This window comes from Lithobates pipiens, unplaced genomic scaffold (assembly GCF_037356315.1).
Source record: "Lithobates pipiens isolate NorthernLeopardFrog02 unplaced genomic scaffold, aLitPip1_a1.2 Scaffold_22, whole genome shotgun sequence".
NCBI lineage: Eukaryota > Metazoa > Chordata > Amphibia > Anura > Ranidae > Lithobates > Lithobates pipiens.
Genome location: NW_027507784.1, coordinates 336,988,535 through 337,132,713, shown reverse-complemented (window position 1 = coordinate 337,132,713; position 144,179 = coordinate 336,988,535). Strand labels below are relative to the sequence as shown.

The 144,179-nt window shown below is 45.8% G+C and overlaps 3 protein-coding genes across 6 annotated transcripts in view; all 3 read right to left on the bottom strand.

Annotated features, from left to right (window-relative positions):
- Positions 1 to 44,120, bottom strand: part of LOC143925084 (E3 ubiquitin-protein ligase RNF14-like) — a 57,313-nt gene extending 13,193 nt beyond the window's left edge. For 2 of the 3 annotated variants that reach the window (XM_077449673.1, XM_077449671.1), the window contains exons 1-6: positions 43,927 to 44,118; positions 36,198 to 36,358; positions 26,970 to 27,121; positions 14,670 to 15,296; positions 12,780 to 13,002; positions 7,697 to 7,738 (exon numbers count right to left, since the gene is read on the bottom strand). In XM_077449673.1, the coding sequence (XP_077305799.1) occupies positions 7,697 to 7,738; positions 12,780 to 13,002; positions 14,670 to 15,296; positions 26,970 to 27,121; positions 36,198 to 36,351 (1,198 nt within the window). In that variant the 5' untranslated portion in view covers positions 36,352 to 36,358; positions 43,927 to 44,118. Of the gene's footprint in view, positions 1 to 7,696; positions 7,739 to 12,779; positions 13,003 to 14,669; positions 15,297 to 26,969; positions 27,122 to 36,197; positions 36,359 to 43,926 lie in introns of all 3 variants that reach the window. The other variant, XM_077449672.1, reaches the window with a different exon arrangement.
- Positions 44,121 to 57,056: 12,936 nt separating this feature from the next.
- LOC143925083 (E3 ubiquitin-protein ligase RNF14-like) lies at positions 57,057 to 110,077 on the bottom strand. Of its 2 annotated transcripts, none has more exons than XM_077449670.1 (9): positions 109,784 to 110,077; positions 87,993 to 88,153; positions 84,682 to 84,833; positions 82,126 to 82,635; positions 79,502 to 79,730; positions 77,162 to 77,200; positions 74,753 to 74,916; positions 73,119 to 73,240; positions 57,057 to 58,532 (listed from the first exon to the last, which is right to left on the bottom strand). In XM_077449670.1, exons 2-9 carry the CDS (start codon positions 88,144 to 88,146, stop codon positions 58,523 to 58,525), a joined length of 1,380 nt encoding a protein of 459 aa, XP_077305796.1. In that variant the 5' UTR covers positions 88,147 to 88,153; positions 109,784 to 110,077; the 3' UTR covers positions 57,057 to 58,522. The 2 variants fall into 2 exon arrangements, with proteins under 2 accessions (XP_077305796.1, XP_077305795.1); XM_077449669.1 differs by lacking the exon at positions 109,784 to 110,077 and adding an exon at positions 102,381 to 102,523.
- Positions 110,078 to 113,054: 2,977 nt separating this feature from the next.
- LOC143925566 (beta-1,3-galactosyl-O-glycosyl-glycoprotein beta-1,6-N-acetylglucosaminyltransferase 3-like) lies at positions 113,055 to 113,958 on the bottom strand. Its single transcript, XM_077450042.1, is given in 2 exon segments — positions 113,055 to 113,621; positions 113,623 to 113,958. Coding segments are annotated over 2 exon segments (903 nt in total).
- Between the last annotated feature and the right edge of the window lie 30,221 nt (positions 113,959 to 144,179).

The following is a 144,179-nucleotide window of genomic DNA, read 5'->3' as shown; positions in this document are numbered from 1 at the left end:
TCACTGATATAGTGCCTGCAAAACGCCCCAGTGTGAAAGGGGTCTTAAATCTAGCGGAACCAATTGCCTTCAGAAGTCACCTAATTAGTAAATAGAGTCCGCCTGTGTGTAATTTAATCTCAGTATAAATACAGCTGTTCTGTGAAGCCCTCAGAGGTTTGTAAAGCCCCATACACACTATCAGACTTTCTGCTGATTTTTTTCTTCAGATTTACCAAAACCATGTAGTAGAAGGGCCTACCTGATTGCATACAAATTGAAACTCCTAAGGTTTGACCTCATTTTATATGGTTTTGGTAAATATGAAGGAAAAAATCAGCAGAAAATCTGATAGTGTGTATGGGGCTTTAGAGAACCTTCATGAACAAACAGAATCATGAAGGCCAAGGAAGACACCAGACAGGTCAGGGATAAAGTTGTGGAGAAGTATAAAGCAGGGTTAGGTTATAAAAAAAAATATCCCAAGCTTTGAACATCTCACGGAGCTCTGTTCAATCCATCATCTGAAAATGGAAAGAGTATGGCACAACTGCAAACCTACCAAGACATGGCCATCCACCTAAACTGACCGGTGTTCTGCCGTATAGAGTCCGGCCATCAAATAGTGTCCGCCCCGTACTGCGCATGCACAGTACGGAGCAGACGAAGCTTCAGAAAATCTCCGAAGCTGAACGGCGCCTGCGCCGTGAGTGGAGGTGGGAGCCCCACCATCCAAGCGGACATAGGGTTGTGAATATTAGAGGGCCCCTCGCAGGCGAGCTTCGCTCGCCACGCTTCGGGCTTGGCCTCGCTGCGCTCGGCTCTTTTTTATTCCTACTCTATGTCCACTTGGATAGTGGGGATAGAACCTGGACTCACGGCGCAGGCGCCGTTCATCCTCGCCAATTTTTGGAATCTGTGTTGCTGTGTACTGCGCATGCGCAGTACGCAGCGGACACTATAGGATGGAGGACGTTATTTGACAAGACACCGGCCGACCAAGGAGAGCATTCATCAGAGAAGCAGCCAAGAGGTCCATGGTAACTCTGGAGGAGCTGCAGAGATCCACAGCTCAGGGGGGAGAATCTGTCCACAGGACAACTATTAGTCGTCTCTCCACAAATCTGCCCTTTATGAATGAATGAATGAATGAATGAATGAAATACTTATATAGCGCACAATGCGAACTGAATCGCCTCTATGGAAGAGTGACAAGAAGAAAGACATTGGGGAAAGAAAGTCATAAGAAGTCCTGTTTGTAGTTTGTGAGAAGCCATGTGGGGGACACAACAAACATGTGGAAGAAGGTGATCTGGTCAGATGATACCAAAATTTTACTTTTTGGCCTAAAAGCAAAACGCTATGTGTGGGGGAAAACTACGTGTACACACGACCAAACTTTTCAAGGGACTAGGTCCGACGGTCTTCCTGACGGACTTTTGGCGGAGTTCCGACGGACTTTCCGAACGAACGGACTTGGCCACACACAATCACACCAAAGTCCGACGGATTCGAACGTGATGACGTACGACCGGACTAGAATAAGGAAGTTCATAGCCAGTAGCCAATAGCTGCCCTTGCGTTGGTTTTTGTCCATCGGACTAGCATACACACAAACTGATTTCTTGGTTCCGGTGGGAAAATGTAAAACATGTTCTATTTCTAAAGTCCACCAGATTTTTGGCAAGCAAAGGTCCGATGGAGCCCACACACGATCGAAATTTTGCTGTCAAAAGGTCCGGTCGTGTGTACGCGACATTACACTGCACATCACCCTGAACACACCATTGAAGGGTTAATGGTGCTTCTACAGTGTAGGTTCTCCTCATATATCTATTATCTGAGTTTGACTTTGGAATGTGTTTACTAGAAGTGTTTAGGCGAATAGATTGGCTGAGAACATTTTGACATGTACTCTGAACACTACAGAGACAACCCATATATACTTTCATGTGGGGGGGGGGGGGGGGGGGGATACTACGCCTTTTCTCGTAGACACGGGAATGACTTGGGCGACTCTCTCCATGGACATGTATAATGGATGAAGGGAAAATGCTGAGCCTTCAATGGGAAAAAATAGGATAGTGACCAAAACCTACAAAACACCACCCGTGTCTGTATATAATGCAACTACAGGAGATCTCATGTTTCACCTCTGTTTCAGGTTGATACCCGGATGTCCTGTTAATTTGTTAGGAAGAGAACTTATTGGTAAATTACAACTATGTATTTTATCTCGTAGAACGGGTGGTTTATATGTAGATTCCCCTTTTTGTTTTTTTAAGTACTGATTTGTCAGTTACGATTGACCCCAATGAGTGGGCACGGAGTAAATTCGATGTAGGACACATTGAATGTACTCCATACAAAGCCAGACTTAAGCCAAGGGCAAGTCCAGTTTTTTACAAAGGTGCCCCCTGTCTCAGGAAAAGATAGATGGACTCAGACCACTCATACGTTCTTTTATGGAACAGACAATAAATAAAAGAATAGTCTCACCTTACAACACACCAATCAATCAAGTGCCCACGGAAGATGGTACCTTAATGCCCCGTACACACGATCGGATTTTCAACATAACCATGGATTTTTTCCCGAAGAATGTTGGCTCAAACTTGTCTTGCATACACACGGTCACACAAATGTTGACCCAAAATTCCAAACGTGGGAGCGCAGTGACGTATAAGACGTACGACAAGCCGAGAAAAAGGAAGTTCAATAGCCAGTTCAATAGCCTTTTCCTTGATTCAGAGCATGTGTGAACTTTTGTGCAACAGACTGGGGTACACACGATCGGAAAATTCGAGAACTTGCTCTCAAACATTTGTGTTGCGGAAAGTTTGATGGAGCATACACATGGTCGGACTTTCCGACAACAAGCTCATATCCAACATTTCCCGTTGGAAATAGGTTTGTTCAAGATTTAAAGCAGGAGTCCGCCGGGAGTTCCGCTGTTTTTTTTTTTAAAAGCCAGCAGCTACAAATACTGCAGCTGCTGACTTTTAAAATAAGGACACTTACCCGCCCATGGCGCGCCCGCGATGTCGGCACCCGAAGCCGATCTCTCGATCGTCTCTCGGGTGCTGCCGCCGCCATCTTGGGTATGGGAATCAGGAAGTGGAGCCTTTCGGCTTCATTTCCTGGTTCCCTACTGCACATGCGCGAGTCGCACTGCGCAATAAGGATGGTCCTGCTGCCTCTGGGATCCGTGTGTTTCCCAGCAGGCAGCGGGGGACTTTCGGAAAGGGGCGTGGATTCTGCATAATCTACGCCCCTTCCGCAGATCGCTATGCCGGAACTGGGTGCAGATACCTGTACTGTACAGGTACCTGCACCCCCCTCCCCCCCTGAAAGGTACCAATTGTGGCGCCGGAGGGGGGGAGGATTCCAATGAGCGGAAGGTCCACTTTAGGGTGGAGCTCCGCTTTAAGAGCAATAAATAATCTTGTAATACCAATAGGTCCTATTGTCCCAGATGTATCATCACTGATAACATCCATCCCTCATGATTCTAAGATCTTTTCGGTCATAGATTTAAGTTACACCTTTTTTTCTGTCCCTGTGGACAAAGAGACACAACTACTTATGGTTTTCTGTTTTAAAAAAGTGCAGTATACCTGCGCCCGTTGGCCTCAATGTCCACTCACCTGCAGTCTACTCAATAGCGCTCCATGAGACTCTACGCTCATGGTCGGTTGAAAATGGCTCTGCCTTCTTCAGTATAGTGACGACTTACTGTTGTGCAGTCCCTCCCTGATGGCTTCTCAGTTAGACACTGTTAGTTTGTTGAAACATCTGTGTACAGAGGGTCATAAGGTCCCCCAGTCCAAGGTCCAGCTCTGTCTCTCACAGGTTGAGTATTTGGGGTTCACACTCACCCCCGGGGAAGGCAAAATAAGCTCTGCAAGGGTCACAGCTGTTGTGGGAATTCGGGTGTTTCCAGGGGCCTGGTGGAAGTTATCCAGCTGTCCGGTTCAAATCCCTATCAACCATCCCCACCGTGAAACATGGTGGTGGCAGCATCATGTTGTGGGGATGCTTTTCTTCAACAAGGACAGGGAAGCTGGTCAGAGTTGATGGGAAGATGGATGGAGCTAAATACAGGGCAATCTTAGAAGAAAACTTGTTATGCCACGTACACACAATCGGAATTCTCATCGGAAAAAGCTCTGATGGTTTTCCCGACAGAATTCCGAAGGAATTCGGCTCAAGCTGTCTTGCCTACACATGGTCAGACCAAATTCCGATCGTTTAGAATGCTGTGATGTACAACACGTACGACGGGACTAGAAAAAAGGAAGTTCAATACCCAGTAGCCAATAGCTTCCATCTCCTAGTTGAATCTGAGCATGCGTGAGTTTTGGCGTGCCGGAATTGCATACACACGATCGGAATTTCCGATAGAAAGTTTTTCCGTCTGGAAAATTGAGAACATGCTATCAATTTTTGGATGGCGGGAATTCGGACAGCTAAATTCCGATGGAGCGTACACACGGTTGCATTTTCTGATGAAAATCTCTCATCGGTCTTTTTCTGTCCGGAATTCCGATCGTGTGTACGCGGCATTGCAATCTACAAAAGACTTGAGATTGAAGCGGAGGTTCACCTTCCAGCAGGACAACAACCCTAAACATACAGCCAGAGCTACAATGGAATGGTTTAGATCAGGGGTCATCAACCCCCGGGCCGCGGCCCATTGCCGGGCCGTGGCCTGCTTGCAGCCGGGCCGCGAAGGCTGCACTCTCTGATGAGCGGCGGCGGAGCAGGCAGAGAGATGACATCATCTCTCACCGCCCGCCCGCATCACCGCTGTTCCGCGCTCACAGCGGGGCCGCTATACGGAGGCGAGCGAGCAGTGAGATGAGATCATCTCCAACCGCCCGCCCGCCCGCCTGCATCGCCGCTCTTCCGCGCTCATATAACGCTGGAGGTGAGGCGGGGGAACATAGAGATGAGATCATCAATGTGCACACCTGTGCTGCCACCACTACAGTGACCAGTCATGTGGTGGCAGGTGACAATCCTCATTTGGTGGCAGGTGTCATGGCAAATGACAAGCTGCATCTGATGGCAGGCGACGTCGCAAATGACAAGCTGCATCTGATGGCAGGGGACGTGGCAAGTGACAATCCAAATCTGATGGCAGGTGACGTGGCAAGGGACAAAATGCATCTGGTGGCAGATGATATGGCAAGTGACAAGCTGCATATGAAGGCAGGCGACATGGCAAGTGACAATCCACATTTGGTGGTAGGTGACGTGGCAAGGGACAAATTGCATCTGGTGACAAGTGACGTGGCAAGTGACAAGCTGCATCTGGTGGCAGGTGACATGGCAAGGGACAAAAAAGCATCTGGTGCCAGGCGACGTGCCAAGGGACAAAATGCTTCTGGTTACAAGCGACGTGACAAGCTGCATCTGAAGGCAGGCGACGTGGAAAGTGACAATCTGCATCTGGTGACAGGCGACGTGGCAAGTGACACTCTGGCACATTGTGCGTTATGGTGAGTTGAACTATTTCATTATATATTACAATGTAATAATAGAAATAATGCGCTTCAATCATCCTAACATCATATCAATGATGGTGCCGGGATGATTGAAGCGCCAACGTCAGACATCGCCCGATAAATTGCCCGCGAAAAGCTGCATACCCCCCCCCCCCCCCCCCCTGGGCCTTGGCACAATTTTCTTCAACTACGCCGGTCCCCGGTGCCAAAAAGTTTGGGGACCACTGGTTTAGATCAAAGCATATTCATGTGTTAGAATGACCCAGTCACAGTCCAGACCTAAACCCAATTGAGAATCTGTGGCAAGACTTGAAAATTGCTGATCACAGACACTCTCCATCCAATCTGACAGAGCTTGAGATATTTTGCAAAGAAAAATGGGCAAAAATGTCCCTCTCTAGATGTGCAAAGCTGGTAGAGACATCCCCAAAAAGACTTGCAGCTGTAATTGCAGCGAAAGGGGGTTCTACAAAGTATTGACTCCATACAAATGTACCCCCCACACTTTTCACATATTTATTTGTAAAAAAAATTGAAAACCTTTTATCATTTTCCTTCCACTCCACAATTATGAGCCACTTTGTGTTGGTCTATCACATAAAATCCCAATAAAATACATTTATGTTTTTGGTTGTAACATGAGAAAATGTGGAAAATTTCAAAAGGGTATGAATACTTTTTCAAGGCACTGTGTGTGTATTATATATATATATATATATATATATATATATATATATATATATATATATATATATATATATATATATATATATATATATATATATAGTAACATTGGGGGATGTTTAACTCAGTGGTAGATGCCTTTTCAGCAAGTTCACAGTGAACAGGAACTTTCGTTTAAGGGCATGGTAGCCCACTTTTATTAAAAAGGAACAACATAAAGTTCATACATGCACTTGGTTGCCCACACAGGGGTTCTTCTGCCAAAAAAACAATACACAAAAAATGCCAAGCCACCTGGCTCTCTTCAGCAGCACTGCCACCTAGGCTTTACAATTCAGCCCTCTTGGCCATATAACAGGGTTCCCCGCACAACTACTGTACCCCTTTTCAGCTTCCTTGCTGCTCAGGCCTTCCACTTCAGGCTCTCATTTGTCTCAGATGCGCACAGATTTAACACACACAGTGTCTATCTAGCAAGCAGCCCCTCACTGCTCTGATCCTCAGACTTGGGTCTCTGGCTTTCTCTAGTGCACACCTGCACTCTCTGGACTCTCTGGAGACCTCCCGTCTCTCTGGGTGGAGCCCAGAACCCTAATCCTAACTTTGCTATAAGCCCAGGACCCACCTGCTCAATCAACCAGCCAGACTCCTGGCTGTTCCAAAAACCCGGTCCCAGGATTGGAGATTCCATCCCACCCATAACACTATGGAATCTCAGGGCTCCAGGTCCCCAAGTGGATTTTACAAACTTTGGAGGAAACTGATAAAACAGATTCCTCCACATTAAATACACCTGGAGCCCCTCAACCTGCCTATTTGAGAACCCTGGGAGACAATTAGGCTGCTTTCACACTGGGGCGGGAGCAGCGTCGGCGGTAAAGCGTCGCTATTTTTAGCGGCGCTTTACCGTCGTTTTAGCGGCGGTGTGCGGGCACTAGCGGGGTGGTTTTGACCCCCGCTAGCGGCCGAAAAGGGGTTAAACCCGCCCGCAAAGCGCCGCTGCAGCGGCGCTTTGCCGGCGGTATTGCCGCGGTGTCCCATTGATTTCAATGGGTACGAGCGGTATAGGAGCGGTGAATACACCGCTCCTTCACCGCTGCAAAGATGCGGCTAGCAGGACTTTTTTCACCGTCCTGCCAGCGCATCGCTCCAGTGTGAAAGCCCTCCGGCTTTCACACTGGAGTTAAAGGGGCCGGTTTTTTTCAGGCGTTACACAGGCGCTATTTTTAGCGCTGTAACGCCTGAATACCGCCCCAGTGTGAAAGCAGCCTTACTAGGACAGGGAACTGTACTGTCACAATATATATATATATATATATATATATATATATATATATATATATATATATATAAATTTTGGGGTTACTAAGTAATTTTCGAGCAAGAAATTGCAGATTTTTACCTGTAAACAAAAATGTTTTAGAATAGGCCTGGTCTTCAAGTGGTTACTAGAACCCCATAATCTGCTGTCACAAAATACCAAGTAATCTTGTGTATCACATGCTTTCAAGAAATTAAGTTACCTGGATCAGTAGGCTCTTCAGATGTAGGATCCATGGGTTCTGCTAAAAAGGAGGTCAATGAGGTGAGTTAAAATCATGGGCTGTATGTAGATTACCTTAACTGAATGTACAAGAGCATAGAATGGATTTGGGAAAGGGAAGGGAGGACAATGACAAACAATAAACCGTAGGCCAGACCATGACAACCCATCCTACAACCAGCATGCTTCAGTTTTGTAAGCGATGACTGTTTTTTTTTAATATAAACTGATTACTGAATTTGGACTCTTTTATCCTTGGTGCATGTCAATTTTGTAGCAAAGTAGCACATGAAGAGATTTCCAATCATTTCCATTTCCAGGACTTGACATAGAAGAAAATCAGCCCAACAGCAACAAACCTGATGTGTGTATTATTTGCACCTCAATATGATAATGAGAAAATAGACCAGAAATGTTAACATCTGAGCACAGCAAGAGAACTTAAGCATGGTAAACTCAGCTATAAGGATGAATGGGTAGAGGTAGAGACACAAAGTAGGACCACTGCCTCATTTAAAGCCCTAGAACCCAGCACCACCAACACAAGAGAAGAACAAAACATATCAGAGAGAAGGTGGGACATTTGGGTGTAGACATAGGAGTCAGGAGAGGATGTCTGCTTTAGTTGATGGCCATGTTGTGCATTACAAGGGTCATTTCACCTAGCTAGTGGCCAGGCTATGGTAAGATGGTACTGTTAGAACAGAGAAAAAAAAAAAATAGGCTTTTCATGCCACCAACAACCTTGCAAAATCTAAAGAGGTCTCAATTCTAATAAGCAAGAACGCACCCTTTGAGCTGACAGAACAATTAGCGGATACAGAATGAAGGTACATATTTCTAAAAGGGAAATATGGGGGAATGCCCATAACCATAGCAAACTTATATTTTCCGAATAAGGCACACTTGACATTTTGCAAAAACCTAGTTCATCAGCTACAGGGGTTCACAACAGGATGCTTGATTATGGGAGGGGATTTCAACATCCCTTTAAACCAGAGATATGCAATTAGCGGACCTCCAGCTGTTGCAAAACTACCAGTGCCATCATGCCTCTGCTTCTGGGTGTCATGCTTGTGGCTGTCAGAGTCTTGCTATGCCTCATGGGACTTGTAGTTCTGCAACAGCTGGAGGCCCGCTAATTGCATATCCCTGCTTTAAACCCACTAACGGACACCTCCACAGGTAAAACTAGCATCAGATACAGAACACTCAAACAAATCAAACTACTTATGCACTCCCTACAGCTGGTTGACTCGTGGAGATTTCGTAACCCAGACGGTAGAGATTTTACATTTTATTCAATCCCGCATGAAAAATATATCCATTTAGATTAGCTTTTCATTTCGCAAAATGACCTAAGAAAACTGACAGATACGCGCATAGGCCTAAAGTCAATTCCGGACTATGCGCCGATCGCACTAACTCTAGACATGACCTGTCACCTCCTAGATCCCAGTCCTGGAGACTTAACTCCTCCGTAATCTTGGATCCATCATTATTGCCTAAATTAAAAGACAGCATTAAAACTTTCTTCGAACGTAATAATACCCCTGAAATGGACCCTCTAGTTATTTGGGAGGCTCACAAATGCACAATAAGAGGGGAAATAATGAAAATGGGAGCATTCCATAAAAGACAAGGTGAAAGGGAAATCCAGAAACTGATGGACTGCATTAACAAATTAGAAACCCTTCACCAACAGTCTCTTTCAGTAGACTCTGCCAAGGAACTATTAGATTCTAGGAAAAAATTACAGCTAATTTTTTTAACTAAAACCAAACGTTTCCTGTTTTTCAGGAAAAAGATTTATTATGAATCAGGTAACAAAGCAGGCAGAACTCTGGCCAGGGCCCTTAAGGAACACACCTACAGCAACACTATTTTAGGCATTAAACAGACAAACGACACACTAGATGTCACCACGGAGGCTATTGCAGAACATTTCCACACTTACTACTCCAATCTCTACAATCTTCCACAACAACATAGACACCCAGACATGGAAGGTGACAGGGCTCAAATTATTAAGGACTTCCTAGACAAGAGCGGTCTACCCTCGTTAGACAATTTAGAGGCCAGTACGCTTGATAACCCAATAGATGCTTCTGAAATTAGACACGTGATCAAATATTTGAAATTAGGCAAAAGCCCGGGCCCAGGCAGGTTTACAGCTATCTACTACAAAACCTTTATTAATCTGGTGACAGACCCTTTGGCGGTGGCCTTGAACTCCCTATCACAACCTAAAGAGGTAACGCCAGATCTACTCTCAGCCTTCATTACGGTTCTACCAAAGCCAGGCAAGAATACCTCGGAGTGTGCAAGTTACCGGCCAATTTCTTTATTAAACCTGGACCTAAAAATATTCGCAAAAATTCTTTCAGATAGAATAAACCCCTATTTAAATAAACTGATTGGTGTTGAACAAGTGGGATTCATGCCGGGGCGTGAGGCCAAGGACAACGTCATCAAATCCCTGCTATTAATCCACTCGGCCAGATCAAACGACACCGAGGGCCTTCTCCTGTCCACGGATGCAGAGAAGGCCTTTGATCGCGTGGCCTGGGACTACATGCTGCCTGCCTGTGGTCACGTAGGCCTGGGTACGAGAATGATGGCCTGGATCTCAGCCCTTTACCAAAAGCCCACAGCAAGATTGAAAGTAAATGGCACGCTTTCCAAGAGGGTCCACATCACAAATGGTACAAGACAGGGGTGTCCTCTATCCCCTCTCTTGTTCATTTTATCCTTGGAACCATTTATTGGATTGATCAACGCAGATCCTTGGATTAAGCGGTTTCAAGGTGGCAGGCTGGGAGTTCAAGGTTGCCGCATATGCGGATGACCTGCTTTTTTTCCTAACCAAACCACACACCACTCTTCCTAATTTGATAAGAGCGTTTAAACTCTATGGCTATGTGTCTAATTTAAAAATAAACTATTCAAAGTCAGAAGCTATGAATGTGACCCTGCCGGGCCAAACCCTTAATTCTACCATAGAAAACTCTCCTTTCAAATGGGACCCCAAATCTCTAAAATACCTGGGAATTAAATTGACCGCTCGAATCTCATCAATTTACGACCTAAACTTTCTTCCACTACTCAGAAATATTGAAAAAGACCTAAAACATTGCCAAACAGGAACCTTCTCATGGTTCAGTCGAGCAAAATGACTGTCCTCCTCAGGCTCCTTTACTTGATACGCACACTTCCAATCAAAATACCGCAAAGAATGTTTCTCACTTTGCGCTCATTGTTCATGAAGTTCATCTGGGCACATAAAAAACCGAGAATCAGATACAAGGTGTTACTCAGGGCAAAGGAGCTTGGGGGGATGGGAATACCGGATTTAAATTATTATCCGAAATTATTATCTGGCCTCACACATAGCAAGGATTATAGATTGGCACTGTCACAGAGACACCAAAGACTGGGTAAACCTGGAAATGGTTGGCAACTCAATCCCCTTACCATTTGCGCCCTGGATACCTTGGTCTTCTTGTCCAGACGACCTAAAACATCGTCCACTAACCGGAACCACACTAAGGCTGATACACGAATTTCCCAATAACATAGAGGTAACTTCCTCTTTGGGCCCCCTTACACCATTAAAAGATAACCCAGATTTCATATCAGGTGTAGGGAATCCTGGTCTTCGGCCACCAAGCGATAACAAGCCACTCTTAGCTAGGGACTGTTACTCACATTCAAAGATTAAAAGCTTCCCTGAAGGGAAAAGAGATAACTTCATGAACAAACTACCCTTTTGGACATACTTACAATTCAGAAGCTATCTTCAAAAACATGAAAAGTTGGACGACTTTACTAGACCCTTGACGGAATTTGAGTCGGTGTGTCTCACGGGTGATCAGGTTGTCAGGACAACCTCTATAGCATACACGTGGTTACAGGAGGCTAAAAAACCAGCAGATGATAGACTCAGGAGGCGGTGGTCAGAAGATTTACAGGTAACAATATCACCAAAACAATGGAGGAATGCTTGCATTTTAGCCCATATGTGCTCCATTATCACCAAAATGCAAGAAACAGCATATAAGCTGCTGACGCAATGGTATCTAACACCCTCGAAACTGCACAAGTGGAACCCACAAGTCCCTAACCTATGTTGGAGGTGCCTGGGGGACACTGGTTCTCTTTTGCATATTTGGTGGCAGTGCCCTTTGATTACCCCTTTTTGGGATAAAGTACAAAAATTAATCAAATTAATAACAGAGACTACACTGACGCTAGATGCCGCCTGTTGCTTGCTGCATATATCAAACTGGTCTTTGCAAAAAATACAAGCATTCACTCACCAAACCAAAAAATTTGTTAAGCGCTGCTTTGATTCCAATCCACTGGAAATCCTCACGGGTTCCGTCCACAACGGATTGGCTTCATAGAGTGGCAGAAATTTATGAAATGGAAGACACCCTAGCACAATCCAATGAACGAGTGGAGAAATTCCATGAAACATGGCAACCTTGGATCATTTTCAAATACTCGAAGGCTTTCTCAGATATTACTGCCGAACAAACCGATACTCCTGATCAGACTTGAAAAACCTACCAACACTGATGAAACTGGTTCACTGTAGAATTCTTCGATATGACGGTTGGCCCTCTTTCCTTCTTCCCTTCTCCTTTTCTGTTTCTTCTCTACTTTTTTTTTTCCCTTTTCCCTTTCCTTCACTTCTCCTTTCCCTCTCTGTTCTTCTCTTATTTCTACCATATTTTCCTCACAATGATGATCGACTACCCAGATAATCGCATTAGTTGAATTACTAGATAAAAGGAGACACTATCGAGATAAAGATCAGTAACATTCGGAGACAATAACCTGATTTTTGATCACAAGTTGACCACTGCCTCATTTTATTATCTACCAATCTGTTGTGGTAGAATACTGTTGATTGAATCACTTTACTTGTTACCTATGTTTTAAAATTAGATTGCATTGTGGTTTCTCTGATCTGTACTGTCTATTCACTTCAATAAACTCTTTAATGAAAAATAAAAAAAAAATACTAAATCTTTGTTACAAAACCAGCGTAGACTTACATCCTTTACATTTGGAGAGTCCATGGTAGGTCATCATACAAAGTGTACAGAAAGCATACTGACAGCTTGTGCAAATACCCATTGTGCCACCTGGCTCTTGCATTACAGGAGTCTGACAGCTCAGACGAGGGCAATAAACCACATCAGTCATCATCTCCAAAGTAGACTTCAAGAGGAGACGATCATAGCGGCCGAACAATTCTTCCCCAACCAGCTTCTTTACCTGCAAAATACACAAATTTATATTTTTATGGATGTTAATGTCAAATGCTTTTGGACTCCACATTCTCACTATTCAGAGAACAATAAAGCCAGATTTCAGCTATGTGCTGTGTTGGGAGGAGATCTTGCTGCCTGTGCTCAGGTTGTGTAAGTGCAGGGATGGGAGAAGGAGCTCTGCGGAGTGCCCTGCCAGTGGTGGCCCCTGTCCTCTGCCCTGCCAGCGTTGGCCCCTGTCCTCTGCCCTGACACCGGTGGCCCCTGTCCTCTGCCCTGCCAGCGGTGGCTCCTGTCCTCTGCCCTGCCAGCGGTGACCCCTGTCCTCTGCCCTGCCAGCGGCGACCCCTGTCCTCTGCCCTGCCAGCGGTGACCCCTGTCCTCTGTACTGCTAGTAGTAACTTTTGTCCTGCCAGTGGTGACCCCTGTCCTTGGCTCAGCTGAACCCTGTACACTGCTCTGCTGACCCCTGTCCTTCACCCTAATTTCTCCTATGCTTTGCTCTTCTGACTCCTGTCCTTCTCCCTGATGACTCCTATCCTTGGCTCTGCTGACCTCTGTCCTTTGCCCTAATGACCCCTATCCTTGGCTCTGCTGCCCCCTGTACACTTCCCTGTTGACCCCTGTCTTACGCCCTGCTGACTGCTGTCTTTTGCCCTGCTGACCCCTTTCCTCCGCCCTACTGACCCCTATGCCTCGCTCTGCTGCCCCCTGTACACTTCTCTGTTGAACCCTGTCTTGCGCCCTGCTGACTGCTGTCTTTTGCCCTGCTGACCCCTTTCCTCCACCCTACTGACCCCCAGTACCCCACCCTACCAATTCCTGTACACTCTCCTGCTGACCTCCCATCCTTTGCCCTGATGACCCACTGTACACTGCCCTACAATCTCCTGTATACAGCCTTACAATCTGCTGACCCTATCCTCTGCCTTGGTAACAGCACACGTGCAAACTAAGCCCACGTACACACGGTCAGAGATTTCCGCAACCAAATCCGTCGGATTTTGTCCGTCGGATCTTGTCCGAAACTGTTGCATACACATGGTCGGGCCAAGTTGGCGAAAAATCCGATCTTTCAGAACGTGATGATCGGAATATGTCCGACCGGCCCAGTTGGTCGGGAAATATTTCCAAAATGTTGGAAAATTGGGTCCGACGGAGATTCGGACGGAATCAATCCGATGCATACCACACACAGTCGGATTATCTGACGACACGGTCCGATAAGACGCATTCCGACAGATTCTCCGACCGTGTGTACGCGGCATAAGGCTTATTAGACCACCCACCAGCAGTAGTTTACAAAGTGTGCTGAATTCTCCATTGCAGAGCTACTTAAGGAAGTTACAGGACACAGTACATGATACATGGACAGTTCTCTATGCATCCATTGTGCTTGGCCATGTGACCAAAGAAAACAGGGCCAAAACAGAAGAGCCAAGTGGGTAAGCATCATTGCACCAGTTCTGCTACTTCTATTCAGCTCTACATCTTGCATCTCTCCACTCATTGGGTTTTAGCGACCGACCTCAGCTCATAAGCCACCATGAATTGATGTCTATATGGTTAGCTAAATATGGAGCCACCATGAATTGATGTCTATATGGTTAGCTAAATATGGAGCCACCATGAATTGATGTCTGCATGGTTCGCTAAATAAAATAAACAGGTTACCTGGGCAGGTGTAGCGACTGACGTGCACTTGGGTTCTGGACAATATAGGGCGTGGACTTGTCCATCTCTGATTTGAATTTCAAAATAGTCTCTAAGGCAGTTATCACAGTACACATGACTGCAGTCCTTAAAATACGTACAATCACTGCCAAGCTTCTCAGAGAAGCAGATATCGCATAAGAACTGTTTGCTGTCAAAGCATTTCTTCTGTTGGCTCTCATCAAAGTCCAATATGTGTCTGATGAGGTCATACACCGATTGGACATCTTGTATAGCCCGTCTGTCAACCGCTTCCTCTTCAGGAGCAGCTGCAGCAATGCAGAGACTTGCCTCCTCTTCAGGAGCAGCTGCAGCCATGCAGAGACTTGCTTCCTCTTCAGGAGCAGCTGTAGCAATGCAGAGACTTGCTTCATTTTCAGGAGCAGCTGCAGCAATGCAGAGACTTGCTTCCTCTTCGACCTCCATCAAAGTGTGCATTCCATTATTGGTAAACTGAACTTCATAAGGTGATTTTATATTTAAGTAATCAAGGGTCTCTTCCTTCAGAAACTGCATCCAAGCAAACAAAACAACACTTCCTCTGTTCTCCTCCCAGAGATCGTCTAATCGCTGGCACAGAAACGTAAGCTGAAATGTAGAGTTCGAAAGAGTTAGAATAATATAAATGGAGGTCACTTCAATATTTTATGTCACACAGTATTTGCACAGCGTTTTTTTTAACCAACTAAGGACCGAGCCTCTTTCTGAGATGTGTTGTTTACAAGTTAAAATCATTTTTTTTTTCTAATACCTTAGAGAATAAAATGGCGGTCGTTGCAATACTTTGCCACACCGTATTTGAGCAGCGGTCTTACAAGCGCACTTTTTTTGGAAGAAATACACTTTTATTGAATTAAAAAATAAGACAACAATAAAGTTAGCCCAATTTTTTTTTTTATGTTGTAGAAGATAATGTTACGCCGATAAAATTGATACCCAACATGTCACGCTTCAAAATTGCGCCCGCTCGTGGGATGGCGACAAACTTTTACTCTTAAAATTCTTCATAGGTGACATTTAAAAAATTCTACAGGTTGCATGAGGGGGTCTAGGGCTAGAATTATCGCTCTCGCTCTATCGATCGTGGCGATACCTCACATGTGTGGTTTAAACGCCGTTTTCAAATGCGGGCGCTACTCATGTATGCGTCCGATTCTGCACGTGAGCTCAGCGGGACGAGGCGCATTTAAAAAAATATTATGTTTTTCTTATTTAATTTACCTATTTTTTATTTTTACGCAGTTTTAAAAAAGAAATATGTCACTTTCATTCCTATTACAAGGAATGTAAACATCCCTTGTAATATAAAAAAAGCATGATAGGTCCTCTTTAATGTGAGATCTGGGGGATCAAAAAGACCTCAGATCTCATATTTACACTAAAATGCAATAATAATAAAAAAATTGCCATTCAAATTTTTTATTTTTTTTTAATGGCCCTTTAAGAGCTATGGGCGGAAGTGACGTTTTGATGTTACTTCCGCTCTGCAACGTCATGGAGACGGGTGGGGAGCCATCTTCCCCTCACTTGTCTCCATGCCCAGCCAGGAGAAGGACCAGATCGCCTCCACCGCGATCGACGGCTCCGGTAATCGGTGGAGGCCACCGGAGCGCGGTGGGAGGGGGGGAGCCCTCTCCCGCTGCCGATAAAACCGATCTTGCGGCAAATCCATCGCAGAGACCACTTCTATCTTGTAGCCACCGCCCGCTGAATACGAGGATACTTGGTCGGCAAGTGGTTAAACGCAATTTTTGTTGCCATAGTGTAAAACTGTAAATCCATTATTTCAAATGTAATAATGCTAAAAAGTCACAATATTGCAGATATGAACCAGCTTATAAATGAAGAAAAAAGTTCCCGTGAACCAATCCACATGGGTTGTAACCTCCGCGAGCGTCCTGAAGTCACAGACATGGACTCCACCCTATGCGTTTCATCAGAATTGACCCCGATGACGTTTTACATTATGTGGGCATTCTTTATCTATTCCACATGGTCATTGTGATGGAGAAATCATCCATGACATTAACCCCACTACCATAACAGGGGAGAAGATTGGACCATTTTTTTTTTATCATTGGGCTTGTGAACAGCGCCTTGTGACTTTTATAATTTGGAGTCTAAAGTTTCCGGTAAGGAGGCCATTTATATGGTTTCTGGTGGAGGTGCATCTGGGTGATTGGTACAGTATATTATTCATTTGCCTTATTCATTCACATTGGATATACATCACGTGAGTTTTGGATTTCGAATTATTGTTTTCTTCCCCATTATTATTATTATACACAATTTATATAGCGCAGACAGTTTTCGCAGTGCTTTACAATGTAGCGCTTTACAATGTTCCCCATGGAGAACGGCACAAATTGTTTCACCATATAGACTTTTTTCCTTATATTTAATTCTGAATGTTTAGCGTGGCAACTTTGGGATTTTTATTCAGTTTATTTCCCAATTTGTTCTATTGTGTTGTTCCCAGCAGCTCTTATGTTTCTACCCGCACAATATTTTTTCCTTATTCATCTTTGTATTTTACCAGTCACCACCTACACCGGTCTGCATACCGAAACATACCGTGCATCAGATAGGATGCAAGCGCCGACAATTTTCCACCTAGCCAATTTCTTTGCTTGAGCACAAGGAGGGGTTGTGAAGAGGAGTCTTGGGGGAGATGAGGAGGGGTTATGAAGAGGAGTCTTGGGGGAGATGAGGAGGGGTTATGAAGAGGAGTCTTGGGGAAGATGAGGAGGGGTTAGGAAGAGGAGGCTTGGGGGAGATGAGGAGGGTTATTAAGAGGAGGCTTGGGGGAGATGAGGGGGGGTTGTGAAGAGGAGGCCTGGGGGAGATAAGGAGGGTTATTAAGAGGAGGTTTGAGGGAGATGAGCAGGGTTATTAAGAGGAGGCTTGAGGGAGATGAGGAGGGGTTATGAAGAGGAGTCTTGGGGAAGATGAGGAGGGGTTATGAAGAGGAGTCTTGGGGAAGATGAGGAGGGGTTATGAAGAGGAGTCTTGGGGAAGATGAGGAGGGGTTATGAAGAGGAGGCTTGGGGGAGATGAGGAGGGGTTATGAAGAGGAGTCTTGGGGAAGATGAGGAGGGGTTATGAAGAGGAGTCTTGGGGAAGATGAGGAGGGGTTATGAAGAGGAGTCTTGGGGAAGATGAGGAGGGGTTATGAAGAGGAGGCTTGGGGGAGATGAGGAGGGGTTATGAAGAGGAGGCTTGGGGGAGATGAGGAGGGGTTATGAAGAGGAGTCTTGGGGAAGATGAGGAGGGGTTATGAAGAGGAGGCTTGGAGGAGATGAAGAGGGGTTATGAAGAGGAAGCTTGAGGGAGATGAGGAGGGTTATTAAGAGGAGGCTTGGGGGAGATGAGGAGGGGTTATGAAGAGGAGTCTTGGGGAGATGAGGAGGGGTTATGCAGATGAGGATGGCGAGGGAGATGAGGAGGTATTATGTTGATGAGAATGAGGAGAGATGAAGAGGAATTATGCAGATGAGGCTGGAGGGGGGGAATGAGGAGGGGGTTATGGATTAGGATGGGGAGAAATGAGGATAGTGTAGCACTACCCCAGGAGCCTCTGGTAGTATTTGGTCCTCTGCTCTTTCCCCAGCCCTAGGTGGAACCTCACTCCTGCTGTCACCACCAGAACACTTTGGCCAGAGTCTCCCGGCAGTCACACGAGAAGGTCACACACTGATCATTATAAAATAAACAGATTGTGTTGGCAGACCAGCGAGGTAGGGCAACACAGCAGTTCAATGGCTCAAAGTTAACAAATAAGAAAACAATGTAACACAAATACAGTTCAATTACCGTATTTGCCGGCGTATAAGACGACCTTTTACACTTAAAAAAACTGAGCAAAAAGGAGGGGTCGTCTTATACGCCGGGTCCGCTGCTGGGATGCCTTCTGGCTGTCCGGTAATACTGTATGTAGCTTCGGCTACATACAGTATATACCACTGAACCAATCCCAGTGAGCGATGTATTCAAATGAATACAGAGCCTGCTCGGATTGGAGCAGCAATCTCTGCCAATCCGAGCAGGCTACACACAGTAGCCTGCTCCGATTGGCTTTGAGAGTGAGGCGCGGGCTGATGATGTAACAGCCTCCGCCAATCCCAGCAGGCTTTGTATTCATTAATAGAATACATTGCTCGCCGTGATTGGCTCCAGCACCAGAAGGAAGAAGGAAATGGCTCCAGCAAGAACGAAGAAGAAGAGGAATATGAAGCGTCGGAAGCCTCGGAATCGGGGGTCGTCTTAAACGGTGAGTACGGGCAAAACATTTTAACTGTGCAGGTTTTTAGGGGGTCGTCTTATATGCCGGGTCGTCTTATACGCCGGCAAATACGGTAAGTCCGGTATCCTTAAAGGGGTTGTAAAGACAGAAGACTTTTTTTTTAATGCATTCTATGCATTAAGATAAAAAGCCTTCTGTGTGCAGCAACCAAACCCCCAGCCCCCCCTCCCCCCCATAATTATCTGAGCCCTATCTCGATCCAGCAATGTCCACGAGTGATTCGGCCTTCCTGGCCATTAGCTCCAGCTGCTGTCAATTAAACTCAGTATTCACGACACACACAAATGTGAACGCAGGCTAAATGTCCCAGTTACATTGGTGGTCAGTGTAAATCTTCTCATTACATTGGGGCTTGGTGTACAATCCTTTTTATTCACACTAGTGGTCAGTGTAAATCCCTCTTTACATTGGTGGTTACTGTGAATGCTCCTATTACATTAGTGGTCAGTGTAAATCCCCATTACATGGGTGGCCAGTGTAGAAACTCCTCTTTATATTGATAATCGTTAAAAAAATCCAAATTTTCATTTGTGGTCAGTTTCGAATCCTCCATTACATCGGTGGTCCACGTAGAAGCCCCCTTTAAATTGGTGGTTAGTGTAAATCCCCCTTATATTGGTGGCCAGTATAGAAATGCCCCTTTATTGGCTGTTGATGTAAAATTCCCCATTACATTGGTTGTCAGTGTAAATTCTTCATAACATTGGTGATCAGTACATTTCCCTTTACATTGGTGGTAAGTGCAGAATTGCCCATACACTGGTAGTCAGTGTAAATCCCCCTTTACTTGGTGGTCAGCGTAAATCCCCCCTAACATTGGTGGTCAGTGTAGAAGTGTCACCTTACATTGGTGGTCAGTACAAATCTCCTCGACAATGAATGTCAGTGTAAATTTCCCCTTACATGGAGGACATTGCATATTCCCCCTTACACTGGTGGTTAGTGTAAATGCTCTTATGTCAGGGCTGGGCTCAGCCCTTCTTTCTCTGAGCTAGCTGCTCAGCTGTCGGCTAATGCCAGCTCCTATCTCTCCACAGTTATTCAGCTGTTGATGATATCCTGCTCGTCAGTCCTGCCTACTTAAGCTGTCCAGCCCAGAGGATCTCTGCCTTCGCCTTGGTCAATATCACAGAGACTATCGCCTGTGTTCCTGTTAAAAGACTTGCTTGGCTGACATCCCTTCTGGCTCCAGATCCTGCTTGCTGTTTTACTACGCTCATCTCCGGCTCCCTGACGTTTGGCTTGTCTGACTTTCCGTTCCGGTTCCTAAACTCTGACTATGTTTTGACTATGTTTGTTCTATTTACTTTTATTATTAACCACCTTCAGACCGGACCATTTTGCTGGTAAATGACCAGAGGTCTTTTTACAATTTGGCACTGCGCTGCTTTAACTGGTAATTGCGCGGTCATGCAATGTTGTACCCAAACAAAATTTGCGTCCTTTTCTTCCCACAAATAGAGCTTTCTTTTGATGGTATTTGATTGCCTCTGCGATTTTTATTTTTTGCGATATAAACGTAAAAAGACCGCAAATTTTGAAAAAAAATGATATTTTCTACTTTTTGTTATTAGAAAAATCCAATAAACTCAATTTTAGTCATACATTTAGGCCAAAATGTATTCAGCCACATGTCTTTGGTAAAAAAAAAGTCAATAATTGTATATTTATTGGTTTGCGCAAAAGTTGTCACATCTACAAACTAAGGTACGTTTTCTGGAATTTACGCAGCTTTTAGTTTACGACTGCCTATCTCATTTCTTGAGGTGCTAAAATGGCAGGGCAGTACAAAACCCCCCCCAAATTACCCCATTTTGGAAAGTAGACACCCTAAGGAAATTGATAAGTGGCATGTTGAGCCCATTGAATATTTTATTTTTTTGCCTCAAGCGATTGAATAATGACATTTTTTTTTTTTTTACACAAAGTTGTCACTAAATGATATATTGCTCACACATGCTATGGGCATATGTGAAATGACACCCCAAAATAAATTCTGCTGCTTCTCCTGAGTACGGGGATACCACATATGTGGGACTTTTTGGGAGCCTAGCCGCGTACGGGGCCCCGAAAACCAAGCACCGCCTTCAGGCTTTCTAAGGGCGTTACAGTTTTGAAGGCCATAAAATGCCAAGATGGCACAACCCCCCCCCAAATAACCCCATTTTGGAAAGTAGACACCCCTAAATTTAGGGGTACACTAGTGAGACTAGGTAATAAATGGCGGGTGCCCTGAAACTATAAAAAAATAACTAACCAACCAGCGTCACCTGTAACAGTTATATGGTGATCACTGGTGAAAGGGTTAACTAGGGGGCAATCAGGGGGCTTTATGCGGTAGTATATGGGGGTCCCTGGCGCTATAAAAAGCTGCGGCGAACCTAAATACCTACCTGCCTAACTAGCGTCACCTGTGACACTAATACAGTGATCAGAAAAACGATCGCTTATTAGGCTGGGTTCACACTGGAGCGATGTGGGAACGCCACGAATGCGTGGCGGGTTCCCGCATCACATGCCTCCCGGCGGCAGTTCACACTGCCCTATGCGAACTGCTGGGAGTGTCAGTGAAATGTTAATGACACCCCCAGATCAGTTCGCATATCGCAGTGCGATCTGCAAACTCGGATCGCATGGTGTGAACACCCATGCGATCAGATTCTGCTGCGGGCCAAAAAAAGGGTCCCGTGCGAGTTTGCGGCGGGTGCGACACGAATTCAGCCATACTATCTGTATGGCTGAACTCGAATCGCACAGAGATCGGATGTGATTTGCACTGCAGTGCGGTGCGAATCACATCCGTTCTCATAAACCGCTGCAATGTGAACCCAGCCTTAGTGACACTGGCGACGGGGGGTGATCACGGGGTTAAACCTTTATTGGGGGGGTTAGGGGGGTACCTTAGAACTAAAGGGGCCTAACCCTAACTGCCCTAACAGTTATTACAGTCACAAATGACACCCGCCGGGTGATCAGGGGGTTAAACCTTTATTAGGTAATAAATGGCGGGTGCCCTGAAACTATAAAAAAATAACTAACCAACCAGCGTCACCTGTAACAGTTATATGGTGATCACTGGTGAAAGGGTTAACTAGGGGGCAATCAGGGGGCTTTATGCGGTAGTATATGGGGGTCCCTGGCGCTATAAAAAGCTGCGGCGAACCTAAATACCTACCTGCCTAACTAGCGTCACCTGTGACACTAATACAGCGATCAGAAAAATGATCGCTTATTAGGCTGGGTTCACACTGGAGCGATGCGGGAACGCCATGAATCCGCGGCGGGTTCCCGCATCGCATGCCTCCCGGCGGCAGTTCACACTGCCCTATGCGAACTGCTGGGAGTGTCAGTGAAATGTTAATGACACCCCCAGATCAGTTCGCATATCGCAGTGCGTTCTGCACACTCGGATCGCATGGTGTGAACACCCATGCGATCCGATTCTGCTGCGGGCCAAAAAAGGGTCCCGTGCGAATTTGCGGCGGGTGCGGCGGGTGCGACACAAATTCAGCCATACTATCTGTATGGCTGAACTCGAATCGCACAGAGATCGGATGTGATTTGCACTGCAGTGCGGTGCGAATCACATTCGTTCTCATAAACCGCTGCAATGTGAACCCAGCCTTAGTGACACTGGCGAGGGGGGGTGATCACAGGGTTAAACCTTTATTGGGGGGGTTAGGGGGGCACATTAGAACTAAAGGGGGCTAACCCTAACTGCCCTAACAGTTATTACAGTCACAAATGACACCAATGCAAAAAAAAAAAAGCAATTGGTGTCACTGTGACTGGGGGGGCAGGGGTAATTGGGGGGTGATCGGGGGGTAAAGGGGGGGTGTGAGTGTGCCTGGCATGTTCTACTGTGTAGTGTAGTGCTTGTGCAACTCACCGAGGCTCTCTCCTCGGTGCCGGAACGAAAAATACCGACACGGAGGAGAGAATACATCACTTCCTCTCCTTTGTTTACATTACAGGAGAGGAAGTGATGTCACGGGACATTTTCATTCGTCGGGAGCGATCGCGAGGGGGTGGCCATGAATGAATGGCCGTCCCCTCGTCCGGGATCGCTCCCGAACGAATACCGACCGCCGCAGGCACCGGGCGGGGGCCCGATCGGGCCCCCGACCCGCGGGCAGGCAAGGACGTACATGTAAGCCCTTATGCCTGCCCGTGCCATTCTGTCGACGTACATCGTCGTGCGGCGGTCGGCAAGTGGTTAAACAAGTGGGATTTAACTGTACTTCTGTCTTGGTCCGATTTCATGGTTTATGACATCTTATTACATTGGTGTCGGTGAAGAAATCCCTCTTTTCTATTGGTGGGTGGCGTAAAATCCCCTGTTACATAGTGGTTGGTGAAAATTGGCGCAAATTTCCCTTGACATTGATGGTCAGTGTAAATCCCCCCCACATTGGTGGTCATTGTAAATTCCCCATTACATTGGTAGAATCCCCCACTATATACTTGCCAAAGATTTCCAGCTTTTCTCTACATGATTCAAAATTTGTCAGTGTACTGCCTACTAACTAATCCCATCCCCCACTACTGCCACTGATCCCATCAACCCCCCAGCATTGCCACTGATCACACCCCCCTCCCTTCCCACAATATTGACACTGATCCCAGGATTCCAAGGAATTTTCTGTCTATTAATGTGTCCCCTCACCTCCCCAGTTCATGGTGTGCAGGCAGTGAGGAGATGATGTGCTGTAACCTTTAGCAACCAATCAGTGAGCAGTAATGCTGCGCACTAACCTCTTGAGTGGTAAGGATATGCAGTAACCTCTAGGATCCAATAAGTGAGCAGTAATAATGTACAGTAACCTCTAGCAACCAATTAGTGAGTGGTATAGATGTTCAGTAACTTCTAGCAATCAATCAGTGAGCAGTATTGATGTACAGTAATCTCTAGCAACCAATCAAGCATGTGGAGAGCGAAATTTAATGGAAGAGGGGGCCCAAGAAAATGTTTGCCCAGGGTCCAGTCAAAATTAGAGACGGACCTGCTGCTGGCAGGCAGACACCTGGGTCTGAACAGTTTCTTGATTAAAGCTTCTGCCTAGCTCAGTTGGGGCCCTTTAATGTTGTTGCGCAAAACAATGTGATGATGCTTTAAAGGGTGGCGTTCAAAGGGCAGTTCAACAAAAAGGGTCTGGAATCAGTCAGTAGGTATGCCCCTTTAAGTTAACTAGGTGAAGGCAAATATAGTTGGCATAAGGCATGTCCTATGATAAATGCTTGATAAATGCTCAGGCTGTCTGTCATGGTTATGCAATAGAGTTTGTCTGCTTACCTGTCTCCATGTGTTCATTTCTAGAGACCAGCCGACCCTCAGCTGACTGCTTTTATAATCCATCCTCTGGCATGGCTCCACCCTAGCTCCTATCAGAGAACTCTATATTAACCTGTGCACTGCAAGCCAACCCTGCTGATCAACCTTTGTGTGTTAGCTTCCTGTTACCTACCGTGTGCTCTGCTGTTGTTACGTTACCGACTTTGGCGTGTCCTTGACTATCCCTGTTTGCCTGTGATCCTGACCTTTTGGCGTGTCCCTGACTATTCCTGTCTGCTTGTGGCCCGACCTCGGCTTGTCCTTCACCATCCCTATCCTCCTGTTGCCTACTGTGGGTGTGAGCTGGGGGACCCTGGGGGTCGCGACCTGGAGCCAGTTGCAGCCAAGTCCATCCTCACCACTAGAGGCTCTGGTGAACATCTGCTGGCTCTTAGACTCTGCGCCCCATGGAATCTTACGCTCTAACCCCGGTGGGATCCATCTTGGTGTTTTGGCGGCCCTGCCTTCCTATCACCTTGACCCCCGTCCACAGCAGTCAGCCGTAGGGTCCACAACCTTGCGGTGCACTCCTGATCCCTACGGTGTGCATCTGTCACCTGGCCTCAAGGTGACCTGACACTGTCAAAGTCTGGTTAGTTGGATGCCGCTGACCAGTGAGGGTGTAGGCTAAGGAAAGGTCGGTCCAGACTCAAAGCATACTGAAAAACAGAAAAAGATAGTCCAACCGCCTCTGAGCACTAGGGCTAGTGCAAGGTGATGTGCTGAATGCTGCCATCCTATAGGCAAATGGAGTTCTGTGTCCTCAGTAACAATGCCCAGTGTTATAACAGGTTGAGAGATGATGAGGACTGGTGGGATATGAGGATGGGTTATGGAAAGGAGGATGGGGGAATATGAGGATGGGTGATGGAGATGAGGATTGAGTTATGGAGATGAGCTTGGGAAGAGACGGGAATGGGATTATGGAGATAAAAATGGGGTGAGAAGATGAGGAGGGTTTTTTTTTTCATCAATACATTTTTATTGGTATATAGAGGTAAATATTCACAGAGAAGGTGTGAAACAACAAAATAGAGTACAGTACGGCAGTACGGTGAACGCTACATAAGTAGAAATACAATACCAGATGAGGAGGGGTTTTGAAGAAAGGGGGGTGAGGAAGGGTTATGCAGACAAAAATGGGGGGGGGGGTGAGGAAAGGTCCTTTGTAACACATCAGAAATTAATAGGGATGGGCCAAATATCCCCCCCCCCCCCCCCTGTTCAGTTCGCACCAGAACATGCAAAACATTTTTTCAAGCACGTGTACACCGTTAAAGTCTATGGGACACGAACATGAAAAGTCAAAAGTACTGATCTTAAAGGCTTATATGCATGGTATTGTCTTAAAAAGTGTTTGGGGACCTGAGTCTTACCCAAGGGGACATGTATCAATGCAAAAAAAGTTTTAAAAACAGACGTTTTTTCGATAGCAGTGATTTTGATAAAGCTTAACCACTTTAGGACCGCCGCATGTAAAAATACATCAGCACAATGGCACGGACAGGCACAAGCACATACCCGTACGTGCCTGCCTTCCAGCGGGTGGGGTGTCCGATCAGACCCCCTCCCGCTGGCTGCGGCAGTCCGTTTCACTTCAGGAGCGATCCGGGATGAGGGGATGGCCGTTGGTTTCTGGATTTTTGGGGGAACCCCCACGCCATTTTTTTTTAAATTTTGGCGTGGGGGTTCCTCCAAAAATCCAAACCAGAATCTTATCTGAGCACGTAACCTGGCAAGCCGCAGGAAAAGAGGGGGGGTGAGAGAGCGCCCCCCCTCCTGAACCATACCAGGCCACATGCCCTCAACATTGGGAGGGTGCTTTGGGGTAGCCCCCCAAAGCACTTTGTCCCCATGTTAATGGGGAGGAGAAGGGCCTCATCCCCACAACCCTTGCCCGGTGGTTTTGGGGGTCTGCGGGCGGGGGGCTTATCGGAATCTGGAAGCCCCCTTTAACAGGGGGACCCCCAGATCTCACCCCCGTGTGAATTGGTAATGGAGTACAAATATACCCTTACCATTTCACAAAAAAAGTGTCAAAGATGTTAAAAAAGACAATAGATGTTTTTTGACAATTCCTAATGTCTTCTTCTTTCCCCGCTTCTTCTTCCATCTTCTTTCTTCTGTTCTTCTTCTTCCTCTATCTTGTTCTTCCCCGGCTTCTTCCCAGTCCGGAATGATCACGTGATTAAAGTAAGTGAAAATGGGGGTTCAGATAGGCTTCTGTTTTCTTAACCCAGCGATCAGAGAGAGAAGATGGGAAAGGGAGTTGTGCTTGCCCCGATCATAAGGATCTCATCCTTCCCCACCCCCAGATACCCACTTACCCAAAACTGACTGTCATGAGGATGAGTTATGGAGATGATGATGGTTGAAGATGATGAGGGGTAATACAGATGAGGATGGGGGGGAGCAGGAAATGAGGGGAGGTCTGTGTTCTTTGCAATGTATCACAAGTGAAGATGGCAGGGCTGACACCACATGCTTAGAAATTCAGAGCAAAAAAAAAAAAACACTTTGTAGTGATATAAAAGAGGAAGATAGGAGTACAATATATTTCTGCCACATCAACACTTATTTATCTGTACTTACTGCATATTTAAAAAGGATGAAGTGAATACTTTACCTGTTCTGGTGAAAGCCACTTGCAGCTGAGTGTGAAGATGGGGCTCGTAGTAGAGGGATATCCTGGTGGAAGCTCAAAGTCCAGGACAATTGGTGGTAGAAAGGAAACGGTGTTCTCAAAGCCTTCCAACATGGTGTTTGATGCAGAGTTGCCTAAAGACAATAAAAAAAAAATTAAAGGTTTTCTTGTTTGGTTTTAACACAAATACTATGCTGTTACGCTAGACTAATGCCATGAGGATCCAACTCCTAGTAAGGTCCAAAAGTTCCAAGGAATTAATTTTCTGATTGCATAGCTAAAGATAAGGACTATGCCAAAGGTTTTGCTGCTTTTCCAAGATGCACTGGGTAGCAGACATGTGCGCTTCGTGTTCTTGAGAATAGAGATTCGGACAAAAATTTCAGAATCTCCGAATCACAATAGTAATTAATCTTAATGAATTTGAAAAAAAAGTTATAATGAAAACAACGAATTCATTCACATCTATTAATTTCATTCGGATGATAAGATGTGATAGTTTGGGCCTTTTGTCAATGTTCCGAAATGACGTAACGATTGATCCAAATTGATTCAGACCCTTTAATTTTTCGTTTTTGGATGAGGGTGATGCGGTATTCTTTGACTTGTGGATAATTAGCCGATTCTTTTTGCATGAACATTTTTCATTATTATAAAAAAAATGCACCACAGATTAAATGGATATGAAATGAAACATATTGCTATAAATACATTAAGATATAAAAGTGAAATAAGATGATTCCTGATTATTGTGTTTGGGTTGAATAGAGGTGGGTCCATCTGAATCATAACATAACTAAAGCCAGGAGCTGGCTAATATTGCCTGCCTTATCAGCAGACACTTTGCAGCACTTGCTGCAGTTAGCCCACGTACACACGGTCGGAGATTTTGGCAACCAAATCCGTCGGATTTTGCCCGTCGGATTTAGTCCGACGGATTGTGTCCGAAACTGTTGCATACACACGGTCGGGCCAAGTTGGAGAAAAATCCGATCTTTCAGAACGTGATGACGTAATTTCGTTACGATGGGACTACATTCAGGCTAGTAGGCAATAGCTTTGATGTAGGAATTTGATCTGAGCATGCGTGGCACTTGGTCCGATGAAAATGCTCTACACATGATCGGATTAGGTCCGTCCGGCCCAGTTGGTCGGGAAATATTTCCAACATGTTGGAAAATTGGGTCGGACGGAGATTCGGACAGAATCAGTTCGATGTATACCACACACAGTCGGATTATCTGACGACACGGTCCGATAAGACTCATTCCGACAGATTCTCCGACCATGTGTACAAGGGCTTAGACTGTTCCTCTCTAGTGCTTCGTTGTGACTATGTTATCACATCCTGCCAGCAGGGTTGAATAATATCAGGGCGTGAAGCAATGCATCTTGGGATAAGTAGTCCCAAGAGCCAGGCTTTGCATTCAAGTCAGACTGTTTTAGACTACAAGTACCAGCCAGCTGCAAAAGAGAGAACAAAATGCTGGGAGCGGTGATAAAAAGCTGGTGTGGGAGCGGGATCGCTCTCTTGGGACCCCGACCTGGATCTGCAAGCAGTGATTCAGTGTCAGACTGTGCTGCGAGTTGTGGCCTGTGCTACAGGGAAAAAGAGTCCTTTGCGAGCGAGTGCAGGAGCATCCACTGCAAACTATTTCTGATTGCTTAGAGGCAGCCTGGAGGCCGCTCTCAACACATCCACGCCAGATCCAGCCGAGCTGCAGTGTGGTGTGACGCAGGGCTGCAGCATCCCTTGAGCTATATTCTACAGAGGCCTGTCCTGTAGCTCCATGCTACTCTTCAATACCAAGGGTCATTGGGACTGGTGAGTGGGCACTTGACCATCCTGCTACAACAAGGGACACTGCATGTAGACACTATTGTCTTTTTCTTTTGCCTAAACCTGTAGGACCTTGTGCTACATTTACTCTTTGCTGAGCAGCGACAGTGTTCCTTCTGCTTTAGGACACTGCCAGTATACTTTACACCACCTTGCTTGTTAAGACCAGCCTACTTTACTTCATTCTGATTACCAGGATATCTCACGTACATCACTAAAGAGCTAGCTGAAGATGCAAGGCCTTCTTTTCTCTGGGGGACTACAAGATATACTATAATAACAAAAGCCTTTACATGCACATGGACTTTAACATGGACTTTAATGGCATCTTAGTCTGCATCTGTAGGGTTCAATATTGAGTTGTCCCACCCTTTGCAGCTATAACAGCTTCAACTCTTCTGGGAAGGCCGTTCACAAGGTTTAGGAGTGTGTCTATGGGAATGTTTGACCATTCTCTCAGAATCATATTTGTGAGGTCAGGCACTGATGTGCGTGAGAAGGCCTGGCTTTCAGTCTCTAATTCATCCCAAAGGTGTTCTAGCGGGTTGAGGTCAGGACTCTTTGCAGGCCAGTCAAGTTCCTCCACCCTAAACTCGCTCATCCCAGGGCCAGATTAACAGCATCATGGGCCTGGTGCTGAGGATTTTGGTGGGCCTTTTTTACGGAAACAAAATGAAAATGCAAAAATGTTTTGCTAAAACAAATTAAATATACTTTCACCAGTAATATCGGCCGTGCAGCCTTTGAGCAGCAGGAACACCCCCAATACCACCTGCTATGCGGTCTCTCAACAGCAGCAACATAGGAGACCACATTTCCAAACTGCCATTCAGGGAGATCCCCCCCTTCCCAAAAAAAAAAAAGAGGGGGGATGTAGTCTCGGGTTGATGGGGAAATAGGTGGCGGGGGGTGATTTTTCAGGCAAATGGCACTTAGCACTTAAAATCATCCTGACGCTATGCTTGATATGGCATCGGGATGATCAAATTCCATTATTTCTATTACTACATTGTAATATATAGTGAAATAGTTCAACTCACCATGATGCATTATCAGTGGGAACCTGAGCTTGTCACTTCCCACCAGATGCAGTGTGTCGCTTGCCACCATTGCCTGCTGCCAGATGCCACCCGCAGCCTGCCACCAGATACAGTGTGCCACTTGCCACCAGATACAATGTGCCACTTGCCATCAGCATGCCACCAGATACAGTGTGCCACTTGCCACCAGCAGCCTGTCACCAGATACAGTGTGCCACTGGCAGCCTGCCACCAGATACAGTGTGCCACTTGCCACCAGATACAGTGTGCCACCAGATACAGTGCCACTAGCAGCCTGCCACCAGATACAGTGTGCCACTTGCCACCAGATACAGTGTGCCACTTGCCACCAGCAACCTGACACCAGATACGGTGTGCCACTTGTCACAAGCAGCATGCCAGATAGTGTGCCACTTGCTACCAGCAGCATGCCACCAGATTAAAGCGGGATTCCACCCTAAAGTGGAACCTCCGCTGATCGGAACCCTCCCCCCATCCGGTGTCACAATTGACACCTTTCAGGGGGGAGGGGGGTATTTTCACCCACTTCCGGGCATAGACTCCCACGGGAGTCTACGCCATTTCCTGCCCTGCCGCGCTGTCTGCTGGGACACACACGGGTCCCAGTGACAGCGCGGAGATTTCCTATTGCGCGGCGCAGCTCGCGCAGTAGGGAACCGGGAAGTGAAGCCGATTCGCTTTACTTCCTGATTCCCTCACCTAGAATGGTGGCGGCAGCAGCCGAGGCACGAGCGGTCGATCGGCCTCGGCATCGCTGGAACCCGGGACAGGTGAGTGTCCATTTATTAAAAGTCAGCAGCTGTAGTATTTATAGCTGCTGGCTTTTAATATTTTTTTTTGGGCGGAATCCCTCTTTAAGTGTGCCACTTGCCACCAGCAGTCTGCCACCAGATACAGTGTACCACTTGTCACAAGCAGCCTGCCACCAGATAGTGTGCCACTTGCCACCAGCAGCATGCCACTTGCCACCAGCAACCTGCCACCAGATACGGTGTGCCACTTGTCACAAGCAGCATGCCAGATAGTGTGCCACTTGCTACCAGCAGCATGCCACCAGATACAGTGTGCCACTTGCCAACAGCAGCCTGCCACCAGTTACAGTGTGCCACTTGCCACAAGCAGCCTGCCACCAGTTACAGTGTGCCACTTGTCACAAGCAGCATGCCAGATAGTGTGCCACTTGCTACCAGCAGCATGCCACCAGATACAGTGTGCCACTTGCCAACAGCAGCCTGCCACCAGTTACAGTGTGCCACTTGCCACAAGCAGCCTGCCACCAGTTACAGTGTGCCACTTGCCACAAGCAGCCTGCCAGATATAGTGTGCCACTTGCCACAAGCAGCATGCCAGATACAGTGTGCCACTTGCCACCAGCAGCATGCCAGATACAGTGTGACACTTGCCACCAGCAGCATGTCACCAGATACAGTGTGCCACTTGCCACAAGCAGCCTTCCACCAGATACAGTGTGCCACTTGCCACAAGCCGCCTTCCACCAGATACAGTGTGCCACTTGCCACAAGCCGCCTGCCACCAGATACAGTGTGCCACTTGCCACAAGCAGCCTGCCACCAGATACAGTGTGCTACTTGCCACAAGCAGCCTGCCACCAGATACAGTGTGCTACTTGCCATCAGCAGCCTGCCACCAGCAGCAGTGTACCACCAGATACAGTGTGCCACTTGCCACAAGCAGCATGCCAGATACAGTGTACCACTTGACACAAGCAACATGCCACCAGATACAGTGTGCCATTTGCCACAAGCAGCCTGCCATCAGATACAGTGTGCCACTTGCCACCAGCAGCATGCCAGATACAATGTGCCACTTGCCACCAGCAGTGTGCCACCAGATACAGTGTGCCACTTGCCACCAGCAGTGTGCCATCAGCAGCCTTCCACCAGATAGTGTGCTACTTGCCACCAGCAGCAGTGTGCAACCAGCAGCCTTCCACAAGATAGTGTGCTACTTGCCATCAGCAGCCTGCCACCAGATACAGTGTGCCACTTGCCACCAGCATGCAACCAGATACAGTGTGCCACTCGCCACCCACAGCCTGTCACCAGATACAGTGTGCCACTTACCACCAGCAGCCTGCCACTGCCTCCAAGACTCTCCCCAATTGGTTAGAAGAGACAGGGCCTGCATAGTCAATCAAATCCCTGGAGCCCCCACCCCTCCTGAGCTGGGATGGTATGGCTGTATGCCAGGAGTTTTGTTTAGACCAAGTTGTACAGGGTTGTGTGTGCAAGCTTTTGGGCTCACACTGGTGTGCTGCAGTTGGCTGCACTGCTCATGTATCTGCAGTTTTAGCTGCAGTCCTATTGATTTATATCAGGTTGCAGGTTTTTGCTGCATTTTCTGACAGTGTGCCAAAGATGCAGCATGCAGGAATTTTGGTGCGCTTTCAGAAAATGCAGAAAAAACAAACAACCTAATAGAAATCTATAGGACTGGGGGTAAAACGCAGGAAAACTGTGGATACACCAGCAATGGGCCAAAACACAGCAAATCAGTGTGAACCACCTAAAAGCACAAGGGGCCACCAAGCACTGCCACAGGCTGATGACACAATTCTAAACACTTTGGCTGCAGTTATAACAGCTACTGCTGGAGAAAAAAGTTAAAAACGAGGGAAAGGGATATAAGAAACCAGTCACTGAGCTCACATGTGGACGGTCCCTGGAGGCTGATCACTCAGAGATATCCTGTTCACCTTCTATCTGCCGGTGTTTCCCACCCACACGGCTCCTTCACTGCACAGACTTCACAGAGGGGGAGGGGAAAGGCAGAGCCAACTCAGCCTCTCCCATTTGTGTAGGGGGGGGAACTGTGCACTGTGACATTGTAATAACCACAGTGAGCAAACACAGATGCAGCCAGACACCCCTACATTTACACACACTTCTCCTGTCCCATAGAAGTTTATGGACAGGAAAAAAAAAAATCGGGCTTATGCTGCTGGCTGGGTGGGCCTATTTTAAGGCAGGGGCTTGGTGCTGCAGCTCCATCAGCCCCTATGTTAATCCGGCCCTGGCTCATCCATGTCTTTATGGACCTTGATATGTGCACTTGTCCAAATCATTTGGTGGAGGGGGGATTATGGTGTGGAGTTGTTTTTTCAGGTGTTGGGCTTGACCCCGTAGTTCCAGTGAAGGGAATTCTTAAGGCATCAGCACACCAAGACATTTTGGACAGTACAGCTGGCCCTCTTGCTCAGCAGGTTCCTGGGTCCCTCTTTTGAACCGATGGGGCTCAGACGCAGTACAGGAGGGCTGGCTGTACTGCCTTATCCGCAGCCCTGTCCGTGGTACACCCACCACCAGATATAAGCAAGTTTGACCCCCCAGACTGAAAAGCTGAGGGTCCATTTCTTCTGGTGAGTAGGGGTACAAGAGGGGTGTGTGCCACACTTCTCGTCATGTTTACCTGGAGCACTTCAGCACTTTTATCATGAACTTTTGAGCACCGATAACTTTATTGGAGGATGGGTGTTCATAAAATTGATCACTTTTGAATTTAGGACGTTTATCACAAAAAAGTTTGTATTATTTACGTACAAGTAAGGTGATAGCAGGCTGTGAACATACACATTGAATATGAACAGTATAACCAAGAACAGGGTGAACACGCAGTCAATCATACCATTGCACATTGGTTGCATTTGTAATTGTATTGGTATTGTGTCATTTTAACCGACAGTTTATGTGTGTTAGTCATAGGTTTACTGAGACTATATGTCTGTAAAAGTTCCTGTGTCCTTTATTATATTCGTCACTTGGAAATATCCCTATTTGGGGGTCTAGTAAGTGTGAATCAAGTTATGTATTTATGTATAACCCCTTAAGGGTCTTCGGTTATCCCTTTCATTTAGAGGATGATGCTGTGATGATCGGTCCGATGTTGCATCTGTCCCCCGGCGCCTCTACACTGAGAACTGAGCAATCAAACAGAGCTGATCACTCAGTTTTCAAAGCTTCCTGAGCAGAGAACTACATAGAATGCATGAAGGTAAAAAAAGCTTCAGCTTTTACAACCAATTTAAATTGGTAGCCAGTGTAGTGCCCCCTTGCATCCATGGTCAGTGTAGTGCCTACCTCACATTGGTGGTCATTGTAGTGCCTCCTTACATTAGTGCTCATTGTAGTGCCTCCTTATATCATTGGTCAGTGTAGTTCCTCCTTACATTGGTGCTCACTGTAGTGCCTCCTTATATCTTCGGTCAGTGTAGTGCCTCCTTACCAGGGACGGACTGACCATTCGACCACTGCCCGAGGGTCCCGGGCCACTAGGGGGGCCCATCAGGGTTGCCAACCTCAGTAAAATCAGGGACAGTATGTAAAAATCTGTGTTTTCTTTTTACATCTGTCTCTGAAATGTCCCTTACCGACATCTTTTTGGTCTAAAAATCCCGAGATTATAGATGCCCCACCTCTCCAGTACCTTCTCAGCCAATAGAAACATGTCTGTGTATACTGTGTGATTGTATACTGTGTGTGTGTATACTGTGTGGCCCCCATAATCTCTGATTGCCTGGGGGCCCCATAATCTCCTATTGCCCAGGGGCCCCATAATCTTCTATTACCTGGGGGCCCCATGAGTTGTCAGTCCGCCCCTGCTCCTTACATTGGTGCTCACTGTAGTGCCTCCTTATATCGTTGGTCAGTGTAGTGCCTCCTTACATTGGAGGTCAGTGTGGTGCCTCCTTACATTGGTGGTAACACTAGTGCCTCTGTAGGTCCATGGTCAATGGAAAAGTGCACTTTTATATCGGTGGTCAGAGTAACAGTACCCCCCTGACATTGATGATGAGTGTAAGGTCTGCCTTAAATTGGTGGTCAATGGGAGAAGGAACCCCTTACATTGCTGAGAGGTCCCTTTTTACATACAGCTAAAAAGATAATTGGTGTCAGGTGTCCCTGGTTATTTACCTGAGAGAGGAGGCTCAACCGGGCCTGCAAAAATGGCTCTGCCAAATGATGTTGGTGCTAGACCTCTGCAGGCAATGCCAGTTGGCACTCTACTCTACTCTACTACTACCAGTACGCACTGCTCAGTGAACCCCTAGCATCTTCTGGAGGAACCCTAGATCGGAAAGGCCACTACGTACCATTAGTGGGTGGCTCGCTTGCTGTATAAAGCCATTCTAATTAGTTTTTTTTATACCAGTCATATACTGGCTACAAGGGCGAGTTCAGAGGGTGGTGATAAATGGGGAGTACTCGGAATGGTCGGGGGTGGGTAGTGGAGTCCCCCAGGGTTCTGTGCTGGGACCAATCCTGTTTAATTTGTTCATAAATGACCTGGAGGAGGGGGATGGGATAAACAGTTCAATCTCTGTATTTGCGGACGATACTAAGCTAAGCAGGGCAATAACTTCTCCGCAGGATGGGGAAAACTTGCAAAAAGATCTGAACAAATGAATGGGGGGAGGGCAACTACATGGCAAATGAGGTTCAATGTAGAAAAATGTAAAATAATGCACCTGGGTGGCAAAAATCTGAATGCAATCTATACACTGGGGGGAGAACCTCTGGGGGGTATTTGAGTTGGAAAAGGACCTGGGGGTCCTAGTAGATGATAGGCTCAGCAATGGCATGCAATGCCAAGCTTCTGCTAACAAAGCAAACAGAATATTGGCATTAAAAAGGGGATCAACTCCAGAGATAAAACGATAATTCTCCCGCTCTACAAGTCTCTGGTCCAGCTGCACCTGGAGTATACTGTCCAGTTCTGGGCACCAGTCCTCAGGAAGGATGTACTGGAAATGGAGCGACTACAAAGAAGGGCAACAAAGCTGATAAAGGGTCTGGAGGATATTAGTTATGAGGAAAGGTTGTGAGCTCTGAACTTATTCTCTCTGGAGAAGAGACGCCTGAGAGGGGATATGATTTCATTATATAAATACCGGACTGGTGACCCCACAATAGGGAGAAAACTTTTTCGCTAAGGGAGTTTAACAAAACACGAGGCCACTCATTAAAATTAGAAGAAAAGAGGTTTAACCTTAAACTACATAGAGGGTTCTTTACTGTAAGAGCGGCAAGGATGTGGAATTCCCTTCCACAGGCTGTGGTCTCAGCGGGGAGCATCGATAGTTTCAAGAAAATATTAGATTAGCACCCGAACAACCTAAACATACAGGGATATACAATGTAATACTGACATATAATCACACACATAGGTTGGGCTTGATGGACTTTGGACTTGATGGATGTGTCTTTTTTTGACCTCACCTACTATGTAACTTGATACACATATTGAGAAGCATAAAATCTAGACATATTACACGCATTTCATCTGACTTACATTTAACAGATATCCTAAAGTTTGGAGGAAGTTCCAGACAGACTTGGATTTCCCCTCCCGGAGCAGAGTCAGCTCTCCTAAACTCATCTTCAGGGTATATACTGCTAAGAGCCAGAAGCTCGTCCTCCTGGGCTTCCTGATTCTCACGGGCCATTGGATATCTGTGGAGGTCATAAAACAGAGCAACTCAATCATTTCAGTCCAGCTGCTATTATTATGAGCACACTATACATTGCTTACCAAACAGTTCACCATTAGGTGTAACTGGTTCAATACCGGGCATTTTCACCCCCTTTCCTGCCCAGGCCAATTATCAGCTTTCAGCTCTGTCACAGTTTTAATGACATTTGCGTGGTCATGCTACACTGTACCCGTAAGAAATTTTTTATAATTTTTTTCACACAAATCGAGCTTTCTTTTGGTCATATTTAATTACCACTGGGGTTTTAATTTTTTTGCTAAATAAATGAAAAAAGACAGGAAATTTTGAAAAAATAAATGTTTTCTTTGTTTTGATTATAAAATTTTGCAAATAGATCATCTTTCTTCATAAAATTTAGGTCAAAAAATATTATGCTACATTGGTTCATCTTGGTTAAAATAAACACTGATTTGGGTTATTATTGTGTCCTCAATTGCTTTCTCTGTCTCAAAGGTGAGATGTCAAGGGTCTAGGTTTAGACCCCAGATATCTCACCAAAGCCCCCCCAGACAGTCTCAGCTGCACTAAAGATGATTGGACAGGAGACTGAGGCTCCTGTTCATTCATAAACTGAAGCATAGAAAAAAAAACACAGTTTACTGTGTTCAGTTATGAATTAACACAATGAGTGATCAGTACCGATCACGCACTTTGTCCATTCAAAAAAGTAAGGGGCCAGTAAATTACATATTTACCAGCCCCTTCCTCTATTTTACATCCTGAAATATACCCTTTACCCCAGCCTTTCTCAACCTTTTCAACACAGAGGAACCCTTGAAATAGTTTTCCGGTCTCTGGGAACGCCTGCTAAAAATTTGAAATGTACAACTCATGATACATTAGTGTGATAGTCATTGGGAAGAATTACCTCCTTACAGATAGTTAAAAAGATCAATAACATATAACATATAACACTGCACGATTCGGCCATTTGTTAATCACTCTTTCTGTTTTCCTTGGGGTTCACTATTAATTTTAATTTTTCTTGTAACATTATTTTTATTAATCATTAATCATACCCTTAATCAACATTTTGTCCCTAGATACAGTGGTGTGAAAAAGTGTTTGCCCGCTTCCTCATTTCCTGTTCCTTTGCATGTTTGTCACACTTAAGTGTTTTGGAACATCAAACCAATTTAAACAATAGTCAAGGACAACACAAGTAAACACAAAATGCAATTTGTAAATGAAGGTGTTTATTATTAAAGGTGAAAAAAAATCCAAACCATCATGGCCCTGTGTGAAAAAGTGATTGCCCCCCTTGTTAAAACATACTATAACTGTGGTTGTCCACACCTGAGTTCAATTTCTCTAGCCACACCCAGGCCTGATTATTGCCACACCTGTTCACAATCAAGGCATCACTTAAATAGGAGCTGCTTGACACAGTAAGGTCCACCAGAAGATCCTTAAAAGCTACACATCATGCCGAGACCCAAAGAAATTCAGGAACAATTGAGAAAGAAAGTAATTGAGATCTATCAGTCTGGAAAGGGTTATAAAGCCATTTCCAAAGCTTTGGGAATCCAGCGAACCACAGTGAGAGCCATTATCCACAAATGGCGAAAACATGGAACAGTGGTGAACCTTCCCAGGAGTGGCCGGCCGCCCAAAATTACCCCAAGAGCGCAGCGACGACTCATCCAAGAGGTCACAAAAGACCCCACAACAACGTCCAAGGAACTGCAGGCCTCACTTGCCTCAGTTAAGGTCAGCGTTCATGCCTCCACCATCAGGAAAAGACTGGGCAAAAATGGCCTGCATGGCAGAGTTCCAAGGAGAAAACCACTGCTGAGCAAAAAGAACATCAAAGCTCGTCTCAATTTCTCCACAACACATCTTGATGATCCCCAAGACTTTTGGGACAACATTCTGTGGACCGATGAGACAAAAGTGGAACTCTTTGGAAGGTGTGTGTCCAAGTATATCTGGCGTAGAAGGAACACTGCATTTCATAAAAAGAACATTATACCAACAGTAAAATATGGTGGTGGTAGTGTGATGGTCTGGGGCTGTTTTGCTGCTTCAGAACCTGGAAGACTTGCCGTGATAAAAGGAACTATGAATTCTGCTGTCTACCAAGAGATCCTGAAGGAGAATGTCCAACCATCTGTTCGTGTACTCAAGCTGAAACGAACTTGGGTTCTGCAGCAGGACAATGATCCTAAACACACCAGCAAGTCCACCACCGAATGGCTGAAGAAAAACAAAATGAAGACTTTGGAGTGGCCTAGCCAAAGTCCTGACCTGAATCCTATTGAGATGTTGTGGTATGACCTTAAAAAGGCCGTTCATGCTCGAAAACCCTCTAATGTAACTGAATTAGGACAATTCTGCAAAGATGAGTGGGCCAAAATTCCTCCAGGACGCTGTAAAAGCCTCATTGCACGTTATCGCAAACGCTTGGTTGCAGTTGTTGCTGCTAAGGGTGGCCCAACCAGTTATTAGGTTTAGGGGGCAATCACTTTTTCACACAGGGCCATGATGGTTTGGATTTTTTTTCACCTTTAATAATAAACACCTTCATTTACAAATTGCATTTTGTGTTTACTTGTGTTGTCCTTGACTATTGTTTAAATTGGTTTGATGTTCCGAAACACTTAAGTGTGACAAACATGCAAAGGAACAGGAAATGAGGAAGGGGGCAAACACTTTTTCACACCACTGTATATTGGTTTTAACAATCACTACACATCCCATTTTTGGGGACACTTTCTTATGCTGCTGCATTTCTTTGCCTTGCCTGATATCGCATCCACTCCTATGCCGCCTCAGTTCCCGTGGGGGGATTGTGCTCCTGGCCCACCGTGCGCCCACCGCCGCACGCTGCACTTGCCGTCCGGACTGGTGAGTCTGCCCTGGCTAAACCACTTACACGTATCAAACCCTCATTCATTTATTTCTATCTATATGGTTAGTATATTATATTTTTTATTTTATTCTATAGGAACTTTTTGGTTGCATCAGCTCCCGATGAGTGGGGAGACACCCACGAAACGCGTCGAGCTTCTGATTTGATGTCCAAGTTACATTTTATACGGAACCATATCCATTTCATTATGAATTGACTTTTTATACTATATATCAATTTTTGTTTTATATCTAGTGGATGCATACTTACCATGTGGGTATACTTGTCGATGTCGGGCTTGCTGTCATGGGCACTACCATGCCATACTACTCAATTATTTTATTTACTATTATCATGTGTTGTTATATGTGGATACTATATATCATGTTTTTACTGTATTGATGCCTACACATATTATGAATTTGTTTTATATTTTTTTTAATGGTTTTCTACTGAACAACCAATAAACATCTAAACATGGTTAAAATTTACCTCCACTATCCAAGTGCTTCATTTAAAGTCCCAAACTCCCTTTTATACGTATTAAAAAGATCAATGGTATCAGTGGGAACTTATCTGAGAGGCAGAAATTGCCCAATGCTGAATGAACCCCTAGCAACCTCTGGAGGAACCCTAGGATTCCACAGAACCTTGGTTGAAAATCACTGCTCTATCGTAAGGGACAGAGAAGCCAGCGGTGCGGCATGAAGAAGGGGAGGGGGCATAGTGACAGGGGGGCACACAGGGGGAATCAGAAGCAGGGAGGGAGATCGGTGGAGGGAAGAAATTATTGGAATGATGCCCTGTGTCTGTGTGTCTCTCTACAGCAGCTGCAAGCCAGCAAGAGTGAGAGAAATTGGCTTTCAGCTGCCGCAGGGAGAGACACAGACACACATTGTTCTGTAATTGCCCCTCTACCCCACTGCACTAATTCCTCCTGCTGGTTGAGCCCTACCCCCTGTTTAATCACGCCCCTTCTTGAGGACCTCTGGTACGCCCTTATTGGTGGCCCTGCCTACAGGCGTAACAAGCATTTAATCATTGCAACTTAGGCTACGGGAAAGTTACACACTTACAGTAGGGGGAAGCGCTACAATTGGAAGACAAAGTACTGTTAATATGTAAAGGGTTGCTGGATGGATTTGACACCACATCCCAAAAATCTCATGAAAAAAATAAAAAAAATAAAACAAAATTGACTTTTGGGTGCCCCAAAGAGTAACACGTTGTATTTTCTTTTAAAATCAACTGGGAAAATCCCAGTTTTTTGGAATTTCCTTGCTGTGAATATAATAGAGGTAAATCAAATGTTTACAGCTGAGTAAAGGCCCTTACTTAGAGTTGGGCTGACACCACTTAGAAAGCACCACCATCAGGGCCATTTTTAAGGCAGGGCAAAAGGGGCAGCTGCCCTGGGCCCTGTCATTGTTGTGGGGCCCGAAGCAGCTGCCTCATACTTGCCAACTATCCTGGTTTAAATTCCCTCATCCCTTGAGGTTTTAGTCATGTGCTGTGTCCCAATATCTCAGTGTGAAGTGCTGCTACTATTGCTGCCCTATTGTTGTGTACAGATGACTCACCTGCAGACCCTGTATTTACATGTAAATTACCAGCATTCATATGTAAATAGCGGCAGCATTCATATGTAAATAGCGGCAGCATTCATATGTAAATAGCGGCGCTTGGTGGCATTCATATGTATATCATGCCCCTGAGGTCATATCCACAGTGATCTCTAGCAACCAATCAACAAGCAGAAATCAAGTGCTGTAACTTCTAGCAACTAACCAGTGAGCTTTAATGTGTTCTGTAACCTCTAGCAACCAGTCAGTGAGCGGTAATGATACATTGTAACCTCTGGCAACCAATCACAATAGCTGCCTGATCTGATTCAGTAAACTGATTTTGAGTCTTGCTGCTATTTATTGTATGTCTCAGAGCAGGTGGAGAGCGAAACTGCATGGGGGGGGGGGGGGGGGGGGGTTTGCCCAGGGTCCAATCAAAAGATGGCCCTGACCACCATGTAAAGCAATTTTACTTAGCTGATTCCTCTATCTTGTAGGCTCCGCTGTACAGCAAGATTGGTCCCAGCAGCTTCTTCTCAGATGCCCCTGAAGCCATCAACCCTGGTTGAGAATGGTTGCTCTATAGTATACTGATGCCTCACAACGATGTTTTTTATTGAGGTATAAAATCATTGAAACTGGTGATTTGTTGTAATGTTATATGTGGCACACGATCCTGGAGGTTGCTCACCAACCACCGTGGTGTCCTACTGGACCCTTAGAGAAATTTGCTAGAATTTTTTTTTTTAAAAGATAGGAGATACACTCCATAAAAGATTTCTATTTTGCAAAAATCAAACAAAAAAAAACTTGGCTTTTGTTGCAGAAAAAAATAAATTTATGGACTGTATGAACTAGTGACACCATGGTTGTTGGTGAGCAGCATCCAGGACTACATGTAACGTTACAACAAATCACCAGAAGGTTCAGTGCTAGTTTCTCCCATCTTTTTAACTCTCAACTCTTCTCCGAAGGTCCACCAGGACACCATGGTTATTGGTGAGCAGCATCCAGGACCACATGTAATGTTACAACAAATCACCAGAAGGTTCAGGATCTGTGCAGATTTTCCACCGTTTCCATTTTTTTTTAGCAAACGTCTCAGAGGGTCAAGCAGGAAACCACGGTTGTTGGTCAACAGTTTCCAGAACTGTGTACCACATATAACGTTACATCCAATTTCCAGAAGGTTAGACGCTAGTTTGGTGCTCCCATCTTTTACATTTTTTCTAGTGTACAGTCTAGTGTGAGGAAAATGTATTCTGCTCACAGTATCTGTGTTAGCCTATATAATTGGTTGGGGTTATTGTAGGTCAGGCTGGAAGTCTCTACAGGTCTGGCCTCTGGTACCTCCCCCTGGTTCTAGCAGCTACTCAAATTTTCTAGAAGCTAGAGGGTGGAGGCCAAGAGGCCAAAATCTGCATATTTATGGGGATCTGGGCATTCGTCAGGCAGGAGGCCTGCCAGGGTGGTCAGAACTGGCCCATAAATACTGGGGAGCCTGGCCAGCAGGGGAGCAGGTGGAAGATGGGGTGCTGAGGCTGTGTCGTGGACCCTGGGAGGGGACCCTGGGGCTGAGGGGGCTCTGACTCCAGGCTGGAGCTGAGTAAGGAGAGAAGCTGGACAGAGGGATCTACAATATCCATGAGTTTCTGCTAGGAGACACCATGGCTAGCATGGGAAGACCTGAACAGCCGCAGGCCTGGACAGCGGTCTTTTCCAAAAGCAGCAGGATTCCAGGGACAGTGTAAGTACCTCTACACCCCCAGGGCTTAAAATGGAGAAGATTGCCAGATTCAATATCTAGCAAGCTTCCATCCTAATTTTTTGTTCTGGGACACTTTACAAGGCAGCCAGGTGAGCAGGTATTTTCAAGAGAGGGGACATAGAGCTCCATGAAGTATGGAACTTTGCTAAATTCCACTAATGCTGCATACACACGATCAAATTGTCCGGCGTACTTAGTCCGAAACGCATTTCACCGGACAATTCGATCGTGTGTGGGCTTCAGCGGACTTTCTCAGTGTAAAGTCCAGCGGACTAAGAAAGTATTTTTGCACTCCAATCTTACCGCCGGACTTGGGTTTCAGCGGACAATACGTTCGTCAGTATGCTAGTCCGGCGGACTAAGAATGACGCATGCTCAGAAGCAAGTACGAAAAGGAAGCTATTGGCTACTGGCTATTGAACTTCCTCTTTCTAGTCCCGCCGTACGTGCTGTACGTCATCGCGCAAGAAAACGCCGGACTTTCTGTGTGTCCGTGTGTGTCCAAGTCCGTTCGGTAGAAAGTCCGCCGGACTATCCACCGGATTGTTTGCCGGACTAAGTACGCCGGACAATTCAATCGTGTGTACATGGCATAAGGGGACACAGACCTCCTACAAGGGGAATTCTTTACTGCTAATTTTAGAGAGACGGGCATTGTTCCAGGGGGAATACAGTCCAAGATTTGCCATTTTTCAGATTACAGAGTGAAGGAAGTTGTCCTCAAGTTGTTCATTCAAGTCAAGTTGGGCATCCCATGATCCCTCTTCCCCACCAAGGTGGTTTACCCCAATAAAACAACAAAAACAAGACCATGGACTGATTTCTGCCTCCGAATGAAAGGTGTTGCCTGGCTGTGCAGGAATAGGAGGACCCAAAAATCCAGTGAGCTTTAAAGAGGAAGTAAACCCTGATGGGTGTTACTTCCTCTTTAAATTCCCTGCAAAGGTAAAGCATAATGGACTACTATGCATCGCATAATAGTCCATTATGTGTCACTTACCTGACACAGGAGCCAGCGAAGTCACCGCTATCCCCTTGTGTACGGAGCCTCCATCTTCTTGGTGGGTCTTGCTGCTCCGGCGCTGTCGGAGCCGCGATGACGTCACTCCCGCGCATGCGCACGGGAGCCACCACTCGCGCCATTTCGTCGTTAACTGTGGCACGCTCAGTGCGCCTGCGCGCCGCTGTCTACGGCGCATGCGCGGTTGACAGCGGTGCCTGTCTTTCGGCAAATATCTCCTAAACCGTGTAACGCCTTAATCTAGGGGTAGCTTTACATAAGGCAAAAACAACATCACCAAGGGTTAATGTTGCATGTATAAGGAGCTAACGCTCTGTCTTACCACCTCTTTGATCCAACGCTGTCTTCGTGTTCCTTCCTCTATCCAGGAAACAAAGTCCATGTGGTTGTAGGCACTGATAAGGGCGAGGCTCTTGTGATTGTTGTAGCTGTTGCCCTATGAATCAGCTGTCCTGCCAGCAATCCCTTCCCCCGTATAAAGGGAGACATGTGGAGCTCAGCAACAGCGTCAGTGACACCGCCAGTCGTCATTTCTCTGTGTTCCATCAGAGGGATTTCCCGGGGCCTGGTCAGAGCTGGGGAAAGACAACACACCTTGCGGCTGATATTAACCCCTTCTTAGCTTCCCTAAACTGTTATGAAAACATACAATGTATAAGCCAAATATTCCAAAGTCTGTGTCTCCTTTAACCCCTTCAATACCAGCCACCCCCCCCCCCCCCCCCCTCCTGCCCAGACCAATTTTCAGCTTTCACCGCTGTCACATTTTGAATGACAATTGCGCGGTCGTGCTACACTGTATCCAAATGACATTTTTATCATTTTCTTCACACAAATGGAGCTTTCTTTTGGAGGTATTTAATCACCACTGGGATTTTTTTTTATTATTGCTAAAAAATCGGGGGAAAAAAAGGCTTTTTTCTTCTTTTCTCTCATAAAATTTTTCAAATAAATAATCTTTCTTCATAAATTTAGGCCAAAATGTATTCTGCTACATTTATTTGCTGAAAATAATCCAAATCTGTGTATATTATTTAGTCTGTATGGAAAGTTATAGAGTCCACACACTATGGTATATAGTATATACACTGTATCTGAAAAATTGATCAATCCTGATGTACTGATGATCTAATTTCTTGAGGCCCTGAAATGTCAGGACAGTACAAATACCCCCCCCAAATGATCTCTTTTTGGAAAGTCCAAGGTATTTAGTAGGAGGCATGGCGAGTTTTTTTTTAAGTTGTATTTTTTTGTCACAATTTTTGTAAAATGAAGAAATAAGAAATAAAAGAAAAAAGAAAGTTTTTCACAATATATATATATATATATATATATATATATATATATGTATATGTATATGTATATATATATATATATATATATATATATATATATATACATATATATATATATATATATATATATACATATATATATATATATATATATATATATATATATATATATATATATATATATATGTATATATATATATGTATATATATATATATATATATATATATATATATATATATATATATATATATATATATATATATATGTACATATATATATATATATGTGTGTATATATATATATATATATATATATATATATTTTTTTTTACATACTGTCAGCAGCGTAGTACAGCATCATCATATAACTGGAGTGGTGGTGATCAGGGACACAGATGGTTGATCATAGGTGTGTGCAGGGGCGCACACCCTAATCACTCTGTGTGGTGCTGATTTCCTCTACTGCCCAGGCTCCCCCCTCCATGTTATGAACCCCCCCCCACACCGCAGTGCTGCTGGCTTCTCTTCACTCATCCCCCAACCCCCCCCCCCCTCTGCGAGCTCGCGTGCAGAAGCGCCCGCATACGTGAGTAGCACCCGCATATGAACACAGCGTTCAAACCACACATGTGAGGTATCGTCACGATCGGTAGAGCGAGAGCAATAATTCTAGCCCTAGATCCCCTCTGTAGCTCAAAACATGCAACCTGTAGAATTTTTTTTAAACGTCACCTATGGAGATTTTTAAGGGTAAAAGTTTGTTGCCAATCCACATGCGGGCGCAATTTTGAAGCGCCACATGTTGGGTATCAATTTACTTGGCGTAACTTTATCTTTCACAATATAAAAAAAAATTGAGCTAACTTTACTTATGTCTTATTTTTTAATTCAGAAAAGTGCGCTTGTAAGACCGCTGCGCAAATACGGTGTGAAGGAAAGTGTTGCAACGACCGCCATTTTATACTCTAGGGTGTTAGAAAAAAAAATGTATAATGTTTGGGGGTTCTAAGTAATTTTCTAGCAAAAAAAAATGTTTTTAACTTGTAAACAACAAATCTCAAAAAGAGTCCCGGTCCTTAAGTGGTTAAAACAGGTTTATTAAACTTAAAATCCCACATAGATGAACAATCACATTTAGTACAATAAAAACACGCCTTGATATATTTATGGAAAGAAAAGGGCGGTGATAATGACGCCTGGAGACCGAATCTGCAGTTGCGGTTCCCATCGTTCTCCCCGTCCTAAGCCTGTAGTACAAACACCGCACTTCCTTCCTTGTCAGCCGACCGAGCTTCTCCTACCAGACCGAGCTCCTCCTACCAGACCGAGCTCCTCCTACCGGTTTCGTCACAATCTCATGAACTGCAAATCAAGAGTCGTGATTGGGGGAAACTTCCTCCTCACCTGAACTTTCCAGAATGAGTTCCCAGCAGCCAAAACTTAACCCATCAGTGACCAGTCTGCAGTATATATGCATTAACTCATCAGTGACCCGTCTGCAGTATATGCACATTAACCCATCAGTGACCAGTCTGCCCTATACTGTATGTGCATTAACCCATCAGTGACCAGTCTGCAGTATATATGCATTAACCCATCAGTGACCCGTCTTTAGTACATGTGCATTAACCCATCAGTGACCAGTCTGCAGTATATCTGCATTAACCCATCAGTGACCAGTCTGCACTATATGTGCATTAACCCATCAGTGACCAGTCTGCAGTATATCTGCATTAACCCATCAGTGACCAGTCTGCACTATATGTGCATTAACCCATCAGTGACCAGTCTGCACTATATGTGCATTAACCCATCAGTGACCAGTCTGCACTATATGTGCATTAACCCATCAGTGACCAGTCTGCAGTATATTTGCATTGACACATCAGTGACCAGTCTGCAGTATATGTGCATTAAACCATCAGTGATCAGTCTGCAGTATATGTGCATTAACCCATCAGTGACCCGTCTGCAGTATATGTGCATTAACCCATCAGTGACCAGTCTGCACTATATGTGCATTAACCCATCAGTGACCAGTCTGCAGTATATTTGCATTGACACATCAGTGACCAGTCTGCAGTATATGTGCATTAAACCATCAGTGACCAGTCTGCACTATATGTGCATTAACCCATCAGTGACCCGTCTGCAGTATATGTGCATTAACCCATCAGTGACCAGTCTGCACTATATGTGCATTAACCCATCAGTGACCAGTCTGCAGTATATTTGCATTGACACATCAGTGACCAGTCTGCAGTATATGTGCATTAAACCATCAGTGATCAGTCTGCAGTATATGTGCATTAACCCATCAGTGATCAGTCTGCAGTATATGTGCATTAACCCATCAGTGACCCGTCTTCAGTGCATGTGCATTAACCCATCAGTAACCAATCTGCAGTATATATGCATTAAACTATCAGTGACCCGCCTGCAGTATATGTGCATTAACTCATCAGTGACCAGTCTGCAGTATATGTGCATTAACCCATCAGTGACCAGTCTGCACTATATATGCATTAACCCATCAGTGACCAGTCTGCAGTATTGTCAGAAACCATGAACTAGACCAAGACAGAAGTACAATTAAACCACACTTTTATTAATAAAAAATAAAAAGGTAAATAGAGTAAGGGTAGTCAAAGCATAGCCAGAGTCCAGTAACCGGATCGAGTAGTCAGCCAGGCCGGAGTTCAAAAACCAGATCAGGTACTCGGGTCAGGCCAGAAGTCAGGGATCCAAGTGGAGGAACAGCAAGCAGGATAAGGAGCCAGAAGGGATGTCAGCAATCCAGTCTTTAAACAGGAACGCAGGAGATTGTTTCTTGTGATGTTACCAAGGCGAAGGCAGAGGTGAGAGAACCTGGTACTGAATGTCAGTTCTTTAAATTTATTCACATCCCTCAGTAACGCTCAAGTGTATCTCACAAGTCTGTGGCAGAGACTTTGACGAGCATCCCACCGGCTACTAGGCCTAGTGAGAGGAGGTCTATCCGGGGGTTTGTTAAATCCAGTTGTGAAACGGTTTCTATTCTCTGGATTTTCTCTAAAGACTTCCATTTTTGTAATACAAGTACCTGAACTCACTCCCAACCCTCTACCCTTTATTGAGAAACTCTGTTTGTGTTCTAAATAAATAACCCAAAAGAAGATTCAGTGTCAGTTTCCACGTTCTTTGGGCCATCTACCATGAGAACCCCAAGACGGAGAAGCAAACAAGGAGGTAACAGTGAGCCCAAATAAAACCAGCAGCTCCTTCGAGGGTCAGTGCTACGAGATTATCTGCAGATTTTCTATGGTTAGATGGAAAAAGTGCAACAGATTTGTCAATGTTCGCTAAACTGTGTGGATGAAGGAATCTCCCACTTTTTCCATCTAACCATATAAAATCTGCTGATAATCTATAGGTGTATGGCCAGCTTAAGTCCGTAGGGTTCAATATTGAGTTGGCTCCGCCCTTTGCAGCTATAACAGCTTCAACTCTTCTGTGAAGGCCGTCCACAAGGTTTAGGAGGGTGTCTATGGGAATGTTTGACCATTCTGCCAGAAGCGCATTTGTGAGGTCAGGTACTAGGGTTGCCGCCTCATCCCTTTGAAACCAAACACACATTAATTAAACATGTCCTGGGGGTAGTTGAATGCAGGTAAGGCACTACGTGAATTGAATTACCACCTTAAATAAGTCACAGAACATGTGTAATTAATGTGTGTTCGGTTTTAAGGGGATGAGGTGGTAACCATATCAGGTACTAATGTTGGACGAGAAGGCCTGGCTTGCAGTCTCCGCTCTAATTCATAAGTGTTCAATCAGGATGAGGTCAGGACTCAGTTTCTTCACTCCAAACTCGCTCATCCATGTCTTTATGGACCTTGCTTTGTGCACCAGTCCAAATCATTTGGTGGAGGGGGGATTATGGTGTTGGGTTGTTTTTCAGGGGTTTGGCCCCTTAGTTCCAGTGAAGGGAACTCTTAAGGCGTCAGCATACCAAGACATTTTGGACAATTTCATGCTCCCAACTTTGTGGGAACAGTTTGGGGATGACCCCTTCCTGTTCCAACATGACTGCCCACCAGTGCACAAAGCAAGGTCCATAAAGACATGGAGGAGTGAGTTTGGGGAGCACTTCCTTCCCACTGCACATGCGCGAGATCGGGAGGTGCATGCTGGGGCGGTGTCCACCTGTGATTGTTCCCCAGAGAGGCAGAAAGCCGATCTGCCCATGTGAACAAGGCAGATTGCCATTCTGACAGGGGATGGGCTAAGCAGGAACACAGGTCTCTGTCTTCACCCAGTCAGAGCAACCCCCACACAGTTAGAAAGCACTCCTGAGGGGCACACTTAACCCTTTGATCGCTCCTGATGTTAACCCCTTCCCTGCCAGTGTCATTAGTACAGTGACAGTGCATATTTTTAGCACTGTATTAGTGTCGCTGGTCCCCAAAAAGTGTCAAACGTGTCAGTTAGGTGTCTGATTTTTCTGTCACTAACCAGATGAAAATCGCTGATCACTGCCACTAGTAAAAAAAAAAAATGCTATAAAAATATCCCACAGTTGGTATACGCGATAACTTTTGCGCAAACAAATCAATATACGGTTGTTGGAATTTTTTTAACAAAGATATGTAGCAGAATACATATTGGCCTAAACTGAGGAAGAGATTAAATTTTTTTAATTTTTTTTATTGCATATGTTTTACAGCAGAATGTAAAAAAATATTGTTTTTTTTTTCAAAATTGTCACTCTCTTTTTGTTTATATCGCAAAAAAATAAAAACCACAGAGGTGATCAAATACCACCAAAATAAAGCTCCATTTGTGGGGAAAAAAAAGCACATAAATAAAAAGCACATAAATTTTATTTATGTACAGCATCGCACGACCGCGCAACTGTCAGTTAAAGTAACACAGTACTGTATCAGAAAAAATGGCCTGGTCATTAAGGGGGTAAAAATTTCTGGGGCTAAAGTGGTTAAGGATAGTGATGATATGAAGACATTTATTATAACATAGTTCTTTGGCTCCTTTTTAAATCGTAATGATAACAGAAATCCCCCAAATGGCTGTGGTGAAAAGTTTCCATCCCCTGGAATGTCTGGCCTTGGTGCAGACACACAAAGTGACACACACCGGTTAAAATGGCAATTAAAAGGTTAATTTCCCACATCTGTGGCTGTTTTAAATCACAATTAGTGTCTGTTTATAAATAGTCAATTTGTTTGTTAGTTATCACATGGATGCACTGAGCAGGCTAGATACTGAGCTATGGGGAGCAGAAAAGAACTGTCAAAAGACCCACGTAACAAGGTAATGGAACTTTATAAAAATGGAAAAGGATATAAAAAAGATATACAAAAGCCTTGAATATGCCAGTCAGTACTGTTCAATCACTTATTAAGAAGTGGAAAATTCAAGGATCTCTTGATACCAAGCCAAGGTTAGGTAGGCCAAGAAAGATTGCAAACACAACTGCCGGAAGAATTGTTCGGGATACAAAGAAAAACCCAACGGACCTAGAAATAGAACATGTCTCAAATCTTTCCGACGGACTAAAAATCAAGAAAACCGTTCGTCTGTGTGCTAGTCCGACGGACCAAATACGACGCAAGGGCAGCTATTGGCTACTGGCTATTGAACTTCCTTGTTTAGTCCCGTTTACGTCATCATGTTCAAAACAAACGGACTTAGTCCGGTCGTGTGTGGCCAAGTCCGTTTTGTTCAGAAGGTCCGTCAGACCTCCACCGAAAGTCCGTCGGGAAGACCGTCGGACCTAGTCCGTCGAAAAGTCCGGTCGTGTGTACGCGGTATAAGAAGAGAAGGTGTCATGGAATGCATTCCTCAAGAAAATTGCTGTGATTTATCCCAGTAGAAAGTCTCCATACCATCTCCATACCAAAGTCTGCATACCCCTTTTTTAGGAAAGGTAGTGTACAGATAGAATTACAGTCAGGTCCATAAATGTTGGGACATTGACACAATTCCAATCTTTTTGGCTCTATACATCACCACAATGGATTTAAAATGAAACAAAGATGCGCTTTAACTGCAGACTTTCAGCTTTAATTTGAAGGTATTTACATCCAAATCAGGTGAACAGTGTAGGAATTACAACAGTTTGTATATGTGCCTCCCACTTTTTAAGGGACCAAAAGTAATGGGACAATTGGCTGCTCAGCTGTTCCATGGCCAGGTGTGTGCTATTCCCTCATTATCCCATTTACAAGGAGCAGATAAAAGGTCCAGAGTTCATTTCAAGTTATTTGCATTTGGAATCTGTTGCTGTGAACTCTCAATATGAGATCCAAAGAGCTGTCACTATCAGTGAAGCAAGCCATCATTAGGCTGAAAAAACAAAACAAACCCATCAGAGAGATAGCAAAAACATTAGGTGTGGCCAAATCAACTGTTTGGAACATCCTTAAAAAGAAAGAACGCACCGGTGAGCTCAGCAACACCAAAAGACCCGGAAGACCACGGAAAACAACTGTGGTGGATGACCGAAGAATTCTTTCCCTGGTGAAGAAAACACCCTTCACAACAGTTGGCCAGATCAAGAACACTCTCCAGGAGGTAGGTGTATGTGTGTCAAAGCCAACAATCAAGAGAAGACTTCACCAGAGTGAATACAGAGGGTTCACCACAAGATGTAAACCATTGGTGAGCCTCAAAAACAGGAAGGCCAGATTAGATTTTGCCAAACAACATCTAAAAAAGCCTTCACAGTTCTGGAACAACATCCTATGGACAGATGAGACCGAGATCAACTTGTACCAGAGTGATGGGAAGAGAAGAGTATGGAGAAGGAAAGGAACTGCTCATGATCCAAAGCATACAATCAGTGAAGCATGGTGGTGATAGTGCCATGGTGTGGGCATGTATAGCTGCCAATGGAACTGCTTCTCTTGTATTTATTGATGATGTGACTGCTGACAAAAGCAGCAGGATGAATTCTGAAGTGTTTCGGGGGAATATTATCTGCTGATATTCAGCAAAATGCTTCAGAACTCATTGGACGGCGCTTCACAGTGCAGATGGACGATGACCCGAAGCATACTGCGAAAGCAACCAAAGAGTTTTTTAAGGGAAAGATGTGGAATGATATGCAATGGCCAAGTCAATCACCTGACCCAAATCCAATTGAGCATGCATTTCACTTGCTGAAGACAAAACTGAAGGGAAAATGCCCCAAGAACAAGCAGGAACTGAAGACAGTTGCAGTAGAGGCCTGGCAGAGCATCACCAGGGATGAAACCCAGCGTCTGGTGATATCTATGCGTTCCAGACTTCGGGGTATAATTGACTGCAAAGGATTTGCAACCAAGTATTAAAAAGTGAAAGTTTGATGGATGATTGTTAATCTGTCTCATTACTTTTGGTCCCTTAAAAAGTGGGAGGCACATATACAAACTGTTGTAATTCCTACACCGTTCACCTGATTTGGATGTAAATACCCTCAAATTAAAGTTGAAAGTCTGCAGTTAAAGCACATCTTGTTTGTTTCATTTCAAATCCATTGTGGTGGTGTATAGAGACAAAAAGATTAGAATTGTGTTGATGTCCCAATATTTATGGACCTGACTGTAATTATGGAAAATATATCTCTCCAGCAATCGGGAAGAAAGAGAAGTGTGTATGACTTTACAGTGCTGGAATTTGTATAAAGAACATCTAAAAAAGTTAGGCTATATGAACGGTTGGCTGGGGGTTAAAGTGCTACTGACCATCAATAATGGTGTGATTCTGGGGGGGGGCTTTAAGTGCCACTGACCACCAATGATTGTCTTTTCTTTTGTGGGGGTTTTTAAGTTCCACTGACCAGCAATGCTTGTGAAGTTGTGTTTTTTTTGTCTTGAGGGTGGGGGGGGGGGGGGGGGGGGTGATTTAAAGTATTGCTGACCACCACTAAATGTGGGATTATTTTTTATTTTAAAGGTTGGGTGGACATGGACCCTTTAGTGCCACTGACCTCCAGTTTTTTAACCACTTCAATACAGGGCACTTAACCAGTTGCCGACCGCCGCACGCCGATGTACGTCGGTACAATGGCACGGGCAGGCATAAGGACATACATGTACGTCCCTTGCCTCCCGCGGGTCGGGGGCCCGATCGGGCCCCCGCCCGGTGCCTGCGGCGGTCGGTATTCGTACGGGAGCGATCCCGGACGAGGGGACGGCCATTCATTCATGGCCACCCCCTCGCGATCGCTCCCGACGAATAGAAATCCTCGGTGACATCACTTCCTCTCCTGTAATGTAAACACAGGAGAGGAAGTGATGTATTCTCTCCTCCGTGTCGGTATTTTTCGTTCCGACACGGAGGAGAGCGGATCAGTAAGTTGCACCAACACTCACACACACAGTAGAACATGCCAGGCACACTCACACCCCCCCTTTACCCCCCGATCACCCCCCCAATTACCCCTGCCCCCCAGTCACAGTGACACCAATGTCATTTTTTTTTTTTTTTTTTTTTTTTTTGCATTGGTGTCATTTGTGACTGTAATAACTGTTAGGGCAGTTAGAGTTAGCCCCCTTTAGTTCTAATGTACCCCCCTAACCCCCCCAATAAAGGTTTAACCCCGTGATCACCCCCCGTCGCCAGTGTCACTAAGGCTGGGTTCACATTGCAGCGGTTTATGAGAACGAATGTGATTCGCACCGCACTGCAGTGCAAATCACATCCGATCTCTGTGCGATTCGAGTTCAGCCATTCGCCGCACCCGCCACACCCGCCGCACCCGCCGCAAATTCGCACGGGACCCTTTTTTTGGCCCGCAGCAGAATCGGATCGCATGGGTGTTCACACCATGCGATCCGAGTTTGCAGATCGCACTGCGATATGCGAACTGATCTGGGGGTGTCAGTAACATTTCACTGACACTCCCAGCAGTTCGCATAGGGCAGTGTGAACTGCCGCCGGGAGGCATGCGATGCGGGAACCCGCCGCGCATTCGTGGCGTTCCCGCATCGCTCCAGTGTGAACCCAGCCTAATAAGCGATCGTTTTTCTGATCGCTGTATTAGTGTCACAGGTGACGCTAGTTAGGCAGGTAGGTATTTAGGTTCGCTGCAGCTTTTTATAGCGCCAGGGACCCCCATATACTACCGCATAAAGCCCCCTAATTGCCCCCTAGTTAACCCTTTCACCAGTGATCACCATATAACTGTTACAGGTGACGCTGGTTGGTTAGTTATTTTTTTATAGTTTCAGGGCACCCGCCATTTATTACCTAGTCTCACTAGTGTACCCCTAAATTTAGGGGTGTCTACTTTCCAAAATGGGGTCATTTGGGGGGGGTTTGTGCCATCTTGGCATTTTATGGCCTTCAAAACTGTAACGCCCTTAGAAAGCCTGAAGGCGGTGCTTGGTTTTCGGGGCCCCGTACGCGGCTAGGCTCCCAAAAAGTCCCACATATGTGGTATCCCCATACTCAGGAGAAGCAGCAGAATTTATTTTGGGGTGTCATTTCACATATGCCCATGGCATGCGTGAGCAATATATCATTTAGTGACAACTTTGTGAAAAAAAAAAAAAAAAAAAAAAGTTTGTAATTTTCCCGCAACTTGTGGCAAAATATAAAATATTCCATGGACTCAACATGCCTCTCAGCAAATAGCTTGGGGTGTCTACTTTCTAAAATGGGGTCATTTGTGGGGGTTTTGTGCCATCTTGGCATTTTATGGCCTTCAAAACTGTAATAGGTAGTGAGGAGTGAAATCAAAAAATTACGCCCTTAGAAAGCCTGAAGGCGGTGCTTGGTTTTCGGGGCCCCGTACGCGGCTAGGCTCCCAAAAAGTCCCACATATGTGGTATCCCCGTACTCAGGAGAAGCAGCAGAATTTATTTTGGGGTGTCATTTCACATATGCCCATGGCATGCATGAGCAATATATCATTTAGTGACAACTTTGTTAAAAAAAAAAAAAAAAAAAAAAAAGTTTGTAATTTTCCCGCAACTTGTGGCAAAATATAAAATATTCCATGAACTCAACATGCCTCTCAGCAAATAGCTTGGGGTGTCTACTTTCTAAAATGGGGTCATTTGTGGGGGTTTTGTGCCATCTTGGCATTTTATGGCCTTCAAAACTGTAATAGGTAGTGAGAAGTGAACTCAAAAATTTACGCCCTTAGAAAGCCTGAAGGCGGTGCTTGGTTTTCGGGGCCCCGTACGCGGCTAGGCTCCCAAAAAGTCCCACATATGTGGTATCCCCATACTCAGGAGAAGCAGCAGAATTTATTTTGGGGTGTCATTTCACATACGCCCATAGCATGTGTGAGCAATATATCATTTAGTGACAACTTTGTGTAAAAAAAAAAAAAAAAATTTTTTTTTGTCATTATTCAATCGCTTGAGGCAAAAAAATAAAATATTCAATGGGCTCAACATGCCTCTTATCAATTTCCTTAGGGGGTCTACTTTCCAAAATGGGGTCATTTGGGGGGGTTTTGTACTGCCCTGCCATTTTAGCACCTCAAGAAATGAGATAGGCAGTCGTAAACTAAAAGCTGCGTAAATTCCAGAAAACGTACCTTAGTTTGTAGATGTGACAACTTTTGCGCAAACCAATAAATATACAATTATTGACTTTTTTTTTACCAAAGACATGTGGCTGAATACATTTTGGCCTAAATGTATGACTAAAATTGAGTTTATTGGATTTTTCTAATAACAAAAAGTAGAAAATATCATTTTTTTTCAAAATTTGCGGTCTTTTTACGTTTATATCGCAAAAAATAAAAATCGCAGAGGCAATCAAATACCATCAAAAGAAAGCTCTATTTGTGGGAAGAAAAGGACGCAAATTTTGTTTGGGTACAACATTGCATGACCGCGCAATTACCAGTTAAAGCAGCGCAGTGCCAAAGTGTAAAAAGACCTCTGGTCATTTACCAGCAAAATGGTCCGGTCTGAAAGTGGTTAAACACCTTCCTGCCCAGACCAATTTTGAGCTTTCAGCGCTGTCGCACTTTGAATGACAATTGCGCGGTCATGCTACACTGTACCCAAATGAAATTTTTATCATTTTTTTCCCACAAATAGAGCTTTCTTTTGGTGGTATTTGATCACCTCTCCGGTTTTTATTTTTTGCGCTACAAATAAAAAAATACCGAAAATTTTGAAAAAAAAAATGTTTTTTTTTGTTTCAGTTTCAAAACTTTGTAAATAAGTATGTTTTCTCCTTCACTGATGGGCACTGATGGGGCTACACTGATGGGCACTGATAAGGTGGCACTGATGGGCACCAATGTGGCACCAATGAAGTGGCACTGATAGGCGGCACTGATAGGCGGCACTGATGGGCGACACGGATGGGCGACACGGATGGGCGACACGGACGGACACTGATAGGTGGCACAAATTGGCACTGATAGCTGGCACGGATGGGCGGCACGGATGGGCATGGATAGGCGGCACAGGTGGGCATGGATAGGCGGCACAGGTGGGCATAGATAGGCGGCACAGGTGGGCATAGATAGGCGGCACAGGTGGGCATGGATAGGCGGCACAGGTGGGCACTCAGGCGGCACAGGTGGGCACTCATAGGCGGCACAGGTGGGCACTGATAGGCGGCATCGGTGTTATAGTAATGGATGCCAATCAGTGCCAAACAATAATGCATGCCAATCAGTGATGCCCATTGTGGCCACTGATTGGCATCCATTATGGGCACTGATTGGCACCCATTGTGCTGACTGGCACCCTGGTGGTCTAGGGAGGATTATGTATTTTTATTACCTTTTCCCTGGTGGTCTAGTGGTGTCCCTGGTGGTCCAGTGTGGGCATCCTCGGGGGGGCTGTGCTGATAATCGATCAGCACAGACCCCCCCTGTCAGAGGAGCAGCCGATCGGCTCTCCTCTACTCGCGTCTGACAGACGCGAGTGAGGGAAAGCCGATCACCGGCTCTTCCCATTTACACTGTGATCAGCCGTGATTGGACACGGCTGATCACATGGTAAAGAGTCTCCGTCGGAGACTCTTTACCGAGATCGTAGTTGCCGGGTGTCAGACTGACACCCCGCAACAACGATCGCCGCGATGCGCGCCCCCGGGGGCGCGCAGCGGCTTATTATCCTAATCACGTCATATGACGTCGGGTTAGGATAATGAAACCACTTTGCCGCCGTCAATTTGTAATAGGGCGGGCGGCAAGTGGTTAAAGGTAAGCTAATGAAAGGTAAACATAAGCAACCCTAAATTTTTGGTCTTTTTTACTGCAAAAATAAATTAGGCTAATTTTCAGCTTTCAGCTGCTGTCGCACTTTGAATGACAATTGCGCGGTCACGCGACACTGTACCCATATGACATTTTTATCTTTTTTTTCCCCACAAATATAGCTTTCTTTTGGTGATATTTGATCACCATTGGCTTTTTAATTGTTTGTGCTACAAAAAAAAAAAAAGATTATAAATTTATATTATATATTTTTTATAAAATTATATAAAATCTTGTAAATAAGTACATTTTCTACTTCACTGACGGGCACCGATGAGGCAGCACTGATGGGCACTGATAGGTGGCACTAATATGCAGCACTGATGGGCACTGATATGTGGCACTGGGCAATGATGGGCACTTATAGATGGCACTGAGAGGCAGCACTGATGGACACTGATGGGTGGCAATGATGGGCACTGATAGGCAGCACTGATGAGAAGGCACCGACAGGCATTAGTGATGGGCACTGACTGGCATTAGTGATGGGCACTGATTGGCATCCCTGATGGGCACTGTTTGACATCACATGTGGGTAGGCGCTCATTGGCATTACTGGCAAGAAATTGTGGGCATCACTGGTGGGTCACTGATGGGCATCACTGGCGGGCACTGGTGGGCTGATAATGCGTTGATTATCAGCGCAGACCCCCCCCCCCCCCGTCAGAAGAGCCGCCTCGGCTGCTCACGCCTTGTCATCACACATGGAGGAAAGCCAATAATTGGCACGTCCTGGTTACCATGTGATCAGCTATGACTGGACACAGTTGATCACATGGTGTATCATAGGCTCTTTACCTAGATTGGAGATGCAGTGTGTCGGATCGACACACCGCACCATTCTGCACACCCCTGGGGGGGCGCACACGAGCGCCTAATCATGCTGGACATCATAGCCTGATCAGGATAACTGATCCCTGCAGCGGCCATCATTCTGCTATCGGCTAGGTGGGATCTGGTTATCTAACTCCTGAAGAAAGAAAAATCTCTCTAAAATAACCAATATAATGAATTGGATATAGTCTTGCATGACCAGGTAATTGTCAGTCCTGACCCTGAAAACTGAAAAAATGGCCTGGTAATGAAGGGGTATTACAGGATGGTACTCAAGTGGTTATGGTGGTATTGAGATCATACCCCAACACTACTGTGCCAGTTCTATATGTTAGTATTATGAGCCTCAGGAAGCTAAAAACTTAAAGCTTTGTTATCCCAGATTACAAACAGGCGATGGAATTGATCCGATGTCCATCTCAGGGAGATTCTTTTCTTCCACTGCAGCTGAATCTGAACTCTCCTCTGTAGACTGTGGCCCATTTGTGTCCACTGGTCCATTTTGCTTGCAGCTCCTCTTTCGGGGGCTCCAACTTTGGGTTTCGGTTTGAAGACTATAGGGTTCCACGTGGTCATGAATTCCTAAAAAATTAACAATCAAAAATGTAATTATGTATATAACATTTTTAAAAATTAGAATTGTTGCGCTCATCATAAAATCTTTTTCTTGGATTCCTTTAAGGGACAGAAAAAAACCTTCCCCTTCATACTACCGCCTACAGGAGGATCAGACACTGACAAACAAATAAATTGGAGGCAAGCCCAAGATAAGACCTCGTACTACCAGCATGCCTGAGTTTTGTAGCAAATCAGAACTGAAACACAGAGGGCTAGGACTTATGTCCCTTAGACCCCATTCACACCTTGTGCAACTTGTCATATGACTTTGGAAATCAAAGTCACATGACAAGTCCTTCCTCATGTTTTCCATTGATAACCATTCATATATACGTGTGAATTAAAGTCGTAGCGACTAATTCATGCACTACTTTGGTCCGGCTTTCATGCAAATTGAGGACCATAGACTTCAATGTTAACACTCCAAAGTTGCATGAAAGTCATCCCTGAATGTTTTACATGCAACAGTGGTGCAACGGTGGGTCCAACTTTGCAGAGGGACAACTAGTCGCATCCAAGTCACACCCATCCAAAGTTGCGTCAAAGTTGCACTTCAAAGTTTGGAGCCTTAGGCCGCGTACACACGAGAGGATTGTCCGTCCAACTTAGTCCGCTGAAACGTGTTTCAGCGGACAATCCGCTCGTGTGTGGGCTTCAGCTGACTTTTTCAACGGACAGTCTGGCGGACTAAGGCCGCGTACACACGGGCGGACTGTCTGCCCAACTAAGTCTGTCAGACAATCCGACAGACAGTCCGTCCTACTTTCGAATGAACGGACTTGACCACACACGATGAACAGACAGTCCGCCGAAATCTTGCACGATGACGTGTACGGCACGTACGACGGGACTAGAAATACGACGTCCAATACACTGCAATGCAACCTTTCGCCGTGTAAATCCTTTCTGAGCATGCGCCATACTTAGTCCGTCAAACTAGCCTACTCACGAGCGGACTGTCCGCTGAAACCAAGTTTGGACGGACAATATTACCGAAATTCCGAAAGACTTAGTCCGCCAGACTGTCCGCCGAAAAAGTCAGCTGAAGCCCACACACGAGCGGATTGTCCGCTGAAACACGTTTCAGCGGACCAAGTCCGTCAGACAGTCCGCCCGTGTGTACGCGGCCTAAGTCTTTCAGAATTTCCGTAATATTGTCCGTCCAAACTTGGTTTCAGCGGACAGTCCGCTCGTGAGTAGGCAAGTTGGACGGACTAAGTATGGCGCATGCTCAGAAAGGATTTACACGGCCGAAGGTTGCATTGCAGTGTATTGGACGTCGTATTTCTAGTCCCGTCGTACGTGCTGTACACGTCATCGCGCAAGCTTTCAGCGGACTGTCTGTTCATCGTGTGTGGTCAAGTCCGTTCATTCAAAAGTAGGACGGACTGTCTGTCGGATTGTCTGACGGACTTAGTTGGGCAGACAATCCGCCCGTGTGTACGCGGCCTTAGGCTCCATTCACACTTGTGTGACTTGTCATGCAACTTTGGACATCAAAGTTGCATGACAAGTCGTTCCCCATGTTTTCCAATAATAACCCTTTATATATGTTTGACTTAAAGTTGCAGAAACTTCAAAGTAGTTCATGCACTACTTTGGTCCAACTTTCAAGCAACTTGAGGGCCATAGACGTCAACCCTCAGAAGGTGCATGATAGTTGTACCTGAATGTTATACAATGCAACTTGTGTGCAACAGTTGTCCATTATCACTGGTCAAAGGCAAAGTCATATCCAAGTTGCACTCATCCAAAGTTGTGTCAAAGTTGCACTCCAAAGTCAGCGCAACTTTGGAGTCCTACAAGTGTGAATGAAGCTTTAAAGAATAATTCCCAGCATGGATATGTTATACACTGGTCCAGCCTGGACCAATGTAATTATATATATGACATACTTGGCCAGTGCCTCTGGAAATCACTGAAGTAGACACTGCTACTAGACCGATAATTCAGTGATCTCCATTTGCATCCAAGTCCCTTGCTGGGTGGTCAGCCTGTTGCCTTGTTGGCACAGGAGGCTGTCAGCTCCCACTGATGTCATTCAATGAATGAATGCTATGTGCTCTCTGATTAAATGAGGTGGAGAGGTAGGGCGGTGGTGTCATGCTCTCCACCTCATCCAATCAGGGATCACTTTGCATTCAGAGAATGAAAAGCATTCTCTGAATGGCACCCAAGCCAAGTGGCCAACCTCCTGTATTCAATAGGCATCAGGCCGTCCAACCAGAATGGGACCCAAAAGCTAGTGAAGATCACTGTAGTAGCGGTGTCAACATCAGTGATTTGCCAGCTTCTTCCAGCATCAGCCAGGTATGTCCTATGCATAGTTACATTGGTCCAAGCTGGATAACATGCTGATGCCTGAAATTTTTCAATAACGGACTCCAAGAAAAGAAAATCAAATTTTTCTTCTCATCCAATGAAGGACACAGGAAGTTCACCTTCGGGATGCCAAACAGCAGTCCAACTGAGCGATGAGCAACACAGAAAACAAATGCAGAGAAAGCAACTGAGAAATTAGGTCTGCCTTCAGCTCAATGGGCTACCTGAAGCACCTTATGGCTGAAGCTTGCATCAGATGAAGCTGAAGCATCCAGCTAGTGGAACTTAGGCCGCGTACACACGGGCGGACTGTTCGCCCAACCTTGTCCGCTGAACAGTGTTTGGGCGGACAGTCCGCTCGTGTGTGGGCTTTCAGCGGACAGTTTCAGCGGACAGTTGGACGGACAAAGTCTTTCGGAAATTCCGAAAAACTGTCCGCTGAAACTGTGTTTGAGCGGACAGTCCGCCCGTGTGTGGGCTTGTCCGCTGTACTTTCGAAATGAGCGGACTGTTCCCGCTCGGAAAGTCCGCCCATTTCGAGCGCGTGTACAGGTAGGCGGGGCCCGCGAAGGAGACGTCGCGGGCTCCGCCGCCTGGAATGGGCTTAAAGGGGAACCCCAACGCCGAAAAAAATCGGCGTGGGGGTTCCCCCCAAGTCCACACCAGACCCTTGTCCGAGCACGCTACCCGGCCGGCCAGGAAAGGGGGGCGAGCGAGCGCGCCCCCCCTCCTGAGCCGTACCAGGCCGCGTGCCCTCAACATGGGGGGTGCCTTGGGGAAGGGGGGGCCGCGCGGCCCCCCCACCCCAAAGCACCTTGTCCCCATGTTGATGAGGACAAGGGCCTCTTCCCGACAACCCTGGCCGTTGGTTGTCGGGGTCTGCGGGCGGGGGGCTTATCGGAATCCGGGAGCCCCCTTTAAGAAGGGGGCCCCCGGATACCGGCCCCCCACCCTATGTGAATGAGTATGGGGTACAATGTACCCCTACCCATTCACCTGTGAAATAAAGTACAAAAAAAAACACAACACATGGAAAAAGTATTTTATTGCACAGCTCCGGGGGTCTTCCGTCTTCGGGGGTCTTCTCGCCGGACTCCTCCGCTATGTGTGTGTAGCTCTTTTACTAGCGGAGGAGTCCGGCTTTCTTCCTCCCCGCCGCCGGCCTCTTCTCCCGACTTCGGGGGTCTTGTCCCCCTCTTCGGTTCTTCTGCCGGGCCACCGCGCCTGGTCCGGTGGCCCGGTCTTCTGTCGCCGTCTTCCGTTCTTCTGTCGCCGCCTTCGGTTCTTCTGCCGGGCCACCGCGCCTTCTTGTAGCTCTTTTACAGGCGGTGGCCCGGTCTTCTGTCGCCGCCGCCGCCGCCTTCCGTTCTTGTTCTTCTTCTTGTTCTTCTTCTTGTTCTTCTTCTTCTCCTGGAGATGTTGACTCGACGATCTCTCCGGCCGGAATGCCAGAGCCGCGCTGTGCGGTCACTTATATAGTGACAATGGGGCGGTGTCACATGGTATATGTCACATGGGTTGGTCACATGGTGACCCCGCCCCCTTACGATGTCATAGTCCCCATGTGACATCAACCCATGTGACCAACCCATGTGACATATACCATGTGACACCGCCCCATTGTCACTATATAAGTGGCAGCGGAGCGTGTCCCTGGCATTCCGGCCGGAGAGCTCGTCGAGTCAACATCTCCAGAAGAAGAAGAACAAGAAGAAGAACAAGAACGGAAGGCGGCGGCGGCGGCGGCGGCGGCGGCGGCGGCGGCGGCGGCGGCGGCGACAGAAGACCGGGCCACCGCCTGTAAAAGAGCTACAAGAAGGCGCGGTGGCCCGGCAGAAGAACCGAAGGCGGCGACAGAAGAACGGAAGACGGCGACAGAAGACCGGGCCACCGGACCAGGCGCGGTGGCCCGGCAGAAGAACCGAAGAGGGGGACAAGACCCCCGAAGTCGGGAGAAGAGGCCGGCGGCGGGGAGGAAGAAAGCCGGACTCCTCCGCTAGCAAAAGAGCTACACACACATAGCGGAGGAGTCCGGCGAGAAGACCCCCGAAGACGGAAGACCCCCGGAGCTGTGCAATAAAATACTTTTTCCATGTGTTGTGTTTTTTTGTGTACTTTATTTCACAGGTGAATGGGTAGGGGTACATTGTACCCCATACTCATTCACATAGGGTGGGGGGCCGGTATCCGGGGGCCCCCTTCTTAAAGGGGGCTCCCGGATTCCGATAAGCCCCCCGCCCGCAGACCCCGACAACCAACGGCCAGGGTTGTCGGGAAGAGGCCCTTGTCCTCATCAACATGGGGACAAGGTGCTTTGGGGTGGGGGGGCCGCGCGGCCCCCCCTTCCCCAAGGCACCCCCCATGTTGAGGGCACGCGGCCTGGTACGGCTCAGGAGGGGGGGCGCGCTCGCTCGCCCCCCTTTCCTGGCCGGCCGGGTAGCGTGCTCGGACAAGGGTCTGGTGTGGACTTGGGGGGAACCCCCACGCCGATTTTTTTCGGCGTTGGGGTTCCCCTTTAAGCCCATTCCAGGCGGCGGAGCCCGCGACGTCTCCTTCGCGGGCCCCGCCTACCTGTACACGCGCTCGAAATGGGCGGATTTGCCTCCGCCTTACGTGGGCGAGTCCGTTCATTTCAAAAGTTGAGCGAACTGTTTGCCCAACCTTGTTCGTCAAACAGTCCGCTCGTGTGTGGGCAAGTCCGCTCATGCAAATTTTGAGCGGACTGTTTGATGAAACTGTTTGCCGAACAAGGTTGGGCGAACAGTCCGCCCGTGTGTACGCGGCCTTAGAGAATGTGTCAATAGAAGGCCGTGTCTTGCAAATCAAGTAAACCGTAGTTTGATGCTGAAAAGCCCAGTAAAGACTCACAGGATTGGTAGGATGTGCCTTCATAGGAATGGGTGTAGCCTGGTCCTTAAGACCATAAGCCAAAAAAATGGTCTGTCTGAGCCACCTAGAAATAGTAGAACAAGAAGCTGATGCACCTTTTGGGGTCCATTATGGATGACAAAAAGTGAATCAGTCATTCTGAAGAAGAAGCTGTGGTAATGCCGTGTACACACGACCGGACTTTTCGACGGACTTTCAGCATAGTTTCGGCGGACTTTCCGAATGAACGGACTTGGACAGACACAATCACACCAAAGTCTGATGGATTTGAACGTGATGACGTACGACCAGGGCCGTCTTTAATATTGATTGGACCCTGGGCAAAAATTTTCTTGGGCCCCCCCCCCCCTCCAACATACATAAATAGCAGCTAGACTTAAAATCAGGCAGCAATTGTGATTGGTTGCCAGCAGTTACTACTTACTAACTGGTTGCTAGAGGTTACAGCACACATTACGGCTCACTGATTAGTTGCTAGAGGTTACAGAAAATGATTTCTGGACTTTTTGCATTTGAAGAAATAAAGGCACTTTTACTTTTTACCTAATCCGGAGTGCGGCTATCCAGAGTTTTGTTCGTTTTCTGTATACTTAGAAAATGATTTCTGCTTGTTAATTGGTTGCTAGAGATTACTGTACAGTATTACTGCTCACGAATTGGTTGCTAGAGGTAACAGCACATCATCTCCTCACTGCAGGGGTCCATGATCTATATGAATGCTGCCTTTATTTACATATCAATGCCACCGGTCACAGCTATTTACTTATGAATGCCGCCACTATTTACATATGAATGCCGGTTATTTACATGTAAACACAGGGTCTGCAGGTGAGTCATCTGTACACAACAATAAGGCAGAGTTGGGCAGCATTAGTAGCAGCACTTCACACTGAGATATCAGGACATATCACAGGACTAAAACTTCAAAGGACAAGAGAATTCAAACTGGGATAGTTGGCAAGTATGAGGCAGCTGCTTTGGGCCCCACAACAATGATAGGGCCCAGGGCAGCTGCCCCTTTTGCCCTGCCTTAAAGACGGCCCTGCGTACGACCGGACTAGAATAAGGAAGTTCATAGCCAGTAGCCAGTAGCTGCCCTCGCGTCGGTTTTCGTCTGTCAGACTAGCGGATTTCTCGACAGGAACTGGATCCGGCGGAGTTCTGCCCGAAAAATTTGAAACATGTTCAATTTTCTAAAGTCCGTCAGATTTTTGGACAGCAAAGGTCTGATGGAGCCCACACACGATCGAATTGTCTGACGGAACAAATCCATCGGACCCTTGCTGTCGAAAAGTCCAGTCGTGTGTACGCAGCATAAGAGATAAATTCCCCCAGTCTGAGCCACATCCAGGCAATGGAGTTCAATTTTCTTTTTTGGTGAACTGGAGCCAGACAGAGGGACAAAGAACAATGTCAGAAACTACCTTAAGGAAGGCTTGAGCTTCCACATCAAGCAAAGCCAAAAAGGTTTCCACACAGGGTAAAGCCGCATAAGTAAGGATAAACATGGTGGTCTATTATACCCAAATCAGGGGGCAATATTATAATGGTGTGAGATAGGATCTTGTTGAATGCCCTCTATATGCTTTTTAACCAGTTACCATCGGCTGTACGCCTATATGAGGCCTCTCGGTGGGTGAACTTTAATACCGAAAGAGGCTGCATACTGTATATGCGCCCCCTATGTAAACATTTTCCTGCGCCGAGAGTGCGCGTCATAGGCGCTCCCAGCAAAATTATCAATGGGGATTGGAAAGCTCCTGATGCAAACTTGTGATCGGGAGCATGTGACCTGCCCGCCAACCACCTCCCAGAATTTAGAATCTCTTAAGGACCTAGGAAGGCGTGAAAGGGTTAAGAATAAATAATAACATGATTTTAGGTTAAGTTATTGTTTAAGACTTACGTATTTATGGTTGTGGATCCCCAAAATAATATAGTCCCATTCTTGCCAGATATTAGTAATAGGAAAGTATGTTTTAAAAAAAAAAAATCATACTTATGTAGATGGATGCCACATGCTGCATGTGTCCCCCACTGCTTCTAAGGCCGCGTACACACGGGCGGACTGTATGGCCTACTTAGTCTGTCATACAATCCGACGGACAGTCCGTCATACTTTCGAATGAACGGACTTGACCACACATGGATGCACAAACAGTCCGTCGAAAGCTTGCGCGATGACGTGTACAGCACGTACGACGGGACTAGAAATAGGAAGTCCAATACACAGCAATGCAACCTTCCGCCGTGTAAATCCTTTCTGAGCATGCGCCATTCTTAGTCCGTCGAACTAGCCTACTCACGAGCGGATTGTCCGCTGAAACCAAAGTATGACGGACAGAATTTAGAAAAATCCGAAATACTTAGTACACCAGACTGCACGCTGAAAAAGTCCGCTGAAGCCCACACACGAGCGGATTCTCCACTGAAATGTGTTTCGACGGACTAAGTAGGCCATACAGTCCGCCCGTGTGTACGCGGCCTAAGACTGAGTGATCAAACACGGCTGATTGCTCAGTTCGCAGCCTTCACTGAGCAAAGAGTTTATGACTGTCATTCACCGGTTCTTTGCTCTCCCCCTCCAGCGCTTACTGGAGTGTTGGGCTGTGGAGGGGGGGGGGCGTCTGGCTTAGCTGAGAGGCTTAGCTGAGAGGCCAAGTCAGCTGTTGGTACAGGCATGTGGGCCCAAGGCTGTCATATGATGTCCTTGACTTTCAGTGGGAATTTCTGAATGATGGCTGCAGCTACAGGCATCATCCAGATATCCTTGTTTTCAGCTGGCGATTCTGTGAACCATAAGAAATATCATAGCGGCAGTTCCACAGCTTGATCATACTTACAGGCAACGGGGGGCCCATTGGGGACCCGGAAAAATAATTGGCCACTGTTAGATTACGACCATAGAGATTTCCGGTGACCAGATGTACACCAGTCACCTCTATGACCGTCGAAGGCCCAGCCACGGCGTTATGGCGTCGCGTATGGGCGCAGGATTGTAAACATGAGATCGTGTATTATTTTTTTTGATCACCTCCAGGATTGATCAATTTTCCACACAGCCACACAATGAATAATGCCGCGTACACACGATCGGAAATTCTGCCAGCAAAAGCCAGATGAGAGCTTTTGGTCAGAAAATGCGATCGTGTGTACGCTCAATCGGACTTTTGCTGGCAGAATTCCAGCCAGCAAAAGATTGAGAGCAGGTTCTCAATTTTTCAGTCGGAAAAATTTCCGATTGGAAATTACGATCATCTGTAGCAATTCCGACGTGCAAAATTCCTACGCATGCTCGGAAACAATTCGGCGCATGCTTTCAAGCATTGAACTTCATTTTCTCGGGTCGTCGTAGCGTTGTATGTATGTTCTTGAGGGTTGAAAGTTCAGAGAACTTTTGTGTGACCGTGTGTATGCAAGATAAGCTTGAGCGGAATTCCATTGGAAAAACCATCCAAGATTTTTCAGACGGAAGATACACTTGTGTGTACATAAGGCATAGTAAGCAATGGGGAAAGATCAGCCACAAGGAGACCACAGGCTATCCTCTGACTAGGTCATTTTTTTGGCCTCCAGAGGTCAGTTCCTCCAAGTCAGAGAAGCACGGATTAAGAATGAAATGATATAAGGAGTGCTGGACATGACAGTGTGGATGAGGGACACAGAGGGTTAAGCTTTATGGGTGGAGTTGAGGAAAGGTTTGCAGGAAACAAGTTCAGTGTAGGGGAGGGGTCATATAAAAGGGAGGGGTGTGGCTTTAAGGGATCATTCGGAGCCCAGTGGGACACAGAGGAGGCAGTTTTTCGCTGCTCCTCTGCTATGGCTGATCTTGAGGGACTCTTCGCGCGGCTACGACGGGCGGCGGAGGTGCACGGTGCGGACTGGCTGCGGGACCGCGTGGGTGACCTGGCGGACGGCGATGAGGACGGCGGCGGGACAGGTGAGGTGCAGCTGCGCGCGCGGAGGTCTCGGCCTCCGGCGCGTTTTTCCCCTGGGCCTACACCTCGGCCGCCTCGTGACTCCCGGAGCCCGGGGGAGGACCGTTCGGTCCCCCCGGCGAAACGGCCGGTTCCCGGCTCTCCCCGGTCCGGGCGGTCGTTGCGGCATGCGGCAGCATGGCAATGGCGCCGGGCCTGCACGGGGCCCGGCGGAGGTGGGGGGGGGGTGCGGGTGGCTCGGGGTCTGTGCGTCAGGGGGGGTGCACATGGCGGTGGATCTGCGGCCTGCTGGCTCAGGAGCGGTGACCCGCGCGGCGGGGGGGCGCTCCGGGGGGGACACATGCAGTTGGGGGGGAGGGCGGGTCGCAGAAGGCCGCCAAGGTGCCTGGCAGGGCCGGTTTCAGACGCCGGCATGCCGGGGGCGGCGGGGGGAGGAGGACATTGCCTGCAGTCCCGGATTGCATGGACCGGAAGGACCGATCGGAGCACAGGGGGATAGCGGCGTCCCCGGTGCGCGCTGGTGAGGTCGGGTCCGAGAGCGAGCTGTCCCAGGAGGAGGAGGTGTCCTTTTCTGCGCCCGGACCAGTTCAGGTCGCCGGGGCCCCGGGGGGGCCGGGTAAGTTGCGCGAGTCTACTTTGCTGGCGGATGCTTTGCGTGGTCTGATGGGGGTGTCACAGGGGGGTGCGGGGCCCACGGGGTCCCGGGAGGTCATGGGGGGTTGCGGCTGGTTCATTGGGGGGGCGGGGCCAGTAGCCCCGGGGGGCCCTCGGGTCCGCTGCAGGAGCTGCTGGAGGGGCTGCAGGCCCTTGTTGGTAAGCTTGCGGGGGGCTCGGGTCGCCTCAGGTGGCCCCCTGGCTGAGTACTGGGGGGGGGGCAGAGGCTGTGCCTGCGCGGGACGCACCGCCTGCGGTGGCAGCGGGGAGCGTGGATGCGGGAGCTGGGGGCTTGGGGGTCCCCCCGGTGCCCGCGGATCCGGGGGCGCGGTCTGATCTGGTTAGGCTCGCGGATGCTGCCCGGTGCGAAGTCTATGTTTGCTTCGAGGGCCCGTTGGGGGCGCATTTGAAGCAGGAGGTGAGGGACAAGATCGGAAAGGGTGAGTATGTGGAGATTTTCTCTTTGCTCCCCCTTGAGAAGTTTAACTTGGATAGGGTCAAGCCGGACAGTTCCAAGAAGGACGACGAGGAAAAACGTAGGTATCGGCTGATCCCGCGCACATTTGCGAATTGGCTTCAGGCATTCGCTATCTTGGCTAGCGTGACAGGGTAAAAGAACCCCGAGCATTGCTCGGCGTTGTTTTGTTACCTGGACGCGATTGGTGAGGCTCATCGGGTGTATGGGGGGTTGGCGTGGCTGCGCTATGATGAGCAGTTTCGCCAGCGGAAGGCGGTGCGGGCTGACCTGCGCTGGGATCACAAGGACATAAGCCTCTGGATGCGGCTTATGTCTGCCCCGCGTACGCCCACTCCGTTTCTTCAGGGGGGGGCCAGGAGTGCGTCGTCCTCAGGACTGCCGGCCGGTAAAAAGTGGGGGGTGTGCTGGCCCTTTAATGAAGGGGCTTGTAAATTCGGGGGCGCGTGCCGTTTCAAGCATGAGTGCTCCGGGTGCGGCGGCGCCCACCCCCTGTCCCGCTGTTTCAAAAAGGGTAAGCGCGCCGGTGACGCCGGTCACAAAAGGGATGACGCCGGTGAACCTGGGAAGGATGCTTCCTTTCCTAAATAGGTATCCGGATGGTGAGGCGGCGCGGGGGTTGATTGCGGGTTTTCGGGATGGTTTTAGGATTCCCTGTTCTTTGGAAGGGGTGCCGCCGTTAGCCAGGAATTTGCGCTCGGCTTTAGATCACCCGGGGGTGGTGGATGACAAATTGGGTAAGGAGGTGGCGCTGGGCCGGATGGGCGGGCCTTTCGAAGTGCAGCCGTGGGGGGACCTGGTGGTTTCCCCGTTGGGTGTGGTTCCTAAGAAGGAGCCGGGGAAGTTTCGCTTGATTCATCATCTGTCTTTTCCGAGAGGGGGGTCGGTCAATGATTTCATTGACCCGGAGGCGTGTACGGTTTCCTACACGTCTTTTGACGCGGCGGTACGGTGGGTCAGGCGGTATGGCCAAGGCGGATGTGGAATCGGCGTTTCGACTTCTGCCGGTCCACCCGGAAAGCTTCCGGCTGTTGGGATGCCATTGGCGGGGCATGTTTTATGTAGATTTGTGCCTGCCCATGGGTTGTTCCATTTCATGCGCCTATTTTGAAGCTTTTAGCTCGTTTTTGGAATGGGTGGTGAGAGATGTTTCGGGCCTGGAGTCGGTCATCCACTATTTGGATGATTTTCTGTGCGTGGGCCCGCCTGCCTCCAAGGTGTGTGCGATTCTTCTGTCCACGTTGCAGCACATTGCGGGCAGGTTCGGGGTGCCGTTGGCGGGGGATAAGACGGAAGGCCCGGTTACGGAATTGAGTTTTTTGGGGATCGTGATTGATTCGCTGGCAATGGAGTGTCGATTGCCGGAGAATAAATTGCGGGATCTGCAGGCGGAGTTGGCAGGGATGCAGGGCCGGCCGAAGGTTCAGCTTCGGGCCCTGCAGTCCCTGTTGGACAAGCTGAATTTCGCTTGCCGGATCATCCCTATGGGCCGTGTGTTCTGCCGACGGCTGTCGGGGGCCACCGCCGGGGTGACCGCCCCTAACCATTTTGTGCGCTTGCGGAAGGAACATAGGGAGGACCTGCGGGCATGGCATGAATTTTTGGGGTCGTATAACGGGCGGGCCATGTGGATGGCGGGGCCGGTGAGCAACTTCGATGTGGAGTTGGTCACTGACGCGGCTGGGTCTACGGGTTATGGGGCATTTTTTCGGGGCCGGTGGAGTGCTGAACCTTGGCCGCGCTCCTGGGAGGTTGCGGGGTTGTTGGGCAATTTGGTCTTGCTAGAATTATTCCCGATAGTGTTGGCGTTGGAGCTGTGGGGGGAGGAGTTTCGTAATTTGAAGTTGCGCATCAATTGCGACAATATGGGGGTGGTTCAGGTCAATCGGATGACTGCTTCCTCGCCCCCCGAAATCCGGCTGCTGCGACAGCTGGTTTTTCGCTGTTTGCGGCTCAATGTTTACGTTTATGCAGTGCATATACCTGGGGTGGAGAATTCTTTGGCTGACTCACTCTCTCGTTTTCAGTGGGACAAGTTCCGGCAGCTGGCGCCGGGAGCGGAGGAGTCGGGGGCGCCCTGCCCCGGGTGGATGTGGGAGCTGCCCTTGGAATCGCCGCAGGTTGGTTGAGAAGGTCGCTGAGTGAGGCTACTTGGTCCGCTTATTCTAGGGTGTGGGCGGAATGGTGGGCGTTCCTGCGGGAGGTTGGCGTGGCTGGTCGGGGCTCCGACCGGCGCTGGGTGGTATTGTATTGGGTGGCACGGAATATTGAGACGGGTCTGTCGCCTGCGTCTATTGAGCGGAAGCTGGCTGGGTTGGCCTTTTTGTTTAAACTGTGGGGGGAACCGGACGGGACAAAGGATTTTTGGGTGAGGCAAACGTTGAAGGGGTACCGGAGGGATCGGAAGGGTCGGGATGCGCGCCGGCTGGTGTCGTTTGACAATTTGGTGGCAATTTGTTCTCGGCTGGTGGACGTTTGCTCGTCTGCTTACGAGACCGTTCTGTTTACGGCTGCTTTTTCATTGGCGTTTTATGGGGCGTTTAGGATAGGGGAGTTGGTGTGTCACTCGAAACGGGTGGCTGGGGGTCTGTTGGATCAGGATGTGCAGGTGGTGGCGGATCGGGTGAGTATACGGTTGCGTAGGTCTAAGACTGATCAACGGGGCAAGGGAGTGGCGATTACGCTGCTCGCCCTTCCGGGCTCGGCAGTGTGCCCGGTGGCGGCAGTACGGGCTTTCCGGGCGGTACGGCCTGAGGGGGCGGGCCCCTTTTTGGTGCATGCGGAGGGCTCTTTTCTATCCCGGTTTCAGTTTGTGGCGGTTTTTCGGCACTGCCTGAGAGCGGTGGGTTTGGATGAGCGGGAATATGCGTCCCACTCTTTTCGGATTGGGGCGGCAACGGAAGCGGCACGATGTGGGCTGGAGGAGGCGGTGGTTCGCCGGATTGGTAGGTGGGAGTCCCGGAGGTTCCGGTCCTATGTCCGGCCGCAGTTGATACTGGGGTAAGGTGGGTGCGGCTGGGGGTGTTGTTTGTTGTTGGGATTTCTGGGGAGGATGTACTGTGCTTGTAACATTCCGTTGGTTGTTGTGTTATTTCTCTTGTTTCATTCCAGATGGAGGTTCTCCACGCCTCGTTTGGATCCTGGGGCATTCGTACCTGTGCTGGGGGGGCCAGGAGAGGTGATTCTCTACCAGCAGGCAGGCAATTGGGTATCCCCAGGCGGGTGGCTAGGGTGATGTGGTTGGGGTTCCCGGGCATGAGGTGGGAGCGTGTCATGAGGGAGGTGGAGCGCTTCGCTTTGAGAGACAGGCCCCCGGAGGTGCTGGTTGTTCATGCGGGGGGCAATGACCTGGGCATTCGGAAGGTGAAGGACATTCTGGCGGATATTAAGGCGGATGTGTTGCGCCTGCGAGTCCTTTTCCCGGGCACCATTTTGGTGTGGTCGGACATCGTGGCCAGAACTGTGTGGCGGTGGGCTAGGTCTTTAGCCAGCATTGAAAAAACTAGGATAAGGGTGAATAAGGTGGTTGGGCGGTTTGTGGTGCAGAATGGGGGCATTGTGGTTCGACATCGGGAGTTGGAGGTGAATGTGGGGCTTTATCTCCGGCAGGATGGCGTTCACCTATCGGATGTGGGGATTGACCTCTGGTCCTTGGGCTTACAGGAGGGGATACAGAAAGCTCTTCGTGTGTGGGGTGGCCCTCAAGGTTGAGGGGGTCACCCTTTCGGGCTGTGGCGGTGTGTTTTCTGGTGGTTTCTGACGGTAGACAGGTACTCAGAAGGGATCTGAGGGTGTGGGGGGCTCATCTAACGATCGGCCCCTCTGGGTATTCCTGAACGTTGGAGGGAATACGGTTATGTTCACTGGCGGAAGTTGTCTCCGACCGGTCACAGGTGGAGGCCTTTGGGAAGTTGGTCAGGTGTACCGCAGTGATTTGGTATTGGCTTAAGTGGGGTCACCGTCAGAGATCACCAGAATGGGCAGTTAATGTTATTTAATGTGGTTTAAGGTTAATAAAGTTATTTATATTTATATATATTTATATATTTTCATATTTACAAGTTATTGGAGTGAATTTTGAGTTATGTTTAATAAAGGCTGTTGTGGCCAGTTTACTCCAACCTATGGTGTGGTCTCGTTTCTAATAGGTAAGGAATAGTATAAGGGGAACATTCAGACTACACTAGTCATGGTGAGCAGATAACACAATTTAGGAATATCCTATCAGTATCTATTATTCACAAACAACCCAAGCTGAGGACATATACATACTGAGGGCAGTCAGTGTCTCTAAAATGGTCGTACGGATCCCATTTAGGCAATAAGATCCCACACATCCAGCAGAAGTACTCTCCACACTGAGAACAGGTCATTTTGTTACACCCAGACAATTTCTGTAAGAATAAAAAAAAAAAAAACACAAGTTACACTTTGTCATCTTGAACTAACACATGAAATTACAAAGCAAGGTCCATAAAGACATGGATGAGCGAGTTTGGGGTGGAGGAACTTTATTGGCCTGCACAGAGTCCCGACCTCAAACCCGATAGAAAACCTTTGGGATGAATTAGAGCAGAGACTGCGAGACAGAGCTTCTCGTCCAACATCAGTGCCTGACCACACAAATGCTCTTCTGGAAGAATGGCCAAAACATTCCCATAGACACACTCCTAAACCTTGTGGACGGCCTTCCCAGAAGAGGTGAAGCTGTTATAGCTGCAAAGGGCGGAGCCAACTCAATATTGAACCCTATGGACTAAGACTGGGATGCCATTAAAATTCATGTGCGTGTAAAGGCAGGCGTCCCAGTACTTTTGGTAACATAGTGTATGCAGTGGCAGCTGCTCATGCAGGGCACAGGGGCACCATTATCACCCTCCCCCCCCCCCCCCAATCTATGCGCCCGTTTGCATTTGTGTGTGAGCACAGGGAGACTGGAATGGTTTTACTTATTTATTTATTTTTTTACTTTTTTTATTTACTTTATTCAATGTCAACATTTTTATTTATTTTTTTACTTTATTGCTATCAACAAATTTAGCAAATTGGATCCTGCTTTTCTGTTTTGTTTTTTCGCCTTCCTCTGTGGGTATAGAATCGGTTATATGGGATTGTATGATATTTTTTATTTTATTTATTTATTTATTTGTTTTATGGTTGAACTAGATGGACTTGTGTCTTTTTTCAACCTGACTAACTATGTAACTATGTAACAAGGGAGAACAAGTCCCCTTGCGATAGCTTTATGCAATGAAAAGTACTCCTAAGGGCCGGTTCACACAGCGATGCGCGGCGAGGCGTCTCCGACTTGCCTCGCCGCGACCTGCACGGACCTCAGCGGCGACTTGCAGAGGACTTCTGTATAGAAGTCAATGCAAGTCGCCCCCGAAGTCGCCCCAAAGTAGTACAGGAACCTTTTTTCTGAGTCGGAGCGACTCGAAGTCGCTCCTCTCAGAACGGTTCCATTGTACAGAATGGGGGCGACTTGCGGGAGCGAGGCGAGGCGAGCCGTGTCGCCTCGCCTCGCGTCGCAGTGTGAACCGGCCCTTATGGAGACTTTATGGGGTCTACTAGACACGCTGGATGTAAAAAAAGTCATATTATTGTTTTTATTTTATTTTTTTAAGTCATATTATTTTTATTTTTTTAGTCATTTCGTTATTTTTGCCACTATTGTAGAAATCTTGCGTCTGGTTTCTGATTGAATATTCAGCCCCTGCTCCCTGGTTTGCAATGCTACACATCAGTTGTGTTTTTTTATTTTTTATTTTTTTGCTCCTTTATCACCATCAGTTGACTTGTATAAAAACTGGATAGGGGACAGATCCAAACAAAGTACAAGAAGGACCGATCCCCTCATCCAACCACAACCCCCCCCCCCCCCCCCCCCCCGGTAGACTACGTGCCTGAATCTTGGATCTACAGCAAGGACATTCCTTGGAGTTCTCCTTTATCCACTTCATACTCTCCCATTCTTGCTTTCTCTTCCGGCGGCCTCTCTTCCCCTGGAACATCTTTGCTAGTTGTTCATCATCAATGCTGTCTTCATTGTCCAATGAGTCCGGAGTTTCTAAAAAAATAAAAAAAAATAAAAAAAAATAAAAAAAAAAAGGGAGGAAAAAAATCCTGAGTAACAAAATGCTTTTAAAATAAGGTACTGTGTAAATGGTTTTACATGAATGAGAGAATTTATTCATTTATTCATTAGATTAGCCATTTCAGGGTAACATTTTTTTTTTTTTTTCATTTAAAGTGGAGGGCCACCGTGGAAAAAAAATATATATAAAAAATTACAAAAAAATCTAAAAAAAATAAATAAAAAATTTTTTTTATTTTTTTACTTACCAGAAGTGCCTGTTGCTAGGCACATAATCCTAATCTTCCTCTTCCTCCTCCATGGAGATCTTCTTTCTTCTCTCCTCCATGCAGCGTCTTCTGGGTAATGGGTCGCGCTGTGTTCTGGGAACTGTGTGTTCCAGAACACAGCGCGTCCCATTCACAAAGCGCTGCATGACTCGCGCACGCGCAGTAGGAAACGGGCAGTGAAGCCGTAAGGCTCCACTGCCTGTTTCCCTTACAAGGAATGGCGGCGCCGGGACTTGAGAGCCGAGGGACGGGTCGGCCTCGGCCGGCTGACATCGCGGGCGCCCTGGACAGGTAAGTGGGCTGATTAAGTCAGCAGCTGTAGTGTTTGCAGCTGCTGACTTTTTTTTTTTTTTTTTTTTTTTAAACGGCCCTCCTCTTTAACCTTTTTGCTCCATTTTTTTTTTTTTTTTTGCACACATATTTAACCACTTGCTTACCGGGCACTTGCACCCCCTTTCAGCAGGGTCACACTTTGAATGACAATTGCACGGTCATGCCACACTGTACCCATATGACATTTTTACCATTTTTTTTTTCACACAAATAGAGCCGTCTTTTGGTGGTATTTAATCACCACTGGTGTTTTTATTTCTTTGCTAAACAAACAAAAAAAAAATGACAGAAAATTTAGAATTTTTTAGTTTTTGTTTTTATATTTTGTTATAAAGTTTTGCAAACAGGTAATTTTTCTCCTTCACTGATGGGCACTGATTAGGAGGCACTGATGAGGCTGCACTGATAGATGACACAGAGAGATGACACTGATGAGGAGGCAGTGATGGGCACTAATTGGCAATACTAATGGGCACTGATAGATTAGCAGCACTGGAGGGCACTTATTAGTAGAACTGATGGACACTAAGGGGACTGATGTCCTTCAAACAGAATCCAGTTATTGGCTTTCTTATTTTCTTCACACAGACAGCCTAATTTTTCTCCTTCGTTGATAGGCACTAATAGATTGCACTGATGGGCACTGATAGGCTGCACTGATGGGCACTGATGAGGTGGCACTGATAGGTGGCACTGATGGGCACTGATAAGACAGCATGGCTGGGCACTGATAAGAAGGCACTGATGAGGCTGCACTGATGGGTGGCACTGATGGGCATGGATAGGCGACATGCACAGGTGGCACTGATAGGTGGCACTGATGGGTACTGATAGGCGACACAGAGAGGTGGCACTGTTGGGCACTGATATGCAGCACTGATAATTGACACTGATGATGAGGTACTGGTGGGCACCAATTGGCAGTACTGATGGCCACTGATAGGTGGCACTAGTGGGCACTGACTAGCAGTACTGATGGGCACTGATAGATGGCACAGGTGGGCACTGATTAGCAGCACTGGAGGGCACTGATTTGCAGTGCTAATGGGCACTGATAGATGGCACTGGTGGGCACTGATTAGCAGCACTGTAGGGCACTTATTAGCAGCACTAGTGGGCACTAAGGGACCCATGTCCCTCGAACATATGCCAGTTTACTTCCACGATCACCTGTCATTGGCTGACAGCTGATCATGTGGTAAAGGGTACGCTGTGATTGGCCCTTTGCCTCAATCAGTGATCAGCCGAGTCCCAAGGACGAGCGAGCATGGGAGGATGTACACGGACGCCCTCCCGGCATTTTAAGCTTGCGATGTAGCCATCTTTCAGCTATAGCACGGGCACCGAGGGGTTAAAGAAATCCTTTTTGGTCGGAAGATTACGTAATACCCGCTAAATAGGACATATTTAAAAAAAAATGTTATGTCACTTGATATTTGCGCTACGGTTTTTAAAATACAAAATTTTGGAAAAGTATACTAAAGTTGATCTAAGAGCACGTTACCCAATTTGTTGGTAAAGTATAAAAGATAAGGTCACGCGGAGTAAATAGATACTCAACGGCGGTCACAAAATAATAACTAATCTTGTGTATCACACGATTCCAAGATAATTACCTGGATTAGGATCTTCCAAAGTAGGTTCCGTGAATTCTGCTAAAAAAAAAAAGGTTAATGAGGTTAATGAGATTAGTTATAATCGGGGCTGTCTTTAATATTGATTGGACCCTGGGTAGACCCCCCACCCCCCATGCAGCTTCGCTCTCCACCTGCTCCGAGACATACAATAAATAGCAGCTAGATTCAAAATCAGTTTACTGAATCAGATCAGGCAGCTATTGCAATTGGTGGCCAGAGGTTACAGCATATCATTACCGCTCACTGACTGGTTGCTAGAGGTTACAGAACACATTACAGCTCACTGGTTAGTTGCTAGAGGTTACAGCACTTGATTTCTGCTTGTTGATTGGTTGCTAGAGATCACTGTGGATATGACCTCAGGGGTCATGATATACATATCAATGCCGCCGGGCGCCGCTATTTACATATGAATGCTGCCGCTATTTACATATAAATGCTGGTAATTTACATGTAAACACAGGGTCTGCCGGTGAGTCATCTGTACACAACAATAGGGCAGAGCTGGGCAGCATTAGTAGCAGCACTTCACACTGAGATATTGGGAAACAACACAGGACTAAAACCTCAAGGGTCAAGAGAATTTAAATCAGGATAGTTTGCAAGTATGAGGCAGCTGCTTTGGGCCCCACAATAATGACAGGGCCCAGGGCAGCTGTCCCTTTTGCCCTGCCTTAAAAATGGCCCTGGTTATAATCATAGGCTAAATGCATATAAACTCAATGGAATAGGGAAGGAAGAGAAGGGAAGGGAAGGGAAGGGAAAAACTGTAGTAGAGTCCAGAACAAACCATCCTACAACCAGCATGGCACAGTTTTGGACGCTTTTGCTGTTTTTTGGATGATGGATACAGGAAGTCTTTCACCTTCGGGAAATCCAAAAGCTGTCAAACTAAGAGGTGGGAACTACATAGCAAACGAGATCTTACAGGACCACGAAAGCAACAGAGAACTAGGGACCACCTGCAGCTTAAAGAGCTTCCCCTGAAGGACATTGGAGCTGGCATCCGATAAGACCAAAAAAAATCCACCTGATAGAAATTAGAGAAGGTCAAAACAGAAGACCAGGTGGCAGCCATGCAAATCTGGAAAACAATTGCTTGATGTCAAAAACCCCAAGAAGCACTCTGTCGCATAGGTTGCCATACCTCACCATACCTCACAACCCACCACAACCCACCACAACCCACGACATACAGAAGAATGTCAGCTATCCCTGGCCCTGGAGGTCCTCATTAGATCAAAGGAGGCCTGGGACCTTGCTACGCACCAAACATGACATTTTTGTTGCAGTAGATGCCTGAAATTTGACCTGTATCTTAGTGCAGACTTCTGGGAAAATCAGTGAGCCAATCACTTAACCAGGAAATTATGTATCTGAGGGGCGTTCTGTTCACATTCTGTGTACAGAACACCTCTAGGTAGCCATATTGCACTGCATTTTACAGAAAATTACAGAGCTCCAGATTGAAAAGAAAAAGGTAATTTTTTTAATAACATTCAATTATAATATGACTTGTGTAGCAATTGTATAGGTTATATTATCTTTTTTTTTCCCCACAAAAGTGAAGTCACCCTTTAAGGTCCAAGCACGGTAAGGCCGCGTACACACGCGGGGACTGTTCGCCCAACTTTGTCCGTCAAACAGTTTCAGCAAACAGTCCGCTCAAAATTAGCATGGACGGACATGGCCACACACGACGAACGAACAGTTTGCTGAAACCGTGCGCGATGACGTGAACGGCACGTACGACGGGACTAGAAAACGACGTCCTATACACTGCAATGCAAACTTCGGCGTGTAAATCCTTTCTGAGCATGCGCGGAACTTAGTTTGACGAACAAGCCTACACACGAGGGGACTGTTCGCTGAAACAAAGTTTCAGCGGACAGTTTTTCGGAATTTCCGAAAAACCTTGTTCAGCGGACTGTTTGCTGAAACTGTCCGCTGAAAGCCCACACACGAGCGGACTGTCCGCCGAAACACTGTTCAGCGGACAAAGTTGGGCGAACAGTCCGCCCGTGTGTACGCGGCCTAAGAGAACTGGGGCATGGGAAACTCAGCCGAAAGTATGGAAAAGTAAGAGCAGAGTTACAAAAAGTAGATGAGGTAGAGAGACATATAAAAGAGTAGATGGGGCATTTGAGTGTAGATGTAGGAGTCAGGAGAGGGTGTCTGTGTAAATAGATGGCCATTTTGTGCAGTACAAGGGTCATCTCATCTACCTAGTGGCCACAGTAGGACCTATGGTAAGATGGCAATGTCAGAACAGAGAATAAAAAAAATTGAGTCTTTGTTACAAAACCAGTATTGACTTACATTCTGGATCGTTACATTTGGAGACTCCATGGTAGGTCATCATACAAAGGGTACAGAAAGCATACTGACAGCTTGAGCAAATACCCATTGTGCCACCTGGCTCTTGCATCACAGGAGTCTGACAGCTCAGACGAGGGCAATAAACCACATCAGCCATCATCTCCAAAGTAGACTTCAAAAGGAGATGATCGTAGCGGCCGAACAATTCTTCCCCAACCAGCTTCTTTACCTGCAAAATACACAAATTTACATTTTTATGGAAGTCAACTGCTTTTGGACTTTATATTTACAGTATTCACCAAATAATAAAGCCCAACTCCAGGCATGGCAAATAAAATTACCCCTGCAGTGGGATCTTCCAGCTCCGGTAGGCTTCCTCCATCTGTGTTACTGGTCCCCTGCTGCCTCTTTCCTAAGATGCTCCAGCCAGCAGTCCCACAATGAGGCTCATCAAATACAATGCAGGACCAATAACCCCGCACTGTACGGGAGAATAGCAAGGGACAGGCGGGAGTGAAGGAGAGCACCAGAGGCATGGAATAGGGTCAGTATTATACTTTGTTGCTCTACCCCAGGGGTGCCCAACCTTTTGAAGAGTGAGGGCCACTTAAAGAGGAAGTAAACCCTGATGAGTTTACTTCCTCTTTCATTCCCTGCAAAGGCAAAGCATAATAGACTACTATACATCGCATAGTAGCCCATTATGTGTCACTTACCTGACACAGGAGCCAGCGAAGTCACCGCTGTCCCCTGTAGTCCACCGCATCCATCAACTCGGTGGGTCTCACTGCTGCGCCGCTGTCATTTGGCGAAGCCGCAATGACGTCACTCCCGCGCATGCGCACGGGAGCCGCCACTCGCAGCATATCGCCGTTGACCGCGGCGCGCTCAGTGCGCCTGCGCGCCGCTGTCTACGGCGCATGCGCCGTAGACAGTGGTGCCTATCTTTCGGCAAATATCTCCTAAACCGTATAGGTTTAGGAGATATTTCTTGGACCTACAGGTAAGCCTTAATCTAGACTTACCTGTAGGTCAAAGTTGGTTGTAAGGGTTTACAACCACTTTAAGTGACTTGGTAACCGGTCGCGGGGCCACAATGAGTGGAGCGGGTGGATGGCATGTCTGTGTCCACTCTGCATTTGCACTCTGCATTTGCAGAGCGGACAAGGACGCAGCCCACGATGTTTTTTAGTGGATCGTATTGGAGGTAGAACACAAGTCGGTTTATGTCTGCCACTACTTAGAGGTGAATGGAGGGTCCAGTTGGTCAGACTGTCGCACTGACCGCGTGAAAGTGGTCCAAGGCTGCTTTCACACTGATGCGCTGCGGTTTACGCGCACCACGTGTGCAACGCAGTGTACCTCTGGCTTTCCTGCAGTTTGCAATAGACTTCTATTATATTCTGCAGGTTTGGTGCACTTTCAGAAAGCTCACCAAACTCGCAGGTAATAATAGAAGTCTATGGCTCAGTGCAGGTAACCTGCTCTGTACCTGGCGGATCAGTTTGAGAGCAGCCCAGTGACCACTGCAGAAAAGATATGCACATATATACACTGTAATTTTAGTAATTAACTGACCTTTAATAATAGTCTTCTTTCTATTCTATTCCAGAGCAGGAGGTTGCGGGCCACGCGCGGCCCCCGAGCCACTGGTTGAGCACCCCTGCTCTACCCGTGGCTCGGGGGCCACGTGTGACTCCTGCTCTACCCCTAGAATGAATGAACATTTAACTCTTGCAGTGGTTTACCAGGAGGTGGACTCCCTCACCACTGGTGGTCAATAAGAAAAAAATGCTCCTTTCTTTAGTGGGTAATGAGAAGAATGCTTCTTAGATCAGTTGTCAGTGGGAAGAATACTCCTTTAATTAGTGGTCAGTGTAAGTAGAAAGTATATATAGCTAAAAAACAAAACTAAACCTTGGGTGTTAATTTCTACTTACGTAAAAGTTTGAAATTGCTGATTATTTAAGGAACCCCTAGCAACCTCTGGGGAAACCCTAGGCTTCCATGGAACCCTGGTTGAGAAAAGCTGTCCTTGAGGGTTCAAAGTGTGGTTAGAATGAATGCTCTTCTGCCCCTAGTACCTGAGAACTAAGGCTTATTGTGCCCTAACTCAATGTTTCTCAACTCCAATCCTCAAGTACCCCCAACAGGTCATGTTTTCAGGCTTTCCGCTATTCTGCACAGGTGATTTGGTCAGTTTCACTGCCTTAGTAATTACCACAGCCATTTCATCTGAGGGAAATGCTGAAAACATGACCCGTTGGGGGTATTTGAGGACTGGAGTTGAAGAACATTGCCGTAACTCCTTTACTTACAGAGTGTGCTGAGCTCAGTTGCAGAGCTGCATAAGGAAGTTACAGGATGATACAGTGATAGTTCTCTGTGCATCAATTGTGCTTGGCCATGTGACCATAGACCACAGGACCAAGAACAAGAAACAAACGGGGAACCATCATTGTACCAGCCCTGCTACTTCTATTTAGCTCCACCCTGGAGGATCTTGCATCTCTCCGCTCATTGGGTTTTAGAAACTGGTCTCAGGTCATAAGCCACCATAAATTGATGTCTGCGCGGTTAACTAAATATGAAGCTTGAAAAAAATAAAATAAACAACAGGTTACCTGGGCAGGTGTAGCAACTGATGTGCACTTGGGTTCTGGACAATTAAGTGAACGGACCTGGCCATCTCTGATTTGAATTTCAAAGTAGTCTCTAAGGCAGTTATCGCAGTACACATGGCCGCAGTCCTTAAAATATGTACAATCACTGCCCAGCTTCTCAGAGAAGCAGATATTGCATAAGAAGGGTTTGCTCTCAAAACATTTCTTCTGTTGGCTCTCATCAAAGTCCAATATGTGTCTGATGAGGTCATACACCGATTGGACATCTTGTGTAGCCCGTCTGTCAACCGCTTCCTCTTCAAGTGTGGCTGCGGCAAGGCAGACACTTGCTTCCTCATTTGGATGCTTCAAGGTATGCATTCCATTATTGGTAAACTGAACTTCATAAGGTGATTTTATATTCAAGTACTCAAGGGTCTCTTCCTTCAGAAACTGCATCCAAGCAAACAAGACGACACTTCCTCTGTTCTCCTCCCAGAGATCGTCTAACCGCTGGCACATAAGCGTAAGCTGAAATATTGGATGCAAAAGAATTAGAATTTTTATGTTTTATAGATGAATTCCCTCTACATAAAATGCACTTGCTCCTACACTGTGGACATTAAAAGCTTTACATATCCTTAAACCCTTTAGCAGGAGATGAGGAGGGGCTATGGACATTAGGATGGGGAGAGATGAGGAGCAGGAGAGATGGGGGTGGGATTATGGAGATGAAAATTTGGAGGAGATGATGATGAATTATGGAGATAAGGTTGGAGGGAGATAAGGAGAAATTATGGAGATGAGAATGGAAAGGAGATGATGATGGATTATGGAGATGAGGATGGAGGGAGATGGGGTTGGAACTACAGAGATGAAAATGGGTGGAGGAAATGAGGAGGGGTGTAAGAGTCCAGGGCTTACTATGCATGCACCAATGGCGCGTTGCCTGAAGGGGAAATCGCCAAAGCATGCGCCAAAGACGCCTCAGTGTGCTAACCCGCACTGCAGAAGACTTGATGGAAAAAAGGCAGGAAAATGCCCATGATGCGCACAGGAAGTGACTTCAACTTGATGGAAAAAGGTGGGAAAATGCCCAGGAGGCGCACAGGAAGTAATATCAAACTTCCCTATATAAGCCCAGCCTAGACACTGCCAAATCGCTGGATTATCTTCAGTTCCCCCTTGTTCCTGTGCTAGTGTGTGATCTGTCTGAACTTGTTGTGACCTGGAAACCTATTTGACTACTCTTGCCATTGACCTCGGATTTGTATCTTAACCTTCTACTTTTTTGCCCCTTTTGTACTCAGCTGCCAGATTGGAACCGACCCCGGCTTGGCTCTCGACCATTCTTCCTCCGATTAACCTTATCAAACTGGACTTGACCTTGGCTCAGATCTTAAACTAAGGCTTGCACGGTGCTCTATTACAACATCCCTTGTAATAGAAAACAAGCATGACAGGACCTCTTAAATATGAGATTTGGGGTCAAAAAGACCTCACATCTCATATTTACACTAAAATGCAATAAAAAAAAAATTGGCATTTATAAAAAACAAAATGGGCCTTTAAGAGCTATGGGTATAAGTGACATTTTGACGTCACTTCCGCCCTGCAATGGTATGGGGATGGATGGGGGCCATCTTCCCCTCACTCGTCTCCATGCCATGGAAGGAGCAACATCCAATCACCTCTGCCACTGTCAAAGGCTCCGGTAAGTGGCAGAGGGCACCGGAGCGCAGCGGGAGGGGGACCCCTCTCCCGCTGCCGATAAAAGTGATCTTGCGGCGAATCCACCCCAGAGGCCACTTTTATGTGAAAGCGGACCGCCGGGTGAAGAAGATGGTACTGGGGTTATGGCAGCTAGCTCCTCTTCAAATTTAGGACGTATAGCGGCGTGCAGCGGTCCATAAGTGGTTAAGATAAAAAAACATTGAGGCTTTAAAACTACTTTGAGCCAGGCATCACACTAGATGCAGAGTGTTTTTTGCTGTGGATTCAGCACCACATCTAAATCGCAACCCGTTCATGTGAACCGATTGTGGAGTGTACAATTTGTTAACAACACCCCGCAATCAACATCCATGCGATCCAGTTCTGATGCGGTCAAAGAAAGGATCTTGCACCAATTTGATGTAAATGTGATTTGAGCCATACAAATCCATGACTCAATTCACACCCCAGAGACACCACATGTAATTTGCACCAAATGTGCTGCGATTCCTGTGTGCGAATTACATGTGGTGTCCTGCACCGCAGTAGTGTGAACCGGGGCTGAAGGATAACCCTTGCCTTCCCCCCCGATAATAAGGAGCTCACTCCTCCCAGAAACAGATTTAAATCTGACACCCATGAGGATGAGTTATAGAGATGAGGATGGTTGGAGATGGGGGAGAAGTTGACGAGGAGAGGTCTGTGCCCTATGTAAAGCATCAGAAATGAAAAAGGCCAGGCCGAGACCATGGGGGGGGGGGGGGGATTTACTAAGACTGATGCACACAGAATCTGGTGCAACTGTGCATGGTAACCAAAGGATGAAACATGGAGATCTTGACATTATACAAGTGAATACTTTACCTGTTCTGGTGAAAGCCACTTGCAGCTGAGTGTGAAGATGGGGCACGTAGTAGAGGGATATCCTGGAGGAAACTCAAAGTTTAGGACAATCGGTGGTAGAAAGGAAACCGCGTTCTCAAAGTTTTCCGCCTTGGTGTTTGATGAAGAGTTGGCTAAGGACAATAAAAAAAAAATAAGGTTTTCATATGGGCGGTTTTTTGTTCGGTTTATCGGGACAGTTTAATAAAAAACGTGACTGTCCCAGCAAATCCGGGACAGTTGGCGAGTATGATGTAATGCAAGATTATTGTGGGGCCCCCCCACAATGAAGAGTTGGCTAAGGATAATAAAAAAATTAAAGGTTTTCATATGGACGGTTTTTTGTTTGGTTTATAAGTCTTCCTGAAAAATGCAAGCCACCGATATGCAGATCATGTAATGTCAAACTTTAAATATAAATAGGAATCTGATTGCAGAAATCCTTCTTCCAGTTATCAGAGATATATATTGCCATCACAGTCATCCCAAGCCAGCTCCTTTCCTTTCCCAGAGAACACTTCCCAGTCTTTGTGAAACTAATGCTAGCCTGGCCATACATGACTGGAATTTCATCTGTTCAGCCTGCTGGGTGAACGACAAAAATCAACCAATTACCATGTGCCCTATATGACGAAACACGTTGGGCAGAGCCAGAGTGGCACGGTTCATGCGCAAACCAGCCACGGCCATCTTGGTTTTGAGCGAATTGACCATACGTGTGACAGGGCCATCTTGATAGCATCATGGGCCCCTGGGCAAAGTAATGCACTGGGGCCCCTACCAGCTTGCCCCAATTTACACACCTACTTTCAAGAAATAAAGTATAAATAGTTAATAGAATTAAACATATATCCATTAGTACTTTGAATAAAATTGATTTTACAAAAGATTCCCTAAATCAAAGACTAGTCAACACAAAGGGCACAGTACAGGGGGGAATGTAGAAGGGCACAGTACAGGGGGGCACAGTATAGGTTCTGGGATGCTTCCCCGGACATGACCATATCGGGGTAGTTTAGTAAAAAAACGCAACTGTCCTAGCAAATCCGGGACAGTTTGCGGGTATGATGTAATGCAAGATTATTGTGGGCCTTCCCCATGTACCTGGGGCCCCTGGGCAGTGCCCAGGAGTGTCCTTGCATTAAGATGGCCCTGCCCTGTGATACAAATTATTTGTACAACATCTACCTAGTGTAAGTGCATTCACCCTTATTAAATATTGATCACGCCCAGGGGTTGACTGACAGCTCATGGGGCCCCCCGGGCAATAGGAGATTATGGGGCCCCCAGGCAATCAGAGATTATGGGGCCACACAGTATACACACACACAGTATACAATCACACAGTATACACATACATGTACCCACAGTATACACAGACATGTTTCTATTGGCTGAGAAGGTACTGGAGAGGTGGGACAGCTATAATCTCAGGATTTTTAGAACAAAAGGATGGCGGTAAGGGACATTGCAGAGACAGATGTAAAAAAAACACAGATTTTTACAAACTGTGCCTGGTTTTTCTGAGGCTGGCAACCTTGATGGGGCCCCCTAGTGGCTTGGGGCCCTCGGGCAGTGCCTGAGTGGCTGAATGGTCAGTCCGCCCCTGATCACGCCAATGATTTAGCCTATGTAGTGTGTTTTTTTTTCCTTTTTTTCATGATATTATTTCTGCACAGAGCTTCACCCAATATTGATTTTGGAATACATTGTGGTGTAATTGTCTAGGAAGACACTTGAAGGAAGTTGGAGGTCCTGTGGGTTATATAAAAACAAGCGCTATTTGACCTCTCCTTAGTGAGGGTCATTTGAGTTTGGTAAGACCCCATTATTTTACACACCACGGTGGTCCTATCGCTGAGAAGCTTTGAAGCTATCAGCGTGCACAATCTTTCATTTTTCTGTAGAACCCTCTAGTTTTTTTTCTATTCTATTCCTTTATTTTCTATTCTATTTTAGGCTCTTTGGAAATTGGAAAACTATTCGAATTCGAATTCGAATAGTACCAGATTTAAAACGAATCCGAAATAATGTAAAAAAAAATTTGGGATGAAATTCAAATTTCGATTCCGATTTAAATTTCATCTGAATTTTTTTTTACATTATTTCGGATTGGTTTAAATTCAGTACTATTCTAATTAATCATTTTAATTCAGAACAGAATGAACCGCACATGTCTACTTACAATAATGGTCAGTCTATTCCCCATTTTTGCTGGTAGTCAATAAAAAAATGCACTTTTATATTGATGGTCAGAACAGAGGTGCCCGCCGACACTGGTGAAGATTGCAGTGTTCCTGTTCATTAATAGTTAGTGGGAGAAGGAACCCCTTACGTTGGTGAGAAGTTCCCCTCTTCCACACAACTAAAAAGATCATTAGTGTCGGGTGTCTGTGGTTTTTCACCTGAGGGAGCAGGTTTAACTGGGCCTGCACCAATGGCTCTGCCCAGGGCAGGACTTAGGGTGGTGGGGGGGGGGGGGGGGGCCCTTGGCTTGAGTCACTTTCGGGCCCTACCTTTTATACATTACCATATTTATTGGCATATAACACGCAACCCTAGTTTAGGAGGGAATTTTAAGGGAAAAAACTTTTAGAAGGGAAGTTTAAGGAAAAAACTTACATTTATATGCCCATCAATGCAGCCTTATCAGTGTCCATCTGCAGCTTTGCCCATCCATCTGCAGCCTTGTCCCGTGTCATTTGCAACCTTGTCAGTGTAGCTTTGTCATTTGTAGCCTTGTCATTTGCAGCCTTGCCCCAGTGTCATTTGCAGCCTTTTCATTTGCAGCCTGGTCATTTCAGTCTTCAAGTTTAAAAATGGTGCTGCTCTCATGTCCTCTCAGCGGCTCTCGGTCCTCTCACAGTCCTGAGAGTAGCCGAGTGTATTCGGCTCAACTCACAGTCATGTCCAGTCAATGTATTATGTCCATCATAGGGCGGGACTAGGCATGACTGTGAGCGGAGCGGAGCCGAGCCCGCGGGGCCCCCTATTGGGTGGGGCCCATGGGCTTGAGCCCAGTCAATCCCAATGGTAAGTCCAGCCCTGGCTCTGCCAACTAGTAATGTTGATGCCAGACTTTTGCAGGCAATGCCAGGTGGGATTTGGTGCTCAGAGAACCCCTAGCAACTTCTGAAGGAACCCTAGTCGGGAAAGGTGGCTACATACCATTAAAGGGTGGCTCTATTGCTGTCTAGAGGCATTCTAATCTGTTTCTGTATATCAACCATAAGGCTGATACACGTTAGAATACATATGAACCAAACATAATACACGTATTTTATCTGACTTACATTTAACAGATATCCTAAAGTTTGGAGGAAGTTCCAGACACACTTGGATTTCCCCTCCCGGAGCAGAGTCAGCTCTCTTAAACTCATCTTCAGGGTATATACTGCTAAGAGCCAGAAGTTCATCCTCCTGGGCTTCCTGATTCTCAGTAGACATTGTTTATCTGTGAAGGCCATAAAACAGAGTAAGTTAATAATTTCAGTCAAGCAGCTATTAGTATGAGCACTCAATGCATTGCTTACCAAACAGTTCACCATTAGTTTTAAAGTGCAACACTGGGCACCAGAAAAAATGCACTCTTGCAGTGGGGCCCTCCAGCACCGAGACGGTTAAATGCTAGGTGTAGTGGAATAATCTGTAATACTTACTTTATTCCTCCCTCCAACAGCCTTCCTCTATGCTGTGTGACTGATCCCCCACAGCTTCATCACTAAGGCTCTCCTGACAGCTAGGCAGGTGCGGTTTACCCTCCCCTCTGTAGGTGGTGCTGTGTTGCTGACCGCTGTACAGAGGGAATGGGGGATGAGAGGAACTTTATTCCTCCAAAGCCTCCATATGTGTGTCTTGGGGGGGGGGGGGGGGGCAGTGGTCCAACTGGATGTTGCAACTCCAGGTGACCTCTGCTGCGGCCCTCTTTCTTGAGGGCAGTGCTAATAAATAGCACCACTTTGCTGCAGTTGGCGCGCATTCGCGAAATGGATAGGCAAGGGACAGGGTCCACACTGGCTAGGGACAGAGCATCTATTCCTAGGGAAAGGCTCCTGAGGCGGAGGGACAGTATAGATACACCTTCGCTACCTCTGGACTTTAGAGTTGGTGATAGGGTCAGCCAATCAGTCTGCTCAGTGCCACTTATACCCGCCACTCTTCAACCAGATGCTGTTTTAGTAATGTAAGCCTCATCAAGGTGACACTAAATGATGGAACTATAACATTCCTGAAAGTTTCTGTACCTGTGTGACCTGTGCCACCGAGATGCTGTTACCAACTTGCTCGAGACTTTTAAGCAAATACCATGCCACTATTTGTTACTTCTGCTTAACCAAATGATAACTCTACCACTCTACTTGGTCTTGGTGTGCTTCTCCTCCATCTTGGCTACCAACCAAGTGGCCCCACCCACAAGCAGTTGCATCAAGCATAATTTAGAAACAACAGTCCTGCATTGTATGTGAGGACACCAAGCCGGCCTACTACCAGAAGCATTGGAGAGAAGAGATGAGTGATGGTAGTAGGGGAAGTGGGTACTAGATTAAAGCTGACCATACACTGACTCCTATCTTCTGTGGACACGTGTTGTCCTTAATTGGGCAAAGATGCTAAACTTTTATTTAACGCCCACCTGACCACCTGCCACCTAGACAATGTTCCCTCGCAAATGCTATGGTCACCTCTGGCTCTATCCTACACTCTCTAACTCACATCTTCCCCAACTCTCTAAAACACCCATACTTAAAAATCCCTCATTGGACCCCACCGATCTTAACAACCTACGCCCCATCTCCTTGCTCCCCTTTTCCTCTAAACTCCTCGATAGGGATGAGCCGAACACCCCCCCTGTTCGGTTCGCACCAGAACCTGCGAACAGACCTAAACTTCGTGTGAACTTTAGAACCCTATTAAAGTCTATGGGACTCGAACGTTCACAATCTAAAGTGCTCATTTTAAAGGGTAATATGAAAGTTACTGTCCTAAAACGTGTTTGGGGACCCGGGTCCTGCCCCAGGGGACATGGATCAATGCAAAAAAAAGTTTTAAAAACGGCCGTTTTTTCAGGAGCAGTGATTTTAATAATGATTAAAGTGAAACAATAAAAGTGTAATATTCCTTTAAATTTCGTAGCTGGGGGGTATCTATAGTCTGCCTGTGAAGGGGCGCATGTTTCTGGTGCTTAGAACTGTCGCTGCACAAAGTGTCATTTGTGCAGGAAAAAAAGTCTTTTAAAATCACTTGCGGCTAAATTGTCGGGTCTCCGTAATACAGAGAACACTCAATGAGTGTTCTCTGTATTAGCCGACAATTCATTTATTCATTGATTAAAAAAAAAAAAAAAGCGTGGGGGTTCCCCTAAATTCAATCAAAAGGCCCTTCAGGTCTGACATGGATATTAAGGGGAACCCCGTGTCAAATTTAAAAAAAAAATTGACGTGGGGGTCCCCCCAAATATCCATACCAGACCCTTCAGGTCTGATATGGATATTAAGGGGAACCCCGCATCAAATTTAAAAAAAAAATTGACGTGGGGGTCCCCCTAAATATCCATACCAGACCCTTTATCCGAGCACGCAACCTGGCAGGCCGCAGGAAAAGAGGGGGGGACGAGAGAGCGGCCCCCCCTCCCTCCTGAACCGTACCAGGCCACATACCCTCAACATTGGGAGGATGCTTTGGGGGTCTGTGACCCCTCAAAGCACCTTGTCCCCATGTTGATAAGGACAAGGGCCTCATCCTCACAACCCTGGCCGTTGGTTGTGAGGGTCTGCGGGCGGGGGGCTTATCAGAATCTGGAAGCCCCCTTTAACAAGGGGACCCCCAGATCCCGGCCCCCCCCTGTTTGAAATGGTAAGGGGGTACAAAAGTACCCCTACCATTTCACAAAGAAAGTGTCAAAATGGTTAAATAAGACAAACACACTTTTGAAAAATTCCTTTATTAAAAATAAAAAAAATAAAAAAAAAATTCCAGCGGTGCTAATCCACTCTTGCTATCCAGCGACGGGTCTCCAGGGTCCAGCGATGGATGATCATATCCAGCGACGGGGGATCTCTCAGTCCAGCGCTGTCCATACATCCGTCTTCTGTCTCCACTGCGGAGACACTGCAGAGAGCCGAGCGCTGACATTTCTTATATTGGGAGGGCGGGGCCACCCGTCACCTGACCCCGCCCCTCTGACGCAGGAGAGGGAAGCCAGGGGTTCCCCAGTGACGTTTGGGTGACCCCGCCCCCTCTGATGTAACGCAGGTTTCCGTTACATCAGAGGGGGCGGGGTCACCCACACGTCACTGGGGAACCCCTGGCTTCCCTCTCCTGCGTCAGAGGGGCGGGGTCAGGTGACGGGTGGCCCTGCCCTCCCAATATAAGAAATGTCAGCGCTCGGCTCTCTGCAGTGTCTCCGCAGTGGAGACAGAAGAAGGATGTATGGACAGCGCTGGACTGAGAGATCCCCCGTCGCTGGATATGATCATCCATCGCTGGACCCCGGAGACCCATCGCTGGATAGCAAGAGTGGATTAGCACCGCTGGAATTTTTTTTTTATTTTTTTTATTTTTAATAAAGGAATTTTTCAAAAGTGTGTTTGTCTTATTTAACCATTTTGACACTTTCTTTGTGAAATGGTAGGGGTACTTTTGTACCCCCTTACCATTTCAAACAGGGGGGGGCCGGGATCTGGGAGTCCCCTTGTTAAAGGGGGCTTCCAGATTCTGATAAGCCCCCCGCCCGCAGACCCTCACAACCAACGGCCAGGGTTGTGAGGATGAGGCCCTTGTCCTTATCAACATGGGGACAAGATGCTTTGAGGGGTCACAGACCCCCAAAGCATCCTCCCAATGTTGAGGGTATGTGGCCTGGTACGGTTCAGGAGGGAGGGGGGGCCGCTCTCTCGTCCCCCCTCTTTTCCTGCGGCCTGCCAGGTTGCGTGCTCGGATAAAGGGTCTGGTATGGATATTTAGGGGGACCCCCACGTCAATTTTTTTTTAAAATTTGATGCGGGGTTCCCCTTAATATCCATATCAGACCTGAAGGGTCTGGTATGGAAATTTGGGGGGACCCCCACGTCAATTTTTTTTTAAAATTTGACACGGGGTTCCCCTTAATATCCATGTCAGACCTGAAGGGCCTTTTGATTGAATTTAGGGGAACCCCCACGCTTTTTTTTTTTTTTTAATCAATGAATAAATGAATTGTCGGCTAATACAGAGAACACTCATTGAGTGTTCTCTGTATTACGGAGACCCGACAATTTAGCCGCAAGTGATTTTAAAAGACTTTTTTTCCTGCACAAATGACACTTTGTGCAGCGACAGTTCTAAGCACCAGAAACATGCGCCCCTTCACAGGCAGACTATAGATACCCCCCAGCTACGAAATTTAAAGGAATATTACACTTTTATTGTTTCACTTTAATCATTATTAAAATCACTGCTCCTGAAAAAACGGCCGTTTTTAAAACTTTTTTTTGCATTGATCCATGTCCCCTGGGGCAGGACCCGGGTCCCCAAACACTTTTTAGGACAGTAACCTGCATATTACCCTTTAAAATTAGCACTTTAGATTTCTCCCATAGACTTGTATAGGGTGTTCCGGCTTTTCGAATTTGCTGCGAACAGCCCAAATTGTTCACTGTTCGCTGAACAGGCGAACAGGCAATGTTCGAGTCGAACATGAGTTCGACTCGAACTCGAAGCTCATCCCTACTCCTCGAACATAAAGTCTACAACCAACTCAGTGACCACCTCACTGAGAATAACCTTGTTGACCCCCTTTAGTTGGTATTTTTCCCTCAAAACTCAGAAATAGCTCTCCTAAAACTCACAAATGATCTACTAATGGCTAAATCCAATGGGCACTATTCTTTACTCCAGCTCTTGGACCTTCCAGCTGCCTTGGCTTTGACACAGTGGATCACTCCCCTCTCCTCAAAAAACTCCACTCCTTTGGTCTCTGTGACTGAACGCTGTGCTTGTTCTCATCCTACTTATCTAACCGCACCTTCGGTGTCACTCACAATTCTACTTCCTCCTCTCCCTTTCCCAGTAAGGATTCCTCAAGGTTCTGTTCTTGGACCTCTCCTATTCTCAATCTACACCTCCTCCTCCCTGGGTCAGCTGATTACCTCCCATGGCTTCCAATACCATTTCTACGCTGGTGACACTCAAATCTATCTTTCTACCCCCTCAGCTCACTCCATGAGCGGCGAGCTGTCACCTGTGGCCGTTTAGGAGATATTAATTTTACCTACAGGTAATCCTTATTATAAAATTTGGAATTCGTTAGAATTTAACAAAATTTGTTACTATTTCGTTCTGAGATTCGGATACATCCGAATCACCAAACAATCCTCAGAATTTATATTCGGATAGAAACTAATTGCACATTTCTAATCTATCCAATCAGGCAGGCCCTTGCACTACACCGGGGTGTCCCGTGGGCTTCATGCAGCCCTAGGGAGTTTAGCATACCGGCTGAGCCCATCTGAAGGGACGCTCCCAGATGGCAAGGATAACTTGCCACAAAGTTGCAGCAGTGTTGAATTGTAAGTCTTGTTAACTTGCTGCACATTTTCATTGGCAAGTTGTTCACTTGCAGAGCGCTTGAAGCCCAAGTTCTAGTTGACACCAGTGGTAGCTGGTGCTCCATTTTTTTGGTGGGGCAGAAACCCCCCCCATCCCATTTGGTTGGTCCGTCAGTCAAAGCCCCTACCAGCCCACCCCCCCCCTTTGGTTCTTTTGTCCGTCCATCAGTCAAACCCCACCCCCCAATACTCCTCCGCGCTCGGTTGATCGGCAAACAATCCCTGCAGTTACCCCTTCTAGGTCGCCGACAGCTACGGCGGCTTCCTCTGTGTCGCCTCCTCTTGACCAATCGGGACTTAAGACAGACTTCTGAATTGGTCAGGGAGGAGAAGCAAGAAGACAATAGCAAATATTAATTTGCTATGGTCATACAATTGGGGGAGGGCTCAGGGGCACAATGCTCTGCGCCCCGAGCCCAGCCTTTTTTGAAGCCAATTAGAACATCAGGCTCTAACCATGTGCTTAAAAAAAAATAAACCCTATTGAAATCCATGTGTCCGGTGCCCTGTATGTAGATTAGGGGCCAGGCGCATGGATTAGGGGGGGCGGCGCCCCTGCACCCCTAATGGAGCGGCTGCCACTGGTTGACACTTTTCCAATTTGTAGCAAATGTGTGCGCCAAGTCTCTAACAAGAGCAAACTTTATTTCTTGATCATACATCACGGGACACAGGAGCTTCATTACATAGTGGGTTATAGAGGCACCTCTGGTGATTGGACACTGGTTGACCCTAATTAAGGAGAATTCCTCCCCTATATAACCCCTCCCATCTGGAAGGCACCTCAGTTTTTTCGCCAGTGTCTGGGTGATGGTCACGTAAAACTTTAGCTCTATGCAGGTCCCTGCGAGGGCCGAAGGGCTACAACAAACCGGATCCATACCTCGGGCCGATATTTGACTCCCAAGATGGTATGGTACCCGGGCCTCGTCTGCCGAAGAAGCGAGGTTTTGCCTGTAAGTCCTCTCCATTGGAAGACTGGGCTCTGGGAAAACCAGACTTGGTGTACTGTTTATACAGAGCGCACGAAAGTTTCTGGCAGAGCTTTTTACATGGCCCAGGTGGGAGGTTCTTCTCGTAAGAGCCCCAGATATACCTGAAGGTTGGCTAACAATACCCGCCGTGATGGGTGAAGGCTGGAATTGGTCTGGTTCAGCAATTCCTGCAGCGGGGACAGGTAAGGGAAGTCATCCTGTATATTTAAATATATGAATGGATTTCTTCATTGTGAGTAGTTGTATGTCTTACCTGGTTTCCACCACTAGAGGGAGTAAGAGCAGCCTGATGCATACTTACATGCCTTTCAATACACACGCTCAGTGAAAGCCTGGTTTCTCCAGCTACTCACGTTTCCATTGCAGTCCCTGCCACAGATGAAGGTAAACAGGGGTCCCACGCAGTTCAGGGGTCCCACGCTGCTCCGTTTTGGGTTCTCCTCCCCCCCCCCGGATTCCGCGGTCCTCGTGCACGCGCGCCGGGCGCGCTCCCTGCCTAATGGAGGAGGGGGGGTGTGGTTGCGAGCCGTGCACGTCAGTGTGCACGGCGCTGTACTGCGCAGGCGCCAGGCGGCAGTTTTAAAAGCCCAGAGCGTCAGGGGACTGTAACTGGAGACACAGGAGCTGTGGGCAGTAAGCATCCGTGGGGTTGGATCCAGGCAAACCTTAAGACACCTACTCAGCATCAGGTTGTGCAGTTTAAGCATATATTTATTTATTGTGAGACTTTAAGCGCAACAGTGATCGCACTTGTACTAGTACCTCTGCTTTGTAGCTTAGTACTATGTCTCCTCGTAAGAGGGTCTCAGGGGGAGGTAATAAGAGCACTGGCAAGTCACCGCCTAGGTTCAGGGGTTCCAAAAGTGCCTGTAAATTACCATCCCCCTCTGCAAGACTGGAGCCAGCCTCTCAAGACGAGTCGGTGCCCCTGTCAGGTTTTGCAGCCTCTCCTAATGTCGCAGCCCCGGTTTATGTCACTGAGGACTCCATTAGGGCAACATTGGAGGGTTTTGAAGGGAGAATCATGAATTTTATTTCTGCTTCCCTAAAAGATAGCAGGAAAAGGGGTAGATCCCCTCCCTCTGCTGAAATCCCTCTCTCGGATAGTTCTTCTGAAAATGAGGAGGGATCCCTATCTTTGGATAGGGATCATGAGCAGTCGGATGAGTCAGAGGAAGAGGAGATAGTCCCCTCCTCCCAGGCACTCAGAAAGCAGGTGCAGTATTATACTGAATTGGTGCGTACCACATTCAGAATGCCTGCTGCTGAAGTCGCTATGTCCTCTGTTTCTTCCCTGGGAGTCAGGAAAGCCCCACAGACTGCTTATTCCTTCCCAGTTCATCCTTTAATGGATAAATTCATGTATGAGGATTGGGGACATCCCGATAAACTGTTTACTCCTCCCAAAAGGTTTTCCATGCATTATCCTGTGGAGGAAAGTTTCACCAAGAAGTGGGGGGTCCCATCTGTCGATGCGGCTGTTTCTTGTGTGAATAAAAACCTAACTTGTCCTTTGGATAATGCGCAGGTATTCAAGGATCCAACTGACAAAAGGCTGGAAACCTTATTAAAAACCTCCTTTTCCATGGCTGGCGCTGTGGTGCAACCTACAGTCGCAGCCGTGGGGTTGTGTCAGTTCCTCAAGGAACAGGTTAAACAGATGTTTGGGCTCCTTCCCAGTGAGGAAGTAGAAAATTATGCAGAATTGCCTCACATCCTGTGTTTCATAATTGATGCGATTTTGGATTCTGTCCAACAAGCATCACGTTTGTCCCTCATGTTGGTACACATGCGTAGGGCCCTATGGCTAAAGAATTGGGCTGCTGAGCTGTCATGCAAAAAGCATTTGACTGGGTTCCCGTTTAAAGGGGAGCGTTTGTTTGGGGAAGAATTAGATAAATTCGTCCAAAATATTTCAGGAGGTAAGTCTACTCTCCTTCCAGTCAAAAAGAGCAAGCGTCCTTCATTTAGGCGTGCTCTCTCTTCCGAAGCATCAAGCTCTAAACAGTGGCGACGGCCTTCTCAGTCCTCCTCTGCTAGAAAGGCTCAAGGCCGAGCCCAGGGACAGAAAAAGACTTGGGGGCGAAAGCCTGCCAAGCAGAGCCCCAAAACCTCCTTGTGAAGGGGCGCCCCCGCTCGGCAGAGTGGGGGGAAGGCCCCTGCAGTTTGCAGGCGCCTGGCGGGAAGAGATCCAGGACAAGTGGGTGATCTCTTCAGTATCTCTGGGCTACAAGCTAGAGTTTCAGGAGATTCCACCTTCTCGTTTCCTAAGGTCAAGGATCCCCAGGGATCCAGTAAAGCAAAAACCGCTATTCCTGGCCTTAGATAAATTACTATCCCAGGGTGTGATAGTAGAAGTGAGCCCGAAAGATCAGGGTTCAGGGTTTTATTCAAATCTCTTCACCGTTCCAAAACCAAATGGAAGTGTCAGACCTATCCTGGATCTGAAAGACCTAAACCGGTTTTTACACATCCAGACCTTCCGAATGCAGTCAATCCGCACTGTGGTCTCCTCCCTGCAAGGGGGAGAATTCATGGCATCAATAGATATCAAGGATGCATATCTCCATGTGCCAATTTTTCCCACACACCAGAAATTTCTAAGGTTCGCGGTAGAGCGGCGCCATTTTCAATTTGTGGCCTTGCCGTTCGGGCTTGCTACAGCCCCTCGAGTCTTCACAAAGATTCTGGACCCTCTCTTAGCAATCTTAAGAGTTCAGGGTATAGCCGTCATGGCTTATCTAGACGACTTGCTTCTCGTGGAGAGAACTGCAGCGTTCCTAAGTCGCAGCGTCACCAAAACGCTAGAACATCTAGAACGCCTAGGTTGGATTATAAACCTAGAAAAGTCGTCCCTACAACCGACTACCAGGTTGGAATACCTAGGTATGATTATCGACACCGCTCAGGGCAGGGTGTTTCTCCCAAGGCTAAAGGCCTTGGCCATTGGAGATCTGGTGCGCCTGATTCTGGGCAGAAGATCTTCCTCCATTCGGTTGTGCATGAGACTATTGGGAAAGATGGTCGCCTCCTTCGAGGCCGTCCCATTCGCCCAGTTCCACTCAAGGCCTCTGCAAGGATGCATCCTTGCGGCTTGGAACAGGAAGCCCCAATCCCTGGATCTTCCTATGCGTTTATCCCCCGGGACACGCAAAGGTCTTGTCTGGTGGTTACAAACCAGGAATTTGCTGAAAGGCAAAACTTTTCTTCCTCTCTCATGGAAGATTATCACAACAGATGCCAGCCTGACAGGCTGGGGAGCTGTATTGGAGGGAACGTGCTCGCAGGGGAAATGGTCTGCGACCGAAAGTCTACTGCCCATAAATATCTTGGAGATTCGGGCAGTTTACATGGCACTCATAGAGTGGTCTTACAGACTGCGAGGTTTCCCGGTTCGGGTTCAGTCCGACAATGCCACCGCAGTGGCTTATATCAATCACCAGGGCGGTACCAGAAGTCTGGTGGCCCAAAAGGAGGTGAATCGCATACTTGTCTGGGCAGAAAAGCATGTTCTGTGTCTTTCTGCAGTCTTCATCCCAGGAGTGGAGAATTGGCAGGCGGATTTTCTCAGCCGCCAGCAATTGTGCCCAGGAGAGTGGGCTCTGCACCCCGACGTGTTTCAGAACATATGTCACAAGTGGGGTACTCCAGACGTAGATCTGTTTGCATCCAGGTTCAACAGGAAACTGGACAAGTTTGTGTCAAGGACAAGAGATGCACTTGCTCAGGGGTCAGATGCTCTGACAGTTCCCTGGGATCAGTACAATCTGATCTATGCCTTCCCCCCGAGCCCGCTACTGTCGCGGTTCCTGGGAAGGGTCAAGAGGGAGACGAAGTCGGTCCTTTTGGTGGCCTCGGCTTGGCCCAGGCGACCATGGTACGTAGAGATCATGAAGTTGGCAGTAGGCAGGCCATGGACCCTCCCTCTCCGGCCAGATCTGCTCTCACAGGGTCCAATCTACCATCCTGCTTTACGCAGTCTGAATTTGACGGTTTGGCTGCTGAGACCCACATTCTGAGAGACCGTGGCCTTTCAGGGCCAGTCCTTTCTACTCTGGTCAATGCCAGAAAGCCGGCCTCCAGGCGTATTTATTACAAAATCTGGAGGACATATGTTTCCTGGTGTGAACTCAGGAAATGGCATCCTAGAAAGTATGTCATTAACAGAATCTTGGCCTTTCTCCAGTCAGGCCTAGAAATTAATTTGGCCATAAGCACTATCAAAGTGCAGATTTCGGCCCTGTCGGTATTTTTTCAAAAACCGCTTGCATCACATTCCCTGGTACGGGCTTTTATCCAGGGGGCTATGCGGACAAAACCGCCAGTTAAACCTCCGGTATGCCCATGGGATCTGAATTTGGTTCTCTCGGCCTTACAGGGGCAACCATTTGAACCTTTGCATCTGGCTTCTTTAGCTCTCCTGACTAAAAAGCTGGTCTTCTTAGTAGCCATATCCACGGCTAGAAGAGTATCAGAGTTGGCAGCTCTTTCCAGTAAAGAGCCGTATTTAATTATCCATAAGGACCGGGTGGTTATGCGTCCCAACAGGTCCTTTCTACCTAAGGTGGTTTCGGGTTTCCATTTGAATCAGGATGTAATCCTACCATCCTTTTTTCCGGACCCTCAGTCCACAGAGGAAGAGTCTTTACACACTTTGGATGTGGTTAGAGCAATCAGTGTTTATCTTCAAGCAACTTCTGAGATAAGGTAAACTGATTGTTTATTTATTCTGCCGGAAGGCCCTAGAAAGGGTCAGGCAGCGTCAAAGTCCACCCTCTCAAGGTGGATCAGACAAGTTATTTCTCAGGCCTATGGCTTAAAGGGGAAGATTCCTCCTTTTCAGGTGAAAGCGCACTCTACTAGGGCTGTCAGTGCTTCTTGGGCAGTGCATCACCAGGCCTCCCTGGCTCAGATCTGTAAGGCTGCGTCTTGGTCATCAGTCCACACATTCACCAGATTCTATCAGGTGGATGTCAGAGGGCAAGAGGATATCGCCTTCGGGCGCAGTGTACTGCAGGCTGCAGTTTAGGTCCTCAGGTCCCTGGCAGTCTATGTTTATGATCTGTGTCTCCCTCCCCTCAATCTGAGCATTGCTATGGGACATCCCACTATGTAATGAAGCTCCTGTGTCCCGTGATGTATGATCAAGAAAATGGGATTTTTATATACAGCTTACCTGTAAAATCCTTTTCTTGAGAGTACATCACGGGACACAGGGCTCCCGCCCCTCTTGGGTTTTACGTGGTTTCTTATTGCTTTGCTACAAAACTGAGGTGCCTCCCTGATGGGAGGGGTTATATAGGGGAGGAATTCTCCTTAATTAGGGTCAACCAGTCTCCAATCACCAGAGGTGCCTATATAACCCACTATGTAATGAAGCTCCTGTGTCCCGTGATGTACTCTCAAGAAAAGGATTTTACAGGTAAGCTGTATATAAAAATCCCATTATCAAATCTCATGGTTACCACTCGCCTCTCTGCACATCACAGTAATCGTAGAATGGCCTCTCCAGCACCAATTAAAGAAAAAAAAACGTACAAACAGCTGGGAGCAAGGATGAAAATTCAGCTACAGTGCCCCCTGTGGTGGGATGACTATTGCACAACATAACAAGGTTCGCCATCACTGACATAATTGAACCAGAACCTGCAGCAGACTTGCCGAACGTTTGCGAAGAAAGTTCATCTGGAGTCATGCAATGCGGGCTGAAACTGTGCAACAAACTTGTGAAGCCGGACAAGTCTAGTAATAGCTTAGCAAGTCATTTTAAAACTTCAATTGCTTGCTGTCTGGGCTATCGAAGCCAGGCAAATGCACGTGTGGAGAAATGCCAGGGGTGCTGTGAAAACGTAGTTGATGGGTGAAAGTATAGCTTCCAATTGTCCCTGATTCGGAGCAATGTCCCTCTGTACCTCTTTCCTCCTCATTTGTTCCTCATTTTGGTCTGATCCATATAGTTGTATATGAAATGCACTTTTTATCTTTCAATTAGTGTTTCCCAGTGCTAAACAAAATTTCTTTCAAAACCCTTTCAATATTTCTGCATTTGTAAATTTCAAAAGGCAGTATAAAGTAATATTAATAGTAAAAATAAAAAACTACAAGCACTCGTGTTTTATCTAATGACTATAGATATACATAGAGAGATATACTGTACATAGACATAGCTATTATATATATATATATATATAGATAGATAGATAGATAGATAGATAGATAGATAGATAGATAGATAGATAGATAGATAGATAGATAGATAGATACAAATAATGTTTTGGGGTTATAAGTAATTTTCTAGCGAAAAATACAGATATTTTTTAAACTTGTAAACAAAAAGTGCCAGAGAAAGTGCCAGAGAAAGCCTGGTCTTTAAAGCAATGTTTCAGCCGTAAAAATTTTTTTTTTTAAAGTCAGCAGCTACAAACACTGTAGCTGCTGATTTTTAATAAAGACACTTATCTGTCCAGGGGGCCTGTCCTGCCGCACTCACGCTCACATATGCAAACGGTGTTCAAAGCACACATATGAGGTATCGCCGCGATTGTTAGAGCGGGAGCAATAATTGTAGCAAAAGACATCCACTGTAACTCTAAACTGGTAACCTGTAGGCATTTTTAAACGTCGCTTATGTCAAAGTTTGTCGCCATTCCGCGAATGGGCATGATTTTGAAGCGTGACATGTTGAGCATCAATTTACTTGGCGTAACATTATCTTTCACAATATATAAAAAAAAAATAAAAATGGGCTAAGTTTACTGTTTTTATTTTTATTCAAAAAAGTGAATTGTTTCCAAAAAAATAGCAAATACGGTGTGACAAAGAATTGCAATGAACGCCATTTTCTTCTCTAGGGTGTCTGAAAAAAAAAATTATATATATAAATATATATAGATATATAGATAGAGATCTATATCTATCTCTCTCTCTCTCTCGATAGATAGATAGATAGATAGATAGATAGATAGATAGATAGATAGATAGATAGATAGATAGATAGATAGATAGATAGATAGATAGAGATCTAGATAGATGGATAGATGGGTAGATGGATGGATAGATGGATAGATAGATGGATAGATAGATAGATAGATAGATAGATAGATAGATAGATAGATAGATAGATAGATAGATAGATAGATAGATAGATAGATAGATAGAGATCTAGATAGATGGATAGATGGGTAGATGGATGGATAGATGGATAGATGGGTAGATGGATGGATAGATAGATAGATAGATAGATAGATAGATAGATAGATAGATAGATAGATAGATAGATAGATAGATAGATAGATAGATAGATAGATAGATAGATAGATAGATGGATAGATGGGTAGATGGGTAGATGGATGGATGGATGGATAGATAGATAGATAGATAGATAGATAGATAGATAGATAGATAGAGATATAGATAGATAGATAGATAGATAGATAGATAGATAGATAGATAGATAGATAGATAGATTGATAGATTGATAGATTGATAGATTGATAGATAGATAGATAGATAGATAGATAGATAGATAGATAGATAGATAGATGGATAGATGGATAGATGGATAGATGGATAGATGGGTAGATGGGTAGATGGGTAGATGGGTAGATGGGTAGATGGATAGATGGATAGATAGATAGATAGATAGATAGATAGATAGATAGATAGATAGATAGATAGATAGATAGATAGAGATCTAGATAGATAGAGATCTAGATAGATAGAGATCTAGATAGATGGATAGATAGATAGAGATCTAGATAGATAGAGATCTAGATAGATGGATAGATAGATAGAGATCTAGATAGATGGATAGATGGATAGATAGATAGATATATAGATATATAGATAGATAGAGGTCTATATCTATCTATCTCGATAGATAGATAGATAGATAGATAGATAGATAGATAGATAGATAGATAGATAGATAGATTGTTTGGGGGTTCTAAGTCATTTTCTAGCAAAAAAAAAACTGATTTTAACTTGTAAACACCAAACGTAAAAAAACAGGCCTGATCCTTAAGGTGGTTAACAATCATCAAAAACAACAGCAGTAGAAGGGTTAATGTTGCTTGTAGAAGGAGCTAACGCTCTATCTTACCACTCCATTAATCCAGCGCCGGCTTTACTGGTCTCTGATCTGTCTAGGAAGCAAAGTGGGTGTGGTGTGAGAGGCGATGAGTTATGTGATTATTGTAAACCTTGCACTATGATTGAATCAGCTGTCCTAGCAGGCCAGGGAGGAGCGCGGAGCTTGGCAACAGTGTCAGTGCCGGGACTTCCGGTTCTCATGTTACAATGTTTGACACTTCGCTCCTACATGTAAAAATCTACTTTATTTTTGCTCATAAATTACTTAGAACCCCCAAACAAACACACACACACATATATATATATATTCACCCCCCTTGGCATTTTTCGTGTTTTAAATTATCATGGATTGTTTGAGGATTTGCATCATTTCATTTACAGAGCATGCCCACAACTTTGAAGATTTTTATTTTTTTTTATTGTGAAGCAAACAACAAATAGGACAAAATAACAGAAAAGGTCAATGTGCAAAACTATTCACCCCCCTAAAGTCAATACTTTGTAGAGACGCCTTTTGCGGCTATCACAGCTCCAAGTCTCTTTGGATAAGTCTCTATGAGTCTTCCTACATCTCACCACTGGGATTATTGCCCATTCCTCCTCCTTGCAAAACTGCTCCAGCTCCTTCAAGTTGGATGGTTTGCGCTTGTGAACAGCAATCTTTAAGTCTGACCACAGATTTTCTATTAGATTGAGGTCTGGGTTGCCACTTTTTCTTCAAGCCAAACCCAAACACTTTAGCAAAAATATATATTTTAACCACTTGCCTACTGGGCACTTAAACCCCCCTCCTACCCATACCAATTTTCAGCTTTCGGTGCTCTCACACTTTGAATGACAATTACTCAGTCATGAAACACTGTACCCAAATGATTTTTTTGTCCTTTTTTTCCCACAATTAGAGCTTTCTTTTGGTGGGATTTGATCACCTCTGGGTTTTTTATTTTTTGCGCTATAAATGAAAAAAGACAGAAAATTTAGAAAAAAACGCATTTTTCTTTGTTTCCGTGATAAAATTATGCAAATTATAAATTTTTCTTCATAAATTTTGGCCAAAATTTATACTACTACATATCTTTGGTAAAAATAACCCAAATTAGTGGATATTATTTGGTCTTTGTGAAAGTTAGAGAGTCTACAAACTGTGGTGCGAATAATACAAAATTGATCTGATGTACTGGTGGCCCATCTCATTTCTTGTGACCCGAACAAGCCAGGAAAATACAAATACCCCCCAAATGACCCCTTTTTGGAAAGTAGACATTCCAAGGTATTTAGTAAGAGGCATGGTGAGGTTTTTGGTGTTGTCATTTTTTTCTCACAATTCTTTGCAAAATGAAGAGTTTTTTAGTTTTTTATTTTTTTCCCACAAAATTGTCATTGTAATAGGTTATTTTTCTCACATGGCATGTGTATACCACAAATGACACCCCAATTTAAATTCTGCTACTCCTCCTGAGTATTACGATACCACATGTGTGGGACTTTTTCACAGCCTTGCCACTTAGAGAGGCCCAACATGCAGGGAGCACCGTCACGTGTTCTAGGAGCATAAATTACACATCTAAATTGTTGACTACCTATTACACTTTTGAAGGCCCTGGAGCACCAGGACAATGACACGTGACACTGACGTGGCACTGATGGCAGATGGCACTGATACATGGCACTGATGGCATGTGACACTGATGTAACACTGACGACATATGGCACTAATACGTGGGACTGATGATACTTGACACCGATGACAGATGGAACTAATCTGTGGCACTGATGACACGTGACACTGATGACAGATGGCACGAATACGTGGCACTGATGACAGATGGCACTAATACGTGGCACTGATGACAAGTGACACTGACAGGTGGCACTGATACATGGCACTGATGACATGTGACACTGACAGGTGGCACTGGGGGTACATGGCACTAGGGACAGGTGGCACTGGGGACAGGTGGCACATGGCACTGGGGACAGGTGGCATGGATAGGTGGCACTGGGGACAGGTGGTACTGGGAACAAATGACACTGTTAGGTGGCACTGGGGACAGGTGGCATTGATAGGTGGCACTGGGGACACATGGCACTGACAGGTGGCACTGGGGACAGCTGGCACTGACAGGTGGCACTGGGAACAGGTCACACTGGGGACAGATGGCACTGATAGGTGGCACAGGGGACAGTTGGCACTGATAGGTGGCACTGGGGACAGGTGGGCATGTGTGTGTGTGTTTCACTGTCTGTGTGTTTTAGTGTGTGTGTGTGTGTTTTAGTGTGTGTGTGTACACTCACTGTCACAGTCACAGATGCTGCAGCACGGAATCTCTCCCTCCTCACACGCTGTCTGTGTGAGGAGGGGAGCTGGCGATGAGAGATGATCTCATATGTTTACATATGAGATCACCTCTCATTGGATAGCCTGATCGAGTGCTAAATGGCCACTGTGATTGGCCATTTAGTACGATCTGTGATTGGCTGTGTCCGAGGGACACGGGCAACACAGAACTTCCACGAAGCGCACCCGCGGCGGCCTGCATTAGGGAAATAAACAGGAGGACGTCCAGGGACGGCCTCCCGGCAGTTAGTGTCCACTCTGTAGACGTCTTTTGGCTATAGGAAGGGCGCAAAGCGGTTATACACTATAACCGCGGTCTCCAAACTGTGGCCCTTTGCTTGCCTTTATCGGGCCCTTGAGTCATTATTCCTACCATTGACACCAACAATGGGCAGTATTCCTTCCACTGACATCAGCGATTGGGCATCATTTCTTCTAACTACCAAAAAAATTGGGCACATTTCCTCCCATGGTCACCAACTGTTTCTCCCCCTAATACCAAAGATCGGCATTGTTTACTCCCACCGGGCACAGTCTGGCCACCCTAAAGTCTGAAGGACAGTAAACTGGCCCTTTCTTTAGAATGTTTGGAGACTCTGATCTATAGGATTGTAACAAGCCTATGACACCTTTGGGCACTTCAAAGAGAATAGTAATATGGCATGCATAGTGCCCCATAGGAGGCCCTTAGAACAGGGCCTCCTATGGGGCCCTGTTCTAAGCCACATTCCTGTCTGAATATTGTGTTCGGGTTTCAGGTGGACTAAAACCCGAACACATGATTCAAAACCCAAACTGTCCGGGTGAATCCCAAACAGGTGGCAACCCTAATTGAGGTCTGGGCTTTGACTAGGCCATTCCAACACATTTGCATGTTTCCCCTTAAATTACTCAAGTGTTGCTTTAGCAGTGTGTTTGGGGTCATTGTCCTGCTGGAAGGTGAACCTCCTTCCTAAGCCTCAAATCACACATAGAGTGGTGCAGTTTATTAGACCCCAACGCTCTCCTCTGGCCTCCCACACAGCTGGTCTAATCGGCTGCTTACTTGGCCGCTGGTGGGCAGGTAAACAAAGGGCCGAAACCAGAAGTGACAAACTACTAGTCGCTCCCGGTTTCCAGGGTTACAGAGATAGGGAGACGACATCAGTTCCTCTCTCTCTCTGTACAGGGCAGCCATCGCCGCCGGCCTCATCGCTCCTGACCCCTCCCGCGATGGGACGGGAGAGCCCGGGAGAGGTGACAGCTGTGGGAGGGGGTTGGACCCCCTTCCGCCATCTACAGAAGTGATCAAGTGGCTAAACAACCACTCACATCACTTCTGCCTTACTCAGAATTGCCAGCTGAAAAGATCGATGCCGGGAAGATGCCTGTAGGTGCGGGCACCATCCCGGTATAACCACTGCAACTCAAGGACGTCCATTTACGTACCTTCGGCGGAAAGTAGTCAATTATTAACCCCTTTCTAGCTTCCCTGAACATGGCGTTATGCAAACATGTAATTCATAAACCAAATATTCCAAAGTCTTTATCTCTTTTAAAACATCTTCACAAAGCATATCTCTCAGTGGCCTCAATTTTACCAAATTTTTTTGCTTATACTACAGCAGGGCTTGACAAATCCCAGGAACCAGGTCGCCATTGCGACTAGAAATTGCATCCTGGCACCTGAGTTTTTGTCAACCCATTCATTGTTTTTCACCCACCTTCCCGACTTCCCAGTGTGCTGTGCGCTCACTCCTGGCGTCCCCAGCTGCCCGCTTTCCTACAGCTTCCTTTGTTTAGCTGGCGCCAGTGGGTGGGTGGGGCATTGGGGGTTGGCGTTGGGGGTCCTGTGACTGATGGTGGAGTGCGGTTCAGTCAAACTGAGCAAAGGACCGCAACTTGCATCACTGAGCCGGGATTGGAGATTAGTTGGTCGGTGGTGGTGAAGAGGAAAGAGGGAGCTTTGGTGGATCTGCCTGCCCATTGAATGTGTAGATGCTACATGCTGCTCAATTCCTATACCTGTGAGCTGAGCTGATGTTTTTGGGATGTCTCTGTGCTGCATGGTATGTCTCTTTGCTATATTGGGATGTCTCTTTGCTGTATTAGGTTGTCTCTTTGCTATATGGGGATGTCTCTTTGCTATATGGGAACATCTCTTTGCTATATAGGGATGTCTCTTTGCTATATGGGGATGTCTCTTTGCTGGATTGGGATGTCTCTTTGCTATATGTGGATGTCACTTTGCTATATGGGGATGTCTCTTTGCTATATGGGGATGTCTCTTTGCTGGATTGGGACATCTCTTTGCTATTATTGGGATGTCTCTTTGCTGGATTGGGATGTCTCTTTGCTATATGGGGGTGTCTCTTTGCTATATGGAGATGTCTCTTTGCTGGATTGGGATGTCCCTTTGCTTGATTGGGATGTTTCTTTGCTATATGGGGACGTCTCTTTGCTGGATTGAGACGTCTCTTGGCTATATGGGACGTCAATTTGCAGGACGGGGAGGTCTCCTGGCTGTATGGGAACATCTTCTTTGCTGGATTGGAATGTCTCATTGCCGGTTTGGGATGTCTCTTGCTGCTTGTTACAAAGACATATGTATTTCCTATGCTCCTCGTCGCCATCTAGTGGCCATAATGTGGTTTTCTATTACTGCCCATAAAAAAAGGAGCATTTTTTCAGAACAGAAAACAGCTTAAAGAGGAGTTGCATTCTGCTCACATCAAAACATCTTCGCCATTCTGAAGCTTCCCTCCAACCACTTTGTATATTATTTTATATATACTGTGATTCTGTACTTTCCAAATATGCTGCAGAAATCTCCCTCCTCTAATTGTGGGCAGCTGAAGCTGCTGTCTGTTCACTTTCTGGATTTACACAGACACACAGAGGCATGCCTCCAGCTCTGCAGCTCTCATTGGCCCTCTTATGACTCATCCCCCCTCCCTTCCTGGCAAACTCTCAGAAGAGTGATAGAGAGAGAGCTGTGTATGATGTCATAATCCTAGGCTAATGGCCGGACAAGGAACAGGAAGTGGGCTGTATAAGGGATTTCCTGGCAGAAAAAAAATGTTTTACTATCCAAAGATAAAACAACAACAACAAAAACAGACAATTTAATAGATGGAAAGATGAAAAAAATGACTGAAGGTTCCGCTTTAATTAACATTTGTGTCCTTCCAGTTTGCACAGAATGAATGTACATCCACATTCTCCAAACAAATGGCGATGCTTTAGTTTTTTTATCAATAGACCCTTTATTATAGATTGTATTATTGATACTTTTATTATTATATCTACATCTAACTGATCACACTTGTCCCATATGCTGCAGATCTCATTGTTACTTGTAGTACCCATAGTGTCTATACTGTACATAGTCCAGGATTGTGTGTGATGTGCACTGGTCCCCCTCCCCCCCCCCCCCCCCCCCCACATCACTGCATAGGATCCATACCAGCAGGGGGATGGGCCCTCCACTACACACAGCGGTCTAACTGGTTTTACAACTGCAGTATATAGATACATTAACCCATCAGTGACCAGTCCGCAGTATATATGTATTAACCCATCAGTGACCCGTCTGCAGTATATATACATTAACCCATCAGTGACCAGTCTGCAGTATATATACATTAACCCATCAGTGACCCGTCTGCAGTATATATGCATTAGCCTTCCATTGATCAGCCACCCCAGAATACTAGATAACCCCTCTGTCACCAACCCCCAGCTTAGAAACATTAGCCCCTCCGTGACCTGTCTGCGGTGTATGTGCGCTGCTTCAAACACATGTGCATTAACCCCTCGGTATCATGTTCTTAGCATATAAGCATTAACCCCTTAGCACCCAGTCCTAGCTCAGCTGTGTGCGGGAGTATCCCACGGGAGTATCCCGCGGGAGTCTCAAGATGTCTGCCTCTGGCATGGGTTGGGGGAGGGGGGGTGTTACCTGCAAGTACCAGAAAAATTATTGGGTGGCTCTCTCACAAACAGAGCCGCTGATAAGGCAGTACAGCCAGCCCTCCTGTATTGGGTCCAGGCCCCATCAGTTCTAAAGAGGCAGGCCCAGGCACCTGCCGTGTAGTACTGTCTTATCGCAGACACCAATCCTCTTCTATCTCCCCTTAATGCACTGCCAGCCTCTCCTCTCACTCTCCCTGGCTGCACTGCAAGGGGATTGGTTCTAGCGCATGTGCCCCTTCCATCTGCTGTCCGGGCCCCCTTGTGTGCCCTTTTCCCCCCTGCAACGCTACTGGCTTCCCTCCTCCAATGGCTTCCCTTCTCCAATGGCTTCCCTCCTCCAATGGCTTCCCTCCTCCAATGGCTTCCCTTCTCCAATGGCTTCCCTCCTCCAATGGCTTCCCTCCTCCAATGACCTCCCTCCTTCAATGGCTTCCCTCCACCAATGGCTTCCTCCTCCAATGGCTTCCCTCCTCCAGTGGCCTCCCTCCTCCAATGGCTTCCCTCCTTCAATGGCTTCCCTCCTCCAATGGCCTCCCTCCTCCAATGGCTTCCCTCCTCCAATGGCCTCCCTCCTCAAATGGCTTCCCTCCTCCAATGGCCTCCCTCCTCCAATGACCTCCCTCCTCCAATGGCTTCCCTCCTCCAATGGCCTCCCTCCTCCAATGGCTTCCCTCCTCCAATGGCCTCCCTCCTCCAATGGCCTCCCTCCACCAATGGCTTCCCTCCTCCAATGGCCTCCCTCCACCAATGTCTTCCCTCCTCCAATGGCTTCCTCCTCCAATGGCCTCCCTCCACCAATGGCTTCCCTCCTCCAATGGCCTCCCTCCACCAATGGCTTCCCTCCCCCCACCGTGAACAGCAGCCCTGCTCACAAATGACAGGAGCCGACTGCACAAGACTGATACCAGCTCATGACTACGACTGCTGTCAGATTGTTTAATCCTATTCAGAATTTGGACGTACCAGACACGCCCAAAAATTCAGAAGAGATGCATTTAAAGCCCCACTCCGGAAATAACGTCAGCAGAACTACCAATCTATCGTATTACTCCCCTCATCCTAACAATGATCCGTTCTTTCTCATTAAACCTCAAAAGCAGCCAAAAAAAATTGATAGGTACCTGCAGGTGTTCTCCTCGGACTATGTGGATGGGCACAAACGTCGTTTCTCCGATCTCATCTTGGCCCAATGTGAGCTACACATTCCATCATGCATTGGGATGTTAGTTCCTGGTTGGACATTACTTGGACCTCTTCCACCATTGAGTGCTCTGGTCCCGCATGTTGCGCCACAGCTTGAAGACCAAGAAGGCCCTTTACTTCCTCACCTGGATATCTATTTTTGCATTCAGTCCTCTGCTTTTCTCTCTCTAGAATTCATAGGTTGCCTTTGGGCAGAGCATAGCTGCCCATTGTCTCTGTGTATTGCCTCTGTCTGCATGTGTCCTTCCCCCGCCCCTCCTTCCCCGAGTTATTCTCCTCCATATAGAAACCAGCAGGTTCAGCTGAGATTAGTGAGTGAATGTTCTACTGGCATCCCTCCCGCTGTCCTATGACTGAGCAATGTGAGCAGAGATGAGATGTTCTTCAATAAAAAAGAAGCACCTAGTTCATATGTAGTGGGTGAGGGATACACACCTCCCAACATTTTGAGATGGGAATGAGGGACACCTACCAGCAAACGTATGCAGGCATGGGACACGTCCCCCTGCCACACCCCCTTAAAGGAGAATTAACCCAAAGAAAAGGTTAATTAAACCCACAAGGGCTTTTTTTTACCACTACTATTCCTTTATATTGGCTTTTAAAATCTACAAATGCAACAATTTAGAAATTGGATGGAAGATTTAGTAATGGGAAACACTTTTTGATAGATAAAAAGTGCATTTTATATACAGTATAGGCAGACCGCTATTCTGTGTCCCTATAGGATGATCAGCAGGTGTCAGCGGACATTGAGTCCTTGGCTCCCGCTGATTGGCTCCCACTGTGTATAATCACAGTGGGAGTGAGCCGGCGGTGGCGCACACTCGCATCTGCTACTTGGAAGAGCCGGATCGAGTATATATACGTGATTCAGCGCACAGCTGCTGCCCTGTAGCAGTAGAACTCAGTGGCGGCTGGTGCTCAAAATTTTTCGGGGAGCGCAAACAAACTGAAAAATACTGAAAAAAAAACCCCATCAGTTTCAGCCTCACTGTGCCCATCAAATGCAGCCACTGTGCCCCATCAAATGCAACCACTGTGCCCATCAAATGCAACCACTGTGCCCCATCAAATGCAGCCACTGTGGCCATCAAATACAATCACCGTGCCCCATCAAATGCAGACACTGCGCCCATCAAATGCAACCACTGTGCCCCATCAAATGCAACCACTGTGCCCATCAAATGCAACCACTGTGCCCCATCAAATGCAGCCACTGTGCCCCATCAAATGCAGCCACTGTGGCCATCAAATGCAATCACCGTGCCCCATCAAATGCAGCCACTGTGGCCATCAAATGCAATCACCGTGCCCCATCAAATGCAGTCACGTGCCCATCAAATGCAACCACTGTGCCCTATCAAATGCAACCACTGTGCCCATCAAATGCAACCACTGTGCCCCATCAAATGCAGCCACTGTGGCCATCAAATACAATCACCGTGCCCCATCAAACGCAGCCACTGTGCCAATCAAATGCGGCCACTGTGCCCCATCATATGCAGCCACTGTGTCCCATCATATGCAGCCACTGTGTCCATTAAACACAGCCACTGTGCCCCATCAAATGCAGCCACTGTGCCCATCAAATGCAGCCTAGCTGTGACCCCCGCTCACTCACTGTCTGATCGGAAGCTTAACCCAGCTTGGTGGCGGATCAGGCAGCAGCTGATGGCGGCGAGCTCTGGGACAGGCAGCGGGTCAGGAATCGGCTCCTGTATCCTCCATGCTTCCTATGCATCTCTTATTCCCTTCTGCTAGGCATCCAGCCAATCAGGTGACGTGTATCAGACCCGCGCTTCCTGATTGGCGGAGAGGTGGTTCAGTGTTAGAAAAGCAAATATTAATTTGAGAGAGGCATTCTGAGCCCATTGAATATTTTTTTTTGTTACAAGCGATTAAAAAATTACAAATATGTGGAATTCCTTGGGGTGTCTACTTTCCAAAATGGGGTCATTTGGGGGGGGGGGGGGGTTGTACTGCCCTGCCATTATAGCACCTCAAGAAATGATATAATAAAAAAACAAAAAACGAAAAGTTGCGTAAATTCAAGAAAATGTAATTTGTAGACGCTTTTTGCACAAACCAATAAATAATAATAAATAATTATAATAATAATAAATAATAATAAATAATAATAAATAATTATAATAATAATAAATAATAATAAATAATTATAATAATAATAAATAATAATAAATAAACGCTTATTGATTTTTTTATTTTTATCAGAGGCATGTGGCTGAATGCTTTTTGGCCTGAATGTATGACTAACATTGAGTTTATTGTATTTCCTTTTTTATAACAAAAACTATAAAATATAAGTTGTTTCAAAACTTTCGATCTTTTTTCGTTTATAGCACAAAAAAAAAAAAAAAATACCACCAAAAAGCTCTATTTGTGAGGAAAAAAAAGATGCAAATTTTGTTTGGTTACAGCGTTAGCACGACCGCGCAATTACCAGATAAAACAGCGCAGTGCCAAATTGTAAAAAGTGCTCCGGCCAGGAAGGGGGTAAAACCTTTCCGGGGCTGAAGTGGTTAATAAAACCTTTTAACCACTTGCCGACCGCCTTCCGCATCTGTACTGCGGCAAGGCGGCTCGACTGCGCAAACCGAATGGGTTACAGAAGAACTCCAGGAATTTTTCAACGCCGTGACCCCCCCCCAGGCAATTTCTGACACTTCTCACATATAAAATCTACTTTATTTAGTAGAAAATTACTTAAACCCCTCCCCCAAACATGATATATATATATTTTTAAGTAGAGGCACTAGAGAATAAAATGGTGGGTGTCAGCGGTTTTTCAAATGCAATTTTTCTATATAGACAGACAGACAGACAGACAGACAGACAGACAGACAGACAGACAGACAGACAGACAGACAGATAGACAGACAGATAGATAGATAGATAGATAGATAGATAGATAGATAGATAGATAGATAGATAGATAGATAGATAGATAGATAGATAGATAGATAGATAGATAGATAGATAGATATATAGATAGATATACAGACAGACAGACAGACAGACAGACAGACAGACAGACAGATAGACAGATAGACAGATAGACAGATAGACAGATAGATAGATAGATAGATAGATAGATAGACAGATAGACAGATAGATAGATAGATAGATAGACTGTATGTTTACTTTTTTTTACTTTTTTTTTTCTTTCTATAGGTCCATGCCATAAAGAGTTTTGTGTCTCAGGTACTCTTCTAGGCATTGGATTGCATTAATGTCCACCAAGGGATCAAACTTGTTGGCAAGCAGATGATGTTGCTGTATCATCCATGGTAAGTTCCCAGTTCCAAAAACACAGATTCCCCGTCTATAAATGCCATCACAGTGCCTATAGGCTCCCCACTTGCTCACTTCCCCCAGAACACCCCATTTTACCAGCCTGGCAATAGTTTGTAGGCCAGGTGTATCATACTTTCTATGACTCGGAACAGAACCAGGAACCCCATGCATACGATGCAAGGTTGCCCAAAGGTGTTCATCCGGACTATAAGTGTCTTTCGACCATTCGATCAACCTTCTCACCTTAAGATCAGTAAGGACCGTTCTTACAAAGTCTTTAGTCATGACATTGCAAGCATTCCCGGTGAACATTATAATGTTGTCAGGTGGTGGCTCTTTTCTTATTTCAGTTTTCGATATATGAAGGTCAACTTTATATTGGAATAACCAACGATTCCTCTTAAAAGAAGACGGTGGTTTGGACTCCATGCTGTTTTTTTCCCTTTAAAAGTTGAAGAGCTTTCACGATCTCAGCAATGGTCTTAATGGGAAAGTCCAATCCGCAGGTATTTAGAAGGTATTTCCACTGAACGTTGCTTCTCAGCAGGTCCGCCATGCAGTTGAGGTCACCTTGTACTCTTGACCACGAAGCATAGACCACCTTTTCCAATTTGGATGCCACAAAGACGTTATCAAAGCAAGAAGTTATGGCTTTCACTGCCGTTTTGAACTTCTCTGGGGATTTTTCATCAACATGGATACAATAAATATTATGGGGGGTGTAAATGGCTCTCAAAAGCCTCTCGAACATCTCAATGTTCTCATGGATCACCATGGAATAAGCAATGGGGAATGCTTCTTCTTCTCGGCTCAGTGAAAATGTGATAAATTTACGAATCTTCTTATATTTCACGCAGTCTGTGGTTACGTTTACATATTGATCTTCAGTAAAAGGGATATGCCTGTTGGCCACTGATAATTTAAGTACTGATATGTTTATGGCATCTCCATCCCCTCTTAAAATCGTGGAACAGTTAATCTTGTTTGATGGAAGTATTTCCAGAGATGCATATAGACGTTGTTTGCACTCGACATCTATCGAAGAAACTTCATCATAATTGGCTTTCAAGTCACGATCCACAGGATTATTTTTTTGAATTGCAAATATAAATGCGATACATAACCCCGTAATCCATGCGAAATTCCGATACTTTTTACATTTGGTAAAGTGCATGCTGACTATGGCTTTAGATAGATAAGACTGCACATAATATTCTGTCACCGGGCTTTGATATAGGAACCAAACTATTGTGACCTATTAGTGTCAGCATGTTGTATAGGAAACAATAGTAAGAATTGTTTTAGTTTTTTTTATTTCTGTTACTCGATTTATTGTTCTCTTATGAAAATAGCAACTTGGCAGCAGTGCAAGCAGAGTTAGTTCCATTGGCCAGGATGACTCCAGACACCCTCCTTAGTTGACTCCCTCCAAGTCCACAAAGTGAGATTAGAAGTACTTTTTAATAATTTGCCTTTCACATGTAGTTACAATTCTTTTGAATGAATGAATGAATGAAATACTTGTATAGCGCACAATGCGAACTGAATCGCCTCTAGGCGAATTCATTTCTGTAATATAGTCCCATTTAAGCCCGGGCTCCATGCTTTCCCCTCTCCCCTGGAGTCCCATCCAAGTATGTTATGCCATACGTATTTATGAAGTCTTTAGGCTGGCACTGTTCTCCAGGCTGGGTGGTCCTCAGTGAGGAAGACAACAGTGCTGATGTTATGACACCAATGTCGATCTCTGCACCATTACAGATTACACGGTGCCAAACCATGGTGTACAATATGGCACCATCATGATGCTCCCTTAGGGGGCTGACCCACAATGGCTTGCACTCACAGTTTAACCCTCATTCTTCCTAGTTGAGAGAAGGTGGGCATCATTCAACTTCGAAGTCATGTATGGCCAAAGATTTTTTTGACCACACTTCTCTTGTGAATCACAGATTGCATATGTGCATATGTGTGCGCAAGTGCAGAACTACAATGAGCCATTATCATGCATGTGTGTGCGGGGAAGTGTATTTATGGCCAGGCACACATGTGCATGCCTTTCACTAATTATAGGTGCCAGGCAGGCTATTTAAACTGGACTAATGTGCTAGATCCTTGCCAATTGGTCTATAAAGTTTCCTGTGTAACCGAGGGTTACCACTTTTTCTTCAAGTCAAACTCGAACACTTTAGCGGCACAGAGCAATGTTTTTATAGTATAAACTATATATATATATATATATATATATATATATATATATATATATATATTAGTCAGGTCCATAAATATTGGGACATCGACACAATACACCACCACAATGGATTTGAAATGAAACTAACAAGATGTGCTTTAACTGCAGGCGTTCAGCTTTAATTTGAGGGTATTTACATCCAAATCAGGTGAATGGTGTAGGAATTACAACAGTTTGTATATGTGCCTCCCACTTTTTAAGGGACCAAAAGTAATGGGACAATTGGCTGCTCAGCTGTTCCATGGCCAGGTGTGTATTAATCCCTCATTATCCCATTTACAAGGAGCAGATAAAAGGTCCAGAGTTCATTTGCATTTGTAATCTGTTGCTGTCAACTCTCAATATGAGATCCAAAGAGCTGTCACTATCAGTGAAGAAAGCCATCATTAGGCTGAAAAAACAAAACAAACCCATCAGAGAGATAGCAAAAACATTAGGTGTGGCCAAATCAACTGTTGGGAACATCCTTAAAAAGAAAGAACGCACCGGTGAGCTCAGCAACACCAAAAGACCCGGAAGACCGCGGAAAACAACTGTGGTGGATGACCGAAGAATTCTTTCCCTGGTGAAGAAAACACCCTTCACAACAGTTGGTCAGATCAAGAACACTCTCCAGGAGGTAGGTGTATGAGTGCCAAAGTCAACAACCAAGAGAAGACTTCACCAGAGTGAATACAGAGGGTTCACCACAAGATGTAAACCATTGGTGAGCCTCAAAAACAGGAAGGCCAGATTAGAGTTTGCCAAACAACATCTAAAAAAGCCTTCACAGTTCTGGAACAACATCCTATGGACAGATGAGACCAAGATCAACTTGTACCAGAGTGATGGGAAGAGAAGAGTATGAAGAAGGAAAGGAACTGCTCATGATCCTAAGCATACCGCCTCATCAGTGAAGCATGGTGGTGGTAGTGTCATGGTGTGGGCATGTATGGCTGCCAATGGAACTGGTTCTCTTGTATTTATTGATGATGTGACTGCTGACAAAAGCAGAAGGATGAATTCTGAAGTGTTTAGGTGGAATATTATCCGCTCATATTCAGCAAAATGCTTCATAACTCATTGGACAGCGCCACACAGCCAAAGAGTTTTTTAAGGGAAAGAAGTGGAATGTTATGTGATGGCCAAATCAGTCACCTGACTTGAATCCGAATGAGCATGCATTTCACTTGCTGAAGACAAAACTGAAGGGAAAATGCCCCAAGAACAAGCAGGAACTGAAGACAGTTGCAGTAGAGGCCTGGCAGAGCATCACCAGGGATGACACCCAGCGTCTGGTGATGTCTATGCCTTCCAGACTTCAGGGTATAATTGACTGCAAAGGATTTGCAACCAAATATTAAAAAGTGAAAGTTTGATGGATGATTGTTAATCTGTCCCATTCCTTTTGGTCCCTTAAAAGTGGGAGGCACATATACAAACTGCTGTAATTCCTACACCGTTCACCTGATTTGGATCTAAATACCCTCAAATTAAAGCTGAAAGTCTGCAGTATGTGGTGGTGTATAGAGACAAAAAGATCGATGTCCCAATATTTATGGACCTGACTGTATATATTTTGTGATTAAATAACATTTCTAATCATATGAAGTCAATCACAAGAGTCCTCCTTTTACATCAGAGATCTCAGTGTTCCCCTTTAAATTAAGGTTCACAGAGCATCCATTCTGTCAGGGTTCCCAAAGTTTTCCCTTACATGAGAGCCCACAGAGTTTCCCTTTTCATCTGAATCCACAGAGCTCCCCTTTTACATCTGAACTTGTAGAGTTCCCTTACACTGTAAGGGGGGACTCTGCAGACTCTGATGTAAGGGAGAACACCAGGGACCCTGACATAAGGGATACTCTGAGAACTCTGATTTAAAGGGGAACACTAGGAATTCTGATGTACGGAGAGGACGCTGATGTAAGGGGGGGGGGGGGGGGGATACTGTGGCCTCTGGTGTAAAGGGCGCTCTGAGAAACCTGATTTACCTTAATGTGCTCCCTCAGAGGCAGGAGAGAGAAGGAGGGAGAGGGGAGACTTCAGTCAAAGACATAAATGGATGGTGAGCTCACTCGCCCCTTGGTAGTCAGCACCTCTCATCCTGGTGTATCTAAGGCTGCTGGACTTCAAATTTCCAGTCCTCACTTTCCTTTTATTAGGCAGAGCACAGGGGATTGGAGTGCGGGCAGACACAGAGGGGTAGGGAAGGGAGGAAGAGGAGCAGATCGATCCCTCTCTCCTCTCCCGTCTGTGTGTGGGGGGGGAGGGGGGAGGATTGTTAGTGTTTTCTTTGGGCAGTGTGAAAGAGAGTGTAACAAACACTCTCAGCTTAGACACCTGCAGCCAGAAATTTTGTTTGGAAGCCATAGTACGATCTGAATAATGTGTTTTAGGTGGTCTGAAACCTGAACTGTCCGGGTGAATCCCGGACAGATGGCAGCCCCAGTGTAACCTGTTGCCCGTTCCTGTGCTTGACTTTCTGCTGCTGACCTGAGCTGCCTCTGACTATGCTCAAACTCCACCTGCTTTACCCCTTACTTGTCTCTGGATTACATCTCAGCCAGTTCCTTATGCTGATCCTCTTCACCATTAGTGGCCCTGGGGGGAGTTGCTGTAAGCCAGTGGGAGCCAGAGCATGAATGAAGACACTTGCCTGCCCTCCCTCCCTTAGATTTTCTGCAGTCTTACATGAGCTGTATTGGTTGCTTCTTACAGGGGCAATGGGTGTCGTAAGGGGTTATAGCTCGGGGTGTTCTTTTCACAGAGGTTTTGGGGTTGGTTCGGTCATAACAGCAGGCAGGGTCTTAGGTTTTTGAAGGTGGACAGGGTCAAAAAACAGGTGGAGTGTAATGGGTTTGGCCCATCTCATTATGGGTGTACCTTCCCTACTCAGTGATGTCAATAAGGGGCTATAGGTCATTGGCTGCATCAGGTGGAAAATTGTTATTAAATTGTCCCCAAGGTGGTGTAATTGCAGCTGGGGGCCAGGATAGCAATGTGGTGGTTGATACAGCCAATGTGATAGAGGAAAACATGCTTTCATTAACCCAAGACTCAGGAAAAAGTCAGCTTGGTATCATTATGCTTAAAAAAATTCTGACTCCCCAGCCTGTCTGACTCCCCAGCCTGTCCAACTCCACGGCCTGCCCAACTTCCCGGCCTGTCCGACTCCTCTGCCTGTCCGACTCCAAGGTCTGTCTGACTCCCCGGCCTGTCTGACTCCACGGCCTGTCTGACTCCACGGCCTGTCTGACTCAACGACCTATCTGACTCAATGGCCTATCTGACTCAACGGCCTGTCTGACTCCCTGGCCTGTCTGACTCCCCGGCCTGTCTGAGTCCCTGGCTTGTCTGACTCCCTGGCCTGTCTGACTCAACGGCCTGTCTGACTCCCCGGCCTGTCTGACTCCCCAGCCTGTCTGACTCCCCGGCCTGTCTGACTCAACGGCCTGTCTGACTCCCTGGCCTGCTGACTCCCCGGCCTGTCTGACTCCTCAGCCTGTCTGACTCCCCGGTTTGTCTGACTCCCTGGCCTGTCTGACTCAACGGCCTATCTGACTCCCCGGCCTGTCTGACTCCCCGGCCTGTCTGACTCCCCGGCCTGTCTGACTCCTTGGCCTGTCTGACTCCTTGGCCTGTTTGACTCCTTGGCCTGTCTGACTCCCCGGCCTGTCTGACTCCTCGGCCTGTCTGACTCCCCGGCCTGTCTGACTCCCCGGCCTGTCTGACTCCTTGGCCTGTCTGACTCCTTGGCCTGTTTGACTCCTTGGCCTGTCTGACTCCCCGGCCTGTCTGACTCCCCGGCCTGTCTGACTCCCCGGCCTGTCTGACTTTGCTTACCAACTCTTCTCACGACACTCTTTTCTGATTTAACAAAAAATAAATTATTCTGCTATTTATGTAAAACCCAATCTTGGGAGAATGTTACCCTTTAGATTTTAGAGGAAGTAAATTGCCTGTCTGACTCCCCGGCCTGTCTGACTCCACGGCCTGTCTGACTCCACGGCCTGTCTGACTCCACGGCCTGTCTGACTCAACGACCTGTCTGACTCAACGACCTATCTGACTCAATGGCCTATCTGACTCAATGGCCTGTCTGACCCCCTGGCCTGTCTGACTCCCCGGCCTGTCTGAGTCTCCGGCTTGTCTGACTCCCTGGCCTGTCTGACTCAACAGCCTATCTGACTCAACGGCCTGTCTGACTCCCCAGCCTGTCTGACTCCCCAGCCTGTCTGCCTCAACGGCTGTCTGACTCCCTGGCCTGCTGACTCCCCGGCCTGTCTGACTCCTCAGCCTGTCTGACTCCCCGGTTTGTCTGACTCCCTGGCCTGTCTGACTTAACGGCCTATCTGACTCAACGGCCTGTCTGACTTCCCAGCCTGTCTGACTCCCCGGCCTGTCTGACTCCCCGGCCTGCTGACTCCCCGGCCTGTCTGACTCCCCAGCCTGTCTGACTCCCTGGCCTGTCTGACTCCCCAGCCTGTCTGACTCCCTGGCCTGTCTGACTCCTCGGCCTGTCTGACTCCACGGCCTGTCTGACTCAACGACCTATCTGACTCAATGGCCTATCTGACTCAATGGCCTGTCTGACCCCCTGGCCTGTCTGACTCCCCGGCCTGTCTGAGTCCCCGGCTTGTCTGACTCCCTGGCCTGTCTGACTCAACAGCCTATCTGACTCAACGGCCTGTCTGACTCCCCAGCCTGTCTGACTCCCCAGCCTGTCTGCCTCAACGGTTGTCTGACTCCCTGGCCTGCTGACTCCCCGGCCTGTCTGACTCCTCAGCCTGTCTGACTCCCCGGTTTGTCTGACTCCCTGGCCTGTCTGACTCAACGGCCTATCTGACTCAAAGGCCTGTCTGACTTCCCAGCCTGTCTGACTCCCCGGACTGTCTGACTCCCCGGCCTGTCTGACTCCCTGGCCTGCTGACTCCCCAGAACCACCTCTGGAGGGAGTCCATTCCACATTTTCGCAGTTTTTACTGTGAAGAAACCTTTCCGTATTTGGAGATTAAATCTTTTTTTCCTCCAGATGTAAAGAGTGTCCTCTTGTCCTCTGTGATGACCTTAAAGTGAATAACTCAACACCAAGTTCACTATATGGACCTCTTATGTATTTGAACATATTGATCATATCCCCCCTTAATCTCCTCTTCTCAAGAGAGAATACATTTAGTTCCTCTAATATTTCCTCATAGCTGAGCTCCTCCATGCCTCCTTTCAGTTTGGTTGCTCTTCTCTGCACTTTCTCCAGTTCCCCGATATCCTTTTTGTGAAGTGAACTGCATATTCCAGATGAGGACTTACTAATGATTTGTACAGGGGGGCAAAATGATATCCCTCTCTCTGGAGTCCATACCTCTCCTAATACAAGAAAGAACTTTGTTCGCTTTGGAAACCGCAGCTTGGCATTGCATGTTATTATTGAGCTTATGATCTACCAAAACCCCCAGATCCTTCTTCACTATTGATTCCCCCCATTATACTCCCCCTAGCATGTATGATGCATGCATATTCTTAGCCACCAACTGCATAACTTTACATTTATCAACATTAAACCTCATTTACCACTTAGTTACACGATTAAACAGTCATTGAGCTTGGCTTGTAAATTGGAGACATCCTGTAAGGACGTTATTCCACTGCATAGCTTGGCATCATCTGCAAAGGCTGAAATGGTACTTTTAATCCCAGACCCAATATCATTTATAAAGATATTAAAAAGTAAGGGTCCCAGCACTGAACCTTGGGGTACACCACTGATAACCTTAGACCATTCAGAGTAAGAATCATTAACCACTACTCTCTGAATTCTGTCTTTTAGCCAGTTTTATATCCATTTACAAACTGATCTTTCCAAGCCTATAGACTTTACCTTACACATTAGCCATGTGCGGGGAACTGTATTGAATTATTTAGCAAAATCCAAATATACCACGTCCACCGCCACCCCTCTGTCCAAGGTTCTACTCACCTCCTCATAAAAAGAAATCAGATTTGTTTGTCAACTTCTGTCTTTCATGAATCCATGCTGTCTGTTGCTTAAAATATTTTTTTCCAGCAAGAGCTCGTCTATGTGGTCTTTTATTAAACTCTCCAGTATCTTCCTGACTATAGAAGTTACACTAACAGGTCTATAGTAACATGGTAAAGACTTAGTTCCCTTCTTAAATATGGGAACCTCGTTGGCCCTGTGACAATCCAGTGGTACCATTCCAGTCATTAATGAGTCTCTAAATGTTAGAAACAATGGCCTTGAAATTACACAGCTCAATTCTTTTAGGATCCGTGGGTGGATGTCCTCTGGTCCAGGTGCTTTATCCACCTTTATTCTATCTAAATATTTCTGGACCATATCACTTTTGAGCCATTGTCGATCATTTGGGGCTGTGTCACTACCACCCCCATTATGGACATAAGCTCCCCCATGCTCCTTTGTATACACAGAACTGAAAAAAGTATTTAATAAATGTGTTCCCAGTCACCCACTCTAGATTGTAAAGGGCCTACATGCTCAGACCTTACCTTTTTACTATTAATATATTTAAAGAATTTTTGAGGGTTTGTCCTCCTATCTTTTGCAATCTGTCGCTTGGCATCCTTGATTTCCTTTTAACATATTCTGTTATAGTCTTTGTAACATTTAAATGATGATAGTGTTCCTTCATTTTTATATTTTTTAAAAGCTCTTTTTTTATTATAGCAATTTTAACTTTGCCCACGAACCAAATTTATTTTATTTTTAGCCTTTTAAAGTATTGCCCATGGGAATATACTTTTCAATATACTTTTCAGTAAGTTTACATATAGTCACTTTGAAGAATTCCCATTTCTGTTCTGTGTCCATTGATGCAAATATTCCCTACCAGTCTAAGTATTGGAGAGCAGCCCTCACCCTTGGAAAATTTGCTCTCTTAAAGTTAAGTGTTTTTATCTTTCCCGTATGCATTTGTTGCTCACAGCTAACATTAAATGAAAATCCTGTTATGGTCACTGCTACTCAGATGTTATTTTATATGAATATTGGTAATAAGCTCTGCGCGGTTAGAGATTCCCAGGTCCAGCCTAATTCCTAGTCAGGGCCTCAATAAACTGGACCTGGTCTTAATGGGAAAGTCCGTTCCACAGGTATTTAGAAGGTACTGCCACTGAACGTTGCTTCTCAGCAGGTCCTCCATGCAGTTGAGATCAGCTTGGACTCTTGACCACGAAGCATAGACCCCCTTTTACAATTTGGATGCCACAAAGACTTTATAAAAGCTAGACGTTATGGCTTTCACTGCTGTTTTGAACTTCTCTGGGGATTTTCCATCCACGTGGACACATTAAAAATTATGAGGGGTGTAAATGGCTCTCAAAATCCTCTCGAACATCCCAATTTTCTCATGGATCGCCATGAAATAAGCAATGGGGACTGCTTCTTCTTCTCGGCTCAGTAAAAATGTGATACATTTACAAAACTTCCTAAATGTCACACAGTCTGTGGTTACGTTTATACTGTATATTGATCCTCGGTAAAAGGAATAATGCATGTTGGCAACCAATAATCTATCAAGGACTGCTTTGTGTATGGCATCTCCATCCCCTCATCAAATTCTGGAACAGTTGAACTTCTGTGATGGAAGTAATTCCAGAGATGCATAAAGACGTTATTTTCATCATGAATGGCTTCCAAGTCACAATCCACAGAATTATATTTTTTATATTTTTGCTATGCATACTAGCTCATTATGCCTTTGTCTTGCAGGTTTTTTTTTCTACTATTTTTCCCCGTGGGTTTACGACCTCTTTAACTCTTCAGGATTTATATAAAACCCAATTTTGGGGGAACATTAGATTTTAGGAAAAATAACAATCATTTACAATAAGTGATAAATATTCTGCATCAGAAAACTATAATATTGTCTACAGCTCAGTTCAGCTATACAGAATAATGCTTAATGAGGCATCGGAAGGATGATATGACCTACAATAAATATAAAATTCAGGGTCACTGTGTCTTGGTAGGTACAAAGTAAAATGAACTGCTTGTCAGTTTTTGTGTGTGTATATTTTTTAATTAGCAGTAATTTAGGTAAAGTAGTTCTAAGTAATCTGTTATACAATATTACTAAAGTCACACTTGACTCCTGTGGTTGTGTAATTTAAAGCAGGAGAATTGATCCAAGAGATAAATGCACTGCGCGGACTATACCGAAAGTAATAAAAAAAGTGGGTATAACTTCCTCTATAGTAACTCTTCTTCTTTTTCTTCATCTTTATTGGAGGTAAATAGTGGATTCCAAGCAGAAGCAATGTGCCGTCATTGAGTTCTTGATGAAGGAGGGGTGTAGGATGTCCAACATCCACCCACAAATGGCTACAGAATGTTTACGGAGATAGAACCATTGATAATGTCTTGTCATTTATGACTTTTGTATTACAAGGCACTCCCCAAGTGCCCTGTAGTGCCCTGAAAAGAGGAACTGTCTAAGCAAGATTGAAATAGAGATCGGCAGGAGGGCTCTGTGATTGGCCCTCCTGATCACATGACGGCCGTGTCCAATCACGGCCGTCATGTGATGTAAACAAACAGCCGGTTGCTAGGCAATCGGCTCCTCCTCTCCTCACACAGAAGTCATCGCTGAGGAGAGGAGAGCAGATCGCTGCAGCCGGCTGGTGATCAGTGAGTATGAGCTGCTTTTTACAGCTTTTTACTCACTGATCACCAGTCTAGTGTAAACACACAACACACCACACAGTGTAAACACAGTCCCCAAAACACACACGTCCCCAAAACATACATGTCCCCAAATAATAAAAACACCTGTCCCTAATAATAAAAACATGTCCCACACATATGTCTCACTAAAATCACGTCCCAATGATTATCTGCACACATATGTACGTGATCACCTGCACACATGTACATGATCATTTGCGTACATATGTCCGTCATCACACAAATCAATTATTATACACTTAACAGAATTTTTTTTACCAAAAACATGTAGCAGAATACATTTTGGCTTAAATTTATGACAAAATTAGATTTTATTGGATTTCTTTTAAAATAGAAAAAAGAAAATATTGTTTTTTTTCCAAATTTCCGCTTTTTTTGCGCTTATATTGCAAAAAATTAAAAACGGAGTAGTGAATAAATACCACCAAAATAAAGCTCTATTTGTGCGAACAAAATGATACAAATTTCATTTGGGTACAGTGTAGCATGACCGCGCAATTGTCACTGAAAGCTCTAGAGCGATGAAAGCTGAAAATTGGGCTGGGAAGGAAGGGGGCAAAAGTGCCCTGTATTGTAGTGGTTAAAGGAGTTGTAAAGGCAGAGGATGCATTCTATGCATTAAGATAAAAAAAAACCTATGTGTGTACCCCCCAGCACCCCGTAATTACTTACCTGAGCCCCATCTCTCTCCAGCCTCTCCTGTCTTAGTCATCCGGGTGTCTCCTCCTGATTGTCCGAGACACAGCAGTGGCGCCATTGGCTCCCATGGCTGTCAATCCAAGTCAGTTAGCCAATCAGCGGAGAGAGGGGGCAGGGCTGGGCCAGGGCTCCTTGTCTGAAAGGACACACGGAGCTGCTTGCTGTGGGGGCACTCAACAGGAGGGAGGGGCCAGGAGCAGCTAGAAGAGACCCAAGAATAGGAGGATCAAGGCTGCTTTGTGAAAAACCAACTGCACAGAGAAGGTAAGTATAACATGTTTGTTATTTAAATTTTTTTGTAAACAAGATTTTACAATCACTTTAAGTTAAAGCGGTTCTGCACACATTTTTTTTTTCTTTGTGCCTTTGTTTTTTTTAGCTCTAACTAGTGCTCAATGCCCCTTTATTTTTATTTTTTTCCTCCTACCTTTCGTTCTCTGCTGTTTCTTAATCTCTCCCTGCGGCTATGGGTGGGGTTTCCGCCGGGATCAGCATCATTTCCGCTGATCTCCGCACTGTCTCCTGGGATTTCGTATCATTTATCCCAGGAGTCAGTGCGCCTAGCCAAAGCGAAATCACGCATGATTTTGACGACGTGACGTCATCACGCTGGCCACGTTTGTCATGGCAACATTTCTATTTACGCCGCTCGTAGCTGTAGCCACTGAGCGTGCGCGGGAACCAGCAAGGAATGCTGGTTCCTCCGAAGCGAGGGAAGGAGGAAGTGATTGCTTGTGGGCTTCAAATGCCCACAAGCAAAATTACATCGGCCAAAACTCATTTATAAAAAGAACGATTTAACGAAAATACGGACATGGATAGCGGGCGAAGTCAGGACAAGTAAGGTTTTTATTTGAAACACATCTTTTTTTTATACATTCCGGAAAAAAAAAAAAAAATGTCAGTCAGTGCAGAACCGCTTTAATCTGTTATCTGTTGTGAACTGATGTGCTTGCTTCAAGGGCCCCAACTTTGCCAGCAAAAGCTTCTTTTTTTTTTTCACTGGTTAGTGGGATGAAATGAGGACTGTTAAACACTGTTGCTAAGTAAAAGGAACTCAGTTCTGTTAATTATTGATAGTCAGAATACTGCAGGTATTTAACCTCATCTCTCAAAGTTATTGCTTTATTGACTGTTTGTATGTAATGATATTTTCTTTTAGGCCATGCTTGGCCTTTTGAATCTTTGAAATATACCAAAATTAGTTGGTAAGTCCTTACTGATCCAGGTGTGCCATCTTCTGGTGTGCAAAAAAATTACGAGACAATTCAGCGGCTCCTCTGGGGGTAGCGGTACATAGCCATGGTATATTTTTCCATAGTTACAGTGGTCAAGCTTGGATCAATGTTGCTATGTATATACCATACCTGTGGAGTCCCTCTAGAAGCTGGAAAGCACTGTAATAGACACCACTACTACAATGCTACTCCAGTGATCTCCACTAGCTTTGGGGTCGGCTGCTGGATAAGTGTCCCTTCTGTATTGTGAACACAGAGGGTCTGCCCCTTGGGACTGGCCCCCGTTCAGAGACTGTATTGCATCCTCTCACGGAGTTCCAAGCCTTCTCTGGTTTTAGAAGGTGGAAAAGTGGGGGGGGGGGGACATCACAGTCTCCACTTCATCCAATAAGAGAATGCCTTGCATTCATTGAGAAAATGCAAAGCATTCTCTGAAAGGCACCCATGCCAAGCAGCTGACTTCCTGTGTTCACAATGCAGCTGGGCAGCTGCCCAGCACTGGGACCTGGAAGCTAGTGGAGATCATTGAAGTAGCTGGGTGTACAACAGTAATTTCCAGCATCTAGAGAAGTGCTCTCCAAACTACAGCCTTAGGGCCAGATGTGGCCCTTTGCTTGCTTATATCTAGCCCTTGGGGCACTATTTTATTTACTGACACGGACACCAATGAAGGGGCGCAATTCCTACCAATAACATCAATGAGGGGGCACAGTTCCTCCCAATGACACCAACAATGGGTTCCAATAACACCAATGATGGGGCACAATTGCTCCCAATGACGCCAGTGATGGGGCACAATTCCGCCCAATGACACCAGTGATTGGGCACAGTACCTCCCAATGACGCCAACAATGTGTCCCAATGACACCAATGATGGGGCACTCCCAATGGCACCATTAATGGGGCACAAGTCCTCCCACTGAGACCAATGATGGGGGATTATTTACTCCCACTGATGCTGGGATATTCTGTACTTCTGATGGCCACAGTCTAGCCGCCCTAAAGTCTGAAGCACAGTAAACATGCCCATTATTTACAAAGTTTGGAGACCCCTGAATTACATCAATGATGGGGCGCAGTTCCTTCCAATGACACCAACAATGGGTCCTAATGACACAAAAGTTTGTGTCAATGACCATTCCTCCCAATGATGGTGTGCAATTCAACACAATGACACCACTGATGGGGCACAATTCCTCCCAATGACCCCAATGATGGAGCACAATTCCTCCCAATGAGACCAATGAAGGGGCACAATTCCTCCCACTGAGACCAATGATGGGGGGATTGTTTACTCCCACTAATGATGGGACATTTTGTACTTCCAATGACAAAAGTCTTCCCCCCTCCCCCCCAAAGTCTTAAGGACAGTAAACTGGCCCTTTGTTTAGAAAGTTTGGCCCTGTTCTAGAGGGATCTCATAGTTGTGGTATATACATAAGTGGGTCCAAGCTGAAACAATGTAACTACTGTATTTGCTGGCGTATAAGACTACCTTTTACACTTAAAAAAAATTCCCAAAAATCGGGGGTCGTCTTATACGCCGGGTATACAGGTATACAATGCTGCCCGATGGATGTCAGCCCCCAAATGTCTGCTAATACTGTATGTGGCTTCAGCTACAAACAGTATACGCCGTTGAGCCAATCCCGGCGAGCGATGTATTCTATTAATGAATACAGAGCCTGCTTGGATTGGAGTAACAACCTCTGCCAATCCAAGCAGGCGACATAGAGTAGCCTGCTCGGATTGGCTTTGAGAGAGAGAGAGGCAAGGGCTGATGATGCTACAGCCTCTGCCAATCCAAGCAGGTGTTGTATTCATTAAAATAATACACCGCTCACCATACTTCCCTGGGTAAATCCATTCACTGATCTCCTACTACTATACATCCTGCTATTTGCCTATGAGGTCCCAGGCACCCAAGAGGGACAGGTAAATCTGGGACATATAACGGGGGGTTTATTAAATGCATTTTGGTGGACAATTCCCATAGAATGTAACCCAAAAGTGGTATAGGTTTGGTTAGTGAAAAATTCTACTTTCCAGAGTTGTGGCATTCAATAGATCTCTGTTTGTGTTATTATTGTTTGATTTACTTTACGACATAACACAGCATGGCAGATGAGTAGTTGGCATTCTTGCTTTGTATTTTTTTATCGTTCTAATGTTTTTTTAAAATGGTGTTGCCTCAGAAGGGGGGTAGTCTTATACCACGAGTATTGCCCAAAACCTATGTTTTCACTTGAAAAATAGGGGGTCGTCTTATACGCCCAGTCGTCTTATACGCCCAGTCGTCTTATACGCCCAGTCGTCTTATACGCCCAGTCGTCTTATACGCCGGCAAATACGGTATGTAAAAATTGTCATACCTGGAACTCTTATTTAAATAATGATTTCATTTTACTTTTTCTTTATTTATTTTTTATTCGCTGGGCTTTTGGCTCCCAGCCACGTATTTTACTTTTAAATCAGCAAGAAAATCATTGCGGCGATGAGAGCCCCTTATGGCGTGAAACAAAGCAGAGAATTTAGCAGAGTCCTAATTGCGGCGGTATAATTACCGCCATAGATTATGAGTGAATTCTCCGTGCTCCAGTGTAAATGGATATTGATACTAATCAGGTCTTAATTAGGAGAGTTATGACGGAGAGAGATGGAGCGTCCCGCACCTGCTCTATCATTCTCAATAACAGTTAGCAAACTGCGCCCATTTTATGACCGATTTTCTCTGTTTTACCCTCACCTCTTCCTCTGTGATGTTTTTTTTAGGATCAGAACTGTGAAAAAATTGTATATAATATTCATACTCAGTTTACTTGTAGGTGATCCACAGTTTACAGTTGAAGGTCAAACTGATATATTTTGAGAAATTTTTTACATACTGTATTGAGACCTGTGTGTCCCAAAGTGAGCGGTGCCTCTCCTCTTCGGAGGCAATGGAAAGGTCCAGGGTCAGGCCCGGACTGGGACGACAAAAAATAGGCCCGGCATTTTAGACTGAGCAGCCAATGTTTCCAGGGACCGGGGGGGGGGGGGGGGAGTCGGTAGACATTTGTGGGGGTGGCTGGAGTTGGTCCTCCACACTGTAATATGCAGGGACACTGTGATATAAAGGAAACTGCACTGTAAAGGGGCACTGTGGCTCTCTCTCTGGTGGTGCACGTACAGAATGGCTCTCTCTATGGTGGTGCAGGTACAGCATGGCTCTCTCTCTGGTGGTGTGGGTACAACGTGGCTCTCTCTCTGATGGTGCACGTACAGCGTGGCTCTCTCTCTCTGGTGGTGCGGGTACAGCATGGCTGTTTCTCTGATGGTGCGGGTCCAGCGTGGCTCTCTCTGGTGGTGCAGTACAGCGTGGCTCTCTCTCTGCTGGTGCAGTACAGCGTGGCTCTCTCTCTGGTGGTGCGGGTAAAGCGTGTCTCTCTCTCTCTGGTGATGCGGTACAGCGTGGCTCTCTCTGGTGGTGCAGGCACAGCGTGGGTCTCTCTCTGGTGGTGCGGTACAGCATTGCTCTCTCTCTCTGGTGGGGCAGGTACAGTGTGGCTCTCTCTCTGGTGGTGCGGGTACAGCATGGCTCTATGGTTGTGCACGCAGAGTGTGTCTCTCTCTCTGGTGATGCGGTACAGCGTGGCTCTCTCTCTCTCTGGTGGTGCGGGCACAGCGTGGGTCTCTCTCTGGTGGTGCGGTACAGCATTGCTCTCTCTCTCTGGTGGGGCAGGTACAGTGTGGCCTTCTCTCTGGTGGTGCGGGTACAGTGTGGCTCTCTCTCTGGTGGTGCGGGTACAGCATGGCTCTATGGTTGTGCACGCACAGTGTGTCTCTCTCTCTGGTGGTGCGGGTACAGCGTGGCTCTCTCTCTGATGGTGCGGGCACAGCGGGGCTCTCTCTGGTGGTGCGGGCACAGCGGGGCTCTCTCTCTGGTGGTGCATTACAGCAAGATTCGTCATGAAGATTCGACAAAGCAGTCGCCACGAGCGGACATTTATGGTCAAATTCTCCGCCCATAGGCTATAGAAGAATTCCAATGTTGGTTGACTAGTAATAATAATTAATAAATATAATTATTACTAGTGTCATACAACATTAGAATTCTACTATAGCTTGTAGGCGGAACATTCGACCGGAAATGTACGATTGCGGCTTCGCACAGTTTAGCTGCACCGTCGAATCTTCTTAGATCATCCGACAGACACCATAAGTCTTCAATGACAGATTCAACCTTATTTTGGGTTTCCAGACGAATGCATTTTTTTTAACGAAACTAAATAAATAAAAATACATTTTGGGAGTAACTAAATAAATGTATTTTTCGGAGAAAAATAAATTCCGAAACAAAATATTTCAGTGTGCACATGTCTACCACTGATACTAATAATAAGACACTATTCCTCCCACTAATACCAATAAGGAGGTATTATTCCTCCTTCTACTGACTACAGTACACTGACGCTGGGGCATTTTCTACTTCCACTGGCCCCTCCAGCCCCCCTAAAATCTGAAGGTGTTTGGAATTGTAGTTCACTGATTGGTTTATCCGTTCCTTGATCGCCTAAACATTTTGTACTTTTTTCCTGAGCTGGGTTAATGTCTGCAGGAACCTCCGGTCTAAACTGCGCTGACAGTCCATCAACTCTTATAGGTCATGATGACTCCCCACTGCTCCGAGGACCTTATAAACCCATGCGGCTTGTCAGCAAAGGCGAGGAAACATGCGGGGAAACATGTAGAGCCGCTGGCCGGGATTCTTTTCAGAGCTCTGAAAGACTGATGCCAATGTCCAACCAGGGTGAAAATGCGTGTGTATGAACTGTTACAATGTATCACATCACAAGAACATGTCAGGGTGTATTTCTGCAGATACTCGTCATTGTGGCATGCATGAATCACAAACAAATGTATATTTAATCTGTGATCCTCAGTTGGAGAGACATCCCTGATCAATAATGGGAAAAGGAATTTGTGATGGATCTGGGTGTTAAATGGTCTCCTCCAGACAATTAAAGATACATATTTGCATTTAAATATTTATTAGATGATAGAAAAAGACCTAAAAACATAAAACAGTAAGGGGCTATCACACACAACCCTACATGTATAAAAAAAAAAATGGTGTATATAACAACATGTCAAACAGAGATGATACATGGAAGTAGCCAACAGGTTTCACCGTCAATATATCCGCTTCTTCAGGGCTTGCTTGCTTCGTAACTGACTCAGAATCAATGGATAGAAAATAGAGGTCCCTCCCATTACATCAGCGGCCCACTTTACATCAGAGGCCCCACTTCAGATCCGAGGTTCCCCCATCACATCAGAGGTTCCCTCTTTGCATCAGAGCCCCCCTTCACATCATAGACCCCCCTTTACATCAGAGACCCCACTTCAGATCCGAGGTTCCCCCATCACATCAGAAGTTCCCTCTTTGCATCAGAGCCCCCCTTCACATCATAGACCCCCCTTTACATCAGAGACCCCACTTCAGATCCGAGGTTCCCCCATCACATCAGAGGATCCCTCTTTGCATCAGAGCCCCCCTTCACTTCAGAGTCCCCCCCTTCAGTTAAGAGCTTCCACATCAAATCAGCCATGTCAAACCGAGATGTTACATGGAAGTAGCCAACATGTTTCACAGTCAATATATCCGCTTCTTCAGGGCTTGCTTGCTTCGTAACTGACTCAGAATCTTGGAATAGAAAATGGAGGCCCCCCCAGAGGTCCCCCCATCACATCATAGGCCCCCCTTTACATCAGAGACCCCACTTCAGATCGGAGGTTATACCATCACATCAGAGGTTCCCTCTTTGCATCAGAGCCCCCCTTCACATCATAGACCCCCCTTTACATCAGAGACCCCACTTCAGATCGGAGGTTCCCCCATCACATCAGAGGATCCCTCTTTGCATCAGAGCCCCCCTTCACTTCAGAGTCCCTCCCTTCAGTTAAGAGCTTCCACATCAAATCAGCCATGTCAAACAGAAATGTTACATGGAAGTAGCCAACATGTTTTGCGGTCAATATATCCACTTCTTCAGGGCTTGCTTGCTTCGTAACTGACTCAGAATCTTGGGATCGAAAATTGAGGTCCCCCCATCACATCAGAGGTCCCCTTTACATCAGAGACCCCACTTCAGATCAGAGGTTCCCCCATCACATTAGAGGTTCCCTCTTCGCATCAGAGCCCCCCTTTACTTCAGAGTCCCCCTTCAGTTAAAGCGGGAGTCCGCCGGGAGTTCCGCCGTTTTTTTTTTTTAAAAGCCAGCAGCTACAAATACTGCAGCTGCTGACTTTTAAAATAAGGACACTTACCCACCCAGCGCGCCCGCGATGTCGGCACCCGAAGCCGATCTCTCGATCGTCTCTCGGGTGCTGCCGCCGCCATCTTGGGTGTGGGAATCAGGAAGTGGAGCCTTTCGGCTTCATTTCCCGGTTCCCTACTGCGCATGCGCGAGTCGCGCTGCGCAATAAGGATGGACCCGCTGCCTCTGGGATCTGTGTGTTTCCCAGCAGGCAGCGGGGGACTTTCGGAAAGGGGCGTAATCTACGCCCCTTTCCGCAGAGAGCTATCCCGGAAGTGGGTGCAGATACCTGTACTGTACAGGTACCTGCACCCCCCTCCCCCCTGAAAGGTGCCAATTGTGGCGCCGGAGGGGGGGAGGATTCCAATGAGCGGAAGGTCCACTTTAGGGTGGACCTCCGCTTTAAACAGGTTGTAAAGCTCCGTTTTTTTATTTTCTAAATAGATTCCATTAAGCTAGTGCATTGTTGGTTCACTTACCTTTTCCTTCGATTTCCCTTCTAAATGTTTTTTCTTCTTTGTCTGAATTTCTCACTTCCTGTTTCTCCTCAGTAAACTTCACACCATCATCCGAGCGGTGTTTAGTCAGCCAGAACAGCTTACTAAACAGCTTAATGAGGAGGGACAGGAAGTCAGAAATTCAGACAAAGAAAACAAAGAAAAAAATAAAACATTTAGAAGGGAAATCGAAGGAAAAGATAAGTGAACCAACAATGCACTAGCTTAAAGGAATCTATTTAGAAAATAAAAAACTAACCTTTACAACCCCTTTAAGAGCTTCCACATCAAATCAGCAGTGTCAAACAGAGATGTTACATGGAAGTAGCCAACATGTTTCGCGGTCAATATATCCGCTTCTTCAGGGCTTGCTTACTTCGTAACAGACACAGAATCTTGAGATAGAAAATGGTTAGGGCTCCATTAAGAGATCAGTTCTCTCCCTCCATATACATGGTAGATCCACAATCATTGGTTGGTAATCTTATTGATATTAATATTCATATGCTGATGTGCAGGCACCTCGAGAGACCTGGACTTGTCCTACAAGTCGAAAACTATCCCGAAAACTAATCGAAAACTATTCCAATTTCGTCCAATTTTTTTTTCTCGTTATTTAGGATTCGTTTATATTCCTTATTATTCTAATTCAATCCGAATTTCTGAATAACGAAAATTTGTCCAAATTTTAATTTGGAACAAAGCGAACCACATATGTATACACGGAACTGCATCTGGTGTGAACTGACAATAAGCCCAGGTTCACACCAATGCGAACTCAGACATCGCATGTTATTCACACCCGCACCTGCGGCGGTGCCGATCGCATGCAATGTCTTTGAGATGCGAGTTCAGCCATACAGTTGTATGACTGAATTAGGATTAGATTCCAAAACAGAAAAAGAATCGGATCGCATTGGTGCTCTCACCTATGCAATTTGATTCCTGTGCGAGTTTACAGTTCGCACTGTGATCTGTGAACCGATCTGGGGGTGTCATTAACAATGTAACGACACCTGCAGCAGTCCACAGAGGGCAGTGTGAACTGCCTGCGGGGGAGGAGCGATATGGGAACCAGCGCTGCAATCGCTGTAATCGTGCTGGTTCCCGCATCACATCGGTGTGAAAAATAGTGCAGGAACTACTTTTGCAAATCAGTACGGTGCTGCCACAGAGTCGGCTTCACACTGATTGTAATGGTGAAATTGCCTGTGTCCTGCCAGTGTACCCATCGGAAAATGCAACGGAAGTGACGTTCCGTCGCGGCCATCTTGGTACACCCCGCACTCACCTGCAGTAAGCCTACTGTCAGAAGGCGGCAAGCGGACATCTTTTTACACCCACCGGAGTTTTGCATTTCACACTTATTTTTACCAGTAAACTCAGCTTATATCGTGAAATACAAGATTTAGAAGTCTGTGACACTGTTTTGATGTTGATTTTTTTAAAAGCAGCAGCAAGCCAGCTGATCTCACAGGTTTGCTTATCTGACAGAACACAGCTGATTTTAGGATTCAACAAACAGCTTGACGGATTTCAAAATCCTGTATTTAACGATATAAGCTGAGCTTACTGGTAAAAAGAAGTGTGAAATGCAAGACTCTGGTGTAGGCTTAGTGTGTTCGAGTGTGGGGTGTACCAAGATGGCCGCAACGGAACGTCACTTCAGTTGAACTTTCTCATGGGTAACGGCTTCCTGTTAGAACACTGGTGATAGGCTGTGACCTGTCAAATTGCATGACAAATTGCTCCAATGTGAACGAGAACTTAAAACAGGGTACCAGCCGAAATATGACTTTTAAGATAAAAATACCCCTAGAATACTCATGCAATGTAAAAAAAGGTATACTGTGCAGCATTGTTTTCTTACTTTGTGAAGTTTCTGCACTGCTGCCATCTCCATTGTGGGCATCTGAAGCTACAGAGACCTTCTTCATGGATTCCGTGCATGCTGGCTACCCAGCATGCACATGCCGATCTTGCGCATTTATGCAGTGCAGTGCACAGCCATGCCAAGCTGACCAAGATTTTCCATAGATGCCATTATTAAATGTTACTGGAGCCATGCCATGCCAAGCCGACCAATATTTTCCATTGAGGCCAATGTTAAATGTTACTGGAGCCGTGTCGTGCCAAGCTGACCAAGATTTTCCATAGACGCCAATGTTAAACGTTACTGGAGCCGTGCCATGCCAACCTGCCCAAGATTTACCATAGATGCCAGTGTTAAATGTTGCTGGAGCCGTGCCATGCCAAGCTGGCCAAGATTTTCCATAGACGCCGATTTTAAATGTTACTGGAGCCGTGCCATGTCAAGATGGCCAAGATTTTCCATAGACGCCAATGTTAAATGTTACTGGAGCCATGCCATGCCAAGCTGACCAAGAATTTCCATAGACACCATGACCAAGCTGACCAAGATCTCCCAGGAGCTAATGCAAAACCGGAAATGACATCTGCGGCCTCAGCCCCTTTAGAGGAGGAAGTGAAATTAGATATAGGGATAAATCAAGTAAGTGAAAAAAAAAATTACCAATTCATTTTAAGGATGCACATTAGTGCTGCATAGTGAGAAGTGAAAAATGTGGATGGAACTCCGCTTTAACCACTTGCCGCCCGCCATATAGCAAAATGACAGTGGCAAAGTGGTTTTAATATCCTGACTGGACGTCATCAGGATATTAAGCCGCTGCACGCCCCCGGGGGCACGCATCACGGCAATGGTTGTTGCGGGGTGTCAGTCTGACACACCGCAACTACGATCTCGGTAAATAGTCTCTGATGGAGACTCTTTACCATGTGATCAGCCGTGCCCAATCACGGCTGATCACAGTGTAAATAGGAAGAGACGGTGATCGGCTTTTCCTCACTCGCGTTTGTCAGGCACGAGTGGAGGAGAGCTGATCGGCTGCTCCTCTGACAAGGGGGTCTGTGCTGTTCGATTATCAGTGCAGCCTCCCTGAGGATGCCCACACTGGACCCCAGGGACGCAACCAGACCACCAGGAAAGCCCAGCACCAGGTATGCCCCCCTAGACCACCAGAGATGCCAGTCAGTGCCCACAATGATGCCAATCAGTGCCCACAATGGATGCCAATCAGTGCCCACAATGGGCATCACTGATTGCCATGCATTATTGTTTGGCACTGATTGGCATCCATCCCTACAATACTGTACACTACAATGCCGCCTATGAGTGCGCATCCGTGCTGCCTATGAGGGCCCATCTGTGCCGCCTATGAGTGCCCATCCGTGTCGCCTATCAGTGCCCATCCATGCCACCTATCCATGCCCATCTGTGCCACCTATCCATGCCGCCCATCCATGCCAATCCGTGCCACCTATCCATGCCAATCCGTGCCACCTATCAGTGTCTATCTGTGTCGCATATCAGTGCCACCTATCAGTGCCACCTATCAGTGCCGCCTATCAGTGCCACTTCATTGGTGCGACATCATCTGTGCCCATCAGTGCAACCTTATCAGTGCCCGTCACTGCAGCCCCCCCGTCAATGCCCATCAGTGAAGCAGAAAACTTACTTATTTACAAAGTTTTTTAACTGAAACAAAACAAAAACATGTTTTTTTCAAAAATGTTGGTCTTTTTTTATTTGTTTAGCATAAAATAAAAATCCCAGAGGCGATCAAATACCACCAAAAGAAAGCTGTATTTGTGGGAACAAAATGATAAAAATTTACTTTGGGTACAGTGTTGCATGACCGCGCAATTGTCATTCAAAGTGCGACAGCGCTGAAAGCTCAAAATTCGTCTCCCGAAACCACCTTAGGTAGACAGGACCTGTTGGGACGCATGGCCACCCGGTCCTTATGAATAATTAGATACGGCTCCTTGCTGGAAAGAGCTGCTAGCTCTGATACTCGTCGCATCCCTGAAGCACTGGGTTTGGGAGGCCCATGCACCGTAGAACGTGCGCATCGTGTGGGAGCTTTTAACTCTGAGCGCAAATCCCAGCGCCCGATTATAGCCAAGTATCTCAATTACTCAGACAAAGCCGCCATACTGCAGCAATACAGACAGTCCAGATCCCTACAGATAGACGGAGTCAAAATTTTGATTTTTGCCGACTACTCGGTGGACGTCTCCAAGCTGTATTTGTGGGAACAAAATGATAAAAATGTAGTTTGGGTACAGCGTTGTATGACCGCGCAATTGTCATTCAAAGTGCGACAGCGCTGAAAGCTCAAAATTCGTCTGGGCAGGAAGGTGTATAAGTGCCCCCCGGTATTTTTTTTTTCCCCCCATAGTACCTTCCCCCATGGCACTGTCCAGTTATGTATGGTATTTTCTTTCTTTTTTTTTTAACAAAAGCGTGCAAATTTGTCCCAAAAAAAAAAAAAAAAACATTTGGCTGGCCAGACAGCTCTGTTTCCTCTGCGTATTTAGCTGTTTGAAGTTTGGCTTTAAAGTGGAAAGCGGCGCGGTGCGTCTTTTGTTACGGGTCTGTCTGACATATTATGAAACGTGACCTCTGCGGAAGAACCCAACACCTCCACCCCTCTTTGTGTGACATTGGCTTTGCAGAGCACAGGAACGATAATTCATTCTCAGCGGAGCCTCTAATTAATGATTTTTGCACGTTGCACTCCAGCGACTTTTAGCCGTGATGATAAAATGGGTGGCTTTGCCTGCAGGTGGCGGAGTTATGTCTTTAGAAATTACCTTTTTATGATATGCCCCCCCCCCTCCCCCCTCCCTTAGCTCCATAATTGGCCGCTCGTTGATAAAACAGAACAATGCCTTTTTGAACTAAAGAGTTTGCTAATGGGCAGTTTTTTTTTTTTGTCTGCCAAGGTTAGTGTCGTTCGTGTTCCTCCTTTCACCCAAAAAAAAAATAAAATAAGGGCAGACGGGTAGGGTGACCCTAAAAAAAAAAAAAAAAAAAAAAAAAAAAAACTTTTAAAGGACTGATTAATTCAGGCTTTTAACTACTCAAATGATAATTTAATATTCTGCTCAATTGTTTCTTTTCAAAGGCCGAAGCGACAGCTTGAGCTGCTAATTCATCTTCATTATGAAACATTTGGACAGCTAAGACAAAAAGTTCTTTGTTGGAGTTTTTCAAAGAGCCACACAAAATCGTTACAACGTAAAAAAAAAAAAAAAAAAAAATCTAATTGGTTTGTCATCTTGAACAATGAAGAAGAGCAACAAAAGCTATTGCGACAATCCTTCGCATTGAACGCAAGGTACGCGGTATATTGTATCTCGGATATATATTCGGAGATGGTGGCGTTCCGAGGAGGTTTGAACTTATGAAGGTTCTTGAGATGTTTTGTAGGCTTTTTTTTTTCTATAGCACATTGCCTGGTATTCATATGATGTTTTAGCGGCAATTTAGGATGCTTTACCTTAAAAGTATATCCAAAGTCATAACTTTTTTTATTTTCCTTCGATGAAGGTAGGAAATATTTAAAAAAATCTCTAAAAGGGGTTGTAAAGGTTTGTTTTTTATTTTCTAAATAGGTTCCTTTAAGCTAGTGCATTGTTGGTTCACTTACCTTTTCCTTCAATTTCCCTTCTAAATGTTTTTTTTTTTTCTTTGTCTGAATTTCTCACTTCCTGTTTCTCCTCGGTAAACTTCACACCATCATCCGAGTGGTGTTTAGTCAGCCAGAACAGCTTACTGAACAGCTTACTGAGGAGGAACAGGAAGTGAGAAATTCAGACAAAGAAAAAAAAAAACATTTAGAAGGGAAATTGAAGGAAAAGGTAAGTGAATCAACAATGCACTAGCTTAAAGAGGAAGTAAACCCTGATGAGTTTACTTCCTCTTTTTGTCCCTGCAAAGGTAAAGCATAATGGACTACTATGCATCGCATAGTAGCCCATTATGTGTCTCTTACCTGACACAGGAGCCAGCGAAGTCGCGCTGTCCCCTGTAGTCCGCCGCATCCATCTTGCTGGTGGCGCCTCGCAGCTCCGCCGCTGTCATTTGGCGAAGCTGCGATGACGTCACTCCCGCGCATGCGCACGGGAGTCGACAAATGCGGCAGCTCCATTTTTGAAACTGCCGCGTTCAGTGCGCCTGTGCGCCGCTGTCTACGGCGCATGCGCCGTAGACAGTGGTGCCCGTTTTCGGGCAAATATCTCCTAAACCATATAGGTTTAGGAGATATTGCTTGGACCTACAGGTAAGCCTTAATCTAGGCTTACCTGTAGGTCAAAGTGGTTTGTAAGGGTTTACAACCACTTTAAAGGAACCTATTTAGAAAATAAAAAACGAACCTTTACAACCCCTTTAAGGTTGGGTAGGATTCATACCAGTGGCGGCCGGTGGTCAATATTTTTTTGGGGGGTGGGCAAACCAACGCCAACCCCCGTCCTAAGACTCCCTGGCAAATCGGGTCTCGGGAACTGCTTCTTGATTGGCCGGGAGGAGAATCAGGTAGACCATAGTGAGTATTAATTCGCTATTGTCCCACAACTGGGTGGGATCAGGGTGCAGTGCTCTGCATCCACCCCCCCGAGCCCACCCTTTTTCAAAGCCAATTGGAACCTGAGGAACTAATCATGTGCTTAAAGAAATAAAAATCCCATTGAAATCCATGCGGCCGGTGCCCTGCATTGAGTTTAGGGGGCCGGACGCATGGATTGGGGGGTGGCACCCGTGCACTCCCTATGGACGGGGGCCATCAATGATGCACATCACCCTGAACACACCATCGCCACCGTGAAACATGGTGGTGGCAGCATCGTGATGTGGGAATGTTTTTCATCAGCAGGGACAGGGAAGCTGGTCACAGTTGATGGGAAGATGTATGGAGCCAAATACAGGGCACTCTTAGAATAAAACCTGTTATGCCGCGTACACATGAGCGGAATGTCTGACAGAAAAATTCAGACGGAATCGTTTCATTGTATATTCCGATTGTGTGTATGCCTCATTGGACTTTTTTTTTTTTAATTCTGACAGACTTAGAAATAGAACATGTTTTAAATTATTCAGACGGAACCAATTCCTAACGGAAAAACCGCTCGTCTGTATGCTGTTCCGACAGACCTAAAATGACCCATGCTCTGAAGCAAGTAGGAGACGGAAGCTACTGGCTACTGGCTATTGAACTTCCTTTTTCTAGTCCCATCGTACGTGCTGTACGTCACAGTGTTCTTGACGATCAGGCTTTGCTGTGATTGTGTGTACGCAAGACAGTTTCAGCGGAACTCTGTCGGAAAAACCTTCAGAGTTTATTCCGACGGGAAAACCGGATGTGTGTGCGCGGCATTAGTCTGCAAAAGACTTGAGACAGGGGAGGAGGTTCACCTTCCAGCAGGACAACGACCCTAAATATACAGCCAGAGCTACAATTGAATGGTTTAGATCAAAGCATATTCATGTGTTAGAATGGCCCAGTCACAGTCCAGACCTAAATCCCATTGAGAATCTGTGGCAAGACTTGAAAATTGCTGTTCACAGACGCTCTCCATCCAATCTGACAGAGCTTGAGATATTTTGCAAAGAAGAATGGGCAGAAATGTCTCTCTCTAGATGTGCAAAGCTGGTAGAGACACCCCCAAAAAGACTTGTAGCTGTAATTGCAGAGAAAGGGGGTTCTACAAAGTATTGACTCAGGGGGGCGCCGTATAAATGCCCCCCCACACTTTTTACATAATTATTTGTAAAGAAATTGAAAACTATTTATCATTTTTCTTCCACTTCACAATTATGTGCCACTTTGTGTTGGTCTATCACATAAAATCCCAATAAAATACATTTGCTTTTTTGGTTGTAACATGACAAAATTTGAAAAATTTTGATTGGTATGAATATTTTCTCAAGACACTGTGTGTATATATATTCATACACACAGTATATGGTCTTTGTAGTATGTAAAAAAAAAAAAAGAATATTGTATTGCGCATCATAAGGGATTCAAATTTATATGACATAATTAATAAATCTGGAAATGATCTAATTTGTATTCATGTGCTGAACTTATGTCCTTGGGTGTGGTCCCTCATTTTTTCTGCTGTAATCATTTGATGTATGGGATGAAGACATGCCAAGGTTTTATCCAATGGGATCTTGCTTCTCTCTCTTCTTTTTTGAATCCATTGAATTTGTTTTATTTCTTTTTATTCTAATTTTTGATAAATTAAATAATGGTTATTTTTATTTAATTTTTTTTATTGCTGCCCTTTAGAAAGAATGACTTGCTTTACTTCCCCAGAGGCACAACGGGAAGGGTACAATTATCATTAGAACATGTGTCCCCATTGGAAGATTCCACATCTATTCTTCATCTGGCCATTGTAAAAAAAGTTTTGGGATCTTCCTTCTCTCGCTTCTTTTTTTGAATCCATTGATTTATTTTTTTTATTTTTTTTTATTTTAATTTTCGATAAATTAAATAATGGTTAAGACTCCTGTCCTTTTTTTTTAATTTTTAAATGTTATATATTTTTTATTGCTGCCTGTTAGAAATAATTACTTGCTCTACTTCCCCAATTATCATTAGAACATGTGTCCCCATTGGAAGATTCCACATCTATTCTTCATCTGGCCATTGTAAAAAAGTTTTGGGATCTTCCTTCTCTCTCTTCTTTTTTTAAATCGATTGATTTTTTTTTTATTTCTTTTTATTTTAATTTTCGATAAATTAAATAGCGGTTAAGTCTCCTGTCCTTTTTTTTTAATTTTTAAATTTTATATATTTTTTTATTGCTGCCTGTTAGAAATAATTACTTGCTCTACTTCTCCAGAGGCACAACAGGAAGGATACAATTATCATTAGAACATGTGTCACCATTGGAAGATTCCACATCTATTCTTCATCTGGCCATTGTAAAAAAGTTTTGGGATCTTCCTTCTCTCTCTTCTTTTTTTAAATCGATTGATTTTTTTTTTTTTTTTTTTTTATTTTAATTTTTGATAAATTAAATAATGGTTAAGACTCCTGTCCTTTTTTTAAAATTTAAAAATTTTATATATTTTTTATTGCTGCCTGTTAGAAATAATTACTTGCTCTACTTCCCCAGAGGCACAACAGGAAGGATACAATTATCATTAGAACATGTGTCCCCATTGGAAGATTCCACATCTATTCTTCATCTGGCCATTGTAAAAAAGTTTTGGGATCTTCCTTCTCTCTCTTCTTTTTTTGAATCGATTGATTTATTTATTTTTTTTATTTTTTTTTATTTAAATTTTTGATAAATTAAATAATGGTTAAGACTCCTGTCCTTTTTTATTTATTTTTTATTTTTTTTATTGCTGCCCATTAGAAAGAATTCTAACTTTACTTCCCCAGAGGCACAACATTGTAAAAAGTTTGGATATCCCCACCTGGTAAAAATATCATGCATCATTAGAACACGTGTCCCCATTGGAAGATTCCACATCTATTCTTCATCTGCCCATTGTAAAAAGTTTGGATTTCCCCACCTGGTAAATATAAAAATGTAAATTATCTAAAAAAAAAAAAAAAAATTTTTTAACTTATCATACACTTCAACAACTTATATTTATATTTGAAAAGTAGAGATATTCTGGGCATAATGTTCTGAATAAACTCTCTGACTCTCCATTATATAATGAATGCCTAGAGAAATATCAAGTGACAGTGAAAAATGGTTACGGCTTGTGAAGGGAAAGAGACGAGAACAAGCCGGCGTAAGCCTCGTCTCTTGTAACCCGCGCTTCTCTCCCACCGGCCAAATGGGGACAGGGCGGCCAATATGTGGCTTGAAAAGGCTCCATTGTAAACATAATTAGCTGGCTGACATTTCTCTATGGATTACACCGCACTCCGAAATCCATCCACTCCATCAGAAGGCAGATTTATATTGCTAGTATCGATACTTCCCTGTACACTGTCCTCATCATCCTGGAATAAATATAGAAGGGTGTTAGTAATTACTGCTTAAAACAACCAATCGTTTCAGAAATTATGGGAATGGATTTTGGTTAGGGGATTCATCCAACTCCAAAAGTATATATATATTTTTTTCGGAGCTTTTTTTTAAGTATTATATATAATACATTTACAAGTAAGATAACTGTATTACAAAAAATGCCAAGTTCTGTGCAAAAATTATTGCAGAGGGGCATCAGAAATGACTGCCAACAACAACCAATCATTAAAAAAATTATGGGAATAAATAAATCCTTTTTTGGAAGTTTTTAGAATTTTAAAGTTTGTATATAATACATGCAGAAAATATTCTTTAAATATAAATATATATATATATATATATATAAATATAAATATATATATATATATATATATATATATATATATATATATATATATATATATATATATATGTGTGTGTATATATATATATATATATATATATATATATAGATATATATATATATATAGATATATATATAGATATATATATATATATATATATATATATATATATATATATATAGATATATATAGACACACATATATATATATATATATATATATATATATTTATATACATGCATAAGCATAACAAAGGGACACGTTCTCCAATGCAAATAAAACTTTACTGAATCTTCAGGTCATCAAAGTTGTCAGATTTATATATATATATATATATATATATATATGTATGTATGTATGTATGTATGTATGTATGTATGTATGTATGTATGTATGTATGTATGTATGTATGTATGTATGTATGTATGTATATATATATATATATATATATATATATATATATATATATATATATATATATATATATATATATGTATATATATATACACACACACAGTGACTTAGACTTTTTGGGGATTTCTCTACCAGCTTTCCACATCTAGAGAGAGACATTTCTGCCCATTCTTCTTCTTTGCAAAATATCTCAAGCTCTGTCAGATTGGACGGAGAGCGTCTGTGAACAGCAATTTTCAAGTCTTGTCACAGATCCTCAATTGGATTTAGGTCTGGACTTTGACTGGGCCATTGCTATTCTTCATGAATATGCTTTGATCTAAAGCATTCCATTATAGCTTTGGCTGGATGTTTTTCAGGTCGTTGTCCTGCTGGAAGGTGAACCTCCACCCCAGTCTCAAATCTTTTGCAGACTCTGATGCCGCGCACACACGACCGGTTTTCCCATTGGAATAAACTCTGAAGGTTTTTCCGAAGGAGTTCCGCTGAAACTGTCTTGCGGACACACGATCACACCAAAGTCCGATCATCAAGAATGCGGTGACGTACAAGTACGACGGGACTAGAAAAAGGAAGTTCAATAGCCAGTAGCCAATAGCTTCCGTCCCGTACTTGCTTCATAGCATGCGTTGTTTTTGGCCCCAGTCTAAAGTCTTTAGCAGACTCTAAGCCCTTGT

Bases quoted from the DNA above. Each gene is read 5' to 3' on its own strand.
- LOC143925083 (XM_077449670.1), bottom strand. From the start codon at position 88,146: ATGTCTACTGAGAATCAGGAAGCCCAGGAGGATGAACTTCTGGCTCTT. The intron at 82,636-84,681 runs GTAAAGTATTCA...CCAATATTTCAG, and splicing joins AGTGGCTTTCACCAGAACAG to CTTACGCTTATGTGCCAGCG. The intron at 79,731-82,125 runs GTAACCTGTTGT...TGTATTTTGCAG, and splicing joins CAGTTGCTACACCTGCCCAG to GTAAAGAAGCTGGTTGGGGA.